This window comes from Peromyscus californicus, unplaced genomic scaffold (genome assembly GCF_007827085.1).
Source record: "Peromyscus californicus insignis strain IS unplaced genomic scaffold, ASM782708v3 Scaffold_12__1_contigs__length_115047231, whole genome shotgun sequence".
Taxonomy (NCBI): Eukaryota; Metazoa; Chordata; class Mammalia; order Rodentia; family Cricetidae; genus Peromyscus; species Peromyscus californicus.
The window spans coordinates 53,339,098-53,474,677 of NW_026294413.1; the positions used below are offsets into that span (position 1 = coordinate 53,339,098).

At 53.0% G+C, this 135,580-nt stretch overlaps 9 protein-coding genes across 20 annotated transcripts in view; 3 read left to right on the forward strand and 6 right to left on the reverse strand.

Moving 5' to 3' along the window:
* Fhip2b (FHF complex subunit HOOK interacting protein 2B) overlaps positions 1 to 7,970 on the forward strand; it is a 15,177-nt gene extending 7,207 nt beyond the window's left edge. For 2 of the 5 annotated variants that reach the window (XM_052732801.1, XM_052732804.1), the window contains exons 3-17: positions 1 to 73; positions 1,081 to 1,185; positions 1,278 to 1,400; positions 2,291 to 2,533; positions 2,609 to 2,805; positions 3,064 to 3,172; positions 3,397 to 3,473; positions 3,809 to 3,998; positions 4,602 to 4,747; positions 4,849 to 4,977; positions 5,103 to 5,193; positions 5,337 to 5,480; positions 5,813 to 5,953; positions 6,142 to 6,242; positions 6,400 to 7,970. The exon at positions 1 to 73 is cut by the window's left edge and continues 100 nt beyond it. In XM_052732801.1, coding sequence (XP_052588761.1) covers positions 1 to 73; positions 1,081 to 1,185; positions 1,278 to 1,400; positions 2,291 to 2,533; positions 2,609 to 2,805; positions 3,064 to 3,172; positions 3,397 to 3,473; positions 3,809 to 3,998; positions 4,602 to 4,747; positions 4,849 to 4,977; positions 5,103 to 5,193; positions 5,337 to 5,480; positions 5,813 to 5,953; positions 6,142 to 6,242; positions 6,400 to 6,538 — 2,008 coding nt within the window. In that variant the 3' untranslated portion in view covers positions 6,539 to 7,970. The remainder of the gene's footprint in view (positions 74 to 1,080; positions 1,186 to 1,277; positions 1,401 to 2,290; positions 2,534 to 2,608; positions 2,806 to 3,063; positions 3,173 to 3,396; positions 3,474 to 3,808; positions 3,999 to 4,601; positions 4,748 to 4,848; positions 4,978 to 5,102; positions 5,194 to 5,336; positions 5,481 to 5,812; positions 5,954 to 6,141; positions 6,243 to 6,399) is intronic. The other 3 variants (XM_052732802.1, XM_052732805.1, XM_052732803.1) reach the window with 3 other exon arrangements.
* A 3,285-nt stretch (positions 7,971 to 11,255) lies between these two features.
* On the reverse strand, positions 11,256 to 13,824 carry Nudt18 (nudix hydrolase 18). The gene is made up of 3 exons (XM_052734232.1): positions 13,459 to 13,824; positions 12,435 to 12,648; positions 11,256 to 12,209 (listed from the first exon to the last, which is right to left on the reverse strand). Exons 1-3 carry the CDS (start codon positions 13,618 to 13,620, stop codon positions 11,614 to 11,616), a joined length of 972 nt encoding a protein of 323 aa, XP_052590192.1. The 5' UTR covers positions 13,621 to 13,824; the 3' UTR covers positions 11,256 to 11,613.
* Positions 13,825 to 18,073: 4,249 nt separating this feature from the next.
* Hr (HR lysine demethylase and nuclear receptor corepressor) lies at positions 18,074 to 36,200 on the reverse strand. Of its 2 annotated transcripts, XM_052732811.1 has the most exons (19): positions 36,071 to 36,200; positions 34,206 to 34,856; positions 32,719 to 33,508; positions 31,097 to 31,247; positions 30,814 to 31,001; positions 28,828 to 28,995; positions 27,295 to 27,384; positions 27,028 to 27,143; positions 25,445 to 25,526; positions 24,383 to 24,546; positions 24,019 to 24,255; positions 23,627 to 23,792; positions 23,342 to 23,411; positions 22,737 to 22,867; positions 22,481 to 22,600; positions 22,267 to 22,382; positions 20,012 to 20,176; positions 19,504 to 19,632; positions 18,074 to 19,318 (listed from the first exon to the last, which is right to left on the reverse strand). In XM_052732811.1, the coding sequence occupies exons 2-19, from the start codon at positions 34,815 to 34,817 to the stop codon at positions 19,256 to 19,258; spliced, it is 3,558 nt and encodes a 1,185-aa protein (XP_052588771.1). In that variant the 5' UTR covers positions 34,818 to 34,856; positions 36,071 to 36,200; the 3' UTR covers positions 18,074 to 19,255. The 2 variants fall into 2 exon arrangements, with proteins under 2 accessions (XP_052588771.1, XP_052588770.1); XM_052732810.1 differs by lacking the exon at positions 36,071 to 36,200 and having other exon boundaries at positions 28,828 to 28,992; positions 34,206 to 34,873.
* Positions 36,201 to 36,216: 16 nt separating this feature from the next.
* Positions 36,217 to 39,002, reverse strand: Hrurf (HR upstream open reading frame). 2 transcript variants are annotated; one of them, XM_052732813.1, is made up of 2 exons: positions 38,813 to 38,941; positions 36,217 to 36,665 (listed from the first exon to the last, which is right to left on the reverse strand). In XM_052732813.1, the coding sequence occupies exon 2, from the start codon at positions 36,320 to 36,322 to the stop codon at positions 36,218 to 36,220; it is 105 nt and encodes a 34-aa protein (XP_052588773.1). In that variant the 5' UTR covers positions 36,323 to 36,665; positions 38,813 to 38,941; the 3' UTR covers position 36,217. The 2 variants fall into 2 exon arrangements, with proteins under 2 accessions (XP_052588773.1, XP_052588772.1); XM_052732812.1 differs by having other exon boundaries at positions 36,333 to 36,665; positions 38,813 to 39,002.
* A 3,721-nt stretch (positions 39,003 to 42,723) lies between these two features.
* On the reverse strand, positions 42,724 to 46,139 carry Reep4 (receptor accessory protein 4). 2 transcript variants are annotated; one of them, XM_052734234.1, is made up of 8 exons: positions 45,635 to 46,138; positions 44,818 to 44,890; positions 44,355 to 44,431; positions 44,142 to 44,262; positions 43,587 to 43,700; positions 43,297 to 43,432; positions 43,014 to 43,168; positions 42,724 to 42,913 (listed from the first exon to the last, which is right to left on the reverse strand). In XM_052734234.1, exons 1-8 carry the CDS (start codon positions 45,664 to 45,666, stop codon positions 42,848 to 42,850), a joined length of 774 nt encoding a protein of 257 aa, XP_052590194.1. In that variant the 5' UTR covers positions 45,667 to 46,138; the 3' UTR covers positions 42,724 to 42,847. The 2 variants fall into 2 exon arrangements, with proteins under 2 accessions (XP_052590194.1, XP_052590193.1); XM_052734233.1 differs by having other exon boundaries at positions 44,818 to 46,139.
* Positions 46,140 to 54,519: 8,380 nt separating this feature from the next.
* On the reverse strand, positions 54,520 to 61,323 carry Lgi3 (leucine rich repeat LGI family member 3). Its single transcript, XM_052732814.1, has 8 exons — positions 60,836 to 61,323; positions 59,947 to 60,018; positions 59,255 to 59,326; positions 58,853 to 58,924; positions 58,685 to 58,756; positions 57,707 to 57,876; positions 57,398 to 57,562; positions 54,520 to 56,597 (listed from the first exon to the last, which is right to left on the reverse strand). Exons 1-8 carry the CDS (start codon positions 61,039 to 61,041, stop codon positions 55,780 to 55,782), a joined length of 1,647 nt encoding a protein of 548 aa, XP_052588774.1. The 5' UTR covers positions 61,042 to 61,323; the 3' UTR covers positions 54,520 to 55,779.
* Positions 61,324 to 67,933: 6,610 nt separating this feature from the next.
* Sftpc (surfactant protein C) lies at positions 67,934 to 70,749 on the forward strand. 3 transcript variants are annotated; one of them, XM_052734235.1, is made up of 5 exons: positions 67,934 to 67,975; positions 69,314 to 69,472; positions 69,833 to 69,955; positions 70,171 to 70,281; positions 70,588 to 70,749. In XM_052734235.1, the coding sequence occupies exons 1-5, from the start codon at positions 67,934 to 67,936 to the stop codon at positions 70,747 to 70,749; spliced, it is 597 nt and encodes a 198-aa protein (XP_052590195.1). The 3 variants fall into 3 exon arrangements, with proteins under 3 accessions (XP_052590195.1, XP_052590196.1, XP_052590197.1); XM_052734236.1 differs by having other exon boundaries at positions 70,609 to 70,749; XM_052734237.1 differs by lacking the exon at positions 69,314 to 69,472.
* A 619-nt stretch (positions 70,750 to 71,368) lies between these two features.
* On the forward strand, positions 71,369 to 115,516 carry Bmp1 (bone morphogenetic protein 1). 3 transcript variants are annotated; one of them, XM_052732815.1, is made up of 20 exons: positions 71,376 to 72,213; positions 80,511 to 80,624; positions 83,953 to 84,117; positions 84,294 to 84,411; positions 84,697 to 84,875; positions 85,267 to 85,372; positions 87,294 to 87,418; positions 87,942 to 88,057; positions 98,332 to 98,434; positions 100,169 to 100,285; positions 100,483 to 100,628; positions 100,735 to 100,930; positions 101,559 to 101,684; positions 102,345 to 102,505; positions 102,870 to 103,050; positions 106,905 to 107,030; positions 109,507 to 109,634; positions 110,014 to 110,227; positions 111,806 to 112,056; positions 114,796 to 115,516. In XM_052732815.1, exons 1-20 carry the CDS (start codon positions 72,042 to 72,044, stop codon positions 114,928 to 114,930), a joined length of 2,979 nt encoding a protein of 992 aa, XP_052588775.1. In that variant the 5' UTR covers positions 71,376 to 72,041; the 3' UTR covers positions 114,931 to 115,516. The 3 variants fall into 3 exon arrangements, with proteins under 3 accessions (XP_052588778.1, XP_052588775.1, XP_052588777.1); XM_052732817.1 differs by lacking the exons at positions 71,376 to 72,213; positions 80,511 to 80,624 and having other exon boundaries at positions 84,005 to 84,117; positions 84,660 to 84,875; XM_052732818.1 differs by lacking the exons at positions 106,905 to 107,030; positions 109,507 to 109,634; positions 110,014 to 110,227; positions 111,806 to 112,056; positions 114,796 to 115,516 and adding an exon at positions 106,223 to 106,575 and having other exon boundaries at positions 71,369 to 72,213.
* A 5,945-nt stretch (positions 115,517 to 121,461) lies between these two features.
* Positions 121,462 to 132,828, reverse strand: Phyhip (phytanoyl-CoA 2-hydroxylase interacting protein). The gene is made up of 5 exons (XM_052732819.1): positions 132,074 to 132,828; positions 128,316 to 128,500; positions 126,891 to 127,065; positions 124,749 to 124,866; positions 121,462 to 123,520 (listed from the first exon to the last, which is right to left on the reverse strand). Exons 2-5 carry the CDS (start codon positions 128,478 to 128,480, stop codon positions 122,986 to 122,988), a joined length of 993 nt encoding a protein of 330 aa, XP_052588779.1. The 5' UTR covers positions 128,481 to 128,500; positions 132,074 to 132,828; the 3' UTR covers positions 121,462 to 122,985.
* Between the last annotated feature and the right edge of the window lie 2,752 nt (positions 132,829 to 135,580).

Below are 135,580 nucleotides of genomic sequence, written 5' to 3' on the forward strand. Positions count from 1 at the left end.
GGCCGGACCCTGTCTGGAATACTTGCTACAGCACAAGATCCTCGAGACCCTGTGCACTCTGGGCAAAGCGGAGGTGGGTATGCTCCTGCGGCATCTGGAAATTTCTACCCCAGGCAAACCCTTATTCCATGCTCTTCTGTCTGTGCTTCTCTGCCTTGATGGAGCAAGTACTGTGGCTGTGTTACTTGGAGTAGCCCACCCCATCACTCAGCAGAGAGGGACCTGCCACTTTGTGGAGTCTGTTCTAGATGCTAGGTGCTGGGAATTGAGGGACAGGATAGTCACACACAGTGGGCCCTTGGTATCCCGGAGGATTGGTCCTCGGACCCCGCCACCCCTCCGCTCAGATCCAGAATCTGTGGCTGTTCAAGTCCTTTATATAAAACGGGATCTCGTGCCCAGCAAGATGGTTCTGTGGGTAAAGGCAGTTGCTGGCAAGCCTAACGACTTGAATTCAGTTGCTGGGATCCACATGGTGGGAGAGAGCTGCACATTGTCCCTTGACCTCCCCGTGTGCAACGTGGCATATGTGTGTGAGTGCATACACACATAAATAAGTAAATAAATAAAATAAAATTTTAAATAGGGTTCAGAAAGAGCCATGGATAGAGATGGATGATGGATAGGTTGGTAGATGACAGATACCTAGGGATGACTGTAGTTAACATACACACTCTTCTGTGCCTTTCAATCATCTCTAGATGGCTTATAATTAATAAATGTAAGTGCTATGAAACTCATGATGCTACAATAATTAGGTAATAAGAAAAAGGTCTGTACATGTTTTGAATATTTTTGATCTGAGGCTGATTGAACCCATACGTACAAAACCAGTGGATATGGACGGAGGACCAGCTGTACTGGGTTCAGTAATGACCCGGTCATGAAAGGAATTAATTCAGGAAAGGGAATGGGGAAGGTAAAGGGAAGGACTGCTTTACACACTGTGTGGAAGAGGCCTCCCAGAGAAGAAGGCCTCTGAGCCATGACTCAGGAGGCATGGAATCCTGTGGCCCTCTGGAGAGGAGTATTTCAGGCTGGTGGCTGAAGCCTCACCTCTGACAGTATGCTGTGTCTCAGTACCCTCCAGGCATGCGACAGCAAGTGTTCCAGTTTTTCAGCAAGGTCCTGGCCCAGGTCCAGCACCCACTGCTACACTATCTGAGTGTCCACAGGCCTGTGCAGGTGAGGACCCAGGAGACGTGGGCTGTCTGGGCATACGGCCTCCTTTTCCCAACACCCCACTCTTCTGGGTTTCTTCCCCATTCTTCCTTTAGAAACTTCTCCGACTGGGTGGGGCAGGCCCTGGATCCCTCACGGAAAAGGAAGAAGTTCAGTTCACCAGTGTCCTCTGCTCTAAGATCCAGCAGGATCCAGAGCTGCTCGCCTATATTCTGGAAGTAAGTGCTTTTGTGGGGGAACAGGGTGTGGTGCAGAGGCAAGCCCTCCCGTCCTTGCTGAGGAAGCAGGAGAGGATGGTGCTCACAAGCACTCAAGGATGAAGCTCAGTTGTTGTTTTTTTAAACCCACTCTGCATTTTTTTGTTGCATTTTGAACTTTTTTTTTTTTTGGCTGAGGTGGTGGTGGTGGTGGTGGTGGTGTCTCATACAGCCCATGCTGACTTCAGACACACTGTGTAGGAGTCAAGGGTGACCTTGAACTTCTGACCCCCCAGCCTCTATCTCACTAGTATTGTTATGGTCATGTACCACTGTATCCAGTTTATGGGGTGGTGAGGATAGAACCTAGGGCTTCACATGTTCTAGGCAAGTACTATATACCAGCTGAGCCATACATATCCCCAGCTCGTCTTGACCTCTGCATGTGAGTGCGTGCGTGCATGCCTGCCTGCGTTTAGGTCAGAGTGAAACTGTGGAGTCGGTTCTTCCACTTTTACACGGGTCTGGGTCTAGGGATTGTACTGAGGTCCCCAAGCCTCCTGTAGCAAATGCCTTTATTAGATGAGCCATCTGGTTGGCACCCATTTTGGTTGGCTTTTTTGAGACAGGCTTTCTCTACATATACATCCGAGGTTTGGCCCAATCTCACAATCCTCCTGCCTCAGCCTCCCAAGTTCTGGAATTACAGTATGTACTACATGATGCCTGGCAAGACACACAGCAGACTGTGTAGCCCAGGCCGGCCTTGAACTTGTGATCCTCTTCCCTCTGCCTTCCAAGATTACAGCAGTGCTCCACCACACCTGGCTCTTACCCTGCACTCTCAAGGAAGCACCCTGTGGGATGGAGTGCTCTCTCTGACCTTGGCCTCACCGCACCCTTCTTTGCAGGGTAAAAAAATTATAGGCAAGAAGACACCCAGAGAACCTACAGCTCTGCCTGAAGACATGACTGGCTCCAGGGACAAGGACTGTCCCCGTAGTGACGCTCCCGGCAGGGATCCTGGACTGGATAGGGAGCACTGTGGTGTCCCAGCCTTGAGCAGCCACCTGCCTGCTGAGACTGAGGGGCCAGACAATGGGCCTGGGGAGAGCAATCTCATCACCTCCCTGCTTGGACTGTGCAAGAGCAAGGTCTGGCCGCAGAGATGGCGGGTGGGGGGGGGGGGAGAGAAACCCTGTCTCAGACATCATCTCCCCATCCCCTAGAAGAGTCGGGTGGCCCTGAAGGCACGGGAGAATGTATTGCTGCTGGTAAGCGTGGCCTCGCCAGCAGCCGCCACCTACCTGATACAAAGCACTTCCTGTTGTGTGGTGGTAGCCGAGCACCTCTGCCAACTGTACCGGTCCATGCCTGCCTTCCTTGACCCGGCAGACATTGCCACTTTAGAGGGCATCAGCTGGAGGTGGGTCCCCGGCCTGGGGAGACTGGGAAATACCTTCAGGGGCTGGTAGTTACACAGAGTAGGCAGCCTTGCTAGCAACCTTCTCCTGGGCGGGAGAGCCAGTCCCTAGGGTCCTTCCCAGCCTCCCAGAAGCCTCACTTCTGCAATCTGAGCACAGCAGAGGTTCTAGATGGAGGGGGAATCAGCTCCCGGATGTCCTTCAGGAAGGCCTGGAAGCTTTGTGTTCATCAGCCAGACTCCTGCTTCTGTTTCTGTTAGGTTACCCAGTGCCCCATCTGATGAGGCCTCTTTCCCTGGCAAGGAGGCCCTGGCTGCCTTCCTGGGCTGGTTTGATTACTGCGACCACCTTATCACAGAGGCACACGCGGTGAGCAAGGGCAGGTGTGACCTGGGTTCTGTCCTGGCTCCCTTAGGTGTCTCATCTCAGTGATGGAGTAGAGCTGATGCACGGTGACTTGGGGCCAGAGGCCAGCTTGGCCCTGGGTTAGCCAGGCTCCTCTGACATATTTGGGGCTGTGTGAAGACACCGTGATTTTTTAGGAATGAATGTGATGGGGTGTGAATGGAGAAGACATGCTCTCTGGCTCCTAGGTGGTTGCAGACGCCTTGGCGAAGGCTGTGGCCGAGAAGCTGTTTGTAGAGACCCTGCAGCCCCAGCTCCTGCATGTGTAAGTGTCTGTTCAGTCCCTTGGCCATGGTCGGTATCTGGCCCACTCTACCAGACCTCTTCCCAGAACCAAGGTCAGGGGACTACCTGTTGATACTTGGCCGGGTCTAACATGCACATGGCTCTAAGCCCCGTGGGCTGGATGGAGAGCAGCCTCCCACCCCAACTCTAGGACCTCACGAGGGATGGGGAGGTAGCTAGAGATTTGCTAGGCTATAAAGGAAGGAAAACAAGAAAGGTTCTGCACCGCCACACCCATTCACACACACACACATGTACGCACGCACGCACGCACGCACGCACGCACCCTCCTCTGCTCTCCCCCTCTCCCTGCAGATCCGAGCAGACCATCCTGACATCCACTGCCCTGTTGACCGCCTTGCTGCGGCAGCTGCGCTCCCCCACACTGCTTCAGGAGGCCATGACCTTCCTCTTGGGCACTGACCAGCAGCCTGCAGCCACAGAGGACAGCCCCCATACTCTGGGCACACACCTCATCATGCACTGTGACCATCTCTCCGACGAGGTAAAGCAGAAGAGCCTTCATCCTAGCTTGCTCCACAGCCACCGTGGGGCTTCCAGAGGGTTCTCTCCTGGCTTTCTCCTACCTGCTCCAGGTAGCTCAGCCTCAGGCCTCCCTCAAGCCGAAGCAGTGGCAGTTTATGACGTGCAGCCATGCTGTCTTGGTCACTGTTTTCTGTCTGTTTTGCCAACTGCTTTTCTATTCATTCAGCTTTTTTGGAGACCTGAGCACTCTGAAGTAGTCCCATGTTTTCTAACACAGAAATGGAGGCACAGAGAAGCCATTGGGTTTGCCTGAATTGGCACATCAAACGAGAAATGGAACACTTCCTCTAGCCTCTGACCAACAAGGGAGGTGACCCCTGCCTTAGAGGACTTTGTCTGGCATTGGTTCTCAGGCATTGAGAAACCAGGAGGAGGGCAGCGGTGGTGGCCCACGCCTTTAATCCCAGCACTCGGGAGGCAGAGGCAGGTGGATCTCTGAGGCCAGCCTGGTCTACAGAGCGAGTTCCAGGATAGCTAGGGCTACACAGAGAAACCCTGTCGTGAAAGAGAGAGAAGCCAAAAGGGTGACAGGAGGGTCCCCTGCTGCGTTCTCTCACTCTAGATCAGCATTGCCACTTTGAGGCTGTTTGAGGAGCTGCTGCAGAAGCCCCACGAACGAGTCATCCGCAGTCTGGTCCTGCAAAACCTTGAGGGCCGCCTGTATGTGGCCCGGGGCTCGCCAGAGCCTGAGAACTATGAGGACACCCTGTAAGTGAAACAGGGAAGGAGGGAGGGAGGGAGGGAGGGTGGGTGGGTGCACACCACTCATCCAGCTGTTCATTGGTGCATGCTCGTCTCCCCGCCTGCAGAGATCTGGAGGAAGACCCCTACTTCACCGATGGCTTCCTTGATTCTGGCCTTCAGCCCTCCACAAAGCCTCCCTCGGCTCCTGCCACCAGTTCGGACGGCAGAACAGCGGTGACGGAGATCGTCAACAGGTGGGGAGGAGGTTAGGCAACTGGAGTCGCCTGAATTCGCTTCTGTCACTGGGGTCCTGCGAACAGCAGAGAGAGCAGGGGGAAACCTGGGGAGGCGCCTCCACACCTAGGCCCCTGTCTCTTAGCTTCCTTTGCCTGGTCCCTGAGGAAGCCAAGACATCAGCCTTCCTGGAGGAGAACGGATACGACACATACGTGCACGATGCCTATGGCCTGGTGAGTTAAGGTCCTGTGGCTCCCTCCTCTTCTAGGCTCTTCCATGTCCTGATACATCCCCGACCCCACACCGTTTTTATGGGGTCCCTCAACTAGGCCTTTCTGGGCCTACTCCTTCGACTCTTTCCCCCACTCTGCTTCAGTTCCAGGAGTGCAGCTCCCGTGTAGCCCCCTGGGGCTGGCCCCTGGGCCCAGTGCCCCTGGACTCTCACGAACCCGAAAGGCCCTTCTTTGAGGGTCGCTTCCTCCAAGTGCTCTTTGATCGCATGGCCCGGATTTTGGATCAGGTAGCCACAAAGACTATATGCCTAGGAGAGCTCCACGCTGGGCCTGGTGTCTTTCAGGAGAGTAGGGGCTGGTGACCAGGGTGGACCCCTCTTTGGTTCCTCAGCTCCACAGCCCCTTTACCTTTCCCCAGGCGGGAAGCCCTGTCTCGCCTGTTCTCCACACGCCCTAACATGCTCTGGCCCTCAGCCCCAGGGAATCCATGACATACACATATCACGTGAGTCTCCCACCCCCGCACACATTCACACCAGCCAGGCGCCTTGCTTGGGGAGTACAAAAATGCTCATCACCCCTTGCCAACATTCAGGGTTGTCCATCTCGTTTCCTACAGCCATACAGCCTGAACCTACAAGTGACCTCAGTCCTGTCCCGGCTTGCCCTGTTCCCCCACCCCCATATCCATGAGTACCTCCTGGATCCCTACATCAGCCTGGCCCCTGGCTGCAGGAGCCTGTTCTCTGTGCTTGTCAGGGTAAGGATGAGGGTGTGACGGGAGGGACCCAGCAGGGCAAGGGGTGGGAGTGGAGAAGTAGGCACCCGTACCGGGGCCAGGAATAGCGCAGGCTTTCCAATCCCATCTCTCACCTCCTATGGAATGGTGGAGCCAGGGGCAGCTGTGGGACACGGTCAGTTCTCACCTTAGTCCTTTCCCGACTCTAGGTGATCGGGGACTTAATGCAAAGAATTCAGAGGGTACCCCAGTTCCCGGGCAAACTGCTCCTGGTGCGCAAGCAACTGATGGGCCAGATTCCCGGAGAGCAGTAAGTAGACCAGGGAAATGGGTGCCCAGGATTGGGAAGGCGGCACTGAGGAGTCTCTCCTGGGTCAAGCCTTGTGGACATGGGCTGTCATGCCGTAGGCACACCTGCTGACTCCCAGCCATACCATCTTTCCCTCCCCGCCACTGTCTCTCCTCAGTCTGGACCATCAGACCCTACTCCAGGGCGTGGTCGTGCTTGAGGAATTCTGCAAGGAGCTGGCCGCCATTGCGTTTGTCAAGTTTCCCCCACATGGTCCTCACCTGAACTTCTCTCCACCCCCGGAAGGGCAAGTCTGAGCCAGGAGCATGATGGGCGGGGGAAGACGCCTGCCTGTACTTCTGCCCACGGGGCGGCTTCCTGCCTGGCCATGCTGCCACGCTGTCCTCCAGACTGGGGACTTCAGCTGCAGGAGACCTCACTTGTTGACCATGTGAGCTGAGGTTTCAGGGTGGTGTCACGGAGCTGGCTTCTAAGGCAGTGGTGTTCTTGGGGCCTTCTTGGAGCCGCTGGAGGATGGCCATTGAGCATCTAGACCCTATCCCTGCTATACTGTGACCAGGACCACAACATGAGACACCTCTAGGGGCAAGGGAAATGAACTGCTGCCTTTGAGGCTTGCTAGAAATCCAGTCCAGAGAGATAGGGCCAAGAACCCTGTCTGTCACATTCGTTATCATGGAAGCTGCTGAGACTCGGCAGGCTTCTTCATGGCTTCCTTGGTGTGAACAGTCGTGAAGGAGACAGAGAGGGGGACTGTGGGGAAGCCCCCTCTTCCTGCTCTGCCCTCCTGGAGACGGTTGCAAAATTTCCAACTGCCTCATGGCAGATGCCCAAAGCATGCTCCGCGCCCAGGCGGGGGCAGCTGCTAACAACAGCCTTGGCGCAGCTGCAGCCAGGGCAGGCGAGGGCCTGGGAGCTGGGTGCCAGGCTCCAGCTCCAGCTGGTTCCTCTCTGGCGCCTTCTGAACCCGTCTTAGCAAGTCCGCAACACCTAGGCAGAGAGGTCATTGACCAGGGGTGGTGGGTCTTATCCTCTGAATCCTGCCCAGTACCCGGGGATCCCAGTGAAATGCACTCCTGGGGAGCACAGGCACTCAAGGTACAGAGGGGATAGGGTACCCCTAACCCCAGACCCCTGAGGCCTAGTGAGGAGGGGCTGAGACACAAGCAGATAGCTCTGGTATTGTTCGTGTGTCCTTCATGGCTGGGGCTGCCACCCCACCCGGCCTGAATCTGTCTCAACCTGCAAGAACACACGGGCGGTGCCAGGCATTACCTCACAACAGGCCTGCAGTCGTTGGCTTCGCTCCTGGGCAAGGAGGAGCAGGGCCAGAGCCCCTTTTGCTTCCTTTTCCTGCCCATGCCGCCTCTCGAAGCCGGGCACAGGTTGCCAGGAGGTGACATGAAAGAGGAGGAAACTCAGTGACCTCTACCTCTCCCGAATTCCTCCCGGCGGGGGAGGACTTGTCTGCTGCTCCGAAGAACATCATGCGCTCCTGTGTGTACGAGCTGTGTGTGTGTGTGTGTGTGTGTGTGTGTGTGTGTGTGTGTGTGTGTGTGTGTGTGTGTGGTGTGTCGATGTACGTGGGTGCTGGTGTGGGAGCAGCTCCTGGTGGAGTGGGTCTACACTCTGAGATTCTTACCATTCGAGGGTCCGGGCAATAATGCACTTTGACATTTGCGTGGTGTCTTCACAACAGCACAGCAATAAACAGTGTGATGGTGTGGACATGGTGTTCCTCAGTCTGCTTGGCTTCTTCCCGGAGCTTTTCTGCCTCTCCCTGAGCCCATCTTTCACCCAAGGGAGACAAACTCAATTCCTTTTCCAGCACTGGAGGAGAGAGAGGTGATGGGTAGTGAGTTCTGACATTGCAAATTTGATACTCCCCAGGACCAGCCCGGAAGTGACTCTTGGCTGAGCCATGTTGTTTTCAGTTCGGTTTCACCTCCGTCTGAGCCTTGCAGCAAGAGTCATCAGGCAGTGGTAGGGCTTGCGCAAGCCTCATCTTGTGTGTGACTGTGTGCTGTATGACCACATCAGTCACAGTTGGGACTGATGAAAACGGGGTTTGGAGAGAGGGTCTGAAGGGATAGTGCAGAGATAAGAGTGCTTATTTAGCCTGGTGGCGGTGGTGGTGGTGGCGAACACCTTTGATCCCAGCACCTGGGAGGCAGAGGCAGGCAGATCTCTGAGTCCAGCCTGGTCTTCAGGGCGAGTTCCAGGACAGTCAGGGCTACACAGAGAAACCCTGTCTCAACAACAAAAAGTGCTTATTTAGCATGCCTAAGGCCCTTGGGTTCAATCCTTAACACTGCTTTTTATGTTAGTTTGGTGGGTGGGATTTTTTTGAGAAAGGGTCATGCGCTCAGGCTGGCTTTGAACTGGATAGCAATCCTTTGGCCGCATCCTCTTGAGTGCTGGAGTTACAGGTGTGTACCATGATGTCCAACTCCCAGCTTTAAGAAAAAAAAGGTCTGGGAATGGGTGTTCTGAGTCATCAAGGGTGCCAAGTCAGGCAATCAGACTAGAGAAGCAGGTCTTCGGCAGGGCTCCAGTGGAGCCTCGTAAAATCACCTGGAGGGGTGGGTTAACAGCTAAGAGCACACACTGCTTTTGCAGAGGACCGAAATTTGGTTCCTAGCACCAACGTGAGGCAGCTTTCAACAGCCTTTGACTCCAGCTCCAGGGGCTCTGACGTCTCGAGACTATGTGTGCACCTGCACATACTCACACATAGAGACAGACACACATTAATTAAAAAGAAATCTTAAAATACTCTTTTGAGAGTAAATCTAGGCAAGTGGTTCTTACCTTGTGGGTCAAGACCCCTTTGGAGATTGAACGACCCTTTCACAGAGGTCACCTAAGACCATCAGAAAACAGGTGTTTACGATTCATAACAATAGCAAAATTACAGTTATGAAGTAGCAATGAAAATAATTTTATGGTTGGGGTCACCACAGCAGGTGGAAGGTTGAGAGCCACTGTGGTGGGTGTCTTTTTGAGGTACCAGTGCCAAGCTGGGGAGATGGCTCAGTGGGTGGGAGAAACTGGTCACAAAGACATGAATTTGAGTTTCCCGGCACCCAGGTGAAGAAGTGAGGTCGGGCTGCACACACATCTGAAACCCCAGCACTGTGTGAAGAAGACAGGGGGCTCACCGGGGCCTCGCTCCAGGTTCAGTGAGAGACCCCTGTCTCGAGGGAGGAAGGTGGAAATCGATAGAGCAGGACTCCCAGCATCCTCCACTGGCTTCTGCACATGGGCACGCATGTGTGCCCATACACAGATAAAAGTGCCAGCGCCCAACTGGCTTCAGCAGCTTAGTCAGTATAGTGGGTGGACAGAATTGTCTGAGAGCTTTCTGGGTGATGGTGATGTGTACCCAAGATTGAAAATTACCAGGCTCAATAGTGGGAGTGAATGTCACTGCCCTGCTCTCTGTGTGTGTAGAAACTGGAGGAGGAGTCTTAAACTGAATAAAAGGGTTTTGCTTCTAGTCAGGACCATTATTAGGTAGCCTGCTTACCTAGCATGTGGGAGACCTTAGGTTCAACCCACAACACTACAAAAATGAAAAAATAGAAAAGACTATCATTTTTCTTTTCTTTTCTTTTCTTTTTTTTTTTTTTTTTTTTGAGACAAGGTCTCTCTAAGTAGTCCTGGCTGATCTGGAAGTTGCTATATAGACCAGGCTGGCCTCAAACTCATAGAGATCCTCCTGAATGTTGGGGTTAAAGGTATGCGCTACCAGCTGGGCAGTGGTGGTGCACACCTTTGATCCCAACAGAGGCAGAGGTGGGTGGATCTCTGGTGATTAGCAACACAATACATTTCCTTTGCTTCCGTTGCTTTGGGTTTTTATTTAAAATTTTTATTTTTAGTTATATGTATCTGTGGAGGGGTATGTGCACATTGAGTTGCAGTGTCCACAAAGGCCAGAGAGGGTGTTGGATGGCCTGGAGCTGGAGTTATAGGTGGTTATGAACCATTCAGTGTAAGAACTGGGAATTGAAATCAGGGCCTCTGCAAGAGAGCAGTACATGCTCTTAACTGCTGAGCTGAACCATCTCTGCAGCCCCAAAGTTTTCATCAAATATAATAACAACAATAACAACAACAACAACAAAATAATGCTTGGCACTGGCATGCTGAAGCACATCTGTATTCCCAGGACTCAAGAATCAGAGGCAAGAAGACTGCAACAAATGTGAGGCTAGCCTGGTCTACATGGGCGGCTTCTATCTCAAGAAAACAAAATCCTGCTATGGCTTGGGAATGTAACTCAGTTGGTAAAGTGCTCGAGTGCTGCAGAAGTAGGATCATCAAAAATTCAAGGTCGTCACCAGCTACATTATAAGAGTTCTTGAGGCTAGCCTGGGCTACATGAACTGAGGAAAGCGCTTGAACAAAACTAAAAAGTCACCAGATGGTGGTAGCGCATACTTTTAAATCCCAGCACTCAGGGGGCAGAGGCAGATGGATCTCTCTGAGTTCGAGGCCATCCTGGTCTACAAAGTGAGTTCCAGAACAGCCAAGGCTAAACAGAGAAACCCTGTCTCGAAAAGCCAACAACAACAACAAAAAAAAAACGAACAAAAACAAAAAACAAAAACAAAACTAAAAAGCCAGGACCAGAGAGCACATGGATACAGCTCAGAGCCCAGAAGCTCAAAGAGAAAGAAACTTGGGCTGAGAGGCCAAGATGTCATTCTCAGCTCTTGTCCCACATGCAGTTTCACCAGCCCAAACTGTTCCAACACCTGGACAGGTCTGAGCTGTGTTTTTATTAGGGGTGTGGTCACTTCAAAGTCCCACATCCACCCCAGCAGGACAGAAAAGCTAAAGAGAGCCTGGGTGGGTTGAGGCTTCAGTGAACAGCCCTGCCTACCCTAGAAGCCCTACACCCCTGCATAACATCAGTGTATACATCATGAGGAAAGACCTGCGTGGCTGTGGGGGGCGGGGGACAGTAGCCCCACAGCATCCCCACACAGACATTTAGGCAAGAAGGCAAGTTAAGCAACATCTTTTTACTCAGCAATGAGGACTCTGCCCTGAGGGAGGAGTCCCCCATGTCCCATCCCTCTCTACATTCCTAAGGGCTTGGATGAATTAACATGCGGCTTTTACCAAAGTGGACAAGGAAATAAGATGATGCCATTTGGGGTTCAAAGCTTCTCACCATCTTAAGAGAAGCACTGTGTACCCTGAGAACAACGGAAACCTTTGAGTACTGGATTCAAGGCACTCTCCCTTTGGGCTCAGTGTGGGGTCCCTGCACACAGTGCAATGAGATCTCAGAGTGCCACCTCTTTCCTGCCCACAGAGGGAGGGTGGCTGCTCAGCTTCTGTCACTAGTGGCACCTCTCTATCTGCTCAGGGGGATGACAGAAGATTCCTCGAGTCTGTGTAGAAGCTGTTTTTGTAAGTCTTCCTCTAATACCTTCCACCAAAAGTAGTTCTCGCCCCGAATCTTTGGGGGCTCATCTTGGATTCCTGGGTTCCGAAAAGCCACCGTCACTAGCACATTCAGGCAGATACCATCCATGTGGTCTTTGCCCAGGTGTTGCAGTCCAAGCAACCCCTTGGTCTCCACTGTCAAATTGTGCATAGTCAGACACTCCTGTAGCAGCCGCAGGGTGGCCACCTTGATGCCACCCCTTTGCTCCATAGGGGTGAAGCCACAGGCAGTGATGGGCAGGTGAGGTGTCCCCACTGTGCCCACCAACACCCATACTGCCTGGACTGTTGTAAAGGTGGCCACCAGCCGCTGGCAGACCACACTGCAGGGAAGCTCTTGAGGCAGAATGAGAGGGTGCATGGCTTGTTGGCAGAATTTAGCACCCAGCTCCACCAAGTGCAGAACGTCATAGGCTCTAAGTGGAGCGGGCAGAGAGACCCGTGGGTACCAGCCAGCCTGTAGGGACTCAGCATCTGCATCCTTGGAAGTCTTGAGAACTCCACCTAGCGTAGATTTGGAGGAAGAGGAGAGGGTCCGTCAATAGGAAAAGTGTTGAGTCCGAGAGAGTAAATGGCCACCCAAGCATTCCAGGGGGAAGACACCCCACCCCCATCCCGACCCAAGCTCTTAGACTGTATTAGGTCAATGGCAATTTGCAGAAGCCACAGTATGGCTGGCTAAGGAAAACAAACTGAGAAAGTGCTCGAATGCCACCAGATGGGCTGTACCTGTGGGTCGAGCAAGGAATACAAAACGGATCCAGGAGGCACCCCTCTCCTCCACAGACAGCAGTGTCACTGGTTCACAGAGCAACCCAGCCTCCTCCTTCACCTCCCGCTGCATCGCCTCCACGATGGTCTCCCCAGCTTCCATTCTCCCTGCAGGGAGGTACCAGGTTCCCCGGCACTCTCTCTTGGCTTCCTGGATCATCAACACCTCATCCTGCGAGGGAAAACAAAACACTCTTCACTCCTACCCAGCCAGTGGTGGGGCTTCAGAAAAGCAGCCCCCTAGCTGGATAGTGGCCCAAAGCTCCCTCCTTGGTAGACACCTTCAAAGATGCTGGATCCTCGGGAGCCGGACCCTGGTGTGGTTGAACGCCGCCGTGGCCGCCTCCTCTTTGCTGTAGCTCAACTTTGGATTCAGAGGGATCTCTGTTGTAGGAAAGGGCCGAGGTCCCTGGGCGTTGCTCCAAGGAGGCCCTATCCTGAAGGTTGTCACCACTCCAATACTGACTCCTATCTACGCCACTGTGTTGCTCCCTTCCTCTTAGGACTTACAGCTTGTGTGGGTCCCTACTCTAGGGTCTAAGCTTTGAAACTCAGCTCCGCCCCCATACCACCTACCCCTACTCGGCCAGGAGGTTTTTACGTTGACTTGTACAGAGATGATCACTAAAAAGAACTCCCAGGGGGTCAGATGCCTGCCTGTAAGCTCCCCATTACTATCCGTGGAGCCGGGAGGGTCTAGGAAACCCCCCAGGACGCCAGGCACCTGGTAAGGAAGGCGGTATACTACAGGCCTCTCCTAGTGGAGGCGAGGTCTCGTGGATGAGACAAACCGCCCCGGGGCCTCGGCTTCTCCCTCTGTATTATAGTCTATAAGGACGATCTCCGCTCAGCGGCTAGTGTCAGAGTGCTTTGCAACACTGGGAAGCGCCACGCACAGGCAGCGGCCGTTGGCTCGCCTGTTCCCACCAGGGCTGGCGGCGCGCTCCCGAGACCAGCTGAAGGCCGGCGGCCGGACGCTCACCTGCTCGTTGAGGAACACGGCCAGCACCACGTAGCAGACATTCTTCCGCAGCCGCACGGGCGACAGCGGCTTGCCAGGCGGCTCCGAGTCACAGCTCTGCACCAGCAACCCCTTGCCCCCCAGCACGGTGGCCAGCGCCCCCGCCAGGCCTTCCGAGGCCATCAAGTCTCCAGGGAGGTGGCAAGCCGGGACCTGCCAGACCCCCCCGGAGGCAGGCGGCGGGGACCAGAGCTGCGGTGGGCGGCTGAGCCCCTCGCCCCCTCCCCTGCCTTGAGGGCCAAGGCTAACGCGGAACCTCCACGAGAGACCGGGCTGCTGATAGGCTGCGCGTCACCACGGCCTGCCCGGATTGGCCAGCTCACGGCGGTTACCGAGGGGGCGGGGCTCCGGGGACCCTCCCTCTGTCCCCCGCCTCTCCCGGGTTTCAGCCGCTAGTCGCTCACTCCTCACTCTCCCCCAGCTCTTAGCTAATTCACCTAGCACGCACACGTCCGTCCGCGCGGGTTCCGACGGTGATGTCATCCTGCCTGTAGGGTGCTGCTGAACACCACCGCGACCAGGGTCGGTGGCGTCACTCGTCTGATGACATTACGGAAGCCCAGGCTCCGCAGCTAGCTCCCGCTGTCCAGCTTTAATCATAAACAAACTAGAGAAGTGCTGGAGACCCATAGGCCCCAAATAACTTTCTGACATCGTTAAAATGGTCTGAACGGCCGGGCGGTGGTGGCGCACGCCTTTAATCCCAGCACTCAGGGAGGCAGAGGCAGGCGGATCTTTGTGAGTTCGAGGCCAGCCTGGTCTACAGAGCGAGATCCAGGAAAGGCACAAAACTACACAGAGAAACCTTGTCTCAAAAAAAAAAAAAAAAACCCAAAAAATGGTCTGAACGTCGTGTGGCCGGGGGCACATAACGTTGCCTTGGAGATTCTGATCTGTATAGATCGATGGACACAGACATTTAAAACGTCAGCTGCAAATCACAGGCTAAAGGATTGGTTTGGGCAAAAGAAGTGATTGACAAGGCTCAGAGGAGAGATGGGACAAGGCTGGTATAGTCAAGGTGGAACGAGACTGGGGATGAAGGAAATGGATTGGGGGATGAAAAAGCTTGGAGACGGCCTTTATCCAATGCCCCCTGCTCAATGCATTTGCCATGTAGTTCCAAGGCGTCTGCTGCAGACTGCATCCTTAGAGGGCAGGGGTGGTGCCCTCCTACCCAGCATGCAGGGCCTGGCCATGGGGAACAGGGTGTGGGTTGTTTTGGCCAGCTCCCGTTTCTCTCCCAGCCTGACCTTTCCTCCTCTGAGCTTCTTTAACCTCGGCTCAGGACAGGAAGGCAGGGCCAGCTGGGAGGAATCCACAAAGCAGGCCAAGTCTGGGCTCCTCACCCCATCCTAGCTCCCTTTCCTGCTCCCTCCTGCTGGCTCTGTCTACCTCCTTTGGGGGACCAGTGGCTTGGTGGTGCTGACGGAGCTCTGGAGTTGAAGCCAGCCAGCCACTGCTGGCTGCCTCACGGGCTGTGCCCTGGGTGGCCTCAATTTCCCCGTCTGTAGAGTAGGTCTGTAACAACCCTCCTTGTCCCTGGTTGTTGAGAAGCCAAGATGGCCTGGGAGGAGCTGTGTGGACTGTCTGAGCTCGGTCACCAGGCAGCCCACCTATTCTCCAGTTAGGCAGACAAAGCCATAGCATTTGTTGCGACACAAAGGCCAACCCATAGAGCCCCTGTGAAACTGGGGAGTGTATTTACCTAGCATGCATAAGGCCCTGGGTTCGATACTCAGCACCACAAACAAAAACTTCTATGTTCCTTGGACTTCACTCCCACAGGACCGGTCATCTAGCCCTTTTGCCTGATGCTGATGCCAATTGCAAACTCTCTGGAGACTCGTCTATCTGAGGTGGGACCCACCTAGTGGCCCACAGTATTTTGAGGCACTTGAACACTGCTTGCTTGAGGCCACTGAAAAACCTCCCATGGTCATTGGCAGAGAGGCAAGATCAGGCCTCAGGGTGCAGATCCACTTGCTAAAGCTCTCTCCTTTACTTCCCCTTCCTCCTCTTTCCTCTTTCCTCTCTCCTCCTCCCCTCCTCTCCTCCCCTCTCTTCTCCTCTCCTCATCACTCTTTGTTTATTTAGATCTTTCAGTTCCCCAGATCCTCAGTTTTCCCATCTGTGAAGTGGAGGCAGCACTGGTCATACACTCCATTCTGCCTCCCAGGGATGATTTGGGAGAGGGTGAGGTCATGTCTGGGCAGGCTGGGAGAGCTGCAGAGGCGTCCTAAGATAAACAGCAGACAGCCTAACTGCCTGGAAGAGCAAAGGCTACCACAACCGCAGTTCCATTCCCCCATTATCATGGGGGGGAAGGGAAAAACACTCGTCTGCCGTGGAGGGCCTAATTGCCTCGTCATACGCCACACTGAAGCAACAGAACACTGAAAGCCCCTTGTAAACACAGAAGGCATTGGAAGAAGGCACAGTCCTTCCCAGAGTGCCTGGGGAGGCAAACGAAAAGGTTGGGATTCTCAAGACCTTGGGGGAAAAAGCAGTGGTCATACAGGTGAGTCCTGGACAGAAAAAAGATCGTGAGACAGGGAAGGAAACAGATAGACCCCCTCCCAAGTTTGTCTTCTCTGAGGAGGGGAAACATTCCTGGAGTGGGCAGCCGTGCACAAGCACAGTCTGACTAGTACAGCTCACCCAGCACCCACGGGAGCAGGCCATCTTAGGGTGCATGCATGCACATGTGTGAATGACCTTGTGAGCAGAGAGTTCTGAGGTAGGCAGTCAGGCACACTGGGACAGGGCTGGGCAGGCAGGATGAGGCAAGGGTGTCCGGGATGCTAGCGTCCCTTACAATGTAGCAAATCCTGTGTCCCAACAAAGAAGAGATCCATAGAAGGGCAGTAGGAGGATGGGCCTTGGGGCTCTACTACTAACTCCTTGAAAGACTTTGGAATCACAGCCACAGTGTAGGTCAGACTCGGGCATTTCTAGACCCTGGGACACATAAGGGGTATTAGTGAAATTCTTAGGAAGCTATGGCTTCCAGGACAGGGTTATAGTAATGTTAAGGTCTTGGTACTGATAAAAGACCACGTTTGTATAAGCAATCCCCATTAGGGGACACTAGGTAAAGGTAATGAAAGCTTCTTGTTTGTTTTGTTTTGTTTTTTTGAGACAGGGTTTCTCCGTGTAACAGCTCTGTTGTCCCGGTTGGCCAGGTTGGCCTTGAACTCACCGAGATCCTCCTGCCTCCGCCTCTGCCTCCCGAATGCTGGGACTAAAGGTGTGCACCACCACCGCCTGGCAGTAACTGTGCTATATTTGTTCTGTTTTTTGAGGGTTTTGTTTATTTTTTAGAGACAGGGTCTATTTAACCCTGGGATGGCCTTGAACTCACAGAGATCTGCCTGCCTCTACCTCCCGAGTGCTGAGTTTAAAGACATGTGCTACTATGCCAGGCTATGTGCTATATTTGTAACTTGATTGTAAATCTATAATTATTTCAAGATAGAACATAGGAGAATTTTATAAGAAAAAGGGAGAAGCAGCCAATGGATGGAGATACAGCCCTGAGCTCACTTCCAACTTCTTAGCTGGTGTCATGGTGGGTCTGAGACAAGTATTGGAGCCCCAGGACCTCTGCTGGGAGCTGTGCCAACCCAGGGCCCCGGCTTATGTCTCAGGATCAGATACTACTTGGGCTAGCTCTATTCTTGGTCCAATCCTAGAATAAATGAGCACTGGTCCAGCTGCTGTTTTTAAAGGCCAGACAAATCCACTCCCCAAGGGAGGCTGTGGTGGTGGGGGAGGGGTGTCCAGGGAAGTCCAATGCCCTCGTGCCTCTGCTATTCCACCCCCAATTAACGAAGTTCAGTGTTACATCTTTCCCAGGAAGGAGCCTGGAGTGTGGGCTCAGGGTGACGGGAGGACAAGGCTACAGAAGGTAAAGCGTTAAGTAAGAACATGTCATTCAGTGCCACTTGGAACACGATCAGGGCTAGAGTCATGAGGATGGAGGAGCAGAAAAGCCTGTCTTTAAACTCCGTGAGGCACTAAAACTAGAATGTAAGCAAAGTCTCTTGAGTCAGCAAACTTGGTTCAAATCCCATTCTGCCACTAAAATGGCGGGGTAACCTTGGGTGACTTATTTAGTCCCAAACTTCCCGTTTCTTCTGTAAGATGGAAATAGATTGTCTGCACCTCAAAATAGCATCAGGGATTAAATGAAATGGTTTAAATGAAATAAAAAGGGGACAGCAAAACATGGCTGTTCTCTAGAGTTCCCCCACTCCTTTTAATCCTTAAAAAAAAAAAAAGGGAAGAAGCCTAACTTTTAAGATGGGGTCTCATGAAGCTCAATCTGGTCTCAGAATCACAATGTAGCCAAGGCTGGCCTTGGACTTCGGATCCTCTTGCTTCTCCATCTCCCTAGTATTGGGCTTAGCAGGTGTGTCCCATCACACCCAGCGATAACACAGCTTAAAAGAAAGAAATCAAGATGCCCTGGAGAAAACGCTAGAAGGAAATACAGCAAAATCTAGCCACGCTTGGGTCGGGCGAGAGAGGACTGAGGGTGACTCGGTTGTTTTCTAAATGCTCTGAACAGATGTTATATTTATAATAAAAATGTTTATTTAATTAAAAAAAAATCCCCAAACCACAGCAGGAACAGTTAAGTATAACAAGAGCTGGCGTGTTTGTGCGGCTGAGATACACAGGGGAGAGGTAGAAAGCCAAGCGTTACCAGAAGGGCCACGGGGTAGGGGGTCAGCTGTCTGAGGCAGTGAAGCTCTGTCTCGGGGGCCTGGACACCAAGAGTAGCTGGGTTGAGCAAGGGCTCTCCTGTCTCTCCGGGTCAGAGCACACAGGACAGGTGGGGCAGAGGCAGGGGGATTTGTAATCTCCACAGGCTGATGCCACCCAGGGAGGCCGTCCCAGTGCACCCTAGAACTCTGCCTTTTCCGCTGACAGTCAAGAACATCTTCAGTCCCCAGAAAGCTCCAGGGGTCCAGGCCTCCCAAAGATCTGGCAGTGGTATTTGAGGTCTCTGTCACCGGGTTCCCCTGTCCCTATTCCCCCTGTCCACTGGCCTCTGCTCCAGAGCAGATTTCTGTTGCCCTTCTCTCCCCAGCCCTCTGGCCGGCAGAGTAAGGTCAACCTATGCTGGCAGCCGTCACCAAACAACTGATTTTAATACAGACTGGGGACAGAGAGGTAGAAGCAGGAACACAATGGCATGCCCATGTCGTTCCCTCCAGCCAGCCTGGGCCGTTAACTGAGGTCGTCTTGCCCCCAGCTCCACAGCTCTTCTGTAAGGGAAGAGTTCTGTGGCTCCCAGTCCAGCAGACCTACAGTCAGAAGGGCTATCCAGCAGCTCCGTGTGGATGATGGTCACTGAGCTGTAGCGTAGCTGGGGGCCCAGGGACAACACAGGATGAGGCAGCAGAAGGAGTGCTGATTAAGCCAAAACAATTCCCCAGCTTCCCCAAGGAAGGGTGTCCATCCCCTGGGGTGGAGTACAGGGGTTGGAAGGAGTCATTGACCCCTGGTATGAACCTGATACCATGGAGAGGGAGGCCACGATGGAGCAGGTGGACACTCAGTGGCACTCCAGTTGTTGCCTTTAGGGCCAGGGCCAAGGGGAGGGACAGGGTTCCCCGCTGATGCCCCAAGTGATATTTGTGGAACGGACCCACACCCTCTAAATCCCCCAGTAACCATTCCTTGTTGAAATTATGCGTAGCACTTGGGTTATCTGCCCACCACCCACCCCTCCAGGCATCAGGATCCCCTATTTAGCTTCCTGTAATGTCCCTACAGCCACCTTCACTGCCTGGAACACAGCCCGATCCATCTAGGAACAAAAAAAAAAAAAAAAAAAGACAGAATTTTTAGTCATGTTCCAGCCCCCACCCTCACGTTCCCACTCCCTATCCTTCTCAAGGACACCTTTATCTGGCTAGCGGCCCACTCAGTTCAGACAGATCTGTTCTTCCGACTGAGGCTGTACCTCAAGGAGCTGGCCAGTATCACACTCACCTGGGCATAAAGCATACGGTGGTCAGGGGGCAGGCTGGCTCCCTGGTGGCAGAGCTGAGCAGAGAGGGCAGAGGTCTCAGGAGACAGGAAGTGCTGGGTGACACTGATTGTGCTCACCAGGCCCTGCACCTGTGCCGCGGGGGAACAAAAGCGAGAAGGTGAATTGGGGCTCAAGCCCCACTCTCCCTCTGACCACAGAAGTCTACTTTCCCATCCAACTTTCAGAAAGAAGTAGCCCTGGTTACAGTACCAGGCATCCCATGGGACATAGCCAGAACAAGACCTGGGGGATGCTGGTGTGCTGAGTGAGTTGGCTAAGACTAGATCAGATCTCTGGAGAGAGCTCCACATAGCTCTGAAGATTTCAAGACCCTCAGCTCTGCCATCTCCATGGCCTCCTGCCCTGCCTAGCTTTCTGCCAGGCACAAAAGGCTGTGTGATCATGACTCTGATAAGGTGTCCGTGCTACTTCTGATCTTCGGCTAAGCCCCACCCACCAGGGAAGCACCTGATGGGGTGCCCCAGCAGGCACCAGCACCGCCTCTCCAGGGGCTTGCAGCAGAGTCCAGCAGCTCACACCCCACTCTTCCCTTAGACGACGACGCAATCCTGCATCCAAGTAGCAGCTGCCTGGGGCGCCGGGCTCCAAGGTCCCTGCTCCAGCTGGGCACACCTTAAAGAAGAGAAAGAGACATGAATACCCATGGGAATGAAGGCAGGGATTCCAGAGAGGAAGGGGTGTGGTCTCTTTGGAGGCCCAGGTGCACTAGGATGCTGAAGCTGTCTTGAAGGGCAGGCAGAGGAGAGAGAGGGGTTGGTAGTAAAGGATGGGGGTAGGTCCAGGTTGGGCTGCAAGAAGCTTAGAGCAAAAGACACTCAAGCTGGGGAGGAGGGATCTGAGTCTCTGCTTTTCCTAGGATGTGCCTTTCACAGCCTTTGTGACCCTGGCCTGTCCACTTGTTCTCTCAACTGGCCCCTTTCTCCAAAACCCAGGAAGATGTCCTGTACAAGCCCCATTCATAACCGTGTTCACGAGGAATTCTTAAGTTTTTGTAAACAGCCTGCATTATACGCCAAATTGTGGAGAAACTGTAGCTTCCCCAGGGAGACGATCCAGGATTCAGAAAAGGCAGGGCCACACAGAAGTTCTGACTCGCAGTGGGTGGACAGGCTGAGGCCCCGGCAGCAGGCAGAGCTATGGGAACCATCATCAGCCCAGGCAGAGTCGGAGCTCCATGGGCAGGCAGGGACAAGTGGAGACCGGAAGAGGTGCCCAGGGAACACCTGCAGAGGTGAGCGCCAACATCATGCTCCAACTGGCCACCAGCTAAACTCACCCCCTTCAGCTAGGACCTCAGCCATTGTCCCTGGATCGAAAGGGTACTGGCAGGGGTGGGGTGGGGTGGGGAGGCTTGTGAACCACATCCCCTAGAGGAGTCCCAGGAGGATGCCAAGGTTCCTTGGTTCCAAAGATTCGAGTCCATCCTGGGGCTATAGTAGTAACAGGCCACCCAGTGAGAAAGCGCCCCTCAGACCTCCCCATGAGTCACCCCACTGGGCCATATGGGACTGCCAACAGCCAACCACGCCCAGAGCAGACAAGGCCATCTGTTCAAGATGGTGCTCTTGTCGGCTCCTCTCTGCAAGTCACAGCATCTGGGTGTGTATCTGCAGATGTGTGTGCCGGTGTGCAGAGCATGGTGGACAACGCCACATCCACACCGGCATGTTTGTGTGCAGCTTAGCAGGGTGACACTTACGTCTTTTCTCTAGGACAGCTGGGACTCGGCTGGACTTTGAAACCACCAGGCCCACCTCAACCATTTATTTGTTTTACTTAGTATCATTATTTTTGGTGGCAGTAGTCAGGGAGAGTTTCAGACAGGGGTCTCACGTCACCCAGGCTAGCTTAAAACTAACCTTATAGGCTGAGGATGACCCTGAACTTCTGATCCTCCTGTTTCTACCTCTCAAGTGCTGGGATTATAGGCATATGCCAACATGCTTGGCTCGTTTATTTATTTTTGAGACAGGGTCTCATTACATAGCTTAGGCTAGCCTCAAGCGCATGACTCTTCTCTCTCAGCCTACCATACCCTGGCCTCCCATCTCCCCTGTCCTTCTGGAGTTTTCTGCCTTCTTCTCTCCCTGCTCTACCACTAGGTACCTATCCTGGTAGGTAGGTGTGCCCACCTTCCTCCTTCAGCCCTCTTCATGGCCAGTGCCTCCCCTAGAGGTCTTTCCTCACAGTATGAATTACAGGAAAGGGAGCAGCTGTTTGCCAGTCTCTTAGCCCTGGAGCTGAGCAAGGGGAGAGAGACTTCCTGCTCCCAAGAGGAACACAGGGTAGTAACCTAGAGTTAGAATAAATGTAAGCTCAGATCCCAGGGTTACCACTAAGCCTCAGTTTTCCCACCCATAAAATGGGAAAGTAGCTGTCCCTTCCTAGCTCAGGAGTGAGGAAGAGGATACCCACTGAGACAATACACCAAAGCCCTAACACAATGCCCATTCTACAGTTACTGCCTCATCTCTTCAGTAGATTCTGACTTCCTTGCTCTATCCTCTCCTCTCTGAGCCCCACCAGGAAATCAGACTTCCGATCTGCTCTCTCTGCACCTGTCTACCTGAGTCTGGCTAACTCACCTTCAGGACTAGGGTAAGCAGCAAGGTCACAGGAGATAGGAGCACACAAGACATGGGCAATGAACATCTTGGCTATGCAGGGACAAGGGGTGGGCTCTGAGCTCCCTCCCTCCTCACCATCTGGAGAAAGCGACGGATGCGCTGGGCATCCTGGGCCCGGAACACGTGCCACACAGTGCTGGTCTGGCTACCTGGAGACCAGAGTCCCTCCCCATCCAGGCCTGAGAGGAAATCTGCAGGAGAAAGAAGGCTCAGGTGAGCCCAGGGTAGGCAAAGGCACGCATTATCACTGACAGTTTGACTTGCTGGTGTCCCCAGCCCAAGGACTTGCCTTTCTGTGCTCGGTGCCAGGCAGGCAGCTGTGCCTCGGCGTGCACCAGGATACTGATTAGGTCAGACACCTCTACACATAGGTTCTTGGTCCCCAGGTGTCCACGGTGTGGGCTCACACCTGCATGGAGGTAGAGCGAGGATAGTTGGGATTAAATAAGAGACGTAGTGTCAGCCCTAAGGCACAGATGCCCCCTGTGCCCTAAGATGTTAGATAAGGCAGAGGTAGGGAGGGACGGGAGTGGGAGGGCACTCACCATAGGCTGCCCAGAGCTGGGGCTCCAATGGATGCAGGGGGAGGCCCAGGGGGAGGTAGGAAGCTAGGTTGAGTTTCCCTTGGTGGGCACAGTACTCTGGGAGTGGAAGGCTGGAGGCAAGGTTCTCCACCCTGGGGAAAGGGGTTGGGAGGGGGAATCATGCATAGGAAGTCTAATTCAGACACCTGAGACCCATCATAGCTTCCCACATTCAGAGGGCAAAGTCCATCCCCCCAGGAATTTCTTTCTTTTTTTTTATAGTTTTTTTTAAAGATTAATTAATTAATTAATTAATTTTGTATACAGTGGTGCCTGTGTGTCAGAAAGAGGGCACCAGACCTCACTATTGATGGCTGTGAGCCACCATGTGGTTGCTGGGAATTGAACTCAGGACCTCTGGAAGAGCAGCCGGTGCTCTTAACTTCTGAGCCATCTCTCCAGCCCCTCCCACAGGAATTTCTATCACTCCCCCAAAGAGAGACCCTCCATCCCCTTTGTCCCCTGCTCTAACTAGACTTCCATTCTAAGCCCCTTTAGACAGCCTGGACATTACGGGTGAGGAGAAGATTGCCAGCGGCTGGGTTAGTCTTTGGTACTGTACATACCTGCTAGCATCCTTGTCCCCCAGGGTTCGGTGCAGCAGGAGGACGGAGCCCTCATCTAACTTTGGACGTGCTAAGGAAAGAGATAGATGTCAGTGACCCTATCTTGTGGTGTAGTCTTTCGGGCCCAGAGACTCCTTCCTGTCCCCGTGGCAGCCGTACCTAAGTTCAGTGTCTACCTCAAACCTAGCTTCTAGCTGCCTCTAGAGCTACCAAGGATTCCCTTGGTACCTGACCCCCTCAGGGACATGCTCCCAGCTCCCTCTACCCCATGTCAGGAATACTTACTCTCAGGGTGAGAGAATCCTTCCCAGAATGCTGTGCTGTCCAGGCTTGTGGGCTGGGGAGGCCCGAGGGCAGTCAGTGTCTGTACCTGGCCACCAAGTGTCCCAAGAGCTTCCATTCCCCACAGGCTAACTCTCAGCGTCTTCTGGATGCCCGATACTAACACAGGCTGCAGAGGGGAAGAAAGAAGGACACAAGAATTGGGGGGTGAGGGGGGAGTTCATGGCAGTCAGGCTGGGGCATGTTGTGGCAGCTCCAGAACAGCGGGGGAGGGGCCGGGAACAGACCAACCTTGTCGCTCCCTCTGAACACCAGGGCACCCTGAGCCTGGGGACCAGGACCCTGTGAGGCAGGTGAGGCCATAGCACTGGGAAGGGAGAGGCAGGCCAGCTTACCTGGCCCTGCCGCCAGTGTTCCTGGAAGAGGTGAAAGCCATGCCTAGGCCTGGGCTCCTGCAGCCACAGCAAAGCCCCAGGAGGAGACAGCCGGGTTCGCACCGGTGACAGGGGCAGGCTCAGGCCCTTGCGTAAGCCTGGCCCCGCTCGAAGGCCTGGCCCCAAGGCTTTCTCCTGGATCTTCCGTTCTACTACCTGGGCAATAATGCTGTCCAGGATGTTGGTAATGCGGTCATCCTGTGGGGAGGCAGGGATGGGGGTGGGGGAGGAGGCAAGAAGGCTCAGGACCTATTCAGCCACATAGGCATGACCCCCCAGCCTCGGCTCCTCAGGCTCTTAGCCCTCCCTCTGAGCCCTTGCTCACACTGGGCAGAGCCGGGGTGACGGGCGCAAAGGCCATGTGAATCCGCTCATGCCCCAGGCAGAGTTTGACCGCAGTGGAGGCTAGCAGTTCACAGAGAGAGGGACAAGGAAGGGGTGATCGGCTAGCACGCTCCTCTGCTGGGGTCTCAGTGGAGTCTGGGGTCTCTGTTGGAGAAGAAAATGGTGAGCAACTTTCCGTTTGGCCTTTCGCCTTTATCTCCAAGAGATGTCCGTTCATCCCCTGGCCAAGCCTGATCTCTCCTCAGCATTACCCCAACATTACTCTGCTCTGTCTGGGTGCCATCCCACCACTGCCTTCCTAAACGTTGCAGAGCCTCTAAGAGAGGGGGGGGCTCAGGGGCTGGAGAGATGGCTCAGCGGTTAAGAGCACTGGCTGCTCTTCCAGAGGACCCGGGTTCAATTCCCAGCACCCACATGGCAGCTCACAACTGTCTATAACTCCAGTTCTGGGGGATCTGGCATCCTCACACAGACCTACATGTAGGCAAAACACCAACGCACATAAGCAAAAAAAAAAATGAATAAATTATATATATATATAAAAAAAGTGGCTCAGAATGGGAGTCTGAGACTGGGAAACAGCTCAGCAGGTAAGCACAGCATTTCTGTGTAAGCATAAGAATCTAAGTTCAAATCTCTAACACCCATGGCAAAACAAACAAAAACCAAAAACAGCCACCTCAGCTCTTGGGTTGGGGAGGGGGTGACTCAGAGACGGGGAGCATCGCTCAAGTTTGCTGGCCACCAACCTAGCTTCAGGTTCAGAGGGAAACCCTGTCTCGAGGGACTAAGGTGGAGAGTGATCCCCGATGTCTCCACGCACACACAATAAACGAATGAATGCATAAATAAATAATAGGAGGTCTGGCTGGAGGAGTCAGGGCACGGTCGTGAGATGAGGGATGGAGATTCTGCTTCATGTGTTGCAGGGGGAGGGGAGTTGATTGCCAAGGTGTTGCCAAGTTTCCTCCGGAGACTTTTATTCCTCACTGCCCTCCTGTACTCCCCATCCAAGGGGCATGGGGGTGGGGCAGGCACTCACCTTCTTTGATGTCCTTGGTCCTGTTGGAATCTCCATTGCAGGAAGGTTGTGGAGCTGGGGGGGGTTTCTCTGTTGGTTCTTTCTGTTAAACATCATAAACCAGCACCACCCCGAACCCAAAAGAGATTTTAAAACTGGTAGGCACAACTGAATTCAATGTTCAAGAATTAACAATGTGCTCTTCTAAGTCTTAAAGTTGTTGGCAAGGGAGTGAAAGGTTACTGTATGTAGAGTTAATAGAGAAAATAAAACTGCTATGTACTTCTCTACAGGGCATGGTCTAAACATGTGTTAAAGCAGACACAAATAAACGCACAGACAAGTAACTGGGAAAGGTCAAAACGTTAATGGCAACTTAAGAGGTCAGCATTATTTTCTTACTTATCTATATTTTCTGAATTGTCTATAATGGATATATGGCAATGTCTGGTATATAAAATGTACTTTTCGACCAGGTATAGTGGCATACGTCTGTAATCCTTGTACTCTGGAGGTCAAGGCAGATGGACTACAAATCTCAGCTAACCTGGGATGAAAGACCTTATCTTTGAAAAAACAAACTCCCCTGGGTGGTGCGCGCCTTTAATCCCAGCACTCGGGAGGCAGAGCCAGGTGGATCTCTGTGAGTTCGAGGCCAGCCTGGTCTACAGAGCGAGATCCAGGACAGGAACCAAAACTACACAGAAAAACTTTGTCTCAAAAAACCAAACTCCACACAACAATAAAATGTACCTTCCATTTTTCCATGCTGCGATGGAACCCAGGGCCTTAGGCACGCCAGGAAGCACTCTGGCACCTAGCTACATCCCAGCTCTTGGTTTTTATGAGACAGTCTCCCTGTGTTAACTAGGCTAGTCTCAAGCTCCTGTTTCTCCTGCCTCCACTGTCTAAGACATGTGTCATCATGCCCAGTTCATAAAATACCCTTATAGGGTCAGCAAGATGGCTCAGAAGGTAAGGGCACCCACCAAGCCTGAGTTGAATCCCCGGAACCCACACATTAGAAACGGAAGAACCAACTCTCACAAGTGGTCCTCTGACCTCCATGTGTGTGTGTGCCTTGGCATGGGCTGTGCCCCTCCCCCACATAAAAAATGTCAAGTGTCCATACCCAGAATTAACTCTTTCTCAAGGGAATAATTTTTTTAAAGTGAAAAAAAATTTTTTTCTGAGTGCCTGTACAGTGCCTGCCATGAGTGAGGTGCCCCGGCTACTGAGAGGGTGGGCTGACACTGAGCCAGAAAGGACCCGTGGCTGGGGTGGCAGTGGTGAGATAAAGTAGCGAGGGCTGGCCTCGAAGACGAACCAGGTGAGGCAGAACTCTAGGAAGCAGGGAGAGAGGATTTGTGGTAGGGGATGGAGGGAACAGACACATACTGGAGTCAATGTTGGGATCCTGCTTCCTGCAAACGTGGGGAATAGCTTGTTCCACCAGCTTCTACGTCCCTCTTCATCCCCACCAACAGAGGAAGGCCAACCCCACCCCACCCCACCCCACGTGGTCAGTCATATACATGCACACTGCCCAATCCTGGGGGCCGCCCAGCTGGTGCTTGTCACTCGGATCACGCCCTGGTTCTTACCTGCTGACCCCCATCCCCAGGGGCCCACACTCGGGCATCCACTTGGCAGAAACAGTGGCCCCGGATGTCAAACTTGGCCCAGACCTGGTGCATCCCAGTGCTCAGTTCTGCCAGCGCTGAGTGTGTAGAAGAAGGGGTGGAGATGGAGCAGCCTGGCCTCACCAACCGGGAGACCATGTCACCAGGGTCAGGAACAACAACGAGACAGTATGACTGTCTCCCTCAGGACCCACCCACTGCATGCCCCACCCCTCCACGATGGCTCACCCTGGCTGGAGACAAACTGGGTCAGAATCAGGGAACAGGCAGCATGCCCAGCCTCCTGGGCACACTCCTCTGTGTGCTGCTCCCGAGAGCCTGTGGGGTAGGAAGAGAGGCGCTGCACGTCCAGAAAGCAAGGTAACCACAGGTTAAGGTCAAGGAAGAAGGCCAAATACATGATATGTAAATCAGGAGTTCAGCAAGCCACAGGACAAGTGCTTGCTGGGAAGGCTGGGTCTATGTAACATCATAGAATCCTTTGCTTTTGGAATGCAGAGGCTTTGGAATGCATACACTGCATGCTTTGCAGGATCCGAAGGTGGGGGTCTGTGAGATGGCTCGGCAGGTAGAGGCGCGTGCCACCAAGCCTAAGGACCTGAGTTTGATTCCCAAGAATCATGGTGGAAGGAGAGAACTGATTCCCAAAAGACGTCCTCTGACTGCCACACACACACACACACACACACACACACACACACACACACACACACACACACAAATAAATAAATAAATCATCAGTCAATAAATAAATAAATATTTTTAATTGAAGATCCCAGGGTGGTCATATAAGAATGTATCTGACTCTAGAACTCTTTTTAGCCATGCCTACTGGAACCCTGGGAAACTCCAAGACCTGAGGTGGTCAAGTTGAGCCAAGGGAGTAAAAGCTAAAAACCTTGCCAAGGGTGGAACTGAATCAGCAGCCCTGAGTCTAAAATCTTGGCTATAACATGGACTTGCTTTGGGGCCTTGGGCAGGTCACTGATGCTCTCTGAGTTATTCTTACACAGAAAATGTCACTGTGTTAACGTGGAAGCTGATCAAAGTGAGAAGCAGAGGGCTTCTGACTTCTGTGTGTGCGCGCACTTGTGTGTGTACACGCACATGCATGTATGTGTGTGGACCTTATCCTTTCAGGCTAGATCTCTCACTGAACCTGGAGTTCATTAATTCAGCCAGGCTGGCTAGCCAATGAGCTCCGGGAATCTGCCTGTCTCTGGTCCCCCAGTGCTAGGCCACCATGTCCAGACTTGATGTGGGATCTGAACTTAGAGCCTCCTGTTTGCTTGGTCAGAACTGACCGAACTCACACCCCCAGTGCCCAGGTACTCAACTTCTTTAAAAAGTGGATAAGAAATGGGCTGGAGAGATGGCTCGGTGGTTAAGAGCACTTGTTGACCGGGTTCAGTTCCCATCAAGCCTGTGGCAGTTCATAACTGTTTATAATTCTGGTTTCAGGGGCTCTGACCCCCGTTTTCTGACCTCCACAGGCAGCAGGCACACATGTGGTACACACACATACACGCAGACAAAACACACATACATATAAAATAATAAACACACCTAAAAAAAGCTAATCTGGCCGGGTGGTGGCGCACGCCTTTAATCCCAGCACTCGGGAGGCAGAGCCAGGCGGATCTCTGTGAGTTCGAGGCCAGCCTGGGCTACAGAGCGAGTTCCAGGAAAGGCGCAAAGCTACACAGAGAAGCCCTGTCTCGAAAAACAAGCAAACAAAAAAGCAAATCTGGTTTTCCTCACCTGCTTTCTCCTTGGTCTTGCCAGCTCCGGCTGTGCGCCCACAGGCTACACACAGCCGGTGGCTGCAGTGGGGACATCTCCAGTGGGTGTTGAAGAGTCCATGTTGGCAACGGCTGCAGCAGTGTGGAATGCCTGGGCTGTCCTCTGTCATGGCTGGCCCCTGGCCTGCTGACCACAGAACAGGGTCAGAGGGCTCAAGGACACGCCCCCTGGGGAGGACCGCCACATGCAGCAGTGATTCTCAACCTGTGCCTTCCGACACCCCCTTTGGGGGGTCAAATGACACTTCACAGGGGTCGCCTAAGACCATCTGCAGATCAGATATTTACATTATGACTCATAACAGTAGCAAAACTATAGTTATGGCGTAGCAACGAAAATAAGTGTATGGTTGGTACGGGGAGGAGGGTCACCACCACGCGAGGAACTGTATCAAAGGGTCGAAGCATTAGGAAGGTTGAGAACCACTGACAAATAGGAAGTAACAGGGGATAGGCCGAGAGCAATTTCTACTCGGAGCCACTAGAAGAAGGCACGGGGCTCTTTGGCCGTTCCTCATACTTTACTCCACATACTTGTCTGGCAGTGCCATCCTCTCCCGCACACTCCCAGGGCAGTAGCGGCCTCCGCTCCCCAGGCCAGCCCCACCCCCAGCCTTGCCACGGGGATCTCCCCAGTGTGCCCGTATTACTAAGCCACACCACCACTTCCAGCACATTTTTCCACCCACCTCCCCACTCTCCAAGCCCTACTGCTACCAGAAATGGAAAGACACAGCAGCTACTCAGGTGGCCTTCCCTCCAGGGAACTTAACAGATTAAAAGAGGAAACCCTCAGAGGCCACTCCTGCCCTTACCCAAAGGAAGGGATTTTTTTTTTTTTTGGTTTTTCAAGACAGGGTTTCTCTGTGTAGCTTTGCGCCTTTCCTGGAACTCACTTGGTAGTCCAGGCTGGCCTCGAACTCACAGAGATCCACCTGCCTCTGCCTCCCGAGTGCTGGGACTAAAGGCGTGCGCCACCACCGCCCGGCGGAATTTTTTTTTTTTTTTAAGAGCCAAGGTTCAGACTTGGTAGGTGGAAAGGGCCCTGCCGAGCACACAGTCAAGGTGTCCCAAGTGGGCCCAGGAGACTCCGAGTTTCTCGGGAATAGGTCTTGCCCTCCCAGAGTGCACATCCCACTCAGGGATACAACCCACAGAGTCATGACTCCAGAGCTCCTGGCCGAAAAGACCATGGAAAGATGAGGGTGACGTGCAGGGGAACTTCACAAGTGGCCCCAGAGGATGAGTAAGTCCTTATCCACCAGGTAGGAAGGGATGATCAGGGCATTCCAGATTGAGGGAACAGCCAGTGCCAAGGCCCCAGGGCACAGACAAGCTTGGTGATCCGGGAAAGGAAAGATGGGTGGCGTGTATGCCAGGAATCCAGGCTGGGAGTGGCAGGATCCTATAGGAGCTGGCTTATGACTGAACAAACTAGGGGCTGCCCTGTCTGGAGTACGACGGTGACCCTGGGGATCTTCATGCAGGGAGTAACTCGTGGGCCCGGGGCTGTGGTTTACAAAGATCATAGTATTGCTGGAAAGAGCCGCAGAAAGGGTGGCCTGGATCTGAGGACCCAGCTGAACGCTGAGTCTCTACCCTCAGCCTGAATCCCACCAGCTTTCCAGGCCCATGAGTCTCATCACTCTAGAGCCTTTCCCTGGCCTTTACCTCTCTGAAGCCCTGTCACCTTCCAGGCTCTTGAGACATTTGTACTGGCTCTGTTTCCCTACAAGCCCTATTGTTCTCAGAGAACCGGACTGAGTCAAGTCTTTAAGACTTCCCAGCAGGATTCCCCACCCAGGGCCAGAAACCCCAGTCCAAGTTAGGAATGGGGATACAGAAGGACGGAGCTCTCCTGAGCAGGCCAGAGAACCCTGAAGCACTGGTAAACATGGGTTGGGAGAGACAAGCAGGAGCAGGCCCACAAGGGAGGTCAGCTCACCTTCACGCTGTGCCCAGGCAAGAGCCTCCCTCTCCCTCCGCATCAGGCGGCAGAGTCGGTCGCCCAAACCACTCAGCAGGTGCTTGGCCAGCCCCTTGTTGAAGGGAGCTTCTGGGTCAGACCCTCCTCCCTCCTCGGAGCTGGCAGAGGAACCCTCCTCCTCCAACTGTTTCTCTTCCAGGGGCAACCTGGAGAGGAGAGGGCAAGGGGGCTTGAGGAGGGAGCCCATCGGTGGGGGGAGCAGGGGGCATTGCTGGCTGTGACAGTCAGGAGCAATACTCACCTCTGTGATTTCTGGGAGTGGCTGGTCAGCACTCCTACATCTCCAGCTGCCCGGACACAACTCTGGCACTGAGTGATACCTGCTAAGTGAGCCTGGCAAGATGTATCCTGAAGCCTGGATTCCTGGAGGCTAATCCTGCCATCTTGGGGTCCTGAGGAGACAATACAGCTGCTTTAGGGAGTCTGGTTTCTGAGGCTTGTGTTAGCTAATGACCTGAATTAGCACCCACCCTGTCCACATGCCGCCAATTCAGCCCCTGGTCCCCAAATCTGTGAGGACTAATTCCGAACTCGAAAGAGAACCAGGCAGGTATAAGTTTCACACACACACACACACACACACACACACACACACACACACACACACACACGCGCGCGCGCGTGCGGCTGAACAGTGGCTAGAGATATCCCTGGCAGGGGTGGAGGCTGAGGGATTGTTTAGCAGGTTCAACCCAAAGCTTTGGGCAGCCCGAGCAATGGTCCTTGTACACGTGCAGAATCCGGCCAGTATAGACTTTGGATAGGTTGGCTAAAAGCTCAGTGGCTATGTGACACCCCGAGGAGATGATTCCAGCGTGGATGGATGGGCACCGGAAAGCGAGAAGGCCAGGGTTTCAACACAGAACACAGGTGCTGTAACCCAAGACGGCAGAGGAGCCAACAACTCCCCAGCCCAGACTGAGGCGTGCAAGGATGCAGACAGACCCACGCCAGGTGCAGAGGCTTTAAGGTCAGGTCGTAGAGACAGTCCTCTGGGCCCAGCAGTCCAAGAGGCTGAGAATGAGGTGATCCTGCAGAAACCAATCTGGCTCCAGGATTGCTGGAACCCTCTGTGAAGGACACAGTGTAGCAGAAGAGTCCATGATGTACCCAAAAGGCTGTCATGCTGAAAAGTCCAAACTGACTCTCCATGATTCAGCTGGCCAAGAGACAGGGGTCCTTCAGGAGAGGCAATGCCTGAACTAGGAATTGTGGTGCAAATAACCATGGCATCGGACACGTATTGTTTACTAGGTGCCATGAGATCTCCGGTGTCCTGACGAGCCGTCTGTTCCTTCCTGTAATCTTCATAAGGTAGGGACCATCTTTACTCCCACGACACGTGAGGGAACTAGGGTTCTCAGAGGTGAAGTAACTTCTTCCTTCAGGCCGCAGGTACTGATCAGCATGTCAAGAAGCAGACGCTGCCAAGCGGTGGTGGCGCCCGCCTTTAGTCCCAGCACTCGGGAGGCAGAGCCAGGTGGATCTCTGCGAGTTCGAGGCCAGCCTGGGCTACAGAGTGAGTTCCAGGAAAGGCGCAAAGCTACACAGAGAAACCCTGTCTCGAAAAACCAAAAAAAAAAAAAAAAAAGCAGACGCTGTCTCTGGAGCCCCTGCTCTGAACCATGCCATTGAATTGCCGCCAACAACAACAACTCACCAAGAGGTGGGGATGGGAACCGCTGACTAGAAAGCTGTGATGGCCAATCCTAAGAGCCAGAGAACTATGGTGGTTCGGGAAGGAACCCTGCCATCTTAGCAGGACCCATCACAAAGGCCTATGGACTTCAGTGCCCTGTAAAGGCCCAGCCCTGTTGCCCCTCCTTCAACGGGGCCCCTGCAGCCGGCCTGCCATCCCCTTACCTCTCTGCTCCTCCTGCCGCTGGGCCTCCTCCGTCTTGCTTCCTGTGGATGTGTCTGGTACCTCCTGCCAAGCCCTGGCCCCCTGCCTCCCAGTGCCTGGGAAAGGGTGGGAGGGGCGTTTGGGAGCTGGGCCCCTTGCTGCTCCCTGAACCTCTGGACTGCCTGCCCTCTTGAGTGCCCGGATCCCAGTGGCCTGACTCTCTTCCTTCTTAGGACAACCACCTGGGCACTCAAACTGTTCTGAGTGGCGTGTGAGCCAGGTCTTCTTAAGCTTGGTGTGATGGCTTGGGGGGCAGGCCCTGGAGTCAACCTTGCTCCTCTCTTCGCTGGATTCACCTGGCCCACTGGTACCCCCCTCTGGGCTATCCTGGCATTTTCTACAGGGGCCAAGATCCCCCTCTCTGGCAGTTAGGTGGGATGAGCAACAGCCGCCCGTAGGAATGGCAGCTCCAGGAGACGGGCATCTTGGTGTGGCTGGTGGTTCCAGCTGATACCCAAGGCTATTGCTTCCTGGCCCGGCCCAAATGTTGCCAAGAGTGTGAACTAGGCCTGGGGGACAAGAGGGCCAGGGGGTCCGAGGAACAGTGTCTGGGTACCCCAAGAAAAGTGGGCAAAGATTCTGCTGCCTGCCGGTGCCTGTCTCCCCATCCCTCTGGTGAAGTGAGGGACCTTCTGCCTCACAAGCTCGCTGGAGATGCCCACCAGGGGCTAAGCCCAACAACCCAGACTCTGACACTGCCAAGGGTTCCTTTGCTGGCCTGAGGATGTTCGGATCCTTATGGTAGAAGCCCTGAAAAAGGAGAAAGGCCTAAGTTAATGCTAACGTAGCTTCTCGGCATTTAAAAGAAACAAGCAGGACTGACAGTAGCAACTATTAAAAATAAAATACAGGTAGAAGGCGTCAACGGTGAACTCATACGCTGGCAGGCAAGTGGTGCCTCCCTAGGTGGCTCCCCTACCACCCTGGGTTCCCCCTTGATCTCCTCCCAAGCTTTCTTGGAGTCCTCCAGTATCCAGAGGCTGAAAGGCTAATGCTTGCCATGGCGATAGGACATCAGGACCTACGAGAGAATTCCGCTTGGACCCACATGGGTCTTTGTTTGTTTTGGTTTTGGAGAAAGGATCTTTCTATGTAGTCCAGACTAGCACGGGACTCACAACCTTTCTGTCTCATAGGCATACACTATGATGCCCATCTTTGCTCTCCAAACACTTAAAAATCTCATTCTAGGCATCTGGGATAGCCCGTCAGGAAGGAGCCCCAGAAACAGGCCATGAGGACTGTGCCTCTCACCCACTCTTGGCCCGCAGGATAAGGCTACACATTCCACGGGCAGTTTCTAAGTCCTGATCCCGGGTGAGTCAATGGCTGAAGTGGCCCAGGGGCAGGGCAGGGCAGGGCAAGGAGCGAGAGCTGCCCAGTGTTTCGGTTTGTCTTCAGGGCTAGGGACAACTGAACCCCATGCACTCACTATTCTGTCACTCACCTTGCTGCCTAAGCTGAAGGCAGAGGGCACTTTTGGCTGGCCCCCGGAATATGCCCAGGGGTGAGAGGCCAAAGGCCAGTCATATGGACGCTCTGGGGGCAGGCTGGACATCAGGTAGGGCGGCAAGCAGGTGGGAACCCAGAAAGGAGCTCGCTCTAGAATCTTGGTCTCCAGCAGGAAAGGGCAGTGCAAGGGTCGAAAGGCCACAGGGTCACTCTTGGGGTGGCCACTACTATGCTCAGGTAACAGGGGGCCGTAGCGAGGTGGGCACGCTGGCCCACAGAAGGCCAGTGGATGGGCCAGCATCGCTTCCTTCCAGTGCAGTCCTTCCTTGCTGCCCAGCCAGCTGGCCTTTCTCTTCCCATTCCGAGGACCCTCACCCTCGACCAGTGAGAGCGTGTCCTTGGGGCCTTGGGGGAAGCCAGGAGGGAGCCAGGAGTCCGGAGTGCTCAGGACGCCCCTCCAAAAGGGAGCAGGTTCTCCTAGGCACAGTGCCCCATGGCGCAAGCCATCCTGTGGTGGGGTACCGGTCTCCTGTCCCACAATGCCGTTCTCAGGGGCTGTCTTCTCCCAGGCTGGGGTGTCCTTCAGGAAGCTGGGCATACTCTCCATCACTCTCCTGCCCTCATGGGGCTCTCCCAGGGGGGGGTCCTGGAGTATAAGGGCAAAGCATGAACTCTTTAGGCACATGCCCCACGTACCTTACCATGGGCACCACCCTGGGAATACCAAAGTGACTCAAACAAACCAGTAAAGCAAGTGCCAGGCCACGGTACGGCACAAAGCAGCTTTCCACAAGTGGCCAAAGGGATTCGGCTTCATGGCCGGAAGTTAATACCTTTTCCTAAGTTCTGACCCCTATCTGAATTTGGAGGTCCAAATTCAACAGAAGGTTGTCACTTCTAGGGTGAAAGGTTCTACCCTTATGGAGCTAGAAATCTGGTTACAAGTCTTGGAAATGGATAGGAAGCAAGCCTGTAAAAGGCAATCTTAGCAGAAGGACTCAACTCGAGGGAGGCTGGATCCCGGCTCTGACCCTGTGTCACCTGCTCTGTGGATGTTCAGAGGATCATTTTCTCCTCCGGGCTCCAGTGTCCCCGTGTGTAAAAGTGGGACCTGGGACATAGAGGACTCTTTCTAAACCTCAGTCTGTGGTTTTGGGGGGTGCTGCTTTCCCACCCCCATCTCCAGCTCCCACCAGGCTTGCAAGACTGGGATGTTCAGGCCTGGCAGGTTGGATGGAGTCCCTGGGCAGGGCAGCTAGCCAGGGCTGCTGGCTGGTGTCTCTCCCTACACCTGGGCTGGCTGACTCTGCCCCTTGGTGGGCTCTCGTGTCTTGGCATCTCCAACACAGTACCAGGACGGCTGCTGGGGGGTAGGATCTGGGCTCCCAGGGGGAGGGGTAAACGAGCATGTGAGAAAGGATTAAGAGGTTTCAGACTTGGATGGGACAGTGCCGGGCTCCGCTGCGAACTGCAGCTTGGATGGGGGGAGGGAAGGAGGCGGGGAAAGCAGGCTGGGCCCCAGAGATACGCAAGCGAGGGAAAATTGAACACGCAGGCGAGGGACCAGGATGACAGGTGGCACCAGATCAGCTGCACTCTCCCGGAGCAGTCCCCTTGGCCCGCCCGAGGAAGCCCCAAGAGGGATGGATATACGGGATCCTTGGCGGAGGCGCCAGAAATTTTCGGAGCTGCAGCCTGCGTGCGGTCCAGCTCCCTTAGTTGGGCATTCTAACACTTTCATGTTAATGAGTGAGATCCAGTCCAGAGTGGCACGGGCACTTCACTCCCCCCTGCACCTTGGAACGGGCTCATAAAGCCCCATTACAAGTACCCCAGAAGGCGCCCCCTCTCGGCGTTTACCTGGGCTTCACAGGCCGGGCGCGGTGTGGGCGGCGGTCGTGCTGGCCGGCGCTGGGCACTCGCTCCCCATGGGCCGGCTTCGGGGCGTTCTCCCTCTTTCTGCTCAGCGCGCTCGCGCTTTCTTTCCCCCCGGGCGTCGGGGGCGCTCTAGGGCCGCAGGTTGGAGGGGTCGGACTCCGGGATTTGCAGGATGCGGCACACGGCGCGGATGGGCCGCACCAGCTTCTGGGCCACGGCTGTGGGTTGCGCCATGGGACGCCGAGACTCCGTGCTGCGCTTTGGGGAGGGTCGGGCCGGGGCTAGGGAGCGGGTGTCCCCGGAGGGAGAGAAGGAACCGGGCCGGGGGGAACGCGCGCCCCGGTCGGAGATGGCTGAGTGGGGGGAAAGGCCGAGGGGCCGGGGAAGGGGGTCGTGCCTGGAAGTGGGGGGCCGATCCCGTGAGCCAGAAGAGAGGCACCAGCGAGGGCGCAGCACCGCGCAGCGCGGCTAATGGAGGGACAGCGCAGCGGAGAGCGCAGCAGGACCTCTGATCGCCATCGCCAGACGCGCAACTGAGAGTGGGGAAGCTGCTCCGCCGGTTTCCTCCTCCAGCACCCTGCGGGAAACAGGAGCCCGTGATTCGGCGGCCCCGCCTGGGCCTGCCCCCTTCTGAGCCCCGGGGGCTTCCGCCAACGCCCCGGCGATGCCACCGGCTGCGCACGGGGAGAATGAGCCCTTTGTTCCCCCTCCCCCCCGCGGCACCCGGGCGCCTGCCGAGAGAGGCTCCCCTGGGGCAGTGTGCCAGCTTCCCAGCCGCCCCACCCTCCCGTGGGCCCGGCCCGGAGCCTGGCAGGCGGGCAGCACCCCCACTATAGGTGCCAAGCCCGGGAACTGGAGCAAAGGGCGGGAGGGGCCGGACCAGGCCACGGTGAGGCGGGGTGCCCCCCGGGGTGCTAGGGCGGGGCGGCAGGGAGGGGTCAGTGCCAGAGCTGGCAGGGGCAGTCGGGTTCTCACGGGTCAGTGATGGGTGCTGCGACCCACGCCAGCAGGCCCGTGCCTGCTGGACCACTCTCTCCCTGTCCTTTCCAGCTCTGGGCACACCCCAGTGACTGGTGTCTTCCCTACCTCATTCTTCATCTTCACCTGCCCAAGCCCCTTTTCCCAGCATCCCTCTCAGGACACAAGGTTACGCAAAGTGTTATGCTTTGGAATCTGGGAGGGCCTGCCGTCTGGTCTGTTCCCTGGTCTAAGGGCCTTGATTTCTACCAAGTGTCCAGAGAAGTGATGGGACCAGAAGCGCACAAGCATCCGAACCACCAGTTGGGGTTGCCTGCTCGGCTGCCCCATCCTCAATGTTCCTGGTGCTCCCAGGCCCAGCCTGGAGAGGAGCCCATGGGAGTGGCTCCTGGGAGGGAACAGCGAGTAGGAGAGGAAATGGGCAAACAGGGCACCCTCCACCCGAGGAAGCATCCCTGCTCTTCTGCGGGGGTGGTTCCAGAGCACACACACAAACAGACAGATTCAGACAGACACACACAGAAACCCACACGCCCAACGGGTGCTTCCCTTCCCTGAAGGCACCCACTCCTGCCCCTCTACTCCCCTGCCTCTCTGAGCCCAGTCTGAAACAGAAGCAATACTGCCTACTTCCCCATCCCTGGGGAAGGGGTGAATTTTGGTGGCCACAACCTGGTCCCAAGTCATACCACCATCGCTGAAGAGGGGTACAACGGTCTTTCTCTCCCAAGGGACAAGGGTGAAGGCAAGGAGCCTTTCACCAACTGTTGAGGACAGGATGGGTACTTGGGAGAGGAGATCCGTACAGTGGAAACTGTTCAGACTTAGGCCTTATTGGCACAAATCTTCCTAGCCCCTCACCTTCACAGAGGCGAAGTCTGGTGGGGGCAGGCTGGCAGGGATTGTTTACTTGATTGAGTTTTTCATAGTCCTCTTCTTATCCACTCCCTTGGAGGTGGCCTGACCCCAGTGTGCTATGGGAGATGAATAAGGAGGGTCTAACCGGGACTGGAGCCCCAAGGCTTCAGCCTGGCCTCCAGCCCCGAGCCTGGCTCCTGGGCAAGGTGCTGGGCTGGGATGTACCTGTGGTCCCTGTCTAAGCCTCTGGCCTACCTTAGCCGGGGCCTGTGGGAGAGTCGTTGTCTTGGGGAAAGTCCTGTGGCTTGAAGCCTGGAAGAGGCCAGAGGAGAAGCTTGGGCTGTCCAGAGTCCCAAGGGCCTGTGGCTGTCTTCCCCTAAGGTAGTCGGGACTGTCTCAGGGGAGCTGAACAGATCCTCACCCCTACACCCCCAGCTGCCATATCTGCCTGTCAGATTATATTGCCTGGACTAGACCAGAGCTCCCAGGGCAGTCTTCTGGAATGTTTAGTGGAGATGAAGGTTGGGGGGGGGGGGCGGGAGTACCACCCGCATCCCACCACTTTCCCCATCCCTTCCATGAGAGCCTATGGCACAGGCCAGAGTCCTTGTAGCTGGCTGTGCTGTGCCTGAGGATGGAGCAGCCTGAGGACACACAGAAAAGACACAAACACAGAGGGGAAAGCCACCCGCTGTGTGGTCACAAAACCAGACCATGGACCTAGCAAGCTGACCAGCACCCCCAGACTCTCGTGGGTCCAGCCCCAGCCCCGCACCGACACCTCCCTCACTGACATACATGCTAACACACACACATACACTCGTGCTGACAGGCACAGCCTCACTCGCAGCCAGCCGGCTGCCCTTTCTCCACCCCAGAGCCCCTTACCTGGGCAAGCACAGTGCCTCTCAGGCAGAGTAGCCCCCTGCCCAGGGGTGGGCAGCAGGCAGGGAGGGGGAAGGAGCCCCGGAGAGTCAGGCCAAGCTGCCACTAATCCGGGCGGGGAGAGGGGGGGCACACACGTCAGAGCGGGGACTGCCGGGTGGAGGGCATCTGAGGACATCCCCTCCCACACACGCGGCCGTCTGGGCACCTAGCCCTGCTTCCCCAGCCCCTCCATCCTTCAGACAGCTGAGGCTGGCCTCCCCCCACCCCACCCCCACCCCCGTGGCCATGCCTGAGGTGGGGGACACGGTGGAGCAGTCGGGGGGGGGGGGATACCGGGAGAAATCTCCCAGGACCAGGGGGAGGGGACAGGGAAGGGAAGTGTGGAGATGCTGCTGGAGCCAGGAGGAAGCTCGGTGGTAGATGCTATCCTCTCCTCTGGCCCACCCACCCACATCGTTGACCTAATTCCTCTTCTGGAGCCCTCCTTCTCTCTAGCCCTCCCCCACCGCCATCTAGCTTCCAATGTGTTTCAGGCTGAGCTTGGGGACTTGTGTGCCCAGCAATGTCAGCTCTGCCCCCAGGATCCCCCCAGCCCTAGGCACCAGCCTTGTGAGATGAAGATCACCTGTTTGTGCGCCCCAATCCCAGATGCTGGGTGAGAAATAGGGACAAGGACCTAAGCAGTTATGCCCTGAATCCCCGCCAGTGGAGACAGCACCTCCCAGGACCCCCCAACTCAGCCTGGGCCAGGGTTACATGTGCGATCTAGAGGCTTAGTATGCTGCTGAGAACAGTAGCTAAAAATACAGCCGTGGGTTCCTGGGGGTTGGAACAGAGAAGGGCCACAGGTCAGAGGGACAGTGATGGAGGCGGTGACAGAGGCAGGAGGTGAGGCGGAGGGAGACAGAAGGGAGAGAGGGAAGCAGGTAACAGGCCAGGAAGGGTGGGGAAGGCTGTGGGAACAGGACCAGGACCCACAGAAAGGGTTCTAGGGACTGGCCTTCATGGAGTCAGGTCCTTTCCAACCTCGATCCTACCCGAGGAGACCAGGCACTGTGGTATCAAGTAGGTTGGCGGCCCTTGGAAGGCAACAACATGGCTTAACTCCCACCTCCCCCTTGAGAGGCCAGGCCAGAGGATCAGTGGTGGGCCAGGGACCCTCTCCAGTGCTGGGTTGGGAGTATGCCTGGGCGGTTCTCAGAGAGGCGGAGCAGCTCTGAGGTATGCCCCTATGATACCCAGTGCCCCAAGTCTCAGGCTCACATGTATGCTTGCTCAGAACAGCCTACAACTTGGGACTTCTGCTCACTTCTTCCTGTGTGGCCTCAGGATGCCTTGGTAGTCACACAATTTTAGCCAGCCATTCATCAAGCCGTATCAGAGACGCAGGTGGTTTGAAATCTGTGTGGCGGAACTGAGGTGACATAGGGTACAGACACCGAAGCACAAGTTCATTCCCACCCTGAAGAGGGTGAAGACACTGATGTATGTGGTGGTTCAGCTGCAACCCTCCTTCAGGCCTCTGAGGTGTCTGGCCTTGGGCTGAGGCTAGGAGCCACTCCTGGAGACACACACATGACGGCAAATGACTTCTAATCCTGTGCTGGGGAGTTAAAGAGGCTTCCCAGAGGACGAGGACGGGGTGATGTTTGAGCTCAGAAGTCAGACAATTACCACCAAACCCCACAGTTCTAAAAATACCTCAACCACTTATTCTGGGCTGGGATACAACAGTAAAATAAGGCTGGTTCTGAAGTCACGACTGAGGAGGGACAAAACATTATGACGTACTCAAGATGGAAACAGAATCTCTTCATGAACAGCCATGGGAGGCACGCCCGGTGAGCAAGGCAAGGCAGAGGCATGCCTGCGGAGGGTTCGGACATCTGGGCTGGGGTAGGAGTATAAATCTGCATAGGGCAAAGTCGGGCAGGGAAGAGCGAGCCGAGATGGTAAAATACAGGCCTGGGCTTTGCAGAGCCTGGGGACCCTGGCTTCGGCTGATCTTCCAGGAGGACCGACTTTGCCCACCTGCCAGGCAGTACTACTGTAGAGCAGAGAGCTGTTTCGCCCATAAAATGGGCATGGGCTCATTTGAGAGAATGCAAGGGAACCATCTCTGCGAAAAGCCCAGCAACAAGGTCAGGCATGCAGCGAATATTCCATACATGCCAGGCTCCTTCTCCCTGCCTCCCAGGCAAGGAACAGCCCATTTACTGAATAGTGATTAAGTACATCAACTCTGGAGCCAGACTGCCTGGTCCAAAGCCCAATCCTGCCACTTAGTAGCTGGGCCACCTTGGGCACATCATTTGCCCTTTATGCGCCTATTTGGGAAATGGGGATTATAATAATAGTACCGACTTCCTCGTCTTCTCACCCCTACACTATCTAGCAACACATCTTCTGAGTGAATTAATGAGGTGGTAAATCAGCATCACAATGAGAGAGAATGCCATGAGGAAGCCACTGAATCCCAATCCGAGAGAGGCTAAATCAGCCACACAGATTAAATGCCTTCCCTCCAATAAAACCCAGATAATCCCCACACCAAGAGTTAATCCTCACAGGCTACTCCAATTTAGCAGCTCATATCTTTCCTCCAACCAGCATTCTCATCCACCTCTTTACTCTGAAGTGGGAGAGAAGGGCAGATGGAGTGTGGGGAGGGATCACCCCAGGGCACCATGTCACTCCAACATCAGGGGCAGATGACCCAGGCATCAGAGGAGATGGATTAGAGCCAGTGCAGGGCAAGAGCCTGGGTCTCTGTAGATGGAGCAGGCCACAGATCAGCCACTAGCAGCAGAGAAGGGCTATCATTGGCCCTGCTGGGTTCGGCATCGTTCCTTTGGCCTGCCCCATCAGCAGCCAGGCCCCAGCAGGGCGAGGCTTTGGCCAGTCTCCGAGCCCCGCCCACCTTGACCTGGAAGGTGGGGGCAGCTTGGCCCCAGGCAGCTGCTGCCCTCTAGTGGCTTAGAGTGCAAATTCACCCTGATTACACCTGAATGTTTACAGAACAGGTTTACAGAACTGAGGACCCTCCAGGTTCATGGCAGACCTAGCCTGTCTTCCCAGGTTTGCTCTGTGCAGTCTCCACACCCTCTCCATACCTTTGCCTCTTCCTGTAAGGGCCAGCACTGACTCCTGACTCTAAGTCCTCTCCAAGAGTCTGACTCTTGCCAGGCAGTGGTGGCGCACGCCTTTAATCCCAGCACTCGGGAGGCAGAGCCAGGTGGATCTCTGTGAGTTCGAGGCCAGCCTGGTCTACAAAGTGAGTTCCAGGAACGGCGCAAAGCTACACAGAGAAACCCTGTCTTGAAAAACCAAAAAAAAAAAAAAAAAGTCTGACTCTTTTCTTTTAAGACATGGTCTCTCTAGTCCTGGAACTTGCTATGTAGACCATGCTGGACCTGAACTCAGAGATCCCCCCCCCACCCCGCTTTGTTGGGATCAAAGGCTCCAGCCTGACTCCTTGTTGTTGTGACTGTTTATTGGTGGCCTCCCCTCTTAAGCACAGAGATCTGGTAGTCTTGCCCTTCACCCTTCTGCCAGAGCCTGCAGTGGGCTGCTAGTTACAATATGAGAGGTGAGCAGTGAAGAGACAGATCCGGGAAGCCAAACACCGTTAGGTATTTATTTATAAAAATATTCACAAGCCTAACCTCACTCACCAACGTGAAACACACAGCCAGAACACACACACGCACACCAGGCCTTAGAAAAGGCTGTCAAGTACTTTGAAGTAGAAGGGAATGAACACAATTGGTTGGACTTTGGATTTCATCTGTAGGGCCTAGTGGGGGCTCTGGTCCCATGTCTGCAAAGGGAAAAGGCTGAAGAAGGCAATAAATAGGCCCCTGGGCTTGGCCTGCTTTGGTATACTGTAGGTGCATCCCTATGCCGGGTACCACACCATGTGTGCCCCCCCTCTTAGGCAGCTGCAGAAGCCAGAAAGGGCGAAGCCCAGGCAACCGGTGTAGCAGCAAAAGGTCCCCTGCTGGCTTGAGAGGTAAGACAGCCTGACCGCAGAATCTAGCTGTCCAGGTCCGAGGGCATTGTCTTTTTCCGGGTTCGGACCTTCAGGGAGCGCGATGTGCCCTTAGGGAGAGAAAGCCAATAAATACACCGTGAATGGAGTGAGCGTGGCAGCTCAACCGACGTCCCTCACACCCTCACACCGTCCTCCCAACACACTGACCTCTCGCACCAGTGGCTTCCTCTTGACCACCCGAAGGCTTTGGCTGCGGCTCAGAGGCTTCTCTCGGGGCCGGACAGGTGGCTGGGGGACTACCTCATTGTCTGACCAACACTCATCCTCTGTGTCACTATCTCGCAGGCCACCTGGCCGGTACCCTGTGGAAGAGAGGCCAGGGAGGACAACGCTGAACATTTCCACAAGCCTGGGGCCGGCCACTCCCGCCGTCCCTCTAGCCCTCAGAGAGGCAGACCTCAGGTCGGCTCTGGTTTCTCTTTCCGCTTACCAATCGGGGGCCTGCGTCGGGGCACCTCGTCTTCCAGGTAGAGGGGATCTTGGTAGGTGGGAGCAGAGGTGTCAGGGATGGAGCGGAGGTCCTGCATGGAGAAGCTCCGTAGCCTTCCAGCTAGAGCACCCTGACTCTAGGAGGTGAGAGATGGGAGGCACTGTGTTAACTGCGGAAGAGGGCTTACAGGCGAAGGGGCTTAGCAGGGAAGCTGGTCGGCAGCTAATCACTGGGGCACAAGATTCAGAACTGAACTGGCTCAGTGGTGAGCCCCGGGGGGCCCCAAGCACCTTGGTAGCAGCCTGCACAGCAGCAGAGGCGGCGATGTTGAGGCCCCGCTTCCCGAAACTGAGCATGGTCTCGTAGCTGCGCTCCTTCGCCTGCACAATGCACGCATCAATCTCCTGCAGACCCAGAGTGGAGAGCTCGGATCAACAAAGGAGCCTTTTCCTTGCAGACCCCAAGAAGCCACTGGTTGTCACAATCCCTAGCCCGCTCCTACCTAGGGCCCAGGAGCCACAGACATAGGCTCAGAACCAAAACTAAGAGCAGGGTTCCCCACCCACACACCCACTCCACACCTCAGTGAGTGTCCGTCCCCTCCATGTTTCCATGCCCACATCAACTTCCTGCTGGCATGTCACACCCCTAAAGTTCATTCATATGTATCATCCAGGTAGATGAGGAAAGCCAACCCCTTTCCCAGTCCCATAGCAAAACTGAAGTGGGACAGGAAACTGGACCCAGGCATCTCAGGCTCCCTGAACCTGAGACACAGGGCTCTGTCCGACACCCTCTCCCCGATACACCCTTCTGTGTTAATCCTCCATCTCCCCCAGGGGTACCTTCTCATGGCGGGATAGGGACGGGTGGACAAACTTTCGGTAAAGCAGGCTGGCCCCCTTGGTGTAAGGCGAGAGCAGCCACAGCACGAAGGCCATCTTGATCTCATAGTAAAAAGGGAACCTGGGGGAGCAGGAGGGGAGTGTATGTGAGCCAGGAGCCAGGTAGTGGGGTAGGCCTTCCCAACCCATGGCCTGCCGATCCTCATGCCAAACCAGGAAATGAAGACGTCCGTGAAGGTCTCTGTGGCCATGAAGATGGCAAAGACAATCCAGTACATCATCCACCGGACCTGTGGGTCAGAGTGCACAGAGCTCAGCTTGGGAGCCTGAGGTGCCAAGGCCCGCCCCCGGCTGGCCCAGCCCAGAGATTCCTGAGAGCCAGTCCCACTGCATTGCTGCATTTCCCCGTGTCTGCTTAGGCAGGAGCCCCTGAGAAACTGCCCTTCATTCCAGTGCCCACCCCAGCATGCTTCACCCACAAGATCCTCCATGGGCATGCTAATGGCTCACCCTCCTTCCACACTCACTTGACCACTCTACCCAAGATCGGCCACACCACCGGGCCCCTGGAGTCTTCAAGGCCCTCCCATATCACCAAGTCTTACCAACCCCTTCCTGACGACTCCTCAAGGTTAATCACATTAGCTAAGCTTTCCCACCAACCCTTTACACTCACATATTCTCGAATGTTCTTGCTCTTCACAGCCTTGTAGGAAGCATATGCAGGATACAGCATCCCAAATATGAGCCTGGAATAGCAGCCATAGGAAGTGTGAGGGGCACCATGCCCCACCCTCTCCCTGCCAGGTGGCTGATTCCCCCAACCTGGATGCGTGGTGGCAGTGCCTGCCCTGTTTTTCCCGCTTGGCTTGCACAACCAAGGTGCCTGAGTCAGTGCCCTGGAGGCTGCCTCCCCACCCGGCTGTTTACAAACATCCCAAGCCTGCTCAGGCCTGCACTGGTGGCCCATGGGTACAGGACAGGCTGAGAACACACAACAAGGTGGGTGAGAGCACCAAGCTGTCCCCTCCCACTACACGCAATCAGGACCAAGGCCACCGGGATGCCGCGAGAGACATTTGAGCCAGGTGTGGGACTATCCAAAAGTGAGGGGTAGACTTCAGAGACTGAAGCTAGGGGTAGTGGGTCATGGGGCTGCTCAGATGGGAGGGAGGCATCTGGATTCTCCGCCCACAGCAGCGCCTATCACCTTCTCACTGGGCTGTGGGTGGCAAGGCCTGAGCCCTGCCTGCACCTGTCTGCAGTGTGTGCGCATGTAGGAAGGGTCCCCAATCAGTCCAGAAGGATGCGGGTTGAGAACAAGGCATTCAGTGACCAGGTCCCACTTCAGAGCTCCAGGACCGTTAAGCGTGTGTTGGGGAAAGGCCGATGGAGTTCAGAAAATTCTCTTCTTTACCAAACGTTCCCAGTTTCCACCCCAAAGGCAGGCTGGGACCAGGGATCAGAGGGAGTCTCACAGGGGCCATACTCACACCACCAGGCGACAGATCATCCAGGACACCATCCTGACAGCCTTGGAGATGATCCCAAGAGACAACCGGAGGGACGCTCACTCAGGAGCTGGGGCAAGGGGCCGAGTGGCGCTGCAGTACACCTGTCCCTCGGTGCAGGCAGAGACCACCACCCCTGACTCCTACCCCACAGTGCGAGGAGCCTGGAGAACCCGGAACCAGTGGACGTGGGGCCTTGAAGAGGAAACCGACTTGGGAGCGGGGAGGGCGGGCGCGTTCCTCCGCCCCGCGCCGAGCAATCAGTCCGACAATTCCTGCCGCGGAGATCCGCGCGCTCGCCTGTTGAGGGCGCCGCTGCTAGTCCCGGGTCAGGGTGGCAGGTCCCGATCTTCGCTCTCACGGACCTCCGGGGTCCCGGGGTGGCTGACCACCTGCAGCAGTGTCCGGGGCGGAGTTTGTAACTCAACTTGAAAGTTGCACGGAACCTGGTTCTGCCCAACCCCAGTGCTCAAGCTCGAGGCGCAGGCGCAACGAAGCCTTCAGAGGGGCGGGGCGAGGTCATGGACACAAAAGGCCAGTCCCTTAAAGCGGCGATGCTCCTCGCATCTCGGAGGTGGGGCCACAGGTCGAATAGTGTTGCAGGTCTTAAAGTTTAGCAGGTGGAAAGTCACAACGGAAAGATAGAGAGGAACAAAAACAACCCGGACTCCTAACTGGATGTGGTGGCGCACACATGAACCCTCGAGGCTGAGGCAGGAGAATTACCAGTCCAGGCTGGGCTACAGATGTGTCATGACACTGTCACTGTCGCAAACAAAAGGAAAGAAATTCAGAATGAAGGAAAAAACAAGCCGGGTGGTGGTGGTGCACGCCTTTAATCCCAGGCAGAGGCAAGTGGAGTTCAAGGCCAGCCTGGTCTACAGAGTGAGTTCCAGGACTGCCAGAGCTACACAGAGAAACGCTGTCTCGAAACATCAAAAAAAAGGAAAAAACCAAATTGCACTGTGGCTGATCCCATCATCCTAGTAGTGGTCAAGAGTGCGGTCCAGGAGTCATCCTCCCAACAGTGGACCTCAGGGGTCCACTTCTCTCTCTAAAGCAGCTTTCCAAGATCCATACATCTGGGCAGTCTGACCCCAGTGTCTTGAGAGACTGAGTGGAGATCCAGACTCACCCATGTCTTCTTTACCAGAAGTTGGAAATTCCACCCGTTTCTGAATCAAGGATACAAATATCACAGAAAATTCTAAAATCAACACTTGCCGTTTTGTGTCGTGCTTTTGTGCTCATGTATTTTTTGTTGTGTGAAATGATGGGGTTATTAAAGCTACTTCTTATGAGGTTGGTCACACTGGGGAGGTATAACATTTGACAAAATTTGGGTATTTTATTATTATCATTATTATAATCATCGTCATCATTATTATTATCTTGGTTTTTGAGACAGTTTTTGGCTTTTTATTTGTTATGGGTTTTTTTTTTGTTTGTTTGTTTGTTTGTTTGTTTTTTCAGTCAGGGTCTCTCTGTGTAGTCTTGACTGTTCTGGAACTCACTCTGTAGACCAGGCTGCCCTTGAACTCAGAGATCTGCCTGCCTCTGGGCTGGGATTAAAGGCCTGTGCCACCACCACCCAGCTTTAAAATGTTTTTATTTATTCTTTGAGAATTCCATACAATGTATTTTGATCACACTCTTTACCATCCCCCACCTTCTCCCAGATGCTCTCTCCCTATTCACCCTGCTTCTTGTCCCTTCTCTCTCTTAAAACACACGAACATGACTCCAAGGAGAAGCTTCCTCCTGCAGCAGATGGGAACAGAGACCCACAGCCAGACATTATGCAGAGAGTGAGAAACTTTGTAACACTCAGCTCTAAAGGACAGGTCTCCATCAAAATCCCTCCCTTCAGGGTTCAGGCAACCCCATGGAAGAGGAGGCAAAGAGAGTGTAGGAGCCAGAGGGGATGGAGGACACCAGGTAAAGCAAGGCCATCCAGCATGGTGGATGCTCATATGAACCCACAGAGACTGAGGCAGCATGCACAGGGTCTGAATGCACCATGAATCTGCACCAGGTCCTCTGCATCTTTACTGTGGCTGCCAATGTAGTGTTTTTATGGGATTCCTGAGTGTGTGAACCAGGGGGTCTCTGTTTCTTGTGCCGTCTCTCAGGCTCTTTTCCTTCTGTTTGTTCTGTCCAATTCCAATGTGGTTTTGACTTATCTTATGACGTTATATTTTATTTTATTATGATCCATTCGAAACCTGTTTGTTTTCGTTTTTTTTTTCGTTTTTTTTTTTTTCGTTTTTTTTTTTTTTTTTTTTTTTTTTTTTGAGACAGGGTTTCTCTGTGTAGCTTTGCGCCTTTCCTGGAACTCGCTTTGGAGACCAGGCTGGCCTCGAACTCACAGAGATCCGCCTGGCTCTGCCTCCCGAGTGCTGGGATTAAAGGCGTGCGCCACCACCGCCCGGCCGTTTTCAATTGAGAGTCAGAAAGAGAATAGCTCTAGGTGGGAGGGGAGGGGAAGAAACCTGGAGGAGTAGAGGGGTATGTTATGTGAGAACCACCACCACCCCACCACCCCAGCCCCAAGACAGGATTTCTCTGTGTAACCCTGGCTGTCCTGGAATTCACTTTGTAGACCAGGCTGGCTTGGAAATCACAGAGATCTACCTGCCTCTGCCTCCCGAGTGCTGGGATTAAAGGTGTGCATCACCACTGCCTGGCAAAAAATAAAAAATAAAAAATATCTATCTATCTATCTCTATATCTATATATATATATATCTTTTTTTAATAAAACAAAAACCTACACACACACACACACACACACATGCACACCCCAAAACAAAACCATGGAGTCTGATTTGTGTTGGGCCCATTACTCCTGAGCATGGGACCTGGCCTGGAGTGGTTGATATACCCAGTGGCACTCTATTGGAGAAAACTGATTTTTTTCCCTCTCTCAGTAGGTGTCAATTTTGAATAGCTTCTTGACTAGGGGTGGGACTTGGTGCCCATATCCCCTCCTCTGTGCTGGGATTTCACCCTGGCTCGAGCTTGTGCAGATCTTGTGCACACTGCCACCGTCTCTGTGAGTTCGTACCTGCATCTTCCCACACTGTATCTGGAGAACACTGTGTCCTTGAAGGCATCTACCACCGCCTCCGGTTCTTACACCCTTCCTGTGCCGGCTTCTGTAGAGATCCCGAGAGGGCTGTGACATAGACAGCCTATTTAGCTCTGAGTACTCCAAAGCCTCTCACCCTCTGTGTGTTGTCCAATTGTGGGTCTGTGTCAACTGTCTACTACAAGAAGAAGCTTCTCTGAGTTTACTCATGGTCTCAATCTTTGCAAAGATCTTTTTTTTTTTTTTTTTTTTTTTTTTTTTTTTTTTTTTAACATTTAAGAAATGTTCTCAGGGAAGTAAATGGCCCAATGTTACTCAGTGGTACTTATTGCTGGTCAGTGGCCAAATGTGTGGCATGGTCAATTTTCTTAGGAATCAGCAGCAGCCAGCGACAAGTGGCCTTGGGAGGGGACGTGGACCTGAAGAAGTTTCCCTGATGGGGTGAGCCCTCCCACAAGAAGAGAGGGAGCTCCACAGAGGGAAAACTGGTTTTTTACACAGGGGGTCTCTTCCTTTGTGACATCTGCCTCCTGACTCAGTTGTTCCTTCTGAAAATCGGGAGATCAGTGCCCTCCCCCACCTCTGCTGCCTTGAGGTAAGGGTGCAAGCCAAGCTACCCCAGGGTGTGGGGGTGGACACACAGGCAGTTACTGCTTTTTATTAGAGCACAGTTAACACCCACCAACTATGAGGATGGAATTGGTAATGATGGGAGCCAGGGAAAGGAATAAACAAACACACGGTGATTATACAGTCTTAATTATTATCATCAATTTTATTGGTATTGCTGGATGTGGGAGCCAGCAATGAAACCTGCCCACAGGAGAAACTCCCCCATGCCTTCCGTCTCCCTTGCTCCTCTTGCCCATCCCCCCACACTGTTTTGGAGAGACAAGAAACATCAGGCCTGAGAAGGTCCCAGACGTTATCCATCTTGTGATTCATTTTTTTTTTTAAGACAAGGCCCTAGGTAGTCTAGGTATGGCCTTGAACTTCTGATCTTCCTGCTTCTTCTTCCTAAATGCTGGCATTACAGGCATGTATCACCCTGTTTGGTTCATACAATGCCAGGGCTCAAATCCAGGGCTTCATGTATGCTAGGAAAGCACTGGGCTGAGCCGCATGTCCATCCTTCCAAATTATATATATAATATATATATATAATTATATACATATGTTAATGTGTATAAGTGTTTTGCCTGCATGTATGTTTGTGCACATGTATGCAGTGCCTGTGGAAGTCAGAAGAGGGACTGGAGTTGCAGGGGACTACTGGCCTCCAAGCAGGTGCTGGAAGGGCAGCCAGTGCTCTTAATTCCCTGACCCTTTAGATCTGATGATTTAGGCAAAAGGTGTCAGGTAAGGCCAGGTGTGATGGCACACCCCTTTAATCCCAGCATTCAGGAGGCAGAGGCAGGGAGATCTCTGCGAGTTTGAAGCCAGCCTGGTCTGGCTTCATGTCCAGTTTCAGGACAGCCAGGGCTACCCAGTGAGACCCTGTCTCAAAAACATCGAACAAACAAACAAAATGTTTTGTGTATCTCCTTGAAGGCAGAAGGATGCAACTTAGGAAGCGTAGAGCGCTATCTAAAAGAAGGAAGAGACACCCATCACTTGAGAAACCCGTGTGAATCCAAACTCTTTGGTATGCTCACCCACTGGGTGACTTCTAGAAGGCCTTCCCTGACTCTGTCATCACAGCCTCACAGTATAGGCATGGGTAGGCATGTGTGTGTGCAGACAGGGGACGTGTAGAGGGCAGCAGGATGTCTTTCCCATTTGTTTCTCTACATTTTTTGGTGGTTTAAGACAGGATCTTACTATGTAGGCCTGTCTGGCCTAGAACTTCCAGAGATTCCCCTGCCTCTGCCTCCTGAATGTAAGATTAAAGACGTGTGCCACCATGCCCGACTGCCGTCCTCTTTTGTTTGTTTGTTCTGTTTTTTTTTTTTTTTTTTGTTTTGTTTTGTTTTTCAAGACAGGGTTTCTCTGTGTAGTTTTGGTGCCTGTCCTGGAACTCACTCTGTAGACCAGGCTGGCCTTGAACTCACAGAGATCCACCTGCCTCTGCCTCTCGAATGCTGAGATTAAAGGCATGCGCCACCACTGCCGGGCTTTGTTTTGTTTTTCAAAACAGGATTTCTCTGTGTAGCCCTGGCTGTCCTAGAACTCATTTGGTGGACCAGGTGGCCTTGAACTTAGAGATCCGCCTGCCTCTGCCTCGAGTGCTAGAATTAAAGGTGTGCCTCAACACCGCCCAGCATATTTTTTGAGATAAGGCCTCTCATTATTCCTGGAGCTGACTATTTCAGCTAGCCTGGCTGGCCCATAAGCCCCCAAGAAGACAGACACCCCAGGATCTGTCTCCACTCCTCCAGTGTGCCTCCATGCCTGGCTCTTTACATAGGTGTTCGGGACCCAAACTCAGATCTTTGTGTTTGTGCAATAGACACTTTACCCACTCACTGAGACATCACCCCAGGCCAAGCGAAGCCTTGTTTTGAGTTAGGCATGGGGGTACCCGCCTGTAATCCAAATCCAAGCTGAAGCTGAAGCAGGAGGATTGATTTCAAGGGTGGCCTGGACTGCCTAGTGAAATCTTGTCAAGGAAGAGAGAGAGAGAGAGAGAGAGAGAGAGAGAGAGAGAGAGAGAGAGAGAGAGAGAGAGAGAGAGAGAGAGAGAGAAACAGCTACCCTCAGCTACCCTCTGCTTTCATTTTCATTTGCTGGCAAGAGCTGGCCTGTGCCCACTCTGAGCTCTCCCAGCTGGGACAGTCTCTCCCACGGAGACTCCTGGCCGTGATGCCTGTGCTTGAGAAAGTTAAAGGACAAGAAGTCAGAGGTCTGATGCTGGGAGCAGGGCTCCTCACAGAGGAGGGTGAGGCTGGCAGCCAGCTGTCACCTTCCTTGCCTTTGACAGAGTAAGTCAACTCTGGCTCTTATAGCCTTTGGTTGACACAAGCGTCCAGTTACCCAGAGTTGCTAAGCAGCTCCATGGACTCATGGCTGACCCCCCCAGGCAGGTGACCAGGCAGCCATGCCACAGAAAACTGGGCATTCAAGGTTTGGTGGAGAGAATGTCTTTCTCCACTGAAGGGAGTGGCTTGTTAGGAGCAATGTTTATCTTGCAGCTGGGCAACAGAAGGCCAAGGTGTCTAGGAGACTAAACCCACTTCCCCTGGCAACCTCAGTGGGCATGGGTAAGGGTGCATTGATTTCCCACTTGAAAAAGGACATTGCCTGGGGATATAGCTGAGTTGGTATAGTGCTTATCTGGTATACATAAAATCCTGGGGTCAATATCCAGCGCTACGTAAAAGTGGCATGGTCATATACAGCTGTAATCTCAGCATTTGGGAAGTGGAGGCAAGAGTCAGGAGTTCAAAGTTATCCTTGGCTACACAGTGAGCTTAAGGCCAGCCTGGGCTATATGAGACCATCTCAAAAGGAAGAAATGGAGGGAGGGAGGCAATCCCGGGATGGGATAGAGAGGATTCAAGGGTCCCCACTCCGCTAAGAGCATAGGATTGGGATTTGAGCAGATGGAAATCTAGAACTGTCACATACTTCAAGTTGTGGCCAGGGATAGTGGGGAGGGCTGGGGGCCTGAAGCCACAGATGGGAGGTGGTGTGCAGGGACTCTGAGAGTGGAGGTGGCGAGGAACCCCCACTCTCAGAGAGCTCTTGTCACCAAGGGCTGCCTTCCTTTCCCTCTCATAAACCCCACTTCTTGGAGGCACGCCATCTCAAAAACAATCCTACAGATCGAATAGCTCATAATTATGTGCCGGGCACATTCTTCAAAGGGACCGACTTACATCAATCTGTATTTAATGCACTTAAATCTCATGAGAGGTAAGCTGGACCTCACATGCACTAGTCTATCCCAGGTTAGGCATCATTAGACCCACTCTGAAGACGAGGAAACAGACACATATAGACCACGTAAAGTAACCAATCACCATTCAGTGCTTTTCCTCAGCAAGTGAACTGGAGCAGGACTCTACAAAGTAGGTTTGCTAATCTGCTTTGCAGGATTTGAGCTTCAGGGAAATTAGTTGACACCAAGCAAAGTAATTGAGCCCACATCTGCTCATGTGTGGTCCAGACTGTGGGGTTCAGAGGATGCTGTTGATCCATGTTCTGGAGCTCTCAGACCTGGTCTCCTCCCCTTGGGACAGATCAGTGATATGTGAGACACAGGGCATTGTGGTGGTTTGAATAGGAATCATTCAAACCATAGGCTCATATATTTGAATGCTTAGTCATCAGGGAGTGGCACTACTTGAGAAGGACTAAGAGGCGTGGCCTTGTTGGAGCAAGTGTGTCACTGGGGATGGACTTTGAGGTTTCAGAAGCCCAAGCCAGTCCCAGTCTCTCTCCTCCTCCTCCTCCTGCTGCCTGCAGATCCAGTTGTGGAACTCTCAGCTCCTTCTCTAGCACCATGTCTGCCTGCATGCCATCATGCTTCCCACCATGCTGATAATGGACTAAACCTCTGAAACTGTAAGCCAGCCCCAGTTAAGTGTTTTCTTTTGTAAGATTTGTCATGGTCATGGTGTCTCTTCACAGCAATAGAAACCCTAAGACAGACATCGATGTGACATGTGAGAGCTGAAAGGGGTCATGGAGAACAGATGAGAAGCAGAAGGGAAGAAGCCTGTGTGTGTACGTGCGTGTCGGGGTACACACTCCAGCACCCCACTGCTGGAGTTGTCATCGCTACCATTTCTGTCCCTTCCCCTGTTTCATTTCTCAGAAGATGGCAAAGGGTTCCCATTTGTTCAAGTCTGGGTGGAGGAGTGACAAAGAGAGAAGTCCCACAGCTGAGCATGGCCGTTTTTCAGCGCAGAGCTATGTGCTCTTCCCAAGATGCTCCACGGTCCCTAGTGACCCTGGTCATTCTGCCCTAGCCCCTGTCTAGTGATCTCCCCGATCCTTTTGTTACAGGCTCTCACCGTCGTCTCAGAAATGGACAGAATGGAAGCAGGCAGGAGAGAGAGACGCATGCTGCTGCATCTGCTGGCACCTAGTCCGGAGGAGCCTGATGTCAGGCACAGAGCCATGGGTTTGTTTTCAGAAGAGCAGGGAGCCAAAGCAGGCTCCTGGGTAGCGGATGACATAATGGAGAGATGTTTCAGGAAGGCCAGACTGGAAGGATCTAAGAAACAGGCTGGCAGGAGGGACCTGGAGACTTAGTAATGAGGACAGATTTGGATAAAGGTTGTAGCAGGGCAAGGGGAGAAAAGAATGATCATTTGGAAACCCTCAGAGATAAAGAATGGAGAACTGGGGCCTGGTTAAAAATGGGAAGAAGAGGGACCAAGATGTTACCAAGGACTCCAAGGTGCCTCACCTTGGTTTGGGGGTGTGTGTGTGTCAATGGCAGACATTTAGCCCAGTGGGGAGCTCAGGAAGGAAGTGGTAGAAAGACAGGGCTGCCGAGGGCCGAGCATGTCCTTGCCATGTTGCTTAAAGTTATCCTGACAAAGGGACAGACCTAGGTCTTAGCAGGTCCCAGACCAGTTAATCTCCAGGAAGGAACACTGGGCTGTGAGTCAGACCCAGGTGGAAGAGACTCATCACACAGCCCAACACCCGAGCGGCATCACCGTGAACTCCTGACCCCAGTGCCAGCTGACTTTGAGGATGCCCATTGCTCAGAGGGAAAGGAGCCAAGAGGAACTGGAAGCTGGTGTGGTCCCTGTGTGTAGCCGGGACAGGTGACACCACCCTGGCTCTGCTCCTAAGAAAACACCCCGAGGACACCTGCGAGCTAGTGGTAGGGTGGAACTTTTTATTTGAAGCAAGGGAATAGCATTGCCCCCAGGTGCCCCCAGGGCATTAGGCCATAAGAAATCCTCTCAATCTGGCCATTTCCTGCTTCTGGGCTGCTGTTCCCCATGGACAGCAGAGGGCAGCAGAAGCCTGGTTCCCAGGTGTCCTCCCTGCCAACCACATCCAGCCTCCATCGAGCCACGCTTCCAGGGGCGTCTCCGTGTAATGGAGAGGTGCCAGGGGCCCCAACGTGTCCCCGGCACTCACATGAGTGGCTCAGATGTTCTCAGGCTTCTTGTCTTGGCCAGTTTTGATATCCACCCAAGGAGCAGTCACAGTTCAGGGTCCACGTCCCACAGGCGGGGGAGAGAGAGGAGATGGCCCGATCTTGACAAAGCAATAGCTATCCAGAGAAAGCCTTTCCACCTGTGTCCAGGTGAGCTGGGATTGAGTCACGGAAGAAAACGCCAGTGAGAAGAAAGGTATACTGCACTGCAAAGAACCCAGTTGCTGCTGCCTCTGTGGCTATTATTGCTTCAAGATGAAGGTGCTTTGTCCCCAGGAGGCCATGGCCATGCCTACTGTTATCCTTATTAGCCACCTAATTAGGGGGCACACTGGGGTGAGCAGAGGAGGTGAGGGTGCGCTGGGCACCCTCCAAGAAGAGCAGCTAGGTGACAGCAGGGAAGCCTGTTTAGCACCCAGCACGTGTGCACCCTCCCAGACATGTGCATATATGGAAACAGGAGTGTGGCCGGGTCTGCACAAGCACGTAACTGAGTATGTCCAACAGTATGTCCACGGGTGCATGCAGAAGGAGCATGGCGTGGGCAGGCACACTTGGAAGTGTGGGCACACCTGGAGGGAGGCTGCCACAGGAAAGGCCAGAGGGCACAAGGCTAAGCCGAGAAGAGAAGGTCATGGCTCACCCATTCCTGCATCCGCTGCGTCACTCAGGCACATTAACCAAGGAGTGGAGCATGGGGGCACTGTAGATAAAGGGGACCACTGGTGCACGCATAGAGGAGAACCTGAACACTGGGTGCCCGGGGCATACATAGGTGCTGATTACAGTAATGGGAATGGCTTCCCTGGTATGTGCCCAGGCCCACCTCTCTGTGTATGTGTGTGTGTGTGGCGGTGTGGGCACAGATATAGGTTAACCCCATGTGACTTCACTTGGAGCCACAAGTTGCTCACAGAAGTCTCCACCCACCATACAGCGCCACCCTGAGGAGCCCAAAGGACTTAACTTCCCTCTAGGCACTGAGATCCACCACAACATGTCGGTATACCAGTGTCTGTCCCTTGAAACTGGGGGCCAGGAGCAGCTGGGCATCTCCAGCCGGCATGTAGCAGAAGGCCCGAGGGGCCTGTACAGCCAGCTCCTGGAACCGTACAAATTTCTGTCGCCCCTCGTCCCACTGGTAGATCTGCGTGAAGGAGAAGTCACTGCCCAGTGCCAGGTAGCGGTGGCCACCCACCAGGAAGGGCTGCAGGGCCAGCGAACCCCGGGAGGGAAGGGCCTGCACCTCAGAGAAACGGGCACCCTCCCAGCGCAGGATCTTGGAGTCACCGATGTAGCGACTAAGACACAGGTAGCTGTCTCGGCCGGCGCGAAAGTGTTTCACGGCCTGGGCATCGGGTACCTGGGTCACCTCTCCCTGGGCCACAAACTGCTTCTGAGTACGACTCCACTGATAGATGACAGGTGCCTGAGAACTGCTGGACACAATCAACCGTGGCTTGCCCTCCCCATCCACAAACTCGAGGTCAGTGTCCCGGTGCCAGGCGTGCAGGGCCTGGTGGGAATAGAAGCCATTCTGGTGCCAACGGTAGAGGCTAGTGGCACCTGCCTTGGAGCTGTCGGCCACTGCAAAGTACCAGTCACCGTCAATGCGGAAGGCTTCCAGGTCGTTGGGCTTCCGCACACGCTGTGGGTCGATGTCCTGCAGCTTGGTGAAACGTGTGGTGTTGGGGTCCCAGTGGTAAATGTACGAGCCACCGAACAGCTGGGCCACGACTACATAGAGCTGGCCATCCACCACCATGGGCTTGCAATGCACGGCCGAGGGGGCTGCCGGGACAGAGCACATGGAATGAGGCAGTGTCTGGTAGCTCCCGCCTTTTCCCACCCAGATGGAAGATCAACCCCCAAACATGGCCCACAACTGAGATCTGCTACGAAGTCCACTCCCAGCGCAGTCCCACGCAGGACTCAGGGGTCCGTAATGTGTTTTGTTTGTTGAGACAGGGAAGCCCTGGCTGGCCTGGACCTTATGATATAGACTAGGATGGTCTTGAACTAGCAGTGATTTTCTTTCTTTATGTCCCAAGTGCTGGGATTACAAGTGTGAGCCACCGTACCTGGCAAGCTCTGTTTTGTTTTGTTTCGTTTTTCTCCTGAGACAGGTTCTTGCTATACAGTCAAGCCTGGTTTCGAATTCTCTACATTCCCACCTCCACCTCCGAAACGCTGGGATTATAGGTGTGAACCATCCTTAACCCAGGACTTCATACTTGCTAGGCAAACATTCTATCCACTGAACTTCATGCCTAGCTCTCAGTATTGACTTTATTTATTTATTGTTTGAGTCAGAGTCTCTCTATTATGTAGCCCTGGCTGACCTTGAACTCACAGAGATCCACCTTCTTTGCCTCCCAAGTGCTGGGATTAAAGGCGTGTATCCTATACATATTCTTTTGTAGATACTGGCCTTTCTCAAACCCAGGAAAATCTTTATAGGCCAGAAACGATTTTTTTTTTTTTTTTTTTATCCATCCTCCTTCCTTTAGGCATTGACTGGAGTTGGACAACAGAGCCTCCTATCACCTTCCCCTGGATAGGGCCAGCCTAGGCAGGCCACATGCAGGTACCTGGAATTCTATCATAGTCTCGAAGCTGTCGTTCCACATAGTCCCACTTCAGGATGGTGCAGGCGCTGGCACCTGGCTGGGCCAGAGCCAAATAGAGGTCGCTGGAGTAAAGGAAAGGTTCCGCTGACACCGCCGGGAAGGCCAGTGTCTGGTAGAGGACGAAATCTGCAGGGATGGGAGGTACAGGGGAGTGGAATCAACACCAAGGAGGAAGGCACCAGCCCACGGGGTGGTTGTGGGGACCCGGCGATAGAAGCTGGGTGTGCCCAGCCGGGTGGCCTTCTGTTGGAAGCCAGGGCCCCATCCTACCGGTAGTGATGCAGTCAAATTCCCGAAGAGGCAAGTCTTGCACCTTGTGCTCCTGGAAGCGGGGCGGGCTGGCGCAGTAGATGGGGGCCACGGTGGTGTTGGTGTGTGCCAGCCACTCTACCAGCCACTTCACCTTGCAGTCACAGGTAAGTGCATTGCCCCGGAGGTCTCTGGATTGTGAGGGGTGGGGGCAGAGGGAGGGGGCAGACCCTCAGCTGCTCTGCACACCAGCCTGCCTGGCTTTCAGAAGCTGCTGTGAGCTGCTCACAAATAGCTAGGTGACATAGCCCCCACACAGTACAGGCATGGCCAGAGGTGTGCTGGCTGAGCCTAAGGCCCTGCTTGCTTACCTACCTGGCAAGGTGTCTTTGGGTTTTTTTTGTTTGTTTTTGTTTTGTTTTCATTTTTAATTTTTGTAACACCAGGCATTGGAGCCCAGGACCTTGCACATTCTAAGCAAGTGCTCTAAATCACCAGCCCTGTTTTCACTTTTTAATCATAGGACAGAAGTTTACTGCTATGATTCCCCTGCTCAGCCTCCTGAGTGTCTGAGATTACAGGCCTGTAAAGCTGGTCCTGGTGCCAGGCTTCTTTGGCAGTGGCTAATCTATCCCTCTGTATGTTGCTTCCCTGTTGACAGAATTCAGGAGCTTTTATTTTATTTTTGTATAAATAATGGCAAATGACTGCAGATATGCTAAAGTTCTTTAATATTAATTCAAATCAACCATACATTTAAAAAAAACACCACATGTATTTGCCAGACATATCTAATGTGCATTTGAGAAAGGCTATGGGGACTTGAAGAGCCCCGATTTGGAAGGCTCTCAGCTATATCTAACTTGACCTCACCTCCTCAAAGTCCCCAAACCCACCCACCCCCAAGTCTCTGATCACTCTGATTCTGACTCCCTCTCTGCTCCCTCCAGGGGTATGCTCTCTGCAGCATTGTGCAAAGAGGCAGGATTCAGGCCTTACAAGTCACTCAGGATGTCCAGGGGACGAAAGATATCTCTGGGCAGTGTCTGCAGGTTATTGTTGGCCAGTGAGCTGCAAGAGAGACCCCAGGGTCACCAAAGATCATGACCAGGTCCAGGGGACACAACGGGTTCCAGTTCCACGTGGGCATAGAGATCAGGTACTCACAGGTGTGTCAAGGACTTGAGTCCTCGAAAGGTAAACTTGGAGAGTGCCCAGATGTCATTGTTCTCGATGAAGCTGGGAACAATCAGAACCCGCCTCAGTTGCCACTCAGGGTCCAAGACCCCCCCCCTCCGCCCGTGAGTTCCTTACATCTGAGGCCAGACCCCAGCACAGGAGCCAGAAACAGGCTTCCATATTGTGCAAAAAAGTCACACCCATAGGGACAGGGTGTTAGGCAAGATGACAGGGGCATGGGCAAAGAAGTGGCCTTCTGCCCCATCCTGCTGTCAGGAGATTCAAGGGCTCTTCCCTCCCAGCCCACCCCCAGCCTTCACTGTGCTCTCAGCCCACTGGGGCCTGGGCTCCCTCCCTCTACCCTGCCCTTGACCCTTCCCTCCCACACACAGGTACTGCAGGTGTGACAGTCCTGTGAAGGCATTGTCTCCAATGAGCGTGAACTTGTTGGAGTTGAGTAACCTGGGGAGACAAAGGCAGAATTAGAACTCGCAAGGGTGTGCCTGCTCCCCGTGCCCACTGCCCCACCCCTGAGCTGCCTCCGACATCTGGCTGCCCTTCCTCCACACCTCAGGACCCCTGGAACAGCAAGACCAGGTGTGAACTGATTTTCACATCGCAAGCTCCTGGTTTGCTCCTGAATATGGTGGGAGGCAATGTTGCCCTGCCGAGCTGGCTCCTGGCCCGCTTCCACAGCATCTCCTCTTCCTGGCTTCTCACCCGCACCCCAACCCACTCCAGCCCTGCACAGACAGCTGTCCACCATGCCTCCCAAACTCTGATCCCTGGAGTCACCTGTATCTAAGAGGAGCCCCCCACTCCCACCCCCAAAGTGTCCAGTCTTTGGCACTGGCCCAAGAGTTTCTAGAGCAGCCAAGTCTGTGTCCTACACTCCACATTCTTGGCTTCTGTGTGCAGTTTCCCTGATGCCTGGACTCCTGACCCCGTGCCACCCCACCTTCTGCACCTTCTATCAGGGCATCTGCATTTTCAAACACCACTTCCACCCACGCTCACACAAGCTCAGCATCTCTCTGGTTCTACCGTGTTCCCGCCCGCCCTTCCACAAAGCCCATCCATACAAGAACTGTAACAGGGGCAGGTGGGAGAAGGCTCCATCTTGGATCTCCGAGAAAGCAGCATTCACCAGGGTCCTGCAAGAAACACACGAGTCAATACCGTGTCAACGTCTGAAGGACCTGTACTGGGCACAGAGGGAGACAGGGCAGCGGCGTCTGTTCTCAGCAGCCCGAATCCCGACCTGCATCTGCCTTTTACTTCCCAAACTCAATACCCTCCTTCCCCACTCTTCTCCTCTGCTGCCTCCAGGAGCACCAGTGGCCCCAGCCTCACCTTCCCTCTCGGCCAAAACAGCAGGTTCCATTACCATCACCAATGCCATTATCCAACACCCACAGCGTGTTGGTGCTGCTGAGGGATGGGGTAGCAAGAGGAGGGACCTGGCAGCCTCTCTAGTCCCACAGGCCAGGGTGGGGGTCATGGGCCAGTTGCTGCAAGTGAGGCTGGCCCAGCTGTGTGCAGAACAGCAGACCCAGTGGCAGGAGTCTGGCCCGTGCCAAGCTCCCACGAGGGCAATCTCACTTGTCACCCGCCCCACCTCCCCATGCCATCAGTCGTCCTGCTTTCTGTCCTTGGTGTGACCTCACAGGGAGGGGCCAGCATGCTCTTGTAGACACTCCCTCCAACCCACACATAGTAGGTCTCATTATGCTACTGGTGGTGATGATTCATTCTTGGCCATGAACTCTGGTTTTCCCTAGCTATGGCTGCTGTATGATTACAGAGCTCCCTGCAGACTGGGGCCTGGAAGTCCTCAGTTCTGAGGAACCCCGAGAGTGCTCCAGGTCTGTAGCCTCTGCAAAGAGGAGCAGGGTTTCTCTCTTCCAGAGTCCTCCGTGCCATCCTTCCCTTCCCCACCCCCCCACCCCCCCAGGCTAGGTACACACTCACAGGGAGATGACCTCTGAAGGCAGGTTCTTGGGCACTGCCTTAGAGTCCACGCAGAAGGCGGTGTCCCTGGTGCAGGAGCAGCTGGGTGGGCAGGGGGGCGTCTTAGGAGGCCTCTTGGCACTGGCTTGCAGCATCAGGCAAAAACCCAGCGTGGACAACACCAGTAGCCCGCGCCCTGGGCCCAGCTTGGCTCGTAGCCCGGCCATGCCTCCTGCAGGGTCTCCCCTACACCGGCCTGCCGGCGCCCTGCTACTCCCTGCAGGCTGCTCGGCTCCTCTCGGGAGCTTCCACCTCCGGGGGCTGCCGCAGCTCTGGGCCACCCGCACTCTAGGCGCCACCTATTCCTCCTGACCTCAGGCGGTTGGCTGCAGTCCTTTCAGCTCGGAAGCGCTGCGCGGAACTGGGACCGCAACTACCGGCTGCCGGGGCTGGTGGACGCGGACTGCGGCGCGGGCGGCGGGGGCGCGCGCGGGGGCGGAGCGGGGAGGCCCAGGCCGGGCGCCCGCGGGAGAGCAGCCAAAGGATGGAGTGGTTGCACCCGTCCGCAGCGTACCCTACCAGGCCATCCCAGCCTCTGTGTCTGATCTCCAGGGCTGTGTGCGCAGCGAATGCGTTTGTATGCGAAGTGCATGTGCATGGTGCACACGGATCTGCGGACCTATGTGCACCTGTGTGTATGTCTTGGCTGTGAGGGGGCGTTGAATTCAGGGCCATGTCGCAAGTGACTCATGTACATCTAGGTTGGCATGAGAGATTGGGAGCTTGGGGGTGCGAGCGTGTTTGCATCAGCTGAGGAACAGAGTGTGCCTTTGTGCCTGCGAGCTGAAAAGGGAAAGGTAGCCCGCTGGAGCCGGAGTGGGAAGTGTGGAATCCGGGAACGTTTCACACTGCACAACCACGGTCCGACGGAGCTGCTCGCACCTTGGATGTGCTCCAGCTCAGGTCTTGGTTTTATCAACAAGGAAACTGAGGCCACAAGAAAAGGAAAAGAAGCCAAACTTCATATCTCTACCGTGTACTTGGCATGGTTAATTGGCTGGCCCTTTGGGAGGGAAGGGACATTAATTCCCTTCTACAGATAAGAAAAGTGTAGCCCTAGGCCTAGAAGTCCAACTTCAAGTTCACAGCAATCCTTCTATACCAGTGCTCTTCAAAGGGTAACTCTAGAAGTCCAAAGCTCCTTGAGAACCTTCCACGGAGTCTCTGAGGTCAATATACTTTACCTAAGAAGGACATTATTTGTCCTTTTCACTTCCATGTTGTCATAAAAGTACTCTGGAATTTTCCAGAGCTACATGACAAGTCTTTTATGAAACCTCAGACTAAAGAGATTTGCAAAAATATAACAGCAACACTTCTTTCTACAGCTATTTTTGTTTAAAAAGGCAAAAGCATATGGGTTGGCAAGATGGCTCAGCTGGTTGTCACCAAGCCTGATGACCTGAGTTCCGTCCATAGGGACCCACACAGTGGAAGGAGAGAACGAAACTGTGAAAGCTATCCTGTGATCTGCACATGCATGCCAGGGCTCGATAATGACTCCCCAAATAAATAAATAAATAATGTGATAATTTTTGTTAAAGATGTAGATGTCTGGCGATATAGTTCGGTGGCTCTGGGTTAGAGCCCCCAGCGTAGGGCTGGGGCTGTAGTTCAGTGCTTGCCATGAATGTAGTTTGATCTCCAGCACCTCATTTTTTTTTTTAAAAGGTAATTAGATGTATGGCTGTAATCCCAGCACTTGGCAGTTAGGAAAAACAGAAGTTCAAGGTTATCCTCAGCTATATATCAAGTTTGAGCCTAGCCTGGGATACTTGGGACCTTGTCTCAAAAACATAACAAAGGGCCTGGCGGTGGCGGCGCACGCCTTTAATCCCAGCACTCAGAAGGCAGAGCCAGGTGGATCTCTGTGAGTTCGGGGCCAGCCTGGTCTACAGAGCGAGATATAGGAAAGGCGCAAAGCTACACAGAGAAACCCTGTCTCAAAAAAAAAAAAAAAAGAAAAAAGAAAAAAAATAACAAAGGGGTGTGTGAACCAACCAGGTATAGTGGCATGCCTGCATTCAAACACTCTAGAGCAATGGTTCTCAACTTTCCTAATGCTGTGACCCTTTAACACAGTGCTTCATATTGTGGTGACCCCCCAACCATAAAATTATTTTCCTTGCTACTTCATAACTGTAATTTTGCTACTATTATGAATCATAATGCAAATATCTGATATGCAGGATATCTGATATGTGACCCCCGTGAAAGTGTCGTCCGACCCCCAAGGAAGTCTTGACCCACAGGTTGAGAACCACTGCTCTAGAAGGAGGCTAAGGCAAGATGATCAAGAGTTCAAGGCCAGCCTTACCATATCGTGAGACCCCCCCTCTAAGAAGAAAAACATCTTCACCAGCTGTCCCAGCCCAAGCCATTAGGGGAAATCTCTGCTCTGAGTTAAAGTCCCCCAGACTGTTCTTCCAGACTGGGATACTCCTGCCTCTTGACACCCACTGGCCTCTGCTGGTCCAGTTGCCCATGCTGCCTTCTGCATGCCAGCTGGAGGGAAAGGAGAAAGGAGGGGCAATGAGGATGGCTGGGGCAGCTGGACAGCCATTCCCACTCGTCCCTGGCACGGCTTTGCCCAGCACACAAAGGCCAGAGTGAATCTTGTCCTGGATCGTGCAGCTGAGGGGCTGGGGGCAGGAAAGGGATAGTGGCCACTGTAAGGCTTTCCACGGCCCTCAGTTGTTACAGAGGGCAACCCAGAGACAAGGGGGAGGAGTTTGTCGTCGACTTAGCTAGGGAGAGGCATCCTGTGGGTGAAGTAGATGATGGTGATGACGACTGGCCTTTCATGTCCATGAAGTCATTGGGGTGTCAGGACAGCTTGGCGATGGAGAGAAGACAGGTGACAGTAGTCCCATTTCAGAGATGAACACAGGAAAGTCTAGAAAAGCAGGACTTCCCGTGGGTTCCAGAGCTTCCAGGGGAACACAGATCTCATGTACATTACAGAAGGAGCCTCCTTGTGTTAGGTGGCAGTCTTGTGGTTGCATATGATCACACAGGGGCTGTATGCATGCTCCTTGCCCTGTGACAGGTTCACAAAAGCACAAAGAAAGGATATTCCTTTTCTTCTGTTTGGGAAGACAGAGTTGACAACCTTCCTCCCACCTTTCATAGCTGATTCCAGTTAACAGTGTGTGTGCTCAATGGGGGATTAAGTTGTCGGGGGGGGGGGATGATGAAAGGATCTCAGAGTCTGGGGCTAGGATGGAGGGGTCCCAGAGCAGGTGCCATTGACTCTCGGCCTTTTTAGGTGAGTGGTATTCACAGTGAGGACTAGCTTCAGTGAAGGCAAATAAAGAAGGCTGTGGCCCAGGACTGGTCTGGGGGGCAAGGTTGAGGGGCTGCGTCTGCCTGGCTGAAGAGACAGTTTCCCTCCTTCCTCAATCACTCTCTCCCCCTCGTCCTCCCTTCTTTTCCAAGGAATCCAAGACCCCTACCAGGTGTTGAGAAACATCTGAAATTCACTCAGGAAAGCTGAACAACAGCTTTCCCCAGCCTCCGAACAGACAAAACCAAGTTGTGTCTGTTGTCTTTAAGTCACAATGCTGTGAGAACCCAGGCTCAGGGCCGCCTGCAGGAGAGACTGAGGACCTGAGAGAGAACAGAGCTGTTCTCTCCAGACTTAGTGATGATAGCCAGCCCAACCGTAGCTCCTGTTCAGAATAAGTACCACAACTGGACACTGCGGCCCCCCGAGATGCCCACAGGGACCCCGCGATGCCCGCAGTTCTTGGCTCTCCTGCTGGCACACTGCCCACCTGGCTCAGGCCCAGTGTGTGTGAGTCAGCCATCAATCTTGAGGTTTCCAGGACAACCCCGGGTGGGAGTGGGAGCCTGGGGGATGGGCAGAGAGGTGGGCAGTGCAGGCAGGATCTCTTTTACATCTGTCACCTGCACACAACCAAGGGGAGAAGACACTGGCTTTCCCCTCCTTCCCTTCCCTCAGCCCTCCCTTTCTTCCCCTCATTCTAGGACACTTTGCTGAGCCATGGGAGGCTTAGGCAAATATTTAAGGGGGCAGTTAGAGGGGCGAGGAGGATGGCAGGAGCAAACATTTCCTTCCTTCTTCTCCTCACAAAGTGTCTCAGGAGCTCTCACCTCAGATGCCATGCTCTTTCACAACCTTGAGACTGAGGCCCTCCAGCTGGTGAGGGGATCCTTGGGGGACAGAGGAGGTGGCCAAGGCTGGAGAGAAGGGGGCCAGCTCATGATCAAAGGGAAGGGCAAGTGCTAGGGAGCCTGGAGCCTAGGCTAGGGAGCTGGGTGACATTGCAAAGACCAGCACAGCTGGCTCTCTGCATCTCTAGGTTTGGCCTTCACCAATTCAGGGGTAGATGGAGCTGAGTGGGCTTCCCTCAGGAAGCTAAGATGATTGCCGCCAGATCCAGGCCAACCTGGGTAGAAAATGAGGCTGTCTCAAAATAAAAACAAGGGACTGGGCCGGGCGGTGGTGGCGCACGCCTTTAATCCCAGCACTCGGGAGGCAGAGCCAGGCGGATCTCTGTGAGTTCGAGGCCAGCCTGGGCTACCAAGTGAGTTCCAGGACAGGCACAAAGCTACACAGAGAAACCCTGTCTCGAAAAAACCAAAAAAAAAAAAAAAACAAAAAAAAAACAAGGGACTGGAGAGATGGCCCTTGCAGAGGATCAGAGTTCAGTTCCCCACACCCAAGTCAGACAGTTTACAACGGTGTATGACTCCACCTCCAGGGAATCTGACTCTTCCGATGTCTTCCACAGGCACTGGATGCATGTGCTGCACAGATAGCAAAATGTAAATCTCAAGAACAATTTTTTTTGGAAAGATTTAAATTTTTTTTTTTTTGTGTTTTTAGTTTTGATACTGTATGTATGTTTCCAAGGCTGACCATTTGGCACTGGAAAACAAATTGGTGTGACCTTCCCTGGGGAAGGCCATCTCTCTGACCCCCCAGCTTTCCTCGGTCGCCTGTAGTTCTTTGCGTAGGATTTAGCCCTGGTGGGCTTTCCCCATCCAGTTTGGTACATTTGTTGATGTCCCCCTTGTTCAACTCTGGTGTTACTAGGAAACAAAGTCTCCCGGCAAATTCCCTGATCCTGATTCTCTGGCACTCACAATCTTTCTGTTTCCTCTTCTGCAATGGTCCCTGGGCCTTTTGTGTGTCGTGTTCTGCAGATGTATCCCTTGGGGCCAGGCTCCACAGCTCTGCATTTTGATTGGTGCTGGTTTTCTGTAGTGGTCTCTCTCTGTTGCAAAGAGAAGTTTTCTTGATGAGGGGCGAAGACTACACTTATCTGTGGGTATAAAGAAATGTTTATAGGTTGTTGTTAGGGATTATGCTGGTTTCATAAGTTAGTGGTTATAGATTCTCCTCCAAACACCATGACTTCACTAACACTGAGTAGTTAGCGACATTTCCAGTACCAGGTATGGATTCTCTCTTGTTGAGGGGGTTTGAAGTCAAATTAGAGAGCTGTTGGTTGCTCAAAGGCAATTTTAAAGAACGCGAGATTATGCATGTGTATGTAACTTTTATAGTTTATTTTGTGTAAGGGACTTGCACACCTGTAGACTTGGCGTGTCCATGAGGAGTCCTGGAAACAATCTGGATGATATAAAGGGAAGCTGTGTAGGAGAACAAGAGTGTCAGGACAATACAAGGAAGTACTGAGTGCTGGCTTACACATCCATAAAAGCTGAGAGGTGCAAAGACTTCTCGAGATCACCTGGCCGACAACTAAAAGGGAATTGAGAGAGCTAGAGAGGAGGCTCAGTGGTTACAGGCATTGGCTACTCTTTCAGCACCCACATGGAAGCTCACAACAGTCTGTAACTCCAGTTCCAGTGGATCCGATGTCCTTTTCTGGTCTCCAAGGGCACCAGGCATGCAGGCGGTACACAGACACACAGGCAGGTAAAGCACTCATACACAGCAAATCAAATCAATACATCTTTAAAAGGGAACTGAAGGCATGTAGCTAAGGCCCAGTTGAAGGGGTAACGCCAATCCTAAGTCACTGGTAGATGTGAGTCAGTACCCCAAGCCACAGGAGAGAATTTGGGGAAAGAGAGAAGGCAGGGGGTCATGAAAGTGGATGGGATTTGGTTAAATCACACTGGACACATTTAGAAAATATAAAAAGAAGGTCAGAAGGGTAGACAGAGTAGTAGAAGGGCAAAGATGGCTGACTGGGACCACACTCAGGCCCGTGCAAGGTCATCTTGGCTTAAGAAAGTGCCAGGGGCTGGGGATGTAGATCAGTGGTAAAAAGCTTCCCAAGCATGTTCATGACCCTAAGTTTGATCCTCAGCTCTGGAAGGCAAAGAGTAAGGCCTAGATAAGTCATCAGAGTGTTCAATTTACAGACAAGCCCAGAGCAAAGAGTGAAACAGGACTCATCACCCATGAGTAAGAGTTTCCCAGCAGTGGGGACAGAATGAGGAAAGTGACTGGAGCAAATCTGAGGTTAGGGACAGCCCATGTGGGAGGCTGGGTGAAGAGAAATCCGACCCTGTCTAAGAAACCACACTGAAAGACCCCCAGCTGCTGTCCCAGGCCCTGTTCCCCCAGTAGACACCTCTCCACCCCCACCAGTAATCACCACTTTCTCAGTCCCTGAATGGAACTCATGCCTGAGCCTGGGGAGATTATCTGGTGGAAAGGATGGCCAGATTCTTGGCTACTGCAGGAAAGGTTTGGCCTGTCAAAAGAAGAGAAGCCACAGGGCTGCAGGGGCAGGTGCCAGCAAGAGAGGCAGACATGCCAGAAAGACACCCACGGTGAGAGAAGCAGGTGGCCTGAGGGTGAGTTTGCTCACCTCACCCAGGTTTGCTCTTGTCGGGGCCAAGAGGATTCATGTGCCTAGGCCAAGGGCCCTTGGGGGCTCTTGCAGCTGGCTTATCAGGGCCTCGGCTCTAAAAGCCAGGAACAAACAAGCTTCAAAGCCAAGGACTTGGCTGGCAGACAGGAGAGCCGGTCCTTCACCTCTGTCCCCCCTCTCTGATGATATATATAAGACACTGGCCACACCAGATAGACGAGAAGACGAGAGAGCCTACAAAATGGATGTGGGTAGCAAAGAGGTCTTGATGGAGAGTCCCCCGGTGAGTGTCATTTTGTATGGGTTTTTTTTTTTTTTTGGTTTGGTTTTTTGTGTGTGTACAAGTGTCCTGGACTTGCCGCTCTATCCTCCATAGGCCTCTTTTCTTCTTCTAGACTCATAGACTCAGTTTAGGATTGGCTGTTAGGATGAAGACACTATGATCATTAAGAGTCCCTGGCAGCCTGGCGGCAGTGGTGCACGCCTTTAATCCCAGTACTCAGGAGGCAGAACCAGGAGAATCTCTGTGAGTTTGAGGCCAGCCTGGTCTACAGAGCAAGTTCCAGGAAAGGCTCCAAAAGCTACACAGAGAAACCCTGTCTCAAAAAACAAACAAAAACAAAAAACAAAAAAACAAAACAAAAGTCCCTGGCAGAGGCAGGCATGGCAGCCATGAATTCCTGTATAAAGGGGTTGAGAGCCATAGGGTCAGTAGAAAGGCCTGTGAAGAACATTGATAGAATCACCAGGTAATTAGGAAGTCATAGGAAGCGCCACAGAGAAAATGGCATGTGAGGCTGGGCTGTATAGATCAATGGGTAGAATGCCTTGCAAGCATAGGGACCTGAGTTCAGTCCCCAGGACCACATAAACCAGGCATGGGGGTGCACACAATTTGGGAGTGTAAGCAAGATAATCATTCAGGGTCATCTTTAAATATGTATGTATGGAGTTGGAAGCCGGCCTGGGCCATAGATATGGTCTTTTAAAAAAAAAGGACAAGGATGCTTCCGCAGATAGGAGTGCTTGCTACCAGCGGTGATAGCTTGAGTTTAATCTCTGGAACTCACATGATGGAAGGAGAGATGTTGTCTCTGAGTTACACACACACACACACACACACACACACACACACACACACACACGTGCAAATAAATGTAAAAAATATGAAGATGACACATGAACTGGACTAGGAAGAATATACAGGCGCTCACAAGGCAGAGGAGGAAGGCATGGAAGGAAGAAAAGCAGTCTACACAAAGGTGTGGAGATGGAGCTACCTGGATGCTTGGAGGGAACAAAAAACACTGGCTAGGTCTGAGGTGCCAGGAGCCTTGGGGAAACAGAAGATAAGATTGCTAACTGGCTCTCTTGGATCCTTCCAAATCTAGATTTTGCTTCTAACTTTCTAAGCATCTATGGTACTAACAATACCATTGTTCTAACAAATCCTATTTGTTAGAATCCAACCACCTTCCCCAAAGCCTTCTCTGATCTCCCCAGTCCTTCTCTGCATATTCATAGCCTAAAGGGGTATGAGAGGGTGTCTGGTTTGTATAGGGAGAGGAATGGGCATCCTCTCAACTGCCTACTCCTCCCTCTGATTTCTCCACTTTCTCAGGATTACTCAGCAGGTCCCAGGAGCCAGTTCCGCATCCCGTGCTGCCCCGTGCACCTCAAACGCCTTCTCATCGTGGTTGTGGTGGTGGTCCTTGTTGTCGTGGTGATCGTAGGGGCCCTGCTCATGGGCCTCCACATGAGTCAGAAACATACCGAGATGGTGAGCAGGCCTGGGTTGGGCAAACAGTAGCTATGAGGTATATCGGACAGAAGGGCTGGGTGAGATGGGCAGAGAGATGGACAGCTGCTAGAGAGGAAGGGAAGGGAGTGGGCAAACAAGAACATATCTTGAGTGATACAAGCAGAGATGGGGTAGCAGTCCCGCATAGATGGTTTCCCTCCAGGCCCCGGCCTACAGTGTGAGACACCAGTCCCTACAACACCTGTTATGTTTAGCCTTCTTGAGATCTCAGGAAAGAAGGCATTGCATTTGAATAGAGGACTCTGAGTAGATATGGGTACCAAAAGGCTGAGAGAAGAAAGAGGAATGCCAGGCAGCACTCTGACACCCTCTCCCTAGGTCCTTGAGATGAGCATTGGAGCACCGGAAACTCAGAAACGCCTAGCCCTGAGTGAGCACATGGACACCATCGCTACCTTCTCCGTTGGTTCCACTGGGATTGTTGTGTATGACTACCAGCGGGTGAGTATGCCCGAGGGACCGATAGAACTGCCCAGTTGTACCACCTCTTTCCAGAGGTCTCTCCCCATTCCGTGCCTGGCTGCCTCCCCTCAGATGCTTGAATCGCCGACTCATATGTGTCTCCCACGGCCAATCTAAAGGGAATTAGTGGAGAATCAGGGTTGGGGAGCAAGGAAAGGGACTTTCCTGAATGACCTCCAGCGTTGCATGCCTAGCTCCTGACTGCCTATAAGCCAGCCCCGGGAACCTACTGCTGCATCATGAAGATGACTCCAGACAGCATCCCTAGTCTTGAGGCTTTTACTAGAAAATTCCAGAATTTCCAGGTGGGTGTGTGCGTGAAGGGAGTGAGCTGTCTTCCTCCAAGAGCTGGGGAGAGGAATATTTGAGATGATGGCTAGTGCCATCTGTATGGTATTGATTCCCCTGGGCCAGATGTGGTCTGTCTACACTCACCTGTGTTACACCGTCCCCAGCTGTTGGCTGGGCTGCTGCTAAGCTGTTGACTTTGGCTGAGCTCAGACACCACCTGTGGGCTTCTGATTCCAGCCCAGTCCCTCTGTATTGGTGAGGAAACTGAGCCTCAGAGAATTTGCCTGGCCAAGGGTCCCACAATAAGGATTGCAGGTGAGATATATAGGTGCTCTTTCCAGGCCAAGCCCTCAGCATCCACCTCTAAGCTGGGCCAGGAGGAAGCGCATGATACTGGTTCCGAGTCTTCTGGGAGAGACCTGGCTTTCCTAGGCCTTGCTGTGAGCACCTTGTGTGGAGAGCTACCACTATACTATATCTAGGACCCCTCAGGTGAGCAACGGTACCTTTCAGGGTGCCTGAGCAACACTGGGAGGGCTTGGAATGCCTGCTTTGTCAACGGACCTACTAGGGATCTCTTGAAGTCGGTGGTCTGGGGAGCTCAGAGGATGGAAGGCTCACAGACACAGCCCACCTTGGAATCAAGCGGGTGGCTCCTTGGTATCCCTCCTTCACATGATAAACATCAGTTCTTTGCTCCACAGGGTCAGCGGAAACCGCATCGGGACAGGAAAGACCTGAAGCAAAAGGTCTTTTGCAGAGGAGCAGGAAGCTGCTCCTGTTCATGCTCGACAGGACAGAGTAGAAGCCAGTAGAGGAGAGGTGTCTCCTACGAGCCAGGGGGCTCCTACCACAAAACAATAAAGCAGCCTGATTGAAAAACAAAGGGTGGCATTTCTTTTCTTGAACATTTTCTCAGTTCCGCTCTCGGCGGGAGCTGTCCTGGGAAGGAAAGGGTTTGGGGGAGTTGCGACGCTTTGCCACATCCTTTCCGCCTAAGAGTGATGGGGATTTGGTCCTACCCCAGGTAGTGGCGAAGGGGGCAAAATGCGGGAATAGGGGACCGGACCTAGGTGCCATACACGGGTGTTAGGCGCCCTCCAGCGGTGTGTCCGCAGGGAAGGACAGCGACAGAGACAGGCGGAGAGACAGCAAGACAGAGAGACAGCGAGAAGCTAGAGAGCAGGTCTGAGACAGACAGACTGGAGTCTCAGGCTAAGAGAACGACCGCTGATCCAGGGATTGAGAGGCAGGAACGGACCTGACAGCGTGTCCCGTGCCCGGAGGCACTCCGCCCCGCGCGGGACAGCGGCCACTAGGGGGCCCCTAGCGGGAGCGGTGCCTCCGGGCATCCCGGGCCCGCGCCCCCTCCCCGGCCCCGGCCCCAGGCAGCGGATCCCCCTCCGGGGCGGGCGGCGCTACTCTCGCCCTCCCCGCCCGGCTGGCGCGCTTCCCGGCCCGGCCGAGCACGGTCCCGGCCCCGAGGGGGGCCGAGCTGGGCGAAAACCCGCCCTCCAGCGAGCTCATTTCCCTAAAAAGGGGGGGGGGGAGTGGGAGGGCGGCGGAAAAAAAGAAAAGGAGCGACCGAGCCGAGGGCGAGGGGACGCCGGAGCCCAGGGCCGGAGCGAGCCGGGCCGAGCGGGGGGCGGGAGACAGGAAACGGGACGGGAAGAGGTGGCCGCGGGGGGAGAGCGCCTCCCCTTCGCCTCCAGCGCTCCCTTCCCCGTCGCCCCGCTCCCGCGTCCGGGCGCGACCGCCACCGCTGCCCGCCAGCATGCCCGGCGTGGCCCGCCCGCCGCTGCCGCTGCTGTCGCTGCCGCTGCTACTGCTGCTGCTGCTGCTGCTCCCGCGCGCCGGGCGGCCGCTGGACTTGGCCGACTACACCTACGACCTGGGCGAGGAGGACGCCCCGGAGGTCCTCAACTACAAAGACCCCTGCAAGGCGGGTGAGCGACCCCCGGCTCCCTCAGGGGCGCACCGGAGCCGGGTGTGAGCAGGCCGGGATCGAGGCTGCGGGCCGGGCAGGGGTTGGGGTTGGGGTTGGGGGAGGACAGTCCAGTGTGGGAAGCTGGGAGCTGCTTGGTTGGCAATGCAGTGGGGGAACAAAAGACCGAGGGGGAAAGGGAGGGGGAAGTTTGGGGGACTTTTAGGACTGAAGTTTTGCTGCTGTTGGTGGAAACTGCTGAGGCTGCCGCTTGCCTTCGAAGAGGATTCCTGGGGAAATCTCCCTGGGTCTCAGCGAATCCCGCTGGCAAGGAGGCTTTTTCTCCACAAGGAAACTTTACTGGCCAAACTCCGTGTGTGAGTGAGCGTGTGTGTGTGTGTGTGTGTGTGTGTGTGTGTGTGTGTGTGTGTGTGTGTGTGCTTTTCCCTTCTCCCCTATCCCTCCCGCTTTGTGGAATATTGGTGTTTGCCCGCTTGTCTGTTTGCCATAGTGCTACACATCTGTCTGGTTTGATGCCCAGAAGCCCTGCAATCCAAGGGAATAGATTTCCCGGATACTCAGCCCAGTGGAAGGAAAAGTTTTTCAGGGGGTTCCATGAGATACTCCTTCGGGGGTAACCCTGTGATTCTAACCAGCTGCAGCAGCTCTCCGGGTACTCGAGACAGCTGTCAACGTCAGAGAATTCAGGCCAGGAGAGGACTTACCTGTGCCCCTGTGTGCTAGGAGAGCTCTGCCAGAGCCAAGTTGGGATAGCAACTGAGCCACACAAAGAAAACTTGGATATTCTACATCAGCTCTCTCACCCCACAGACACCTGAGGCTAATTAGTCAAGGTCAAGGCTTCGTGTGTGTGTGTGTGTGTGTGTGTGTGTGTGTGTGTGTGTGTGTGTGTGTGTGTGATCGTTGTCCATGAGGGCCCTCCTGGAGTGACCCCCCTAGAGTGACCAGATGACCAGGCACTCAGGCCATTGGCCTAATTGATGTCCCTGAGCAGACTTCTGGGGCATGCTGGGGACAAGATGTCACAACTTTTCCTCAACTTCCTGCTTCTGACTTCAGCCTGTCTGTGAAGAGCTAGAGCCAGGGACAGGGACACCAGGAAAGGAAGTGAACACAGAGTCTTGGGACAGGCAGCTATAGTTCTGACCACAGGGGGCTTGATCCATCCACCCTTGGGTGGATAGGGACCATTTTAGTGTGGGCAGGGCAAGCCAAATCCTCCAGTCCTTCCTTCCTCTTCCATGCCTGATAGGCTGTGGGCAAACCAGGACATTTAGCTGTCTCCGACTCAGTGTGTGTGGTGGATGGACAGGAGGAGGAATGAGCAGGGCATGGACTCTGAAGGACTCATTAGCCACCAGGAAAGCTAAGCATAGTTTTGAACTTTAGTTTTCTCATTAGTAAATCAGGACTGACAGTACACCCCTTCGTAGAGCTGGTGGTAAGGTCTAAATCTGAGAACACATATAAGTCATTTATTATCAGCACACAATAAGCACTAAATAAATGTTTACCCCTTGTGCTCTGTGCCTCTGGCTCTTGATGCATTTCTTTTGAGAGAGTACAAGCTTGGGTTTTTAGGAAGAGCTGACATCTCCCTGACCCTGTCCTGCGTCTTTTATCCATTCTGTGATGCACGTCCCCTGATATGTCTCTGGCCTGGGTTTGATGTCGGAGGTGCAGAAAGATGCCAGTCAGATCTCGGTCCTTAAGGAGATCACCATCTAAGCAAGGACCCAAGAGCACACTAAAGTTACACAGCATTAGCCAGGAAGAATAGGGGTCCCTTGTCACCTCTTCATTCCTGGTGATGGGAAGGGCAGAGCGAAGCGATCGCAGGGGTCTGGGAAGGCTCGCAAAGTGGAGACTTTGTGGAGGATGTGGGCCAGGAGCACAGCCTCAAAGAATGAGTAGGAAGCCATGCTGATGTTGAAAATGGGAGTGATTTTTGGGACTAGCAAAAGGCTCAGGGCTCCATCCCCAGTCTCAGATTTCATGCTAGGGTGGGGCTGGCTGAGTTGGAGCTTCAAACAAGGGCTGTGGAGAAAGCTCTCCATCAGGGTGAATTAAGGCTGGTTGGGAAGCTCGCTCGGCCAGGCCTGAGGTGGCTGAGAGGGCCGAGAGCCCGACAGGGCCCAACTTCAGGGTCAGATCAGGCCTTCCTCTTGGGTGTGACTGATGCCTAGGCCCTGTGGCCCACCCCTGGAGGGAACTGGACTAGTGTACATACACATACACCTCATCTGCTGTCCCCTCTACAGACCCACCAACTCGCTTCTTTATGTTGCTTCTTCCTGCCTGACTTTGCTTCTTCCCCTCCATAGCCCTGACCACCAGATGCTAGGGGTGCCCGGGGCAGGTGCCTGTCTGTACTTCCTTTGGAAGTGGCTGGTAGACCTCTCCTACTCCTTCCTCCTTCCTCCTCTTCCTTTTTCTTCCCACACAGAGGACTAGCAGCGAAAGCCCTTTGATTCTCCCAGCTTAAATGGGATCTCTCTGTTTATTCTAAACATAGCCAGGCCTCATCATTTGAAAATATCTCTATAGTTACTGTTTGAGTTAGATTTATTTATTTTTTTTACTTCTGTCCATGGGGTCTCACTAAATTGGCCTTGAACTCACCATCCTCTGCCCTTAGCCTCCCATATGCTGAGATTACAGGGGTGAGCCACTATGTCCATTTATGGCTGCTGTTAAAGTAAAGACAAAAATTAAGACCCCTGACGTCCTAGGGAAGCTTCTGAACTTTTGGACCAGAAGCTAACCTAGGCTACTGTGTGCTTAAGGCTGATTCTGCCAAGTCTGCTGTCAGAGGATTTCTTGGAAAACCTGGTTTCTTATATGTTGAATGCCAGAGCCATGAAAGAGAATTTCAGAGATTGCCAGCGTAGTCTCTGCCCCAGATGTCTTGCCACTGACACACATGGCTTCCACTTAGACCTCAGCTGGCAACCAGTGGGTCCGCAGGAGAAGAGACGGACAGTACTTAAGGGCCCTTCTTACCACCTTACCCCACGGTCCTTGTGGCCCAGGTGTGGAGTCCAGAGGAAGCACATGACCTTATCTCTCACCAGACGACATTCCCTCTTGCAGACACTCTGAGGAGTGAGTCACTCCACCCACTTAAGCCCCTGTTCCCTGCCTGAGTCACCCTCACTTTGAGGTGCCCCAGGCGTGGAGGAAAACACATCTCCATGGGTCCTAATGGAGGGAGACCAGTTAGATACCCCAGGAAGAAGGGATCCTTCTCTTGTTCTGAGACAGGATCTCTCCATGTAGCCGTGGCTGGCCTGGAACATCCTCTGTAGACCAGGCTGGCCTAGAACTCACAGAGATCCACCTGCCTCTGCCTCCTGAGTGCTGGGGTCAAAGGTGTGCGCCATCACAGCTGGCAGGAAGCAGGAACTCATGAATTCCGTTTCTCCAGTGATGCGGGGAAACATTGGTGGTGTTGCTGAAGGAGTGGAGCAGGCTCTCTCCTGAGGAGGAGTAGGGGGCTCAGTTGGCCTCTTCCTCCCTATACATGCGCACGCTTCTGTCCGTTCCCAGAAGCCCTTCTCCTTTGAGGAGCGTGGACTGTGAGACGCAGTGTACTGCTCTTGTTTTCTTTTTCTTATATGTTAGAACACCCTGGAACTCGCTCGCATAGGGGATTGGTTGTTGTATACATTTATGTATGTGTCTTTGCTTCATGGCGGGTCCCTTTCTTGTTGGGTGAGCACAGGCACAAGTGTGCATTGGTGTGTAAGTGGGCGGGAGAATTAAGTCCATTTGCGTATTCTGGGGCCACAAGTACATCCTCCCTCGGCTACAAGTCGGCATTCATTGAGGGGGGATACATGCCTGTCCTGCGTACATGACCTTGGCGCTCCGTCATACCAGCCAGGCTCCAACAGGAGGGGAGGCCTGGCCATGCCAAGGGGGAGGGAACTTTGGAGTCCAGAGGCTGACCTAGGGGACAAAGATTGCTCCCTAGGTTCACATGCACATTGATGTGTCTCTGTGATCTTTCCCCTCCAGCCTTGGGCCTGGAGCACCCTCAAGTGCTTCCTGGCGGGTTTACAGCCAGAGAGCAAAACAAGGACTTTTGATCCTGTGTTGAAAACAGCTGCTACTTTGACCCTGACCTTGACCCTGGGGCTTCCTTTGGACCAGGAAAGCATCCTGAACCCTCTTGTATCTAGAATGTCCAGCTTCCTAAGGTTAGGATCCCAGATGGACCAGCTGTCAGCCCAGCTCCTGGCCATAGGCTCCTCCCCAACCCCACCCTAACCCCCATTCTGTTCCCATGCATTCTTCAGCCATGACATCACCACAGGGCATCCAGCTGAGCTCTGCAGCTAGCCCTGCTCCTTCTACTTGCCCTGCCCTGGTCCCACACTGCCCTGGTCTCCCAGCACAGGCCACCGTGGTTCTGTAGTCTCTGTCCACAGAGTCATTCAGCTGGGGAGTGAGTGCAGAGGACCGAGTATGTCTAGGGAAGGGTTGGAGCTGACTGAGTCTCCAGGATTGGAGGTGGTGTGGTGAGCACGGTGTGGTGGCTGTTTAGCATTTGCTTTAAACGCTCCAGGCTTGGTGCAGATGCTTCATCTACATACATAATTTCTTGCAGTAACCTTCGGAGATGTGTTCTATTATATGCCACCTTCTTATTCTTTTTCGGGGGGGGGGCGGAGTTTCAAGACAGGGTTTCTCTGTGTAGCTTTGCACCTTTCCTGGAACTCACTCTGTAGCCCAGGCTGGCCTTGAACTCATAAAGATCCACCTGCCTCTGCCTCCCGAGTGCTGGGATTAAAGGCATGTGCCACCACCGCCCAGCCTATGTGCCTTCTTTTATATAGGAGAACACTGAGGTTTTAAAGAATTTACATGAATGTCAGCTACTGGGAGCCAAACTGAGATTCAAAGACCCCCCTCTGCCTCCAAAGACTGCTCTTTGCTGATAGTCCAGCCCCATGGGTACAACTGCCTTCTGTATCTGTGGGTTCTGCACCCACAGATTCCACCAACCATGGATCAAAATTATTGAAGGAAAAAATTGGTCTGGATGGAACATCTACAGACTTTTTCATTATTCCCTAAGAAATACAGTATAATAACTACTTAGCATTCACATTGTATGAAGTATTGTAAATCATCTAGAGATGATTTGAAGTATATAGGAGGGTGAGGATATGGTCAATTGTTAGAAGGCTTGCCTAGCATGCACAAAGCCTTGGGTTCGAGCCCGAGTACTATTATTCAGGTAGGGTGGTTCATGCATCTAATCCTAGCATTTGGGAAGACGAGACAAGAGGATCCGAATTTCAAGGTCATCTTTGGTTCTATAGGGAGTTTGAAGCCAGAGTGGGCTACCTAAGATCCTGTCTCAGAAGAAGGAAAAAGAGAGAACGAGTGAAGATATGGTTAGGTTCTGTGCAAACGCAATGCCATTTTATATATGGACTTGAGCATCTGGAGACTTTGGTATCTGTAGGGGACCTGGAATTGATACTGTAGGGAGCCTGAGGGACAAGTGTGCCTGGTGATGCTCATAGGTGTGGGTGTAGAAGCCTGGAGGTGCCATGTATGTGTACAAGTACAAAGCTTACAGTAGTGTGAGGTGTTCCTGCACTGGCATATATAGGAACCTACCATCTCCTCTCTGGAGTCTCACCTGTCTCATCCCCTTCTGCATGCTCCAAAAGAGACTTGACTAGTTACAGGCTGGGGACCTTGGACATGCCATCTCTCTCTTTGGCCCCGGGGTCCTGATCTCTTTAGTCAAGGGAGGGGAGCGGCGTTCAGCTATGAGGTTATCTCTCCAAATGTTTGTAATGGGACACTCCTAGGGGTGTCATATGGCTTACTGGGCATGTTGTGGGTGGGCCAAGATTAAATGGACTCATTAATGAGCCAACACTTTGTGAACTGGAAAGCGCTGGGTAAATTTCAACAGACATTTACACAAGGTGTCATTATTGTTACTATTACTGTCTTAATGAGTTCTCAGAGCTTGCCACTGGCTTGTGTGTGTTGGAGCTTGTAACTGTGTCTTTTTAGAACTCTGTGACTGTGTATATTTTTTGTGTGTGGATGTGTGTGTGTGTGTGTGTGTGTGTGTGTGTGTCTGAGTGTCTATTTTCGTTTATATGTATTTACAATATGGGTTCCCGAGAGAGGTAATGAACTTGAGCAAATCCACTGGACTAGGAATTTACCACTGGTAAAGTCTGAGTGTAAAGCAAGCCTTCCAGAGGCTTGGCAGTATAGTCTAAAGTCAGTTTCCTTCTGGGCCTCAGTTTCCTAAACTGTTAAATGAAAGATTGGCTTGATGACTGCTAAGGTCGCTCCCGCATTCAGGTGATCTGTGTCTGAGTGAGCATGTGTCTCTGGGCACGTATTTGCAGACCAAAAGAAAACTGGCATGATCGTTCATTCATTTTCATTCATTCATTCTGCCGCTTCTACCCAAAAGCCAGTGTTGGGTGCTGCTTGCATGTGCAGGGGTGTAGTCTCTGACCTCAATGGCTCCGCACAGACAGCATGGGTTTGGATGTCACCATATGCCCATAGGGACATTAGCCATCTGTGACTAAGTGTGTGATAAAGTAAATGTATATGTATCCACCCAGTGGGGCCAACCGGGGAGGAGGAGCCCGTGTGGAAGGCCTCCAGGTTAAAACAATTTGTGCAGTGCTGACTCTCCTGGGATGAGAAGCAGATGTCACGGCGGCAGTGGCTGCAGGGAAGCTGCTGCTCTCCAGCTTGGCCGCCCACCTCCCCGAGCCCGGCCCAGCCCAGTGTGAAGCTCACATCTGGGCTCCTTCCAAGACAGACAGTGCTGTGCCTCTGCTCCCTCTTACCCTCGACGTCTCAGAAGGAAGACAGGCCACTCAACCCATCTCTCCAGAGGTTTCTTTTCCCAGGCCCAGAAATGGAAATGACCTCTTGGGGGTGGGAGGGTTGTCCTACCCCTGGGCCTTTGCTTCCCAGAGGGAGGACCCAGAAACTTAGAATTCGTTTGCGAGCTGTTACACCTTTCCTTGTTAGCTGGGAGCCTCCTGGTATAAGTCTTGGCCTCCCAGATTCGCCTCCCTGTGCCAAGTCTTATTGGACCGGGTAAGCATAGCAACCATCTTACAGTACTTCATGTCCTCCCCCATTTGGTTGAGTGACATTTACTGTGTGACACCACATACACAGCACAGGACGTGGACTCACAAATAGACTACTAGTTAGTCAACTTTCCGATGCTGTAACCAAGCGCCTGAGAGGACTGACTTAGAGAAAAGGTTTGTTTTGGCATCTGGTTCCTGAGTTTCTAGTCCATGAGAGTGGAGAACTTGGTTCTGGAGCCTCTTAGAGGCAGCAGATTGTGGTGGGAACACTTGGCAGAGTAAAATGGCTCGTCAGATCAACCAAGAGGCAGAGAGGATGAGGGGAGGGCCCACGACCCCCTTCCAGGGCACACACACGTCACATCAGCACCTCTAAGACCCCACTTCCCAAGGGTGCACAGAACCTCCCAGTAGCGCCACCTTGGGGACCAAGCCTTTAACACGTGGGCTCTTAGACACCAGGGCATCTTCTCTTCAACGCGTCCCACTGTCAGAGCACATGTCTGTCTGTGGACTTCTCTGAGTCAGTGTTTGTGTGAACTTTGTGTTGTTAAGGTTAGCTCCATAGGGCCAGGGAGCTTCTTCTGCCTTCCTACCCTCTGACTTCATGTCTGGCCCATAGTGGGTACTAATTATTTTCTGAAGATAATGTGAAGAGTGGTACAATTATGTCTTCATGGGACTATTTATTTATTAACAGTTTTATTTACTCCCTGCCTTTCTCTGTCTCTGTCTCTGTCTCCTCTCTGTCTCTCTGTCTCTCTCTCTCTCTCTGTGTGTGTGTGTGTAGATCAGAGGACAGCTTGCAGGAGTTGGTTCTCTCCTTCCTCGGGTTGTCGGGTTTGGAAGCAAGCACCTTTTCCCCGCCAAGCCATTTCACTCTTTAAGTCTAGTCTGCAAACCCCAGACCCAAGTGATCCTTCTGCCTCGGCTGCCTGAATAGCTGTGGCTGTACGCATGTGTTATCCCACTTCATTCTTGTTGGGCTTTGAAGTAAAAAGCAAATATAATCCCCGAAGAGATTCTAGAAGCCGGCCTGTCATTCTCCTCTCCCATCTTTCCCCAGTGGCATCTGAGGATCCGAGTGGCTGTAGGGGTCAGGGCTGTGGATCCGCTGTGTCAGGGCTGTACGCACCATGTGCACAGCCTCGGGGAAGAGGACTAACTCTGCCTCTGGCTGCTTTCTTTGTGTCTCCAGCTGCCTTTCTTGGGGACATTGCCCTGGATGAAGAGGACTTGAGGGCCTTCCGGGTACCTCAGGCTACAGCTCTCAGACAGCAGACGGCCCGAAGCTCATCCGTCAGAGCCTCAGGTACACTGGCGACCGGCTGCCTCTCTGTGTCCCGGAAATGTGTTTCACATTTGGGAAACAAGGATTTCGGCCCCCCACCCCCCCACCCCCATTTCCAGCCAGGCCTTCCCGGGACAGAGGCCGTGAACTTGAACCCAACACAGGGGATGTCTTCCTTTGGGATATCTTTCTGTTTCCCCAGAGGAGAAATAATGTTAACACCCATGGGAAGCAAAGGCCAGTGTTTTTCTAGCATACAGCTTACACAGTACTTTGCAAAGTATTGTCCTGCTTGACTGTCTCCAGCCACCTTCAAGAGTGTCTTAGTTAGGGTTTAGGTTGCTGGGGTGGAACAGCATGCGGAGAAGCAGCTTAGGGAGGTTTCCTTCCGCCTACAGTGCTCAGTCAGGTCAGGCTCCATCACTGAGGGAGGTCAGGGCCGGAACTCAAGGCGGGAATCTGGAGGCAGGAACTGAAGCAGAGGCCGCGGAGGACTGCTCTTTATCGTCTTGCTCCTTCTGACTTGCTCAGTTTGCTTTCTTAGACACCCCAAGACCACGTGCCCAGGGGTGGCACCACCCACAGTAAGCAGCCCCCCCCCCATCAGTCATCAATCAAGACAATACCCCACAGACTCGCCCTACAGGCCAATCTTAAGACATTTTCTCAACTAAGAGTTCCTCTTTCCAGATGACCCTAGCTTGTGTCAAGTTGACAAAAAAAAAAAAAAAAAAAAAAAAAAAAAAAAAAAAAAAATCCAACCAGGACAAGGGGTAAGTGTCAGGACCACTCATGCTTCCCAGAAGCCAGGCCTAAGCCTCACAAAGGTAAAGTGATTGGCCTAGTATCACACACACACACACACACACACACACACACACACACACACACACACACACAGTGTGTAGGTGGTAGGACTGGAGCTAGAATTCAAACCATTGTCTCCCAATGTCTCCCATGTCTCCATCATGCTGTGCCCAATACCACAGTCCTCCTGGGTCTCCTGGTCCCGGTGTGCAAGCTCCTGTGCATTCTTTGGGGCCATCCTCAGGACCTTCTTCAGTACCCCCGACCAAACTGTCTCCAAGACCCAACTGTTCATCTTTCCTTCCAGTGTTCTCTTGTCCCGTGTCCAGTTAGTATCTTTCCACGCCACACGAAAAGGATTTATTTATGTACGTGTCCTAAAGCTGGGCTCAAAGCTCCTTGTTTCCTGGTGGCCCAAGCGCCTACTAACCTGTGTGGCATTGGTGACGGGGAAAGAGATTGGCTGGATTGGCCTTTCCCGTCCTTCTTACTGCTGTGCTGAGGGACAGTCTAACATTGGGATGGAGCTGGGGCATGCTTCAGGAAACCTGCACGGAGGCTCCCTATTACAAGTGCCAGCTTCCTCTTGAGGTTCACGGTTCTGGGCATACTTGGATGTGCTAGGCCATCTCCTCTATCCAGCAGGAGGGATGATCCTGGTGTGAGCAGTTTGGGGGTTATAAGCTAACTATCCAAAGAGGGCAGTTGAGCCGGGTGGCGGTGGTGGTGCACACCTTAAATCCCAGTACTTGGGAGGCAGAGCCAGGCGGATCTCTGTGAGTTCGAGGCCAGCCTGGTCTACAGAGCGAGATCCAGGACAGGCACCAAAACTACACAGAGAAGCCCTGTCTCAAACAAAACAAAACAAAACAAAACAAAAAAAAAACCACAAAAAACACCAAACAAAGAAACAAAGAAAAAAAAAAAAGAGGAGGGTTGGGATCAAAGGAAATTCTGGTATCTGTGACGAGAAGTTTGCAGGACCTCAGGGGACACGAGTGGGATTGGCACAGGCGGAAGTCTTACCGGGGCCTGCTGCCAGCCCTCCAGGTGATTTTGGGCATAACTTTGGCTTTAGTCTTCTCTTCATTCAGATACAGACAGTGGCGCTCGCCCCAATGCCATAGAGCTGCTGTGTCACATGGGAATGTGGGTCCTGAAGCCCTGAGAAAGCACACGACTCTGTATTCTTCACTGGTATCAAGGCTTCTTAGACAAGAGGGGACACGTTCCAAACCTGGGATCCCCCGAGTCCTCGCAGTTCCTGGGAAATGACAGTACCTCATTGTCTTAGTTTGGAGTCCTAGCCCATTCTTGCTCTCCATGGCCGTTCCAGATACTTAAAGCACAGCTTCACAGCTATTCTAGAACTTTATAGTGACTTTACATAGTCTCCATGAAGCATGAATTAGCAAATACTGAGTCATGGCTCCTCGGAGAAATGCAAGCTCCCACCAGCCTTTGGTTACTGTTTTGTAAACTGATCACCCTATGACCACATTTTATGTGTGTTTCATTTAAAGACACCTTATTTAATATGAAGTTAGTTCATAAACACTGAACTCATGGCTAGCAGCATTGACTCCAGCCAGAACAAATTTATTGAACACGGGCATTTCATGGATGTAAGATACATCCCAGCTTTTGTTTGGTTTTGGTTTTGTATGTATGTGTGATAGTGGAGCTTGAACCTGGGCCGTTATGCATGCCAGGCAAGCATTTTACCACTGAGGTATGGGCCTAGCTCCGTTTTTTGTTTTGTTTTATTTTGTTTTTCGAGACAGGGTTTCCCTGGCTGTCCTGGAACACTCTCTGTAGACCAGGCTGGCCTCAGACTCAGAGATCTGCCTGCCTCTGCCTCCCCAGTGCTGGGATTAAAGACATGTGCTACCACTGCCTGGCTGCCTAGCTCTATTTTTACTTTTTAATTTTAGATAGGATCTCTCTTAGTTGCCCAGGCTGGCCTTGAACTCAAAACCCTCCTGCCTCAGCTTCCTCAGGAGCTAGATGACAGGTTGGCATCACCAGGCTGGGCTTGTAGCCCAGCTTTCTTGCTTTGGGAACACAAGACAGCACATGAGCGCTTTGCTTCAGAACCATTTTAAACAGCCAAATTAAAAAAAAAAAAAAAAAAAAAAAAAAAAAAAAAAAAAAAAAACCCTTAAAAAGTGGCACTCAGTTTATCTAAAAAAAGACACTTGTTTACAGTGTGAGAAGGTGAAACAGGCAGACAGGATACCTTGTTCGACCTTGGCTGGGAATGTGCACACATTGGACCACTCAACTTTTTTTTTTTTTTTTTTTAACTGCCCCGTGCATGTCCATGGATGATCATGAAAGCCCGATAGTATTGATTTTCTCAAATTTACAAATAAATTTTTAGCAAAGTAGGCGAATTTGCAAATCCAGACTCTCCAACTAATAGGATGGCTTCCATTCTTTTGCATCTCCAACTAATAGGATGGGTTCCGTTGTTTTGCATCTCCTTCTCTTTTTGGCCACTCACTCCCTACCGCTGACCTCTTTCCTCCTTCAATCCTAGGAAACTCTTCTGCCCTGGGTGGTCAGAGCACTAGTGGGCAACCACAGAGGGAAACCAGGGGCCGATGGAGAGGCAGGTCTCGGAGCAGGCGGGCAGCAACGTCCAGACCAGAGCGAGTGTGGCCCGATGGGGTCATCCCCTTTGTTATTGGAGGGAATTTCACGGGTAAGTGTGCCGCTGTGAGTGAGTCTGCCCCTGGCCTTGGCCTTGTTACCTTTGGCCTGTGCACAGCCTCCTGGCCAGGCAGTGTGCCTGCAAATTGGCTGTAACATTGTATCAGTCTTTGCCTCCTCACCCCCACTCCACATATGACAGACAGCCTGGCTTCTATCCTTCCACAGGCAGCCAGAGGGCGGTCTTCCGGCAGGCCATGAGACACTGGGAGAAGCATACCTGTGTCACCTTCTTGGAGCGCACGGATGAGGACAGCTATATTGTATTCACCTATCGACCCTGCGGGTGAGCAGGAACCCCTGGGCACTCTACCCTTGGCGGTGATCCCCAGCCAGGTTCTGCCCTAGGCACTCCTGCGGCCCTCAGCTGGGCCTGCCCATCCCCTCTCCCTGCTATGGGCATCACCCATTGATATGACTCTGACCCTGGCATACAGCGTCGCATTGGGTGCTCAGGGCCATCCCCACCCCCTCTGCACCCCTGCACACCCCCCGGCAGCTTGGCCCGGCCCCTGAGTGGATGCACTCCCCCAGCTCGGGACCACCCCCCTGAGCTGGCCCCGCCCTCCAGGTGCTGCTCCTACGTGGGTCGCAGAGGTGGGGGCCCCCAGGCCATCTCCATCGGCAAGAACTGTGACAAGTTTGGCATCGTGGTCCATGAGCTGGGCCATGTCATTGGCTTCTGGCACGAGCACACGCGGCCCGACCGGGACCGCCATGTCTCTATTGTACGCGAGAACATACAGCCAGGTACACACACCCCAGGGGCTGCGTCCCATCCTAGGGCTTATGGAGCTGCTTGGGGGTCAGGCTGAGTAGCCAAAAGCCAGCTCTCCTGGTGAGAAGGACTGAGCTGCAGCCAGCTTGTCCCTGGATATTCCCACAGGCTTATCTCTTTACCTGTCCTTTGCAAGTTCTGTTCTTTGCTCCGTCCTTCCTCCTTCCTGTCTGTGGTCTCCTGACCCTCCCTGTTCAGCAAGTTCTCCACTCTCTTCTGCTGGGAAGGACTCCTGTATGGATGTCCCTGTTTCCTTTTCCCTCTGCATCCCTTGCACCTTCAGATAGACAGTCCCTCACAGGTACAGGGAGGACGCAAGCCACGCCCTCGACCCCACCCCCACTTCTCTCACGTTCTTTGCAGGGCAGGAGTATAACTTCCTGAAGATGGAGGTTCAGGAAGTGGAATCCCTGGGAGAGACCTACGACTTTGACAGTATCATGCACTATGCCCGGAACACATTCTCCAGGTGAGAAATGGTCTGAGCCTGGCCCAGGGGAGGCCACGCCTGCCTTCTGGAAGCCATTCTTTGGCTGATTTCCTAGTCTCACTGCCCTGCCCTGCCCCAGCCGGGGACCAAAGATGAGGGTAGTCCTCTGGGTGCCTGCAGCCTCTCCCATGAGTGTGGAGCTGGCAGGCCCAGGCTTTGCCCATTGCTGTGTGAAGGAAGGGTTTGTGGCTGAGAAGACCTGAGTTCACAGGTCCTGCCGGGTGGGGTCTCCACATCGTGCCAACCAACCCAAAGGAGCTGAGCTGGTCTCCCATCTGCCACCAGGGTACATTTCCTTTTCCTGGGATTCCCAGGGGGATCACCTCTTTCTGGTTGTCTGCCTCTCCCCACCTTGTTTGTGTTTTGAAGTACTAGGAATTGCACCCAGGGTCTTGTGCACGCTAGGCAAGTGGTATACCCCTGGCTTATAGCACCGGTCCTATGTTTTATTTGTTTATGAGTGATTCTCTTTTTATTTTATGTGCATTGGTGTTTTACCTGCACGTGTGTCTATCAGCTTCTCTGGAACTGGAGTTACAGACAGTTGTGAGCTGCTGTGTGGGTGCTGGGAATTGAACTTGGGTCCTCTGGAAGAGCACTCAGTGCTCTTAACCGCTGAACCATCTTTCCAGCCCCTAATTTTTATTTTTGAGAGAGGGTCTCACTAAGTTACCCAGACTGGTCTTGAATTCACTATGTAACCCAAGGCAGAGTTTGAACTTAGAATTCTTTTTTTTTCCCCCTTACATTTATTGATCTGTGTGTATAGGTGAGCACACATGCCACGTGGTACCTTGTGGAGGTCAGAGGACACCTCGCAGGAGTAGTTTCTGGCATGGTGGCAAGTGTCTACTTACTGAGCCTCCTCCCTAACCCGTGGACAGGTTGTCTTGCCTTTTGGTTGTCTTGTCTCAGCTTCTCAAGGAGCCAGTTACAGACCAGAGATGGCTTGGTCTGCTTTGTGACTGGCTAATATGAACAAAGCTTGACCTTAACCCTGGACTGGTCCCCATTGCCAGTTCACAAGATACCTCCTTAACCAGGGCGGGATATGAGATCCTCCTACAGGACTGGGGGACCTGCCCCCACTCCTCACACCCCTCCCTGGCCTACCCTTCCTGCATCCCTGTCCCTCTCTGGGTGGTGGCCCTTCTCCCTTCTCTAAGCTCCTCTAGACCCATTCTTCCTGCTCCCGACCTGGGAATAGAGACCAGGGAAGAGAGTGAAGTCATTCAGTCCTCCACCCCCACAGACCCTCCTTCTGTTTCCCATCATGCCCACACCCCCTGCTGGGCCCTGGTCAGCTGGAGGTGAGTCAGGGACCCTGGGGATGGGGAGAACTGTTGTCTCCTCTTTGTTACGCCGAAGAGAGTAGCAGGAAGGAATTGGGAAATAGGGACACTGTGCCCTGGGAGCTGGCTGGCCATGGTGGAAGCTGCTGTTGGTCGGTCGGTCGGTCTTGCTCCAATCCTAGCCATGTTAGAGGGTAACGAGTTGACCCTGAGAAGTCAAGAGAGACGTTGATTGGGACTGAGTCATCATTTGAGGTCTGGAGGTGGGAGCTGAGAGGCATTGCAGAGATGACAAATTAGGGTCCAAAGCTCTTCCAGGGCTGGGAGTTGAAACCAGGCTTAACATCAAGGGCCCGGGTCCCTGGTCCTCAAAGCATTTCTGGGCTCCCCCCAGCTCCTGTGGTATTGCTGCCATGGAAGAGGGTGGCTGCTGGCCAGTGGGCAGCTGTAATGACAGGGTGAGACGTCTCCACCCTTCCCTGACCCTGCTGAGGAATGTCTGGGCCCTGGCAATGTCATGCCCTGTGGGTGTAGATGGGCACACTACCCTTCTTCTTTATCCACCTTCCAGAAGAGCAATGCCCTCAGTCTGCTCATGTCCTTCTCAGGGGCATCTTCCTGGACACCATTGTTCCCAAGTATGAGGTGAACGGTGTGAAGCCGTCCATCGGCCAAAGGACCAGACTCAGCAAGGGGGACATTGCTCAGGCCCGGAAGCTCTACAAATGCCCAGGTGAGAGCAGGGAAGAGACTGACCAGGAGGGATGGAGGGTAGAGTCCAAGGAAGGCAGAGGCCAAGGCCCAGGACCACCTAGAAAGTCACAGCTGTAAGTCTCAGAGAAGGATGTTGGGAAGGAAGGGCAGTGTTCCGGTTAAGGACCGAACGGGCTAGGCCGATAGGTGGTAGAGAGGGCCTAGAAGAGTGAGGATGAGTAGGGACAGAAAGAGGCAACAACTAGCCTCTCTCCTGGACAGTGAAGAGGAGGCGAGGCCCACCAAAAGAGCTTGACCTGAACTCTGGAATCCATGTTGCCTTGACAACAGGGCATCTGGTTACCCTGGCAGCACTAGACCAGGGAAGTAGGATGGTTTATGCTTGTGTGTCAGGAGGAGGGGTACATCTTAAAGGGACAGAAACCCTCTCTTCAGCCACTCCTGTCTCCCTTATGGGTTCTAGAGCTGAGGGGTGAGCCAGAGACGGGGGGTCTGACACCTACAGTCAGCAGCTTAGTTCCTTTTTTTTTTTGCCTTGACAGCCTGTGGCGAGACCCTCCAAGACAGCACCGGCAACTTCTCCTCCCCCGAGTACCCCAACGGCTACTCTGCCCACATGCACTGTGTATGGCGCATCTCAGTCACGCCCGGGGAGAAGGTAACTGCGATTGACTACCTGGTCTTCCTTCCTCTAGTGGGACCCCAGAAGTGGGAAAGCATCTCCCTCCAGGACTCTCAGCCCAAGGATTTCAGACACAAGGGTGACCTTCCCGGTCACTGGCGGAAATGTAAAAGTGTGCATTGAGGAGGGCCCCCCCCCACCCCATTCTAACCTTGCTCTTTCCCCGTCCTCCCCGACGAGCTGTACGTCAGTGCTAATCTGAAGGTAGTGTTGCTATGCACAGTTGCCATGTAGTTCCGTTGTGATTGTCTAGCTCTTCTTGCGTGCTTTTTAAAGTGCTTGTTACACGGCTCCTCTTTTAATTTGTGCGGCCACTCTGAGTCTTCATTTTGCAGAGGAGGAAACTGAGTCGTAGGAAGATTAATTAAGGAACTTGCCCAGGTCATACAGTTAACAAGGACAGGATAAGATGTGAACCCTTCCTAGGGCTGGGTTCAATCTCAGCCTTTTCTGGGATGCCCTGGGTGGCCTCGGGTGAACCATTCAGCCCCAGCCCTTGGCTCTCTCCTCTGTATCATCAGAGCTTGAGTCAGGGATTCCCAAAGGGCCCAATTCTCACAAGCTGTGGTCCTGAGAACAGTTAAGAGCAAGACAGATGCCTCCAGCCACGCTTCTGGTCATGGCTATCCTTCCCACCCTTGCTGTCTGGAACCCTCAGGTCCTGCTCTGCCTGCTGCTCATGCATGTGAGCTGAATAGGCACCAAATGCATGAGGGGCAGAGAGCTTGCCTAGTACATTCTCTCCCACTGCATGATTGATTAGCCTTGTTTGAATCCTGAGGTGACCAGGGCTTGGGACTTCCCTTACTATTCTGTTCTGTTCTCTTGCCAACTTTTTTTTTGTTTTTCGAGACAGGGTTTCTCCATGTAGTTTTTGTGCCTGTCCTGGATCTTGCTCTGTAGACCAGGCTGGCCTCGAACTCACAGAGATCCACCTGGCTCTGCCTCCCAAGTGCTGGGATTAAAGGCGTGCACCACGGCCGCCCAGCCTCTTGCCAACTCTTAATGCTACAGAGTCTCTTGGAGAAAAGGGGAGCTTCCATCCCTGAAAACCCTCAGGGTTTCTCAAGAGTGTAACTCACTTCCTGTTTTCCAGACAGCCCTCCCAACCCAGGAAGGCCACTCTCCTCCCTTGTTTTTAAATTATATTTTGTGTATGGGGTGTGTGTGTATGTGTGTGAGTGCAGGTGCCCAAGGAGGCCAGAGGTATCAGATCCTCCTGGAGCTGAAGTTACAAGCAGTTGTGAGCTGTCTGATAAGGATGCTGGGAACCAAACTTGGGTCCCCTGCAGGAGCTGAGACACATCTCCAGCTCTTCTTCTGACTTCTTAGACTCACACGTGGGCTTGTTACATGGATTCTTGATTTCTTAGCCCACCCCAGACCTTCTGTGTCCTTCATATTCTTATTGTTCCCAAGAGTGAGCTGTTACATTCTTTTCCATAATTGGAACGAGGTGTTTAATTTGGTGTTACTGTTATTTTCATGGAGCCTTCCAGCACCTTGTGCAAGAGGGTTTCGAATCAAGAGTTCCACTGTCCAGCAGGACACTAGCAGCCTCTCAACTCTGCCGTTGCCTATTAGATAGGTATGCCGTCTGCGACTCTGTCCTGAGCTTTAATCAGAATATTGAGCAGGAAACAGGCCAAAGTGGGTCTAAGATCTCCCTCCAAACTGCCATCGACCTAATAAGTTGCAGGTTTTCACCAGTTTTGATGACATTATCCTCCAGCCACAGGCCACCACCTGTTGGTGGGGATATGCACCCCTCAGAAACCTCTGTCACCTTCCCCTAGCATAGGAACCTATCCGGCAGTGATGAATACAGAGCTGGGATGCATTTCCACATCACACCCGCTATCCCGACAGCTGAGAAGAGTCCCTTTAGAAAGGAAGAGAGAAGTGTACTCAGCAATGGGCCTTATTTCAGTGCACCGTACCCTGCCCCCACCCACCCCACCCCCACACATCCCTAAGCACTTTCCTAAGTAACCACAGACTGTCTTTTTAATTACGGATTGACGTTCAGCTCCACGGTTTGCCATTCCCAGAATCTGCTCCTACCCCCTTTCAACATGCATGCGGACACACACATGTACCCTTGAAACTTGAGAAAGCTCTTGCTGTGGAGCTGCTGAGATTATACTCACTGATCACATCTGCAAGTCATTTGACTGTCCTCTGATGTCATCTATGAAGCTTAGAGACAAGCGTCAACTTAGGAGCTCCTTACTCTCCCTCCTGTCTGATTGGGCAGTGGCTTCCTAGACGATGTGTGATTTTGTTTTTGTAGCTTGAAGATCATGCTTTCGTGGGGCAGACTCTTATTGAGAATTGGGTAATTCTGTTCTCTCTCCCTTAGCTGGCAGTCTGCCATCTTCCCTCAAAAGCGATCTCGTCCCTTGTTCTTCTCATTCCAAATCTCAAAATTGCAAGCCTTTCTGCTATTTTGAACAGGCTGAGGCCTGGCTGCCTTCCCAAGGGTCTCTACTACTTCAGTCTTTGGAATCTCATCCACGAGTATGAATAATAATAACAATAATGGTAACAATAATAATAATAGCTAACAGTTATTGAGCGTATGATTAGTTGAGCATGTGTTCAGTGATTTCTGTGTGTCATGATTTTTTGTGGTGGGAATCAAACCCAGGGTTAGCTAGGCAAAGGCTTTACTGAGCTGTAATCCTCAACCTGGATTGTACTTTTCAATTAGCGTGACAGCATTTTAGTCTTGGTCCCTGTTTTGCTTATGTGAACGTGAACGTAGGAAAGTTAGTACCTGGTCCCATGTCACATAGAAGCTGGATTTGGATACACTAGTCTGTGATTGCACTGCTCTTCTGTCCTGAGGCCCTGTTGCAGCATTTCAACAACTATTCTGGCATTCTTCAGCAAACCTGTGAGCCTACTAAGTGCAGGGATGTGTAGATGTACGAGAGAGCGTGGTCCTCAAGGAGCAGTCGGGGTAGATCATGGCTTTCTTTTCCTGGTCAGGAGTGTGACCCAGTCATCAGGAGTGAGGCCAGGTAGTCTGGACCAGCTTTCTCCCCAGTAGTTTCTGACTGCATGGACCTGACTCTTCTCTCAAGTGGTCACAGGGCCCTAGTTCAGGAGCCTCCCTGATAAGCCCACCATAATTTCCAAAAGACCTTCATCCCCTTTCAGAACCCTGCTCAGAGCTCCAGGGCAAGAAGTGGATTCAAGATAAAAATTATACACGTGCCAATGCATGGTTGTAGAAATGTATCAATTAAAAAACAGCGACTCCAGCCTGGCTCCATGGTACTCGCCTTTAATCCCAGCGCTGGGAGGCAGAGGCAGGCCGATCTCTGCACAGTGAGTTTCAGGACAGCCAGGACTACACTGTAAAATCTTGTCTGAAAAACAAAACAAAACAGAAAAACTAAGATGGCACCCTGGGGACATGAACCCTGAAATGACCTCTGGAGGCTGGTACTTTCATAAAAATGGCCATTTTCTCTTATTCTTGTTCTGTGTCTCACTTTACAGTTGTAACCTTGGGCCTTGGATTTGTTGTTGGAACAGTTTTATGCCAAGCACTGAATCAGGCACATGGCATGTACTGTCTCTTGATGTCCACAGCCATCTTCAAGCTTGCCACTGTCACCTCTACTGTGTAGGGGAGGGAATAATTCAGGCTCATGGCGCCTGCATGTAAATGTGACCAGGGAGTTCTAAACCGTAGGACTTCCAAGTCTGCTCTTTCAACAGTAACCCTTAACTAAGGCCACGTGCCTGAGTGGATGGACTTGGTCATCATATCTGGCTGCTGGGAGATTGTTTTGCATTCACTCTCTACTCTAGCGCTTAGCCCATGGCCAGAAGTGTGGATGGTAGCCCCATCCTGGTATGTCATGGGTTTGTCACCTTTGAGAAGGAGTTGCTTCAAGAGCTGGGAGGTGATAGTGCATGCCTTTAATCCCAGCCCTAGGGAGGCAGAAGCAGGTGGAGCTCTGTGAGTTTGAGGCCAGTCTGGTCTACAAGAGCGAGTTCCAGGACAGCTAGAGCTGTTATACAGAGAGACCCTGTCTCAAAAAAAACAAAACAAAAACACAAAAAGCCTTATGGTGGCCCAAGTGTCTGTCAACACTCATGAACTTAGCAGCTGGCCTTGGGACTTGGCAGTGTTTCCCAAGTAATGAAGCAATCTGGGTCTTTGTTTTCCTACCTGCAAAATGGGCCCAGTGGTTTGTGGGTTTTTGTGAGGACTGAAGGAACTCATATTCAGAAAGAGCTTGAGCTGGGCGGTGGTGGCGCACGCCTTTAATCCCAGCACTCGGGAGGCAGAGGCAGGCAGATCTCTGTGAGTTCCAGGCCAGCCTGGTCTCCAAAGCGAGTTCCAGGAAAGGCGCAAAGCTACACAGAGAAACCCTGTCTCGAAAAAACAAAAAAACAAAACAAAATAGAAAGAGCTTGAGCGGTACATAGCACATAGACATCTAAACAGAGGTTGGCTGCCGCGGTACATAGCACATAGACATCTCAACAGAGGTTGGCTGCCGCGGTACATAGCACATAGACATCTCAACAGAGGTTGGCTGCTGTTGTCTTCTCTGTATGTCCAGTGGTTTGATGGGTAAGTGCTAGTCAGTTTCTCAGATGCCCTACTTGTCTCTCTCTACTTTCAGGATTCCGATCTGAACCACTATGTATTTCAAAATGGTTTAAACAGCTTAGAGTGGTGTGGCACAGAACTAGAATCCCACCTACTTGGAAGTCAGAGGCATGAAGCTTGTAAGTTCAAGACATGCCTGGGTAACTTGATGAGACCTTGTCTCAAGATTAAAAAAAAGAAAAAAAAAACTGTAAGAAGGGCTATCAATGTGCAGCTCAGTGATAGGGCGTTTGCCCAGCATGTGCAAGGCACAGGATTCAATCAGTCTCCGGTATTGCAAAGACTTCAGTAAACTGAATTCTAAAAGTGAAGTTCAGGCTTACTGTCGGCCCACCTTGCACCAGATGGTGATGTAAGCTTTACTCATCTCATTTTCCCTAATCCCTGTGAGGCAGGTCCTGTTACCCACTCACAGATAAGGAAAATAGTACCAAGGGATTCAGTGACGCGTCTAAGATTGTGAGGTGAGGCCACCTTGAAGCCAGTGAGTGGTCTAAGCAGTGATGTAGTTAATGGCCTCTTGCAGCTCTTCTCCAAAATGGTTCTTCCCTGAGAGGACCACCATTCGTGAGAGGACCTCTTCACAGATGGCTACACTGTACCTCACTTAGCCCGCCATGTCTCCACTGCAGCCGTTGAGACCCCCATCCAATCTGTAGGCAACAACTTAAAGAAGCCTAGCTAAAGGCCCCAAGTCCTCAGCCAGGAAACAGTAGAGCTGGCCAGATTTTCTTTGGCAAAGGGCAATGCCCCTGCCACCGGGGCACAGCTGTGTCCACATGACAGAAGTTAGTACAGCTCTTAATTAGACACCTCTGGTCTCAATATAGCCATTGCTTGCCTCCCTTGAGGGTGCTACTGACCACCAACACAGGTCTCTCCTCCCCAGGTCAGGTGACCTCTGTCTGTCCAGCCCCTTGGGAGGTCTTGGGTGGGCCCTCTGGGGTTCTGCCCTCTGGGCGTGGTGACTTTGGAGCGTGAGGGAAAGTAGATGTTTGTTCTTATTCCAGCTGCTGAGCAGGAAGAAAGACTGGCAGCCCAGGGGGCCGCCTGCACGAGGGGCAGAGGGTGTGTGTGAGTGTGGGAGACGGGGCGCTGCGCCTCAGCTTTCCTCATCCCTTCCTCCATCTGGCATTCCGTGAAGGATATTCTTGTCATTTGTTAGATATATAAAAATAACATGTGCATGATATAAAATGCCTGAACAGTCCATAAACACGATGTAAAAAATGAATATTCCCTTCCTTAATCTTTTATATCCCCCTTCTCAACAGGGACTAAGCAGGAGGAACGCTTTGATGTGTTTGTCTCTGTGACATACATAAAGCCAAAGGACTCACAGTCACATAATGGCTGTCTGCAGCTTGCCTTGCACTTGACCGTAAATCCTGTCTTTGCTTTGGGTCAGCTTGTGTGGATTCACCCCATCTGTTTTTATGGCTGCTTACCCTTCAGTCCTCTTCATTCTCTCTCTGTCTCTGTCTCTCTCTGTCTCTGTCTCTTTCTGTCTCTCTCTCTGTTTCTGTCTCTCCCTCTGTTTCTCTCTCTCTCTGTTTCTCTCTCTCTCTGTTTCTCTCTCTCTCTCTGTTTCTCTCTCTCTGTTTCTCTCTCTCTCTGTTTCTCTCTCTGTTTCTCTCTCTCTCTCTCTCTCTCTCTCTCTCTCTCTCTCTCTCTCTCTCTCTCTCTCTCTCTCTCATTCTTTGAGATAAGGGTTCCCTGTGTAGCCCTGGCTATCCTGGAACTCACTCTGTAGACCAGGCTGACCTCGAACTCACAGAGATCCGCCTGCCTCTGCCTCCCACGTGCTGGGATTAAAGGCGTGCGTCACTGCGGCCGCCTGACTGTCTTCATTTCTCTTCATGTAATTTTTCAACCACCCCCTTGCAGGGCTCTAGTGAAGGACAGCTGATTTTAAGTTTTCATTATTACCCCCAGTGCTTCAGTAGACATCTTTATACTTGCATCTTTATACATCTAGGCAGGTCTGCTTGAAGATTCCTAAAAGCAAAATTGTATTTGAGCGATAGTTTTTAAGTACCTACTAAGTGCCACATGTGGAGATCTTGTGCCCCAAAGGAGATTTCTGCCTGTCTGGGTTTGCGTTTCCACGTTGGAGGAGAAACAGAATGTATCAGAAAGTCCCTGAGAGCAGGAGACGGCGATGCACGTTGGGGAGGGATCGACAAGAAGGGAAGTGACTCATGTGGGATTTTCAGAGAAGTCCTCATCCGGGGCAGGTGTTTGGGGACAGAAACTAGCCGGAAGTGAGGGAACACCTGAGGGAACACCTGCCGGCGGCTGGGGAGAGCTTCCAGCTGTAAGGACAAAGGTCCTGAGATAGGTGAGGTGTGCTTGAGGATGAGCATGGACCGTGTGGGAAACAGGGTCAGAGGTAAAGAGATGAGATGGAAAAAGGTCCTTCAAAGTGAGGATGCTGGCGTTTGTTCTGAGTTATGCATATGATACTCGTATTAAAGAATTTTGAGCAGAGGGTGGGTATGATCAGGTTTACATAATAAGAACTACTCTGATTGATGTGGCTCAGGCAGGGCAAAGCCAAGAGCAAAGACTTTTGAACTTATCCCAGACAAAAAGCTGATGGTGGGACTAGGGTGGATGAATGGACAGAAAAAGTGGCTGAAAGAGAGAGGAGAGGTGAGAGCTTGGGGGAGGTAGACTTAGCCGAGCAGTGCCAAGGGCCCAGTGGGCAGGTAGCATGGCATCCCAAGTCACACACACAGCAGGTGTGGCTGTCCATGTAGACAGAAGACAACGATCTGGATGTGACCCGCTTGTAGTTTTTAGCTGAGAACAGTGAGTTGGAAGAGGAGTGTGAGTGTAGAGTTCACACCATGAAGGTTGAGTGTGAGGACGTGCCAGCACAGGCTGGCCATGAACTCCCTTTGAAGGCTGCCATTTTGGCCTTTAGCTGCTTCCTCTGTGGGAGCATTTGGTCCTTTTTCTAAAAGGGACAACTTGGGTGGAGGGGCTTATGCTTTCGAAACAGAGCCAGATGAATGGATCTCTGTAAGCCTTGTCTACACAGAGAGTTCCAGATCAACCGGGGTGGGGGCATGCGGCACTGTGGCTCCATGGGCAGAGTCAGAATGGATTTGCAGCCTCACTCTTTGAAAATGCTGACGTTAGTAATCATAGCAACAGCTTCGACTAGTAAATAACGACTAGTAAATGAGCGCAAGATAGAATTCACTTTTCAAAAACACAGATACATTTCAGGTCACTACAGTTGATAAAACATGCCCGAATGAAGTAAGGGAAGTGAGGACTGTGGACTAAGGAGTGGTCAGGGAGGGATGGTAGAAGTCCCTGTAGTCTCAAGACCTTGAAGGTCACAGTGCAAACTGTGTGAGCTTGGACAGATGGAGTGCGGAGATGGGAGCAGGGTCCTAGGAGCAGACATCATGGGAGGGGCGTGTGCTTATTAATGAGCCTAGGGCATAGTGTGCTAGGGTGTGGTCCAGAGGGATATAGAGAACAGGATAGAAGGTGTCATGGAGCTGAGAGGCCAGGAAAAAAGACTTTAAGTGATGGTTAAAAATCCCCCAGAAGGCCAGGCAGCGGTGACGCACGCCTTTAATCCCAGCACTCGGGAGGCAGAGCCAGGAGGATCTCTGTGAGTTCGAGGCCAGCCTGGTCTACAGGGCAAGATCCAGGACAGGCACCAAAACTACGCAGAGAAACCCTGTCTCGAAAAACAAAACAATCAAAATCCCTCGGAAGGGCTGGCGAGATGACTTGCCCACCCAGCCTGTCAACTTGAGTTGGATACTCGGAACCCACATGATGGATTGAGAGGACCGGTTCCTGAAAGTTCTCCTCTGACCTCTGTGTGCCTGTGTGTACACACACTGGATAAGTAAACAAACAAAGAACGTCCCCACCCAGCACTGACAAGGCTGGCTTGGGAGAGTGTCCAGGAACCAGTTCTTTGACCAGGCACCTGTTGACGGGGTCACAGACGTCGGGTGCTGGTGCCTGCCCTGGAGTCTGGGCATCGAGATCTCCACCAGCAGAGGGGAGGTGGGGCCCGTGTCTGTGCACATCCCACGGGTCGCATCAAACCTGCCCCTGGCACCTCGTGAGGTCTCTGTCAGCACAGTAGACTTGGGGGTCCCTCAGGATATTTCCAAGCAAGTGGATTCCCTGAAGCCTCTGCCTTTGAAAAAGCCATTGGTCTGGGTGGGGGGGTGGGGGGTGCTGAAGAGCTAGCTTCGTGTTTAAGAGCATATACTGCTTTTGCAGAGGATTCAGCTTTGGGTCCCAGCACCTGCATGGAGTGGCTCACAACCACCTGTAACTCTAGTTCCAGAGCCCCCTGCTTTCCTCTGGCCTCTGGAACGCGTACATATATTCAGTCACACACGGATACACATACACTAAACTAAATGAAAATAGAAAGTTTTTTAGACACTGTCTCGATGGGCAGTGGTGGTGCACACCTTTAATCCCAGCACTTAGGAGGCATAGGCAGGCGGATCTCTGTGAGTTCAAGGCCAGCCTGGTCTACAAAGTCAGTTCCAGGACAGCCAGGGCTGTTACACAGAGAAACCCTGTCTTGGAAAACAAAATAAACATAATAATAATAATAATAATAATAATAATAATAATAATAATAATAATAAAGGACAGAGTCTCTCTATGTAATTAGTCTTGGTTGTTCTAGAACTTGCTCTGTAGACCAGGCTGACCTCAGACTCACAGAGACCCTCCTGCCTCTGCCTCCCCAGTTCTGGGACTAAAGGCATGCACTACCTACCAACTATCTCTAAAGTAAAATCTTTTTTTTTTTTAAAGTTCTTGGCCGTGGTTATGGAGCATTGAGACTTACCAAGGGGCTGTGACAGATGTCAAGTCAGTATGACAGTGTGATCCTTTCTGCCTCCTGGGAGTACTGTGGTGTCGGAGGCTGTCACATGAGTTGGGTGACGCTGGGTCAGGGAAGTTGTATGGTTCACCCCAGGACTTAGCAGGAAATGTAGGCTGATTCAAACCCAGGTCCTTGGGCTGCAGTTTACATTTTTTTCTGCACAATCTTTCAAAAATATGTCATCCTTTCATAAGCTCCGTGAGGACAGAGACATGCATTAAATCCATTCAGGAGAGGGACTGTGACCTGATAATTACTCCCTCCAGATACCATGCCCCTTCCCAGAATCAGGCCCCAGGGAGTTTGTATGATTGGTGCCTCAACCTCCTTCCTGTTCCCTTCTTTCCCATTTCAGAACCCCCCCATCAGCACCCCTCACACCATCCTGGGCCCTCCCTGGTCCTGCCCTCTTCCATTGTAAGGATGATTTATATTGACTGTGAGGGAACCTGATTGGTTATTGAACCCAAGACAATAACCCTGTACGGGGATGGGGAGTGCAAGGCAGTGAAAGCCATGATATCTCCTGGGTGTCTGTGATGGGAACAATAGACGGGTTTTCAGTGAGGCTGACAGGGCTGACAGTGTGGGAACAGGGCTGGCCATGGCTGGTAATGGTTAGCTCTCACTCCTGCCAGGCAGTGGACACTTACCTGGCCCCAGGGGCAGGTCCAGAGTGGGAGCAGTGTAGCCTTCTCTCCTCACCCCTTATTGCTTTTTCCCTAGATCATTCTGAACTTCACGTCCATGGATCTGTACCGTAGTCGCCTGTGCTGGTATGACTACGTGGAGGTGCGGGACGGCTTCTGGAGGAAGGCGCCCCTCCGAGGTAAAGGGCACTGGGCACTCAGCACCCTAGTTCCTTGTTGGAACACTCTGTGGCCCGATGCCACCCTAAGGGGGTGACATCCTGACATGAGACCTACAAGCTCTGGTATAGTTTGTCCTGGCTAGTTCCATCACTAACAATTGCTGTGACCGTGGGCGACTCTTGTCTGTGATCCAGACTTCCAGTTCTTACTACAGACTTTTAAGCTACCCTCTGAAGATGCTCTTAAAGGCCGAGGAGTCCCTGGAGTATACAAAGATGTCTGGTAGGCTGTTCTGCACATCCCATAGCTCTGGGCTCACACCCTCACTGGGATTCCCTTGATCTACGAGGCCCAACTTTTGGATGCCCATGACATGGCCTGGCTTTACACCTACTCACCTTGATAACTGTAGGCTTGGAACAGTCTCCTGGCTCTATTTGTACAAGATACTTTGTCACTAATTGTGTGTGTGGGGTGTGTGTGTGTGTGTGTGTGTGTGTGTGTGTGTGTGTGTGTGTGTGTTGAGATAAAGGGGTCAAAGCCACAGGACAAAGCTGGGCATAGTAGTGCCGTACTTCCAACTTTGGGGAGGCCGAGGCAGAAGGATCCTGAGTTTGAGGCTAGCCTGGGCTACATAGCAAGACCCTATCTTCACAACAACGGTAGCCAAAGCACCAGTGGACAAAGAGGCAGCTCTGGCCACAGAGTTAGAGCGCAGAGGACATCTGCATCAAGCCTGAGGTGTTGTGTGATGCCGTTCATTGTTCCATCTGTATGCAGTCCGACGTGATTCAGGGCTACCTACTACCCCTCAGCCTCAGCACCGTTGTCCCATAGTCTGTGGGGAAGCAGCCAGACTCTTTCAGACAGTCATCTCCTCACTTCCATTTCTGATATCCCAGTAGACCTGTCAGTCACCCAAAGCAGCTGACATTACAACATTTCCTCTGCAGGGTGTTAGGTCTCTAAGATTACACCTTCTTTCTTGGAACTGACATTCCTAGCACCTACCTTCTGTCCCTTGCTGAAAGTTGAGAAACACTCAGTCTTATTAGGAACAAACAAATCATCCCCAATCAATCCTTGACGCTGAAAAATTCCACAAATGGCCAGCCTCACCTCTTGTGCTGATTCTTATTGAGTTTTATTTGAACAGGATTGCTTTCTGGAGTTTGGGGTTCCATAGGCATCCCCTGAATGTGACCCAGTGGCGGCTGCCTGGGAGAGCATGCTGTAACAGTGTATGCAGAGAAAGCCGTGCCTATTTCCCTCTCGTAGTTTGCATGGAGATCTCATAAAGATCAGTCATGATGGTAACAGGCTTTTTAAAAGGTCAATTAAACTTTAATCCCAGGACTTCGGAGGCTGAGACCCACCCAAAGTTCAAGGCTTGGGCCTGGAGTAGCTCATCTGGTAGAGTGCTTGCCTAAAATGCACAAGCCATGGGTTCAGTCTCTCGTGCTTAAAATCTCAGCACTGGGGGGACTGAGGCCTTGAACCAAAAGTTCAAGGCCAGCCTGGGCTATATTGTTTGCTTTTAGAAAACAACAACAATAAAAACCCAACCCCCGCCCCCCTAAATCATGTCATTCAACTCTGTCCTGTTCCTTAAGGGGTTTCTGGCTCTTCTGGTGGTCTTAGGAATATGCACAGTAAAGTGGCTACAGACTGGAGCCCTGGGCCTCCTGGGAAGTTGGGCCTTATATGGAGAGACCTGGAACTCAAAAGTCATCTGTCTCTACTGTCTGCAGGCCGGTTCTGTGGGGGCAAACTCCCCGAGCCCATTGTGTCCACCGACAGCCGCCTCTGGGTGGAATTCCGAAGCAGCAGCAACTGGGTTGGAAAGGGTTTCTTTGCCGTCTATGAAGGTATTGAGGGAGGGGAAGGGGGCCTTGGACATTCCAGAGCCACTCCCTCCTGTTGGCCTCCAGGGTCCCTGCTGTGGGTCCTCCATCAGGGTCAGCAGGGTGGGTAATGGGGAATAGGGCATGTTGCTGGAAGAGTGGGGAAGGGGTACTTAGGCAGGGCAAAGTGTGCTGACCAACATGATCCCGTGTTCCCAAAGCCATCTGCGGTGGTGATGTGAAAAAGGATAACGGCCATATCCAGTCACCTAATTACCCCGACGATTACCGGCCCAGCAAAGTCTGCATCTGGCGGATCCAGGTGTCTGAAGGTTTCCACGTGGGCCTCACGTTCCAGTCCTTTGAGGTAGCCACAGATCCTACAATGCCTATGTTGGTCTCTAGGACAGGCTCTGGAGATGGGGATCCTGGAAACCAGAGCTCCTTCCCCTGATCGAGCCCCTGACTCCTAGATTGAGCGCCACGACAGTTGCGCCTATGACTACCTGGAAGTACGTGATGGGCACAGTGAGAGCAGCAACCTCATTGGGCGCTACTGTGGCTACGAGAAGCCCGATGACATCAAAAGCACGTCTAGCCGGCTCTGGCTCAAGTTCGTCTCCGACGGGTCCATTAACAAAGCTGGCTTCGCTGTCAACTTTTTCAAAGGTGCTTCCTCCGCTGTCCCACCTTCTCCTTCTGGGCATGCCCTGTCCCTTATTTCTTTATTCTGCATTCGTTTAATGTGAAGAAGGCTCCATGAGAGAGAGGCAAATGCAGGGACACTGAGGTCAGGATATTAAAACATTGTGGGTATGCAGCAGGAAAGGTCAAGACTATGAGGAGCAGAGCTGGGGAGGCTTGGGAAAAGAGCGTGACAGGGTTTGGTTTTGTTTTAACCAGTGTGGTCTAGGGCACACTATTTCCAAGTCTCAGTTCTTCACCTATACGGTGGACACAATGGCTCCCTCCATACTAGGTGTCATGTAGTAAATGAAAGAGAAAGGAGAGGACAGTACTGTGGTGGGGACTGGTACATAGGAGCTGATGGGAGCTGCCAGCTAGCCTCAATGCTCAGAAGAAAGGTTCCCTAGTCTATCCTCATGGGTTCTCAGCTGCCGTGGGATCTGGGGGATAGCTCAGGGCTGAACAGACAAGTGAGGCCTTCAGCTGACTTCCCCCTGCAATGGGGGGGGTGAGTTCACAGGAACCCTGAGGCTCTAGGCTTGAACCTCAAGCCCAGTGCAGGAAGAAGGAGCAGAGTCTCCTTCTTGTGACACCCTTTTCTTCCCCGTAGAGGTGGATGAGTGCTCCAGGCCCAACCGCGGGGGCTGTGAGCAGCGGTGCCTGAACACCCTGGGCAGCTACAAGTGCAGCTGTGACCCCGGGTATGAGCTGGCCCCAGACAAGCGTCGATGTGAGGGTGAGTGTGCCGCTTTGTCCCTGGGCCACTGATTTCTTTCCCGTGCCCTGCTTGGGTCGATCTCATTCCAGGACAAGCTGGAGACGTTCCCTAGAACCACTCCCAGCCACGGATGAGAAAGCTGTTCTACATGTCAGCCCCCAGAACGCTGGCAGAGTGTGTGATACACACTGGCATTAGGGGATCTTATCCTGACTCCTTTGTTAATACTGATCTTGACCTGGTAATGCATGTCACACCTTCCAGAGGGTCATGATCCAGTTTGAAAGCCACTGTTTTTCAGAGAGTCCAGGCCTGTAAGCTATTGACAGCCCTTCAGGGCAGTAGTTCCAGATCAGGCTGGTCTTGCCACCTTTGAACAGCCCCTCTAGGTGCCTCCCAGGACTGCCCATTTATATACATTCGCGGTCCCTTCCATGGCCCCTCCCAGCAGATTCCTTGTCCATTTTCCAGAAGAGGTGGTAGAAATGATCATATATGCAGCCCCTCCGCTCTCAAACTTTGGACTCACCTCCAAAGACCTCCTCCACCTGTCCCTTGCCCTGAGTTGTGGGAGCCACAGACCCCCATCTCACCCTGACTATTGCCCAGCCTAGGACTCAGACCCCTCCCTAGAGTGGGGACTCCTGGTGGCTGATGCCACCTCCCTTCTCCCTCCAGCTGCCTGTGGTGGATTCCTCACCAAGCTCAATGGCTCCATCACCAGCCCCGGCTGGCCCAAAGAGTACCCTCCCAACAAGAACTGCATCTGGCAGCTGGTAGCTCCCACCCAGTACCGTATCTCCCTACAGTTTGACTTCTTCGAGACCGAGGGCAATGACGTAAGTGCCTCTGGAGCCAAGGTGGGTCGGAAGGTTGGGGTTAGGGACTTGGTTCGGTGCCTGCCTTCTACCACGGGGAGAGAATCAGATAGAAAGGGACAGAGAGGAGATTGCCCAATACATGGAAGCCTGGAGGGCTTGCGGGGCCCTGAAGGAGCATCTGCAGGTGAGAACGGCCATGGAGTTGGAAGCTTGTGGAATGAGGAAAGGCTTGGGGCCAGCTGCCCCGGGGCTCTGCAATGTACCTTGGTACGTCAGCGTTGGATGGGGGCAACAGCTGCTTAGCCTGACAGTTTCCCTGGAAGGGAGTCATCAAGGAGAGAGGCTTCCTGGAGGAGGCACCCAGAGCTGGACTCTCCCGCAGGTATGCAAATATGACTTCGTGGAGGTGCGCAGCGGACTCACAGCGGACTCTAAGCTGCATGGCAAGTTCTGTGGCTCCGAGAAGCCAGAGGTCATCACTTCCCAGTACAACAATATGCGTGTGGAGTTCAAGTCTGACAATACCGTGTCCAAAAAGGGCTTCAAGGCCCATTTCTTCTCAGGTAACCCTGGATTCCTTGGTCTCTAGCCCCACCTCCCACCAAAAAGGGGGCTCCTCTGCCTTGTCTGGTCTCCTAGCCTGCCCCCTGCCTCCATCAGGCCAGCCCCTGGGGCATCTGAATATCTTTATCGGAGGCCCTTCAGACCACAGTTGTGCCAGGCCTAGGGAGGGGCAGAGCATTTAAGTGCAGAACTGAAGAAGCCTGCAAGCCAAGGCCTGAAAGGGGAGGTCCTGGGACAGGGAGTTCAGTTGCCTGAGAACAGAGTTGCCTGAGAACAGAGAAGAGGAGGGTGTTTGCCTTGGACTGTGTGGGGCAGTTCATCTGGCAGCAGCTGGACTTCTAATCAGACCCCGCCCGGCCCACTGGGTTCATGCCAGGCCTTCCCAAAAGAGGAGTCGCCTCCGCCCTTCAATACCAAAGCTGCCCACTCCCCTGCCCGTGGAAGGCGTGGCTTGATCCATCCCTTAGCCTCATCTGGCCCTTTTGAAGTCCCTCTCTGGGTGGTCCAATCCCAGCTTTCCCAAACTGGACCTCTGGGGTCTTGAGAGACCTCTCCCCTGCTTTAGGAATCCCTAAGTCTCGGGTCACAGGTCAGTGTGAGGCCAGGAGCAAAAGGGCCCAGACCCAGCAGTGAGGGGTGAGGACGCTCTGCAGTGGAGTGTGGAAAGAGCAGGAAGTTGGTGGGCTGGCTGGAGCAGGTGGCTTGGGGAGGGGTGGGTGAGGGACCTTCACCCCGACTTCTCCTGGTGGGGTTGGCCACAGGGTGGGCAGGAAGCAGGAAGCCCATGACTTCGTCCATGCTGCCTCCCTTCTCCCCTCCTCACCCAGGGTCCTGCATCCTTCAGCCCCCTCTGTGGCTGCCCTGCACCCTTGCCTGTCCCACCTGGATGCCATGCACCTGCCCCTGTGCACTGGTTCCCCTGCTTGGCACTACCAGCTGCCCCGCTCTGTTTAACGTGCTCTGTGGAGCTATCTATCGCCCCCAGCCCCCCGACCCACTGCTTGCTGGGCCCCTCTCTGTGTAACACCAAGCCCCTCCTTCCCTAGGCCCACCTAGAACAAAGGTGCTTTCTGGAGGCTGAGGGGACAGAATACCTGCCCAGGTGGGCTTCTCAGAGAAACCATTACCTGCTTACTCTTACCTGTCTCTGCCCTTCTGTCGCTCCAGTCTTGGAGAGGATGAGGGCCATGCTCGTGTCTGTCTGGAGTTACTGCCTTGTCTCCCTGTCCCCGACATAAGACGCAACACTGTACAAGATATACACATGCCCGTGCACGGGCTCACATCATATGCATACACACACCCACACCCATGCATGCACACACATGCATTGTCCCTTGCTCAAGAAACCTGCCGAGGACCCTCATCGATGGGCACCAGAGTTCAGCCTCAGGGCCTGGGGCGTGTGACTCTGGCCCCCAGGAGGGGGCTGTGTGGACTTTTGGGACACCCATCAAGGAGACCCTAAGACAAGAAGGAGAAGCAAGAGCCTGAAGACCTTCGGTCTGACCCCAGCATCTCCGGGGCATTTGGGCACTGTAGGGTGAGTGCCATCTCCTTGTTGGGGTCTGTGCTGCCTCCCCTGCCCTGACCCCCCCTGCAGTGTGTTCTCCAGTCACAGATGGGCCATCTGCTCTTTAATGTGCCAGAGTCCCCTCCCAGATGTTAAGGCAGCCAGCCGTCCACAGGACCGACAGTCCCTCACTCATTTCTTCAGTCACTCACTCACGTAGCCATCTACCCATTGACTTAATGTTTTTATTTTACCCCACCTGTCTTCCAGGCACTGGACTAGGTATTTGGGGAGCATACATGAAGGAAACATGGGAGTCTAAACAAGCTAGGGAAGCTGTGGCTTACTTCATGAGCTGAGCCCCCTGGAGCTCCTAGCAGAGCGCCAGGAGAGGTACCCCCCACACCTACACTCAGAACGTGTCTCACACACCTGTGCCGTGGCAGCTTCCTTGGTCAGGCTCTGCTCTCCAGAGGAGCCTCTCTCTGGGAAGGGGCTTGACAAGTCTGCCTCCTAGGCACATGCTCCTGTGGACTCTTGATGGGTCTAGCCCACCTGAGCATAGGTGGGAGAAGCAGGGCCTTCTGGGAGACAGTACTGCAGCCCTCAGGCTCCTCTCCTCAGGTTAGATTAGGAACAGTGTGTCCATTTATCACAGACCCGCCTGGTCGGTGAAATGCCAGCAGCCATCTTTCCACTTTATGGTTCATCTCTGGAACTCCGGGTGCAACTGGGATCCACACATCTGTCCTGACTGCCTGCTTCTGTGCCAGACACACCAGCTTAGAACAGCAGTGTGACTGTGCATCTTGTGTGTGTGTGTGTGTGTGTGTGTGTGTGTGTGTGTGTGTGTGTGTACCTATCTATCATCGTGTGAGTAATTCTTTGTGTAAATGCCCATGTAATGGACATGAGCACCTCGACGTGGATGAGTGTCTGCAACCACATTGGGTCCTCATGTTCCTGCATATGCAGCAGGCATGTCAGTCTCCCTATATGTGTCTGCTCCTGCCCGTGTGTTTCTATCTGCATATGCTCCCCCACACACGCAAGGTCATGTGGGTCTTGTGTGTGCACCCACACACAGATGGGTGAGTAGGTTGTATGTATGTGTATGTGTGTGTGTGTGTGACTGTGACTTTGTGCCTGAGTCTTCGTGGTATGCTATAGGTGTTTGCCTGTGTGAGGGTGATGCAGGACATGTGTTCATGTTTATCCGTGTTTCCTGTTTGTACGGCGGTTCTGCCATGCACGGGGTCGCACGGGGAGCCTGTGTTTATGTGTATGTCTGTGTCACACACTTTCTGCAGCTGTCAAAGTGAGGGTGAGCAGAGCTCTTCCACAGCCCTTCCCACTGCTCCCCTCTCCCAGCAGCTCTGAGTTTCTCTTCCCCAGTGTACACTCCTCAGAGGGTGCCGTCCCTCCAGCCCTTCTCCTTGCCACGGGCTCCGTCTCATCCCCTGTTGCTGTGCCTCTTGCTAACCCAGCCCTAGTGACATGGCCGTCCTGCATGTGGGTCTGCCTGCCCTCCTGCCCCACTCTGCCCCGTCCACCTGTCCGGAGGTCCTGGGTCTAGTTTTCATCGGTTTCCCTCCCTGGTTCCTGCCCTCCACCCCCACTCCTCGGTCCCTTTTCTCCTTCTCTCTCTCTCATTTCAGAAAAGAGGCCAGCTCTGCAGCCCCCTCGGGGACGCCCCCACCAGCTCAAATTCCGAGTGCAGAAAAGAAACCGGACCCCCCAATGAGGCCTGCCAGGCCCCCAGACCCTTCATTACTCAGGAAGCTCACCTCGGACGGAGCGGGCTGGGGGCTTCGGAGCCCACCCACACCCTGCCTCCACTCTGCCATTCCAGCCACCTCCTTTGGCTGGACAGAACTGGTGCTCTCCTCTCCCCTGCCCCCTTCAGCAGACAGGGGAACCTTCCCTGCCCCCTCCCATTTTGATGGTGTCTGTGACATTTCCTGTTGTGAAGTAAAAGAGGGACCCCTGCGTCCTGCTCCTTTCTCTTGCAGTCTGCTTGTCCCTGTGTCTGTTTTTCCACTTGTCCGTCTGTCCAGTAAGCAGGTAATGGTAGAGGTTCCCATGCTGGTCAGTTCCAGACCCCAGCCCTCCCTCCACCTACTTCTGCCTTCTCTGCCCAAAGCAGAGGCCACCCCCTCCGCGGGCTCCACTGACGCAGTGTCCAGAACTCCATCATCACCCTGACCTCCCACCCCACGCCCAGCCCTCCTGCGCCCTCCCTCCCACAGGAGGAAGCCCTGCCAGGCCTCCCACTTCCCCCGGGGTGGCGACCAGACCTCAGCCCACACAGACCCGATGCTCTTGTTTGCCTCCTTACAGACAAGGATGAGTGCTCCAAGGACAATGGCGGCTGCCAGCAGGACTGTGTGAACACGTTTGGCAGCTACGAGTGTCAGTGTCGAAGTGGCTTCATCCTTCATGACAACAAACATGACTGCAAGGAAGGTAAGACCCGTGCAGAGGGTGGCCAGAGCTTGTCAGGTACCTCGCACAGCCCAGAAGCATCCGCATGCAGACATCTCCATCCTGAGCAGTGGAAGGCTAGCCCCTCCCTCCTCCCTTACTGTGGTAGCCAGGTCATGTGCACAGGTGCACCCCCCTTGTCCACAGATGCTGCAGGTCCATTTCTGGGCTCTTAAAACCCGAGTCCAAGCCTGTCTGTTTGCTATAGCCTCCTCTGACCCCCAGAACAGAAAGGATAGCAGTTAAGGGCACAGACTCTGAAGCTAGGTTGCCTGGCCTGGATCTGTCTGTCACTTGGCCCACTGTGTGCCCTTGAGTGGCTGCTCCTCACTCGCTCTGTGCCTGGATTGTCCCTGTGTAAAATGAAGAACACGAGTGCTGGGAAGTGATGAAATGTCCACAGCAGCCACAATTGAGTGCATTGCCATTGTGGGCCACACTTCACTCTGGGGACTCTCAGAGCAGGGTGGCTGCTACTCTTTTCTTGACACCAGAGCCCCGCATATACAGGTTAAGCACCCCTAATCTGAACAAGCAAAGTCCAGAATGTTCAAAAAAAAAAAATCTGAAACTTTTTGAACACCATCATGAACACCATACAAGTAGGGAATTCTACCCTTGACCTCATGTGATTGGTTGTAGTCAAAAGACAGGCACACTAAAAATATTATGAAAAAATACCTTCAGGGACTGGCAAGATGGCTCAGCCTGAGTTCATCCCTGTAACCTGCATAAAGGTGGAGGGAGAGAGCCAACTCCACAAGAGCTGTCCTCAGGCTTCCCCACATGTGTGTACACACATGCATCCACACACATCATACATGTTCATATATATGGTAATACTAATAATAAATTTAAAATTACTATTTTAAAGATTTATTTTATTTTTAAGTTGTGTGTGTGTGTGTGTGTGTGTGTGTGTGTGTGTGTGTTTGGGGTGGGTGTGCATGTGGAAACCACAGGTTGACATCTGGTGTCTCCCTCAGTCACTCTCCACCATATTTTTTGAGACAGGGTCTTTCCTGAGCCTGGGGCCCAATGATTTTGACTAGACTAGATGGCCAACAAGCTCCAGGGATCCTCCTGTCCCTGCCTTACCAGTGCTGGGACTTTAGGTGTGTGGTACCACACCTGGCTTTCATGTGGGTGGGCAAACTCTTTCTCTCTTTCCTTCCTTCCTTCCTTCCTTCCTTCCTTCCTTCCTTCCTTCCTCCCTCCCTCCCTCCCTTCCTTCCTTCCTTCCTTCCTTCCTTTCTTCCTTTCTTGTTTTTCAAGACAGGGTTTCTCTGTGTAGCTCTAGCTGTCCTGGATCTTACCCTGTAGACCAGGCTGGCCTCGAACTCACAGAGACCCGCCTGCCTCTGCCTCCGGACTACTGGTATTAAAGGTGTGCACCACCACCACCCGGCTGGCGAGCACTTTATTGATTGAGCCAACTCTCTAGAATTCTCTCCTTGTTTGTTTGTTTCTTTGTGCTGGGGATTGAATTTAGGGCCTCACACACACCCCAGGCGAGGGTCCTGCCACAGAGCTGCGTTCCCAGCTCTCTCTTTACTTTTATTTTGAGGGAAGGTCTCACTAAATTGCTAGTTGAACCTGTGATCCTCCTGCCCTGGCCTCTCTGGTAGCCGGAATTACAGCATATGCTCCCAGGCCCAGCTGAATGGGGTTTCTAAGGGAGAAGGGTAGAATGTCAGTAATCTGGTGACCAACCATGTAATCCGGCAGCAGAGGGCAGCCAACTGATCTCTAGGTGGAGGGTCCATTGTTTGAACTCAGCCAACCTCCTTCTGAAAGTACAGTTAATCCCGTGGGCAAATATTATACCATTTTATATAAGATTCTTGAGCATTCTGGATTTTGGTAGTTGTGAGGGGTTCTAGATTAAATCCCTTGTGGATGCTTAGGGACCTGTAAGCATGCTGGGGAAAAGAAAATATGAGAAGGTGATGCATGTTGGGAAAACCCAGAGTGAGGTTGTGAGGAGACATGAGAACCAGAAGAACTGAGGAGGTCAGAAGTCACAGAGGCCATGCTGGGTGAGCTGGCCGCTCGTTTGTTTCTGTCACCTGTGATGGTAGCAGGAGTGGAGTTTGGGGATGACTGAATCAGGTACCAAAGTCTCCGGTGACGATGGCTGACCCAGCTCACAATGTACAGAAGCTCCCAGGTTGCGGAGAGGAGGTGTGACAGCTGGACAGAAGTGGTGTGGCCAGACGGTCACAAAAGGGTAGAGGACCTCACCTGCTGCACCGAGGGGTCTTAACCAAGGCTTCACTAGACACCAAGTCATTCAGTTCTCCGCCGGCATGGGTAACTGAATGGGGAAGGAATGTGTATCTTCAGTCCATTCTTGTAAATGGAGGACACGAGGCAGAGCAAAGGCGTGGGCACCTTCTTCATAGGAGGCATCAGGGCGGGAGGTCCCTGGTGATCCCCTCTGTCACTCATCCCGCAGCTGGCTGTGAACACAAGCTGACATCCACCAGTGGCACCATCACCAGTCCCAACTGGCCTGACAAGTACCCCAGCAAGAAGGAGTGTACGTGGGCTATCTCCAGCACCCCTGGGCATCGGGTAAAGCTGGTAAGATACCACTTGGCACCCTGTGTGGACACCCTGCTCTTTGATATCAAGTGGCCATTTGCTTCTGCCATCTGCAAAGACTGGTGTGAGTCCAAGGTGTTGACCCCAGACGGGGTGGCCTGGCTGAGCCTCAGGGCCTACCCATGCATATGGAAACAAGTCTTCCTGAACAGGAGGAGCCCTCTTTCTGAATATATTTTGGGGGATATCTCTGCCACTGCCTGTTCCTGAGTCCCGGGTCCTCCCTCACCACCATCCCACAGCCCTTTTGCTACCGTGGTTGTGTATGAGCTGGGGTCCAGGGGTGCAGAGATTTGGGGACTCCTCCCAGATGCCCTAACCATGCCTCTAATCTGGACTCCTTTCTTGTATCCCCCAGACCTTCGTGGAGATGGATATTGAGTCTCAGCCTGAGTGTGCTTATGACCACCTGGAGGTATTTGATGGGCGTGATGCCAAGGCGCCGCTCCTTGGCCGATTCTGTGGCACCAAGAAGCCTGAGCCGGTTCTGGCTACGGGCAGCCGCATGTTCTTACGCTTCTACTCAGACAACTCGGTCCAGAGGAAAGGCTTCCAGGCGTCCCACTCCACAGGTGAGGCCAGCCTTGGGCTAGGTGATGATGCCCTTACGCTGATGTTTGTTCCAGGTACGTTGCTGACTCTGGTTGCCAACCCTGGCCTTGACTTTACACAGGGCCTTTGCAGGTCCATAGAGCAGAGCCTGTAACCCCAGGGCCACTGTTGTGTTCTGAGGAGCAGATCATCAGAGTGAACACTAAGGAATGGGGAAGAAGTCAGGGATTAGGAAGGTCAGAAAACAGGGTATAGTGACAGTGATCAGGAGAAGGCATGGTTAAGGAACCTAGGACTGGGGAGAGCATCCCCGACTGTCCCTACTGTAGCATGTTCAAGAATGCATCAGCCTCAGCCTACCCACACGCCATCCCTACAGCATACTGCTTCTTTCTGTCTACAGCTGTTTATTCGCAGACAACATGTATAAGGCATCCTTCTAAGTGCAGGTCAGAAAATGAGCCTAGCGGGAGATCCAGATCCCAGCCCTCAGGAGCTCACTCGGCTTGTTTATTTGACCAGGGGGCACGTGGCAGTGAATCAGCCCTTACCCTGCCTGCCCCAGGAACTCATAGTCCAGCAGAGAGATAAACCAGGCATTGATGATTACAGCGTAAGACAAAACATGGCTAGGGGGAAAAAGAAAGGGACCTGACTCGGGGGAGTTGCTGGCGTCATTCTGGTGGCGGGTGGGGTGGGGGTTGGGGGGTGGGGAGGTGCAGAGCTCATGGTACATACCAGGTGGACAGCAAGTTATCTGGTCTGACTAGAGTAGGGAGTGTGAGGATGGCAGTGGGAGCCATGTAGCTGCAGAGGGAAGCTAGAGGCCAGTCCCGAGAGACCCGGATGCAGGTCAAGGATATCAGTATCAAATTTCATTGTCTACTGGTGAGTCCTGGGCATCCCAGAACTGGTAGGCCCACAGCCCTCCACCTTTTCCTTTGCCTCCATCCTAACACAGACCCTGCCTAGCTCACCTCTTCCCCGGTATAGGAGGAAATCCAGGGACATGCTGCCCAGGAGGGCAGTTGCTCTGTCCACGCTTTGCATGCCATTTGCCTTGCCTAGCACACGTTCACAAACCAGAGGCTGGAACTCCGTCAATCAGTGTTTGACCCACAATGGGGTGGTGGGCTTTATTTGTTGTTGTTGGTTGGTTGGTTTTTTGCTTGTTTGTTTTTGTTTTGTTTTTTAAACTTGAGCCAACATTTAGAAAAAATCAGTTTACACACCAGTGTATAGCTTTCCTTTGTTAAGTGTCCAGTCTGACAGTGCTGGGCTATGTTCTTCTATGACAGCCCTCAGCTGGAACCCAGGAATAATTCCTTCTCAGATAAAGCTCACCTTTCCTAAGACCACTGCTTAATGCAACCTCTTAACCGTGGTCTCACCCTAAAGTGTCTCCTAGCCTCCTCAAGTCTCCATTCCAAGGTGACGTAGCAGGGCATTTGCTTGAGGCTAGGCCAGATCCCACCTGTCACTGGCCACATGGCCTCTGTACCTGGAATTTGTCCCTGTGGTTCTGGGTGGTGCTGCACAGACCTGTAAATATGGTGTCCTCATCAGTGGTGCTCAGCCTTGCCGTTCATTCCCTGCAGAGTGTGGGGGCCAAGTGCGGGCAGATGTGAAGACCAAAGACCTTTATTCCCACGCCCAGTTTGGTGATAACAACTACCCTGGAGGGGTGGACTGCGAGTGGGTCATTGTGGCCGAGGAGGGCTATGGTGTGGAGCTGGTGTTCCAGACCTTCGAGGTGGAGGAGGAGACGGACTGTGGTTATGACTACATGGAACTCTTTGATGGCTACGACAGCACAGCTCCCAGACTGGGGCGCTACTGTGGCTCTGGGGTGAGCACCCTCCCGACTCCCTACTTCACACTGCCTTCCCACTCTCACCCTAGTCCTGCTGCCTGGCCCTCTGCAGAAGCTAATGTGCTAAACCTGGGAGCACTTACAGAGGCCGTCACACCTGGGGCTGTCCTGACGCAGGGAACCAGGGGCCTTTCCAGACAGTGTAAAGGTTTCCACAACGCCTGGCCCGGGCCCCACCCTGACCTTTGCGCGCTTGGGACCAGTTTGGTCTGGCCTGCAGAACTGCATGTATCTGGAAGTGGAGGTGATAGGGTTTTCCCTGAACCACTTGAACCTTGACCCCACCACCACCAATTTCCAGGGCTTAACTGGGGGTGTGGGGTGGAGCAGAGGTTAGTGCCAGAATCAGAAACCGGAGCCCTGAGCTGTCACTCTAACCAGACCGGCTGGACCATAAACACCATGATCCCTTCCTCTGTCTGTCTCTCCCCTGGTGAGAGGCCACAGTGTCCTAAAGCCATTGCTGCTGCCGCTCTCCAAGTAGGGCTTGGGGACTGATTGTGACTGTCTAGAGTGTATTGCAGAAGCTGTGGGCCCAGTCACTTGGGCTGGTTTGTAAGAAAGGCCAGGCCTAGCCCATAGATACACTTCTTTTCCTCCCAATAACAGATTAGGGTCTTGGTCTTGTTCTCTCCCCCTCCCTCTCCCCCTCCCTCTCCCCCTCCCTCTCCCCCTCCCTCTCCCCCTCCCTCTCCCCCTCCCTCTCCCCCTCCCTCTCCCCCTCCCTCTCCTCCTCTCTCTCTCCCCTCCCTCTACCTCTCCCCCTTCCCCTCCCCTCCCTCTTCCCCTCCCTCTCCCCTTCCCCTTCCCCCTCCCTCCCCCCATTCCCTGTCCTCTCTCCCGTCTTCCTCCTGTCATCCTTCCCCATTTCCCTCACGCACATCCACACTCACATGTACCCTCTGATGCAGTCCCTGGCTCCTGCCTCTCTCTCCTCTTCTGCTGCCCCAGAAAAGGTTAAACTTCCCCGGAGCAGAGCGGTCTCAGCTGCCAAGCCCAGCATCAGCTGAACCTCCCGCTTAGGGCAGTGGTTCTCAACCTGTGGGTCGAGACCTCTTTGGGGAGTTGAACAACCTCTCACAGGGGTCGCCTAGGACCATCAGAAAACACAGATATTTTACATTAAGATTCCTAACAGTAAGCAAAATTACAGGTATGCAGTAGCAACAAAAATAAGTTTATGGTTGGGGGTCCCCACAACATGAGGAACTGTATTAAAGGGTCACAGCGTTAGGAAGGTGGAGAGCCACTGCCTTGGGGACTGAGCTTCAGCCTAGCATGAGCAGCAGGGGCTGGGCCGTGGTGGAACAGGCTGTGGAGGAGAGGCTATGTGGAGCCCCAGCCTGGCTGCCCAGCCTCTCCGGCATCCCTGGCTGACAAGTTAGCGCTTCCTCCCCGCCTCGCCCCCTCCTTTTAATCACACCACAAATGAAATGTCTTCAAGGGACGCTTCCAGAGATGTCCCCAGGCTGTGGCCAGCAGAGGGGATGTGGAGAGGAACCCAGGCAGGGCTTCTTCTTGGCACAGTTACTGGAAATGTTTTCAAGGCTGTCGGGAATGATTCCTTCTGTGATTGGAGGGTCCGAGCATAAAGCCACCTCAGAAGGACATTGCCTATCTTCCTCAGTCCTTGGCCCCGGACTTGAGGCGGCTCTTCAGGGTCTGAAGTCAAAGCAAAAAGTTAGGTCTAGAACCAGGCAGGAGCAGAAATAGGTGGAGGACAGCAGCACCTACGTCTGGGCTCCCTGCCTAGCTGGGTGGGCAGAGAAGAGCTGTTCCATCTTCTCTAAGTAGAGTCCACTTGTAATCCCAGCACCAGAGGGACAGAGACAGGCAGACTCCTGGGGCTCACTGGACAGTCACTACTGGGCAAGTTCCAGGCCAGTGGGCTCCTGTCTCATCAGTTAGTTAATTAATAATGAATGATACCTGATGAATGACACCCAAGGCTGTCTTCTGACCCTCTACACACACACACACACACACACACACACACACAGAGTAAATAAATGAATGAATAAATAAATAAATAAAGGAATGGCTGAGTTTGGTGAGTTTGTTTTGTTTTGAGGCAGGGTGTCATTATGTATTCCTAGCTGGACTGGAACTTACTCTGTAGGCCAGGCTGACCTTGAACTCACAGAGATCTGCCTGCCTCTGCCTCCCCAGTGCTGGGATTAAAGGCCACTCCACCTGCCCAGCCCTGATCTTAAAGCAAGCTGCCCTCCCCAGATTTCACTTTAAATTCCTGGTAGCATGAAACTCTGCTTCATTTTTTAAAATGTTTTATTTTTAATTGTGTTATGTAGGGGATGGGGCGGGGGGGGGGGGGGGGCTTGTGCAGTACCTGAGGAGGTTAGATAAGGGCATCAGATTCTCAGGAACTGGAGTTATATAGGTGGTTGTGAGACACCCATTGTGGGAACTGAACTCAGACCCTCTAGAGAGCAAGAAGTGCTCTTAACTGCTGCGCCATCTCTCCAGCCCCTCATCTATCTTTCTAAAAATAAATAAATAAATAAAGATTTTAAATATATATATATATCTATATATTCTCACTAGAGAGCCCAGATTGCTCTCCTTCTGGCTCTGTTTCTTAAGTGCCAGGATTACACACCACCCTGCTTCATGGGGAATCTTCAGACACTGAGGACCTCCGGGAGGGAAAGCAGCAGTCCCATCCCAACTCCTCATTCCCATCCTTCTCCCTGGCAGCCTCCTGAGGAAGTGTACTCGGCCGGAGATTCCGTCCTGGTCAAGTTCCACTCTGACGACACCATCTCCAAGAAAGGCTTCCACCTGCGGTATACAAGCACCAAGTTCCAGGACACACTCCATAGCAGGAAGTGACCGCCCCTGCGTGGTAGCAGGAACCGGAGTCCTGCTTCCCTTGGTCACCCAGACTGGACAATGGGGGTGACAGGCAGATGGTGACATACTGTCCCTCTCCCCCAGGCACCAGGACCTACAGGGCCAATGGGCCAGGTATCCTCAGGAGGTAGGGGAATCGGACTCCTTATAAGCCAGTTCCTGAAGCCTCCCATCAGAGGGACCAGGGAACCGGAGCTTTCACCAAGACACTTGAAGTGATCATTCCTCCTTGGGGCCCTGCCTGGGCCAAGACAGTCTCTGTGCAGGACCCCGCTGCCTTCCCTGCCGTCTCTACACACCGTATTGTGGATAGCCGGTGGCCCTAATCTTCATTGTAACGTACATTTCCTGCCCCTTCTCCAGCCTCAATTTGGTTTTATTTTGACCCCCCGGCCCCCGCTTCCATGTTTCCTGGGGCACAAATATCTGTGGGTACCCCCTCGGAGCCATGGTGGGGAGTTGGAGAGGAGGATGTGGATGAATAAAGACGGGGCTTCTCTTAGGCCCACTGGCTCATCAGCCATACCAGGGCACCCCAGCCAATAAACAGAAAGTGTTACAGCCAGTATCCTGTGCCAGATGTTGTCTGCGATGTGGGGACATGTGGATTCTTCCAGATGTGCTGGTTTGCTGGGTGTCTGGAGCCAGTCTGGAGCCAAAACACCTGGTTTTGCTGGCTGCCCTTCCCTCTCAAAATTCCAGGACTCCTGAGGGTGTGATTTCACACTGACATGAACACACACACACACACACACACACACACACACACACACACACTGCTTATAGCCCTCCCACACAACAGGAGTAGAACATTCTATAAAGAGGCTGTCTGGGGGAGGGAGGAGGCATATAAAAGAGGCTTAGGGTATGTTTGTCCATCTGGCTTTTCTGTCTCTTGGTCTGGGGTCGGGGGGAGAGAGGGGTGTGTGAGAGTGTCTAGCTGGCAAGTGGGAAGACCCACATTGACTAAGTTAGGTCCATTCCTGACCCGCAGATGCTGGGTACCAGCGCCAGGGATCCTCTACTCTTTTTGGAGAGGACAGCCAGGATGGTTCAGTAGTCACTGAGTAAATATTCCAGCTTGGGCCCCTCTCCCCAGGCGACAAAGGCTGCTGTCTTGTCCAGTCTCCTCCTCTCTGCTGTTGCCAACAGTGAGGCCCAGACTGGAGCCTGGAGAAGCCAAAAGAGAGCCCTGCCCCCTCCCTTTCCGAGGGACTTCTGACTGCTCCTCACAGAAAGCAGGGCAAGGCTTTCCTCCCTGTTCTGGCTATACCCTGATGCTGGAGCAGGCCAGTGGCTTGCCCTGAGGCAGGACTCCCGGAGATGCTAGGATTCTTCCAGCAGTCCCAAGCTCCTCCCTGTGGCAGATGCAGGCACTCTCCCAGGCCATCTGGACCCACCCCTGGGGAGCCGCATGGCATGGTGGACCTCATACAGGCCTTTCAGGTAGAAAGTAGACAGTGCACCCAGGGCCTTCCAGGACATCAAATGTTCCCCCTTCCAGCCTGAAGCCATCTCCCCCTAGACAGGACTACAGATGAGGCTCTGGAGACCTGCATGCATACAGGAGATGCCCAGAGGTACTATCACTTATCCTTAGTCCCCCTCCTGTGGGTGAGATGTTCAACACAGCCTGTAGGGCCATGAGCAGAATTTAAGGGCTCCTGAATGATCCCTGTCACATGGCATCTCCCGTACCGTCTGTTCACCTACCAACTTAGCATTGGCTCCTCCGTGACAGAGTATGTAGTCAGTGGTCACAGTTCTCTCTACCAGCCTTCCAGGTTCTTGTAAAATCCAAAGGAAGGCAATCCCAGATCTTAAGGCATATGCCCAAAGAAGCCAAGAAGATCACAACCTTGTCTAAACCCAGAGGCTTCCAGCCACTGAGATGCATCCACTCTGGCAGTTGAGGGGTGTATGTATGTGTGCGTGTGTCTCATGAACAACAATAACAGCATGACTAGAGACAGATGACACCCCCCCCCCATGCAGCCACCCCAGGCACATGTCCCAAGATGCCATCACCCGAGAAGACTTGTATTCCCCCGAGGACTCCAGGATAAGCCTTCAGACCTTCTCTGGGCCTACCAGAGACTGCTAGTGAAGCTATGGCATTTCAGTTCCAGGGAGTGACAAACAGCGGGCATTGTGCCAACAGTAGAGGGTACAGAGCATCACAGAGACCTACCTAGCTTTTGTGTAGGACCAGAGCCTTAAACAAGAGTGTGGAGTAGGTGCAAAGTGAAGACCACAGGGTAGGTCCTTGGAGCTGTCTCAAGGTTCTCCATCACTGTTGAGCTGAGAAGCAGGGGGACAAGTCTGGATGCCCTGATGTTCACCTCCAAATGCTTGCCGTCAGGCAATGGCAGCCAAAAGCATGAATGATGGATAGTCTGTGACGATGAGGAAGGAGGAGGGGGACTTTGAGGACAGAATACCAAAGTACGATGTGGGGGAGGAGGAGGATGTAGAGCAAGGCTCTCCTCCTTAGGGTGTTGGGAGCTATTCCAAGACCACTGCAGGATGTGGAAACATTTTTGGGGTGGTTTGTCTGTTTTGTGTTTTTGCTTTTCCAGACAGGGTCTCTCTGTGTAGCCCTGGTTGTCTTGGAACTTTCTCTGTAGAACAGGCTGGCCTCAAATTCAGAGAGAGCTGCCTTTTTTGCTTCCCGGGTGCTGGGATTAAAGGTGTGTGCCACCATGCCTGGTTTATGGAAACGTTGTTGAAGAGTTGAGTAAATCACGATGCTCCCCAGGACCAGCCCACCCTCACCCCTAAACACCTAGCAACCCAAACTAGGTCAACTCCAGTGCAGTGCATTACAGGTGATGCCATGGCTGAGGAAGTCCCAGTGGTTCCTTCACTGTCTCCCAGCTCTGAGTGTCCCTCGGACCCAGATAGCTGATGATGGAAAAACCAAGGAGAAGGTCCATTTCACCTCCAGTCCCAGGGTCGGGAAGAGAGAAGCAAGCCGAGAGCCTTCCATCTGGGCTGTTTGGGAGCACATCTCTAACCTTGGCAGAGAGGCCAGCACAGCTGGAGGACAGTTACCTCTGTGACACTGGCCACATGCTCCACCCCTGGTTGTCTGCTCCCTAAACCTGCCACCGACCGTCAGCTTCCCTGTGGTTACAGAGACAGTCAAGAAACCCCAACATCTAGGCTCTGAAGCCACCAGGATGCAAGCTAGGATGTAGAAGCCCCTGGGATCCTTAAAGGGAACCCAGGGCCCACTGATGCCTCGACAGTCAATTAGGAAAGTTGGGTGCCCAATTCTGCCCCCTGCTTTCATTTCCCCCTCCTTTCCTCTCATGCTTCTCAGAAGCAGAAAGGTCCCAAGCTTCCACACCAACAACCCGTTTTTGAACCCTGGTTCTATCACGGGGTGCCTGTGTGACCCTGGATGACTCAACTTCTCAGTTGGGCCGTACCATCATGCTAATGACAGGAACACCTGCCACGGTCATGGAGAAGGAAGGAAGTGACCTCTGAAGACAGGCTGTCACTGTGTCTAGCAAATAGTAGGTTCTTAATGATCAGGCTTTCTCTGCCAAAGAGCTCCCCATCCCGGACTGCTCTCTATTCCTGTTTGGAAACAAACTTCTGGGCACACTGGTTTCCAGCTAGACATTCGGAGCTCAGGGCTCCTCCTCTGCCAGAGGGGGAGGGTGCTTAGCCCGTAGCAAGGAGGTGCCTGTGGGGCAGCAAGGACATATTTCTGGCCAGCTGGTGGCCTTTCTGGGTACCTCCCAAGTTCCACCCTGTACATGATTGTCCCTACGCACAAGGCGGATTCTGGAATCTGTGAAAAGTTTGGCTGCTCCAGTTTGCAAAAATAGTAGTACCTGCCTTGGAGAATTGGGGGGAGAGGGCAGTCAGGTGTTCTCCCCAGAGTGCCATGAGCCACCCCACTGCCTCCCCCCCACGCACACCGCACCACAACCCAACCTCCTGACCAGAGCTGCTGTCCCTGCCTGACGCCCTCCCTGCCCCCATCCTGGAACATCTGGTTCCAATCTTCTCCAGATGCTGCGGCCACACTTTTATGGGCAATCACCTCAGCTCAGCTTCCTAAATCAGGCCTCTCTCGATTTCAGGGTACAGTCCCTCTTTGTCCCTTTCCTTGGGACCTCCGCTACCTCTTTTCCTAACATGAGAGAAGTCGCAAACAGAAGGCAGAGGACATTCTGAAGCTCTTAAGAGCTGGCCCTCTGCTCACTCCACTCTGGCAGGCAGAGCTCTTTTCCTCCAAGGACTGAAAGTACAGACACTGGCCAGGGAGGAAAGAGGAAGCAGGGGAGTTGGGTGCACAGTAGTGCAGAGGAGAATATGGGGGTCACGTGTGCTTTGGAGGGAAATGCGTATGACCATGTGTTTGTGCCTGTGTTATATACAGGGGAACGCCCACCTATGTATAACCCCTTACAGTCAGCACTGGAGACAAACTCAGGTCCTTTAGCTGCAATCCACCTTGGGCCTCACTTTGGGCCTTCTATGCTTCCTCCAAAGCCAGCCCAAGGGAAGGGGTGTGTATTCCTACGTGGATGGTGTATATGTGGGTATGCATCTGCTTTTCCTGGGGCAGATGGACCCTAAGCTAGAAAGAATCCCAGCACAGACTGTAGTGGGTGCTCTGACAATTCTCTCTCTGCAGGGTACTTACAGTCCAGGGTTGGTCATGCCCTGGGAATGGCCATCCAGACAGAGGAAGAAGCAATCTTATCCCTGTTCTCTACCCTTGTCCCCCAGTGGAAGGACTCTCTGAGAGCTAGTCCCTCTTTCAAAAGGAAAGTCGAAAGGACTCTGAGAATCCACACTGCCCAGAGGCAAAAGAGTCACTGCAGGTGACTTTGGAAACAAACTTCTGGGCTCACTGCTTCCCACTCCTTTAAAATAAGCCTCGGTGACATTTTTGACTCTACAGCCCCCCCTGGCGTCATTCTGAAGCTAGGCACCGCTGGAAGAGCGGTGGGAAGGGCCACTAAGTGGGAGCTAGGTCCTGCCTGTGTCTAACTATCCCACACATAAACTGACATACTCTAAAAGAGGCAGCCACAGGGGGCTCCGAATGGAATATTCCTGTTTATGAATTGCCGTAGACATGTACAAGCCTCTAAACTCCTTTGTGCCTCAGTTTCCTGTATGTGAGGTAGGAATACCGTGCTGTGTAGACCAACCTAGCTGCTGTGTGGAATACCAACCCGGTGCCCGCACACGAGGCTCTCAGCAGCGGTGAACTGCCCTTCAGTTTTCCTTTATCCCAAAGCAGCCATGCCCCATGACACATGTAAACCTGGCCCTGACTCAGGCAGTGTTGGTAAGGTGCCTCCGACTGTTCTGGAACATTCCCACTGCAGCTGAGAACCATTTTAATAAGCCTATAATAATAGGCGCAGAGGTGACTCAGATCTGCAATGAGGAATCCTGCCAGGGAGGAGGGGATACCGGGCTCTTGGGAGAGGGAAATCCAGTGGCACCTGGGTCTGAGCCATGGCAGGCTGTGTCAATAGGGGGGACTCCATCCTGGGGATTTTAGGCACACATCCCAAAGAGGCCTCCCTGGACACCCCCATGCCGCATTTGGGAAGCACGGGGTGAGACCAGATGATCTCCGAGGTCTCTTCCATGGGTGAAGCTGTGCCTCTGTATTTTGAGCCCTGCTACCCACTGTAGGATTTGGGCTCACTATTGGGGCAATTCCAGGTGGCTTCAGGTGGCATGCCCGTGTGAGCTCCCTGGTGGAAAAAACAACTCAACCACTCTATCCATTGCTCCTCAGTCTCAAAGAGAGGCACTACCACATTGCCCTGATTGCCCTGCATGTGTCCCAAACCCAAAGTTCTCATCGAAATTCACCTCCCATAGTGATGGGTTTAGGAGGCATTGCCTTTCCTAAGGATAATGGAATTAGTGCCCTTATGGAAGAGGCTGGAGTGTGGGCTGAGTTGTAGTTCAGTAGAGTGCTTGTCGAGCATGCAAAAAAGCCCTGCATTCCGTCTCCAGCAACTCAGACACCAGGCATGGCAGCCCCTGTCTGTAATCCTAGCACCCTGGAAGTAGAAACAGGAGGATCACAAGTTCAAGTTCAGCTCACATAGGGAGTTAAAGGCTAGACTGGACTAGAAACCCTCGCTTTTAAAAGGGGGCCCTGCTGGAGATATGGCTCAGCAGTTAGAGCATTGGCTACTCTTCCAGAGGACCCAGGTTCAAGTCCCAGCACCTACATGGTGGCTCACTACCTCCTGTGCCTTCTTTTGCCCGGGTACCAGGCATGCACATGGTGTGCTGGCATACACAGAAAACCAAAAAAGAATTTAAAGGCTAGGGAAGCTTACTCACCCCTTCTATCATGGCGGGGTTGTGGGGTGCACAGAAAGAAGGCAAAGATGGCTGTCTATGCACCTGGAAAGCAGGCCCTCCCCAGACATCGAGTCTCAATTTCTAGAACGGTGAGAGTCTGTGGCATGTCCTTGTAGCTGCCCAAATGGACCGAGACAGACAGAGCCGTTGGGCCATGGTGGTTTATTGATGCACATGGCAAGCACAGCACAGGAGGATGTGCCCCACCGAGGGACAGAGGACAAGGCGGCAGGCTACACCCATAGCAATGCTGTCAGCGGAGGGGCAGAGGCTTCGGGGTCAGATCCTCTTCTACACACATTTTCTGGGATCCCAGACCTCCTGGCCCATCCCAGTGAGGTACCTGACTGTCTACCAGGACTGTCTCTGGTAACCAGCCATTCACCTGTCCCTCAGAGGTATGGCCCTGTGGGCCTGCCAGCTCCTCTGTCCTTCACCGCGGCCTGTGTATCATCTTCTGTCACCTCTGAAAACGTGACTATGACTTCCCCTTCCTCTACTCCACTTCTCCACCTGCTTGTCTCCTCTCAGGGAATCCACCCTCACCACCCTCCTGACCCAGACAACAGTGGAACAAGATGAAAACATGGGGGACTGTGGGGGGTGGGATTCATCAAGAACTCCCCAGGGGAGCAGCCCAGATAGGGCTGGTGTTCGGAGCAAGAGGTGGTATGACGGAGAGCCCACAGTCTGGCTCACACACGGCACAGAATAGTCATGACTTGAAGGCAGAGCGGGCGAGTGAGCGAGCAAAATGCACAGCCAGGCGGGGAGCCAGGGCTCTGTGGGCCACACTTAGTTCTCCAGCTCTGTCAGGCCCAAGAAGACAGGAGGTGGCCCACTTCTGGCTGAGGACTAGGTCTCAGGGGTCTCCTTCCCCCTCCTCGACCCCAGTAGCTGTTTTTTGTTTTTGTTTTTGTTTTTTCGGGCCCTGGTGCTCTCTGAGCAAGGGAGAAGGTTTGCCAAGGACTGTATCATCCCCAGACAGAAGAAAGTAAAGATCTCAAGAGCTCAGAGCCCTCCAAACTAGGAAATGAGAGAGGGTACCTTTCCAGAGAGTGGGAGGGTGTCTCAAGTGGACCAGTGACAGTGACGGTATGGATAGACGGTTCTCCCATGCGGGAAGAGGGTTCTGGGGTGTGTGTGGGTGGGTGGGAAGGAGCAGCCAGGGTGAGGCGGCAGCAGTGCGGGACGTTATTTATAGAGGGAGGGTCCTGGCCTGGAGGAGTCAGACCTCGGGGTCCAGCTGAGTAGGGAGGGTGCTGTCTGAGGTGGCCCTGAGTGGGGTGGGCGGGGCTAAGAAGAAGGTGCCCCACAACTTTCTGCATCTACATGGAGGCCAGGTTACACACGGGCTTTGGCCCAGGAGGCAGGGAGGACTCTGGGAGATGGAGGCCTGCTTGAGGCCCCCAAACAGAAGAGGAAAACAGAAAAGGAAGTTATCTCCTGCTGAGAAACCCCCCACCCCACCCCAAGTCCACCAGGCCTGAAATGGGCCATGCTAACTAGGAGGATCACCTTCTGTTGTCTCCAACACGGGGTGGGAGAGGGGTGGATGGACAGAGTGGAGGGAGCAGGGGGAGGGGAGAGAGAGCCAGCTCCCCAAGCCTAAGCCGCACATTCCCCGTCCTCCTGCCATCTCTCCCCAGGCCTCCAGCTCCCCAGGAGTCCCTAGCGGCCCACGCTGATGTTACAGGTCTTGCAGCTGGGATCTTTCTTGGCGTCAGCCGTGGACAGGCTCATGAGCTGGTGCCCGCTGATCTCTCCCAGTGTGCCCAGGGACAGGTCGACCGGCTCGGTGTAGATGATCTCCAGGATGAGGTCCTGAGCATGGCGGAAGATCAGCTCCCCGTCCTCCACACTGCAGGTCAGGAACTTGTTGCAGGCAATGTCCAGGAGGGGCAGACGGTCACGGCAGAAGCGGTCCCCCAGGGAGCCCTTGGGTGCCAGTACCAGGATGGCATAGTGGTAGGCTGTGTACATACAGTAGAAGTCCGCAAAGTAGAGGTTGGTACTGGGGTTGAAGAGGCGCTGGGCAGGGATCTGGAAGCGCCAGCGGCCGTAAGGGGAGTCCTGTGGGGGCTGGCCTGTGTTGAACTCCGTGTTGCAGCTGAAGAAGACACCATGCAGCATGCCACTGGTGGGGGAGCCGTGGCTGCCACTGTTGTCCTTCAGGTAGGGCTGCAGCACGTTCCCGCAGTGGGTCCTGCCCACCAGGGAGGAACGCCAAAGAGAAGGGGGAAATGCCATGGGTTAGCGCTGCTGGAGCCTGGCTGCAGTGTGTAGTTGAGAAGAGAACGAGCCAGCCCGACTCCAGCATTCCTATTAGCCTGCAGCCCCCGCTAGTCACAGACATTAAGTTCTTCTTTCACGCTGTCTCCCTCACCAGACTCTGAGGATAAGAGGAACCTCTGCCTTAGTCTATCTGTCCTGGCCCCCAATCAGGAGCCCCGGCACAGGTGGGTACCCCTTGTCTCTCTTTCATTCTGAAAAAGGGATCCTAAACGGGACCATTGCCTCTTCTTTAATAGAAATACCGAAGACTCCAGTTCTTTACCATTTTCTTAGGGCATGGGGGGAACGCCCACCACAACTGCCAGTAATGATAAAGACAGCAGCCGTGGCAGACTGCCCTGACCTAGCTTGGAAGGACGTGGACTTGAAGCAGTGTCAGCAGGTGTGGGGGAGGGTGAGGACGCCCTGGTCCAGCCTCATTCTTGCCTGGTCCTGGCTGTCCCGGGAGACAAGTGACTTGCCAGCCCTTGGTGCCCTGGGCTCAGCATCAGTAGATTCAAGTGCGTACTGGTCTGTCTGTCTCTCTTTCTCTCCCCTGCCCCCGCCCACCCCCCACCCCCCAAATGGAAGCAATGTATATGTGAGCCACTGATAAATAAGATCGAGGCCACTCTGGCTGGACCATGTGTGTGGGTGGGATCCTCCAAGCCCAGTCCTTTGGCTTCCTACCTGCCTCTTGTCAGTATCCTAAAAGGGTTTCCCCCAAATGTTTCTCTGGGGCCTTGGGACTCCTTAGCATTCAACTAGAAAGCTAGCCAACTGAGAGTCTCCAGAACTTTCTGTGCTCAGGACTCTTTCATTTTGCCATCTTCTTGCCACCTCCCCTTTGTTCCTGGGTCCTGACGTACACGATAGGTCCCAGTAAAGGAACTGTCCCCGAAGGCAGGGTCATACCCAGGACTTACTACCTAACCTTTGCCAGCAGAGTCCTCTGCCAGGAAGCCCTACTAAAATGTCCTTGATCTTTCCTTAGCTCCAACCTCAAAGTAGTAGTCACTTTTTTTTTTTTTTTTTTGAGATAGGGTCTTGCTATGTAGCCCAGGCTGGCCCTAAATTTGCAGCTATACTTCTGCCTCAGCATCCTTGGATGGAGGAAGAGCTGGGAAGGGAGAAGCCTTAGCAGGTCTGTCTTGCCCTACCTGGCATGCTGGAAGTACTCCTTGTGATGGTTGCGGTAGAAGACAGAGAAGCGGAGCATGCGGCCAGCGATCTGCTCAGCCTTCTCCTGCAGCTGGGCAAGGTGCTCCTTGGCATAATCTGCAAGAGTCCAGGCGGGGTGAGGCAAGCAAAGGATCCACTGCAGGATCACGACTTCCTCCTCTTTACACCATCCACCCAGCCTGCAGGCAACCTTGTCCTCTGGACCAACAGGGGAGCTTCTGCAATAGCCTGGCCTCAGATGGGACAGGCCAGCTGGCCTTGGCTGGGAACACGGAGCACTGCTTGTTGTCTGTTCTGTGTCAGCATCGCCAGAGGCACAGGGCCCTCTGAGTCCAGAGAGGACGGAGGAATGCCTGCTATCACTCGAGGGGCTCCCAGACTGTCATCCCAGTGAGAAAGAGGGCCAACGGGGGGGGGGGGGGGGGGGGGGGGGGAGGGAAACCACAGGGTCCTTTGGGGGCGGGGCCCTTCAAAACTAGGTGAGAGCCTGCCCCACAGCTAGTGCGGTGGCTAGTTGTAATTTTAAGTGGGGGGCAGAGCCTGGGCCTCAGGTGAGTGTTCAGCAGAAGCGGGGCTAAGGCACTGGCTGTCTACTTGACCCTCGCTATGTGGGAGAAACAAAAAAGGCTGACACCAGGACAGGAAAACTGTCCCCTGACACTGGACCAGGGGTCTTGGTACCTAGGCAGAGTTGTTAGGCTACACAGTACCTTGGAACAAATTATGAGGCATTTACTTATTGCAACCACCGCATTTCTGTGTGCTGGGTCTCAGGAAAAAGCAGGGCAGACCCAACTACAGCATTTCCAGACGCTCAGTTTAGATTAAACACCCACTGCATATGCAGTTCGGGGATGCCTCTCCTACAAGGAGCAGGGGCGCCTCTCTAGTCCAGTTATGGCAACTCAAGGAGACTAGGGGCACAGATTTTGGCAGAGGATGGAGCCAGCAGCCTCGGAGGCCCCAGGGCAGAGAACGTTCTCTGCCCCTTCCTTGTGACAGAGAGCAATCTGGAGCAGATCTCACATGGACACCAAAGGGATAGAATATTTTGGGGCAGCTCCTTGGCTCTCGGTGACAAGCATACACAAAGTAGTGTTTGTTCATGCGAGAATTTGTGAGTTAGGCTCTGCCTAAGAGACCTTACAAGACCATCAGATGGGAGCCATTTTTCCAGGCTAAGGAGATACTTAGGACCAACAAAATGTTATTGTGCTACCAAATGACCACTGTTAGATGATTGATGAACAAAACATGATCTAGTCAATGCAACGGAATACTGCTAACCTTATGTGGGAAGGAAAGTCTGGTAAATGATACAGCACCTGTGTATCTTACTGATATTCTGGGAAAATAAATAAGGCAGTTCCCAAAGGACAAATACTTGATCTCACTCATATGAGCTACCTTGCAGAGTCAAAGATCATAAAGATAGAAAGAACAGAAGCAGGCATGGCCCAAAGGAGAGGAAATGGGAAGTGGAGGCTCCGAGGGTATAGTGCTCTGGCTTTGCAAGATGGAGAAGTCCTGGAGATCGGTTGCACAATAACAATATAGAACCACTTAACACTTCTGTACTTAGAAATGGTTCAGATGCTCGGTTTTATGCTACATCTATTTACCACGATGACAAATATATATTCTTGGGGCTGAAGGGACGGCTTATCAGTTAAGATCATTTGCTGCTCTTCCAAAGGACTGGAATCTAATCCCCAGCATCAATGTGGGGTGGCTCACAACCACCTGTAACTCTAGTTCCAGGGGATCCAACACTCTTTGCTCATCTCTGTGGGCACTCAAATGAATGTGCGCACACACAGACACACATGTACATATAAATAAAAATAAAATAACTTTATATATATATATTTTTTTCTCTTTAAAAAAAAACAGAAAAGTAGTTCCATCCCTTCACACAGGTGGTATTGCTGATGGGTAGAGCGTGCATCTGTCTACGCAGGCTCTGTGTGCCCTGTCTGGCCTAAGCACGGCACCCAGAGTGCAGCAGCTGTTTCTGAGAGTGCGGGGCGATGATGAAGAGTCCCACCATGGCCCAACCAAGCCAGCTGTGTTATGGAGGCAGGGTATTATATTATAATATAATATAATCAGGGTCTCACCTCCCGTGCAGAACTCCACAGTCTCACTCCAGCCAGACACCAGGTACTCCCCGTCACTCTGCTTTACCGCTGTCTGCACAGCCACACTGTATTCTGTACGGGGACTCAGGAACCAGTGGCCTCTCACCGTCATGGGCAGAGGCACTGCCTTGGCCACGAGCTTGGTGGGGACATCCTGAGAAGTGAGGTACAGGTGGAGAACCAAGCGTCAGTCTTGAAGTCACACCCCATCTTGGCATTATTCCCGCATCTCAGAGGGTCTCTCCTCTTCCTCCCAAGGAAGGCCAGAGTTTCAGAGACTCCATAGCTCTATGACCTGGCCACCATTTCACTGAAGAAACGAACAGCGGCTTGAGGCTACCTCCTTCAAGCCCCGCGATGCCCCATTCTCTTGAGAACTAATGGGAAAGGCCACTAGGGAAGAGGGCCCCAAAGTTGAAGGTAGCAAGACCTTCATTTTTGAGGGAGACTCTGAGAAATCTGCACACCGCAGTGCTGTCTCCACGGCAACGGTAAATGCTGGGAAGCCAGGGAGGAAGAGAAAAATATGCCTTATTCTTTGGGGGGAGGGCCAAGGGGGTGGTGTGGAACATTCACGTCACCGTGGCAACTGGCCTGCCAAAAGACACCCAGATCTGGGGAGCTAGATCCAGAGAGAGAGAGAGAGAGAGAGAGAGAGAGAGAGAGAGAGAGAGAGAGAGAGGGAGGGAGAGAGAGAGAGAGGGAGAGAGAGAGAGAGAGAGATGGAGTGCGCGAGCACGCCCACAGCAAGCTGTCACCCTGGGAGTCGGCTCCTTCACACTGAACTCTCCCCTGCCTATGCATGCAGCTGGAGAAGATGAGAGATTCCCTCCTACCTGCTCCCATGCTGGCTTTTAACCTGGGGAAAGGACACACCGAAGAGAACCCTCCTCCTACACGTCTTTCTCCACCAAGAAAACAGACTAGCGGGCAGGGGAGGAGCAGAGAATACCTAGGACTATGTGCAGTATTACATACTCAGCTAAAAGGGGCCTACATTGCCCACCCAACCACACGTATGACCTCTGAGCCTTGGGTTTGGAACATGATCTGGACATGTGAGGTCTTGGGCCCCATCCTGCACACCCAGGTGTCCTGCTCCCGTCTGAAGCTCCAGTCATGGGGAACAGCAGCATTGGAGCTGTGTTAGGCATGGGGCCAAACAGCACAGAAACATCTCTCAGGGAATCTTTTCAGCTCTACAAGGGGAGTGTGGTCATTCCATTTTTACCAAGGAAGACACTAAGGCTCAGAAAGGTCAGATCCTTTTGGCAAGACGACCCCGTGAGAAGAATCTGGATTTTGGCCAGGCATCTGTCTCGTCACTATTTGGCTAGAGCGCCCATCAATCTGCTTCCACGTAGCATAGGGGCGGGGAGAGGTACCAGGGCATCCTTTACTCACCCGGTGCTTGAACTTGTTGGAGTTCTTGTTTTCCTTCTTGTTGAGGTCAATGAAATAATGGGTGACCCTTTCCAGGTCACTGTCTTCCATGGCCCAGGAGATACGGAAGGAGTCACAAGTGATATTGTTGATCTCGATGCTGTGGGGGGTGGACAGCAGTTCCATGTTCCCCTCTGGTTTGGCTCCTGTGGGGATTGCGAGCCAGAGGAAAGATTAGCATCTCCCTCCCATCCCACAGAGTTTTCTGGAATGTGCTGCTCCCATCATCATGCTTTGTGAGGTGGAGTCTCACATACCCATCAAATGCCCCTGGCCTCATAAATGTGATAGAAAAGATTGCAAGGGGGCTGGCTAGACTGGACAGGAGGGACCCAAGGTGAGATGGGGCACTCTCTGGAGGGGCTGCTGGCTCTCCTTAGAGGGTCCACAGAGCAGACGGCACCTGACAGGTGGTAGAGGCAGTGGGAACGCCGCCAACACTGGGCAGGGACAGATTTGCAGCAGATGGAGCTGAGGAGGGAGGGGCCCTTAGCCAGCAGGCGTGAAAAGAGAAAGGGTGGGAGTGGAGAGGGTGGGGAGGAGGAGGAGGTACGCAGGAAGCACCTGCTGAGGGGCTGATGCCTGAGGGCTGAGGCAGGTGGCAGGGCTGGGGCAGCCAGAGTCCACAGGGGCCAAGACCCTGAGGCTCCAGCCTCTCTCCTCCCCGGGAGTGACTGGAGCATCTAGGGACCCTGTGGGGGAACTGGAGGGACAAATGCTATGGATATATCTGTGGTGGGTGGGGGTGGCATGGGCCACAGCCTGCTTTAAGCTCCTTTTTGGTCCATTACTTTGACGTGCGGTTTCTATTTTCACAGACTCACTTGATTTTTCTTTCTTTCTTTATTTCTTTCTCTCTTCTTTTCTGAGACAAGGTCTTGCTATGCCGCCCAGGATTTGAACTCACTATCCTTCTGCCTCAGCCTCCCAAGCACCGAAATCACAAGTGTGTGCTCACTTCGCTCTTTTAAAGAATTACTTTTGGTCTTGCTGAGGCAGGGTTTCTCTGTGTAGCTCTGACTGTCGTGGGACTCTGTAGACCAGGCTGGCCTCCAACTCAGAGATCTGCCTGCCTCTGCCTCTGAGTGCTAGAATTAAAGATGTAGGCCACTTAAAGAATTACTTTCAACACTGACATCTGTTGGGGGCCAACATAAACTAATAACATCTCACACAAGTCTGGAGGATATACAGGTACTGTTATACTCCTTATTTATTTTACAGACAGATAACCAAGGTTGGGGACACTGACATGTCCACATAACCAGCAAATTACCTGCACTCTGGAGGCCAAGTTCTTTATTACGGACTAAGGTTGTGTGTATGTGTAGTGTGTACATGCTATATGACTGTTTACTTTTTCTCTTCCTATCAGTGTTTTTCAAGTGATCAAATCTTCCCTTGCCTCCTACTCCATTCCTTCAGTTCTACCCCGACTTTGTGCCCTTTGGGCATGAAAAGACTACACCATTATTTCTCTTGACCGCGTTTGACCGGGCTAGAGTTAGTTGGGCTTGCCTATAGCCTGGTTCTCTCAGGAATGAGGATCTTGGGGGAGACACAGAGCTCTGGCGCACTCGCTCGGGGCCTTTCCTGGCTTCTCTTCTGCAGCTCATCACCCAGCACATCTCACAGCACCTCCTTCTCTGCTCTCATCCTTCTTCTGCTTCCCTTGCCCAGGAGCTAGGGTGAGGGCACCTTGTGCCTGCAAAATCAGGTACTTTTATTTATAGCTCCCAGAAAATCCAACCCACATTTTCCTGTCAATTAAGCCTGCTCCGGAGCCTGGCACCACTAAATTAACCTGTGGACTGCCTGGAAGGCAGGCAGGTACAGGAAAGAATGAGGGTAAGGTTGATGGCCTTATTTGCCCAGATGTTCCTTAAGTCCAATATTTTCTTAGCTTCCCGCCCTGCAGCCAAACACCCCTGGCTTCATGCATAGGAAATCTATGGTCAATAAACATGGGAGTGCTACCAGATCTCCTCCAAAATGAGAAAAAAAAATGGGATGGGGTATTTGGAAACATACCTACAATAATATTTCTGTATGTAGTTTGGGGGAGGGGTGTGGAGCAGCGAGGGGTTGGCAATGCCCTGGATACAGTCAAGGAGCTTCTGAGGGAGCTTTTTGCACCCGCCAACATGAGCACACACTCCCACCTGAGGCCCTGAGTGGCTCCCACCCACATGGGATCCAGCCTACACCTGCCCTGAGCAGACACCTGTCCCTGCCTTGACCCCTCCTCACTTTCCAGTCTTCCTAGAGGCAAGGGCAGCTTTGGTGGTGGGTGGAGATTCCAGGTCAGGTGCTTGCTCATCCCTTCTCTCCATTTCTGGGAGAGCTGCTCTCCACCCTAGCCTAAGGTCTGGGAGAGTGGGAGCACCCGACCCTGCAAGGGCAGCCAGCCAGCATGGACGAAGGGCGGGTATCAACCCAGTCTCTGTACATCCAGATGCCTAGGGAAGGGCAGCCTGTGAGGGACAGGTTGAGGCAACACCCTAGGAACACCCACAGTCCCATGTGAATCCACCCTAAGCAAGCATGTACACACCCCCACGCAGGCAGGCATGCATGCACACACACACATGCGCAAGGGGTGCCCACACGCCTCCTTAGACATCCTCATTCCTCCACACTCACCTACGCATGGATGTACCCTCCTCCACCTTGCACATTCTAAGAATGTCCCAGTATTTCCCCTTCGAAAGCTGTTGGTTGCCTTCATGCCAACGCACACATGTTCATGTCCACAGGCTCACACATACCCGCATGCATGTGCCCCTCATCATCACAAGTCATATTGGGGAAAAAGAGGAAGCCACAGGCACCAACACACATGCATGCTGCCTCCCCCGCAAGAAGGCAAGCAACCCATATAGCTGCCTGTGCACACACGCACATCTGAGCACGAGTCAATCCTTGCGTGGATTCTGGTATTCTCCATGGAGCCTTTGTAGGTTCCAAGACACAGACTTTGAAAACATGTTTGTCTCTGGCCACATTGGTCAGCCTGCTTCTTCACAGGCCAACAGGTTTGAACACCTACTCAAGTTTGCCCACAAACAGAGGTTTGGGCCCACACTTCCCACCTCGCCACCTCGTCTTGCCCCGAAGTTGCCCCTCCCTGCATAGAAACAGCCTGGTTGCCACAGTACTCCCTCAACATGTACTCCCACCCACATGACAAGTGACATGTCCACCCCCTAAAAATACTGCCTCTTGGGGCTCCTGCCCACATATGCCCACAGGCTACTCAGATAAACGCTGCCCCCGCACACATGTACCTCACGCGTAAAAATGTTCTGAAACATGCCATAAGCCGGTCAGAAACCCCAAAGGAGGCTAACTGCGTGGTGACAGACCTATCTACGCAAGCCAGCCTCCAGCCTCATTCCAACCATGCAGACACGTTGTACACACTGGGACCCCTTCCCCAAACCCATTCCCCAAAGCCACTGGCATGCCATAAGGAAACCTCCCCCACCCAGCTGAACCTTTTGGCATTGCTGGCTGCGCAGAATGGTCACGGGGTAACTAACTGTGTCGCCCCGGAGACCAGATCCAGCTGTTAAAGCCCTTTGCCAAGGACTTAAGGGGACAAGGTCTCCAGGCCTGGCAACCCAGGTGGACAGCCAGGACAGTTGTGGGACCCTGGTGGCCACAGCTCTCAACCTTTCAGGACAGGCAGGGTGGTTTGGGGGAAGAAGCGCACTTACCTGGCTTCAGCCGGCCTTGCAGAGGGAGATTTGGAAGTGAAGGAAAGGAGAGATCTCTCTGTGGATGATGAGCTCCCCAGGCAGGGGACAGCAGCCTGACGCCTAGGTCACAGGCAGCCGGGCACGCTCGCTTCTCTCTGGGCTACAGGGGAGGCTGCTTCCATGCCCCACAGGCAGCCACTCCTGTCTCGCTCTGCAGCTACTGCTACTGGCCCCGGCAAGAAGACGACGTTGCTCGCAGCCCAGCGAGTGAGTCCAGCACACGAAGAGAGAAGCAAGAGCGAAATCAAAGCAGCGTGGAGGAGAGAGAGGCAGAGAAATCGAGAAGGAACGGGAGAGCCAGACCGAATCTGGCTCCACCAATGGGATCAGAGGCTGCTCAGCGTCAGGTGATAACAAGCAAGCTTGGTCCCTGCTCGCCCAGGCTTGTGGGAGGGGGAAAGGGCAGAGGGTCCCCGGGGAGCTATACAGATGTCCTTGGAGGCAGCAGCTGTGGCTTCTGCCACATTTCCCCCATTCTTCCAGGACAAGATGCCTCCCGAGCCAGTCCAACACACCCCCTACTTGGAAATCTCGGGCTTGAATGCAGCCCCCAAACTTTAAGGGGCTGGGACGGGGGTGGAGCTTAATCCAAGGGCTCAGGAGACTGGGTAGAGGAAGGGTCCCAAAGAGGTGGCTGAGCTGGGGTTGGAGGGACCTTATCTTCAGTCTAGATGATCTCCTAGGGAACCTTCACTGATGCGCGGCTCCATTTTCTTACCAACTCTTATCAAGAGAAACCAGCCCCGCAGCCTCGGAGACTCAGGAGTGTCCAGGGAGAATCTTCTAGCTGCTTAAATGTCCCCAAGAAAAGGAGTGGGAGACAGGCGTGTAAAAGAGGGAGGGATGCATAGAAGCAAGAATGTGGGGGGGTGGAAGGATACACAGAGCTTTGAGTGTTCTCATCCCAGCCACCCTCCAGGCTCGAGGCCACCAAAACCCTGAGACTGCAGTCAAGAGACGACCATCAGTAGGCTTGTCTACCACCCAGCGCTGAGGATGACTGCAAGTCTCCAAGGGAACATTCAAGGAAATGTGACCGAAGCAACAGTGACCAAGAGTTGATCCCATGATGAAAAGCACAGGGTTTTGTAGTCTGAGGGAAATGGAAAGGATTTCAGCTCTATGGTTTTCTAGCTGGGTGACCTCGGACAAGGGACTCTAACTCTGAGCTTGGGTTTCTTCATTTGTGAAGTGGGATGATAATACAGGTTTATTGTTATCGTGGAGTGAGATCATTATGTAAATCACTCAGCTCTGGGCTTGGCACCTGAGAAGTGTCTGTCATTTAGTCAGAGCTGCTATCTTTCTCATCCTTGGTGGCAGTCTTTGCCCTGCAAAGAGCTCACAGTCTTCTAGGAGAGGTAGGAGGGATATTTAGAGGGTACATTTAAAGAATAAGGAGCCTTTAGTTGGCCCTTCTGCATCTGCTGATACAACCAAGGATCAAAAAGATGTTTTTAGCCTGGGCAGAGGAAGGCAGATCTCTGTGAGTTCTAGGCCAGCCTGGGCAACAGAGTGAGTTCCAGGAAAGGCTCCAAAGCTACACAGAGAAATCCTGTCTCAAAAAAAAAAAAAAAGAAAGGAAAAAAAAAGATGTTTTTAGGGGCTGGAGAGATGGCTCAGAAGTTAAGAGCACTTGAAAAGAACCCAAGTTCTATTCCCAGCTCTCAACCATCTGTAACTCCAGTTCCAGGGGAATCCCATGCCCTCTTTTGGCCTCTGCTCACAATGTACACATGGGGTGTTGTTGTATAACAGTTTCATGCAAGATTGAAACATTCCATCCTACAGGGGATCTCCTTAAGCAGGAAAGTAAACAACTCAAAATAAATCCAGGAAGTCCCTGAAACTGACCAGATTCACTAGGCTCCTCTCTGCCAGAGTAAACGATAAAAGCTGAGACTCCCTCTCAGAAGAGCAAAGCTGAGCTGCAAAGAAGACTCTCAGACAAACCAGGAAGCTGCTGAGACCAGACCTGCTGCCTGGAAAAAGCTGAGCTTCTGGAAGAGCTTTAGACCAACCGAGGAACCTGGAAAGGACACTCTCCAACCTGCTAAGCTGCCTGCAGGCTTTGTAAGCTGTTCTGCTGGGGTGGGCTTTGGTGATGCAGCCGTCTTTGAGCCATTTCTGCTCCTGCAAGTAATTGCTCACCCATATTCCTGTTGTAAGTAACCCCAATAAAACTCATCGGTTCACCAAATTGGACTTCGGTGGTATCTGTACTTTGGTCTGTCATGAGCTCCCTATCTGGGGTGAGTAGATGTATGTGTTTTGTCTTCCCTGGAAAAATTTTGTCACACACCAGGTGCAGCAGCCATATAGGCAAGCAACATACCCATCCACATACAATAACATTTAAAACTTTTTTTCCAATATTGAATTAATGGGGATGAGAATGTTGCTCAGTTGGTAGAGCGTTTAAGCATTTGGCCAGAATGCACAAAGCTCCCCGCCAGGAATGGCAATGAATGCTTGTAATCTAGACCTTAGGGGGCAGAGGCAGAGGAAGATCAGAATTCAAGATCATCCTTAGCTACGTAGCGAATCTGAAGCCAGCCTGAGCTACATAGAATTTGATTTAATTGTATTTGTATTGAACATGTACAGACTTTTTTTGTTTTGTTTTGTTTTTGAGACAGGGTTTCTCTGTGTAGCTTTGGAGCTCACTCTATAGCCCAGGCTGGCCTCGAACTCAAGAGATCCGCCTGTCTCTGCCTCCCAAGTGCTGGGATTAAAGGTGTGCGCCGCCACCTGGCCAGACTTTTATCTCTTAAACCTCACATAATATTTAGATTAAATTAGATCGTAGAAGTAAATTATGGAGGATGCACGTAAGTTGCAGGTAGACTCCATGCTGTCTTTATGTAAAGTACTTGAACATCGTCTGGTTTGGGCACCTGTGGAGATGTTGGAACTAACCCCGTCAGTGCGTAGAGATGGTGTCCAGCTAAGTTCTGGGTACAGAAAAGGATTCAGAGCAGGAAGAGAGGTCGCCAACTGCAGAGCACACAGGAGATGGCAAATGAGAAGGGGTGATAAGGGAGAGATGTGGGAACAGCAGATGCCACTTGACCCTGGAGTGAGGACCCCAGGAAGCAGGTGTGAGCTGAGCATCGAGGAACGTGCGCGGAGAGGGACTTGGGGTCTGTATTTATTGGTGGCAAGGGTCAGCTACGGGTGACGGAGACAGAATGAAGAATCCACAGGGCGCAAAGCCAGGCAGAAGCCCGGCCTTCCTTAAATGGGCGTGAGAACTTGAGCGAGTCTGGTCAGATCATGCACCACAGAATGTGGAGTGGTGTGTCACACGGGCAGGATTAAGCACCCCTTTGGCCAAACACGGGGCCCTGCCCCTCACACGCCCACACTAAGATGTTGAAACTCAGAAGAGATTTGAGACATCACCACCCAGTTAGGAACAGTTTCAGTTGTCTAGCCTAAAACCCTAAGACCAACCTGAAGGGC

Bases quoted from the DNA above. Each gene is read 5' to 3' on its own strand.
- Hrurf (XM_052732812.1), bottom strand. From the start codon at position 38,987: ATGTCCTCAGATGCCCTCCACCCGGCAGTCCCCGCTCTGACGTGTGTG. The intron at 36,666-38,812 runs GTAAGGGGCTCT...TGTTTCCCGCAG, and splicing joins GAGGCACTGTGCTTGCCCAG to GGTGCTGGAGGAGGAAACCG.
- Reep4 (XM_052734233.1), bottom strand. From the start codon at position 45,111: ATGGGCCACCAGTGCAGGCCTGAGCAGGCTTGGGATGTTTGTAAACAG. The intron at 44,432-44,817 runs GTGAGTGTAAAG...TCTGACCCACAG, and splicing joins GCAAGAACATTCGAGAATAT to GTCCGGTGGATGATGTACTG. The intron at 42,914-43,013 runs GTCAGTGTGTTG...TCTCTCCCTAAG, and splicing joins GGAAGCCACTGGTGCGAGAG to GGCACATCGCGCTCCCTGAA.
- Phyhip (XM_052732819.1), bottom strand. From the start codon at position 128,480: ATGGAACTGCTGTCCACCCCCCACAGCATCGAGATCAACAATATCACT. The intron at 124,867-126,890 runs GTGAGACCCTGA...GGACTCTTGCAG, and splicing joins TGTGGAGTTCTGCACGGGAG to ATTATGCCAAGGAGCACCTT. The intron at 123,521-124,748 runs GTAGGGCAAGAC...CCTGGTGGGCAG, and splicing joins GAGTACTTCCAGCATGCCAG to GACCCACTGCGGGAACGTGC.
- Lgi3 (XM_052732814.1), bottom strand. From the start codon at position 61,041: ATGGCCGGGCTACGAGCCAAGCTGGGCCCAGGGCGCGGGCTACTGGTG. The intron at 60,019-60,835 runs GTGAGTGTGTAC...TGTTTCTTGCAG, and splicing joins CCTTCAGAGGTCATCTCCCT to GACCCTGGTGAATGCTGCTT. The intron at 57,877-58,684 runs GTAAGGCCTGAA...CTCACAATCCAG, and splicing joins CTGGACATCCTGAGTGACTT to AGACCTCCGGGGCAATGCAC.
- Nudt18 (XM_052734232.1), bottom strand. From the start codon at position 13,620: ATGGCCTCGGAAGGCCTGGCGGGGGCGCTGGCCACCGTGCTGGGGGGC. The intron at 12,649-13,458 runs GTGAGCGTCCGG...TTTCCCTCGCAG, and splicing joins CCGTGTTCCTCAACGAGCAG to GATGAGGTGTTGATGATCCA. The intron at 12,210-12,434 runs GTACAGCCCATC...AATCTACGCTAG, and splicing joins ATTCCTTGCTCGACCCACAG to GTGGAGTTCTCAAGACTTCC.
- Hr (XM_052732811.1), bottom strand. From the start codon at position 34,817: ATGGAGAGTATGCCCAGCTTCCTGAAGGACACCCCAGCCTGGGAGAAG. The intron at 31,248-32,718 runs GTAAGGGGATGG...TTGTCTCCTCAG, and splicing joins GCGGCAGGAGGAGCAGAGAG to GACCCCAAGATGGCAGGATT. The intron at 24,256-24,382 runs GTGAGCAAGGGC...GCCTCCCCACAG, and splicing joins TCACCCCGGCTCTGCCCAGT to GATGACCGCATTACCAACAT.
- Bmp1 (XM_052732815.1), top strand. From the start codon at position 72,042: ATGCCCGGCGTGGCCCGCCCGCCGCTGCCGCTGCTGTCGCTGCCGCTG. The intron at 72,214-80,510 runs GTGAGCGACCCC...TTGTGTCTCCAG, and splicing joins CAAAGACCCCTGCAAGGCGG to CTGCCTTTCTTGGGGACATT. The intron at 84,876-85,266 runs GTACACACACCC...CGTTCTTTGCAG, and splicing joins ACGCGAGAACATACAGCCAG to GGCAGGAGTATAACTTCCTG.
- Sftpc (XM_052734235.1), top strand. From the start codon at position 67,934: ATGGATGTGGGTAGCAAAGAGGTCTTGATGGAGAGTCCCCCG. The intron at 69,473-69,832 runs GTGAGCAGGCCT...CCCTCTCCCTAG, and splicing joins GTCAGAAACATACCGAGATG to GTCCTTGAGATGAGCATTGG. The intron at 69,956-70,170 runs GTGAGTATGCCC...TTGCATGCCTAG, and splicing joins TTGTGTATGACTACCAGCGG to CTCCTGACTGCCTATAAGCC.